General features: G+C 36.1%; 1 pseudogene; it reads right to left on the bottom strand.

The window, feature by feature from the left end:
• Positions 1–18632: 18632 nt before the first annotated feature.
• LOC118847159 lies at positions 18633–57939 on the bottom strand (annotated as a pseudogene).
• Positions 57940–144179: the final 86240 nt, after the last annotated feature.

A 144179-nucleotide genomic window follows, 5' to 3' on the forward strand; every position in this document is an offset into this window, starting at 1 on the left:
GTAGCCATTTACATATAAGTCTTCTCGGGTTTTTCAGAACCCATCCTTATCACTTTTTATAGCACAATAGTTTTCCAGCACAATCATTGTAAGTTGCAACTTGCTTATCTTACACCACAACTTGTTCATCCATTTCCAAATTGATGCATATCTTCTCAATTTCCAATTGGTTGCCTCAACAAAAACAAATAAACAAAAAACCCTACTATAAATATTTTTGTACAAATAGGTCCTTTCTCCCTTTTCTTTGATTTCTTCAGGATACAGACCTAATAGTGGAATTTTGGGGTCAAAGAGTATGCACAGCCTTATAGACTTTGGGTCACAATCCATAATTGTCCTTGAGAGTGGTTGAACTAGTTCACATCTCTACCAACAATACAATAATTTCCCAGATTTCCAGATCAGCATTTTTCATTTTTCCTCCCTTTTTTTCCTCATGTTAGCCAGTCTGATAGATATGATATGGTACCTGAGTCTTTTAATTTGCATTTCTTTCATTGGTAGAGATTCAGATCATTTTTATGTGGCTATTGACAGCTTTGATTTCTTCTTATGAAAACTGACTCCATATCCTTTGACCATTTAACAAATGGGAAACAGCTATTAATTTTATAAATATTCTTCAATTTCCTATATTTGAGAAATGAAGCCTTTATCGGAGAAACTTGATGTACAATTCCCCACAATTTCCTGTTTTCCTCCTAATTTTGGCTGCATTACTTTTTGTTTTTGCAAAACTTTTTAAAGTCGTGTAATCAAAATTAGCCATTTTACTTCTGATGATCCTCTATCTCTTATTGGTCATAAAATCTTCCCTTATTTATAGATATGACAAACATATTTTTCTATGCTCCCTTAATTTATTTATGATATTGCCTTTTATGCCTTAAATCATTTAGACATTTTGACTTTATCTTGGTGTATAGTAAGAGACGTTGTTCTTTACCTAGTTTCTTCCAAACTGCTTTCCATTTTCACGAGCATTTTTTTTTTTTGCTCAAATGGTAAGCTCTTGCCTCAAATGTTGGATTTTTGGGTTTATCAAACACTAAATATTATGGTCATTTACTATTCTATTGCATACCTGATCTATTCCAATGATCCAGCGCTCTAGTTCTTAGCCAATATCAGATTGCTTTTATAATTACTGCTTCGAAACATAGTTTGAAATCTGGCACTGATAGGACTCCTTCCTTCACACTTTCTCCCATAGATTTTCATGATGTTTTTGACCTTTTGTTGTTCCATATGAATTTTCTTATTTTTTATATCTCTATAAAATAATTATTTGGGTGTTCGAATGGCTCGACAACATAAAAGTAAATGAACTTAGGTAGAATTGTCATTTTTATGTTATTGGCTTGGCCTATCCGTGAGCAATTATTATGTTTGCAATTGTTTAGATTTGTCTTTATGCCTGTGAAATGTGTCATATAATTGTGTTTATATAATCCTTTGGTTTTTCTTGGAGGTAGACTCCCAAGTATTTTGTGCTATCTGCAATTATTTTAAATGAATTCTCTTTCTATATCTTCTTCCTGGATTTCGTTAGTAGTATATAAGAATGCTGGTGATTTATGCGAGTTTATGTTATACTGCAACTTTGCTGAAGTTGTTAATTGCTTCAACTATTTTTTTTTAGTTGATTCTCTAGGGTTCTGTAAGTCTACCATCCTATGGTCTGCAAAGAGTAATAGTTTTGTTTTCCCATTGACTATTTTTATTCCTTCAATTTCTTTTTCTTATCTTATTGCTGTAGCTAACATTTCTAGTACAATATTGAATAACAGTGGTGATAATAGACCCTGATTTTCGCCCTTCACCTCTGATCTTATTGGAAAGGCATCAAGTTTATCTTCATTACAGATAATGCATGCTGGTGGTTTTACATAGTTTCAAAACATATCATGTTAAGAGAGAGTTCATTTATTTTTATTCTTTCTAGTGTTTTAATAGGAATGGGTATTGTATGCTATCAAAGGCTGTTTCTGCATCTATTGATACAATCATATTATTTTTAATGATATTTTCAATTATGGTATAAATCCCACCTACTCATAGTATATGGTTTTTGTCATAAATTTATGTAATCTCCTTACTAGTGTTTTATTTAAAGTTTTTGCAGCAATATTCATTAGGAAAACTGTTTTGTAGTTTTCCTTATTTTTGCTCTCCCTGGTATAGGTATCAAAATCATATTTATACAATAAAAGGAATTTGGAAAGATTCCTTTTTTACCTATTTCTTTGAATACTTTATAGAGTATTGGGAATAATTGTTCCTTAAATGTTTGGCAGAATTCATTTGTAATGAATGTGATCCTTGGGATTTCTTCTTAGGGAGCTTAATAATGGCTTGTTCTAAAAAAGGATCATTTAAGTATTCTATGTCCCTTTCTGTTAATCTGAGGCACACCCATATGTGTGAATGTAGGCATGTGTGCATCCATGCATATTCCTCCATTTCACATAGATTATCAGTTTTACTGACATATAATTGGGCAGAACAATTTCTAATACTTGTCTTAATTTCATCTTCATTGTTGGGGCATTCTACCTTTTCATTTTTGGTGCTGGCAATTTGATCATCTTTCTTTTTTAAATCAAATTAACTAATGATTTTTTTTATTTTATTGTTTTTTTTATAAAACCAGATCTTATTTATTCATTCAGTGATCCATTTTACTTACAATTTTGTTAACCTCTTCTTTGAGTTTCAGGGTTTACATTTTGGTGTTTAGTTGGGATTTTTTTTTGTTGCATATTCAATTCATTGATTTGTTCTTTCTCTTCTTTATTGATGTACACATTAAAGGGTATAAATAGTCCCCTATCTACTGCTGTGGCTGCAACCCACAAATTATGGTATGTTGTTTCCCTGATGTCACTCTCTTTAATGAATTTTTTTTTATTTCTATGATTTAGTCTTTGACCTACTCATTTAGGTTTTGATTATTTAGTTTACACTGAATTGTAATCTATGCTTTGTTGAAAATAATTTTTATTGCATTGTTGTCTGAAAGGGGTACATTTAACATTTCTGTTTTCCACATTTGATTATGAGGTTTTTATGACATGTATGGTTATTTTTTGTGTAGGTGTCATGTACAGCTGAAAAAAAAACTACACTCTTTTCTATTTTCATTCTATTTTTTTCAGAGATCTATCACGTATAATTTTTCTAAGATTCTACTACTTTCCTTAGCTTCTTGCTTATTTTTTAAGGTTAGATTTATCCAGCTTTGAGAGGGGAAAGCTGAAGTCATCTACAAGTATAGTTTTACTATCTCCTTTAGTTCATTTACCTTTTTCTTATTTGGATCCTGTTCCATTTGGTGCATATTTATTATTGATATTACTTCATTGCCCATAGTACCTTTTAGCCAGATGTTGTTTCCCTGCTTGTTTCTTTTAATTGGGTCCATTTTTACTTCTGCTTGGTCTGAGATCATGATGATACCCCTGCCATTTTTGCTTCAACTGAAGCAAAATAGATTCTGCTCCAGCCTCTTATTTAAACTCTTTGTGTATCTCTCTGTTTCAAGTGTGTTTCTGGAAAACAACATATTGTTGGATTATGGTTTCTAATTCATTTTCTGTCCTCTTCTATGTTATGAGTGAATTCATCTGTAACAACAATGTGACTTGCAGCTACTGTGACTGTGTAAGGCCAATGACATCAGTACACAGGAGGGCTGCTAGTATGTGTTCTTTGATCTGCTTTTCTAAGGAAAACAACTTTAAGGGGTATACAATTTTATTAAACATACATATATTATTCACTTAGTTCAGGGGAAAAAGCACCTTGAACTTCAGAGAAAGCACACACAGAAATTACAAGCAAAGATTATATAAACAGAGCAAATAACACAAATCAGCAGACAGAGCTTCTAACTGTCCATCCCATAGCAATACATACATACGTAGTTACCAGAGAGAGAAGCACCAACATCTGCATTTTCAAAGTTGTGGGGGTGTGGGGGGGTGCTCCTTAAGGGCTACCCAGAGTCTCATGTGGCCAAATCACATGAAAGCTCTTCCAATGAGTAAGCCCCAAAGCAAAATGTTAACCTCAGAGTATATATTTACACTTCTTCAGGGTTAGGGAATGTCACAACCATGTGACTCAAACTCATGTGACTTAGGCTTTCTTGTGACTTAAGAAGGTCATCAATGACTCAATTCAAACAAAACTTGATTCAATCAAAAACTCTTGATTCAAACTAAGGCAACTCTCAATCAAAGGCACTTGACTGCCTTAGTTCTGAGAAGCACTCCAAAAGAAAAAATAGCAAAAAGTCCCACTTTGCTTGCCATTACATCATCCCATTCACATTCACAGTTGTGATGACTAGTTGTGCATTTCCCTCCATTCTATTTTCTTCAATTTAGCCTTCTCTCTCATTTTATCTTTTTCCTCCTCTAAAGTCTGTTTTATTTCTGACCACTGCCTTCCTTCATCCACCTTTCCTTTTACTTTGTCCCTTTCCCCTTCTACTTTCCTGTTGGTAAGACAGATTTTTATACTCTATTAAGAGTGTGTGTGTTTGTGTGTGTGTATGTACATACATTTATATGCACACACACATATACATGGTCTTTCTGTGAACCAATTTAGGTGAAAGTGAAGTTTAAATTAAGCATTTCCTGCCCTTTGATCATTTTCCTCTCCAGTCTTGCTGTCCTAAGGTTTGGAAATTTTTCACAAGTTTTCTGAGTTAGTCCTGAGTGTTTGAGAGTTTTTGGTGCTCCCAAAGTAGTATGATCTAAGGAGAAGTGTTGTCACTTCTCTTCTGGTCCTTACTCAGGAAAGGCCCCTAATCACTTATGACCAAATGTGATTCTCCTTCTCAGGGCCATTGTTCCCTTGCCTGAAAGTGGTTTCCTCTGCCACTGAAATGTGACCCAGAAGTGGGGACAAGGAATGGAACTGCTAAATAGCATCTAGTCCTGTGTCCAGTGCTAGCACAGGAATTCCCTTTAATCTTTTTCTGACCAGTTGCCAGTTCCCCTTGCTGTCTCTGGCTTGAGAGCCCCCAAAGCTTCTGCTAATTCTGTCACCTCCAGCTAGTCCCATCTCTAATGTTCCATTCTTATGGGCTCTGGACCAGCCTCCATCTGCATGTCACAGATCTCTCTTTCTAATCTCTTAAATTGTCTTAGGCTAGATTAATGTCATCTCTTCCATTACAGAATTTGACTGAGACTTTCTTTTAAAGTTATTTAGTGGGGAATGTTGGGAGAACTCAGCTGAGTGCTTCCTCTACTCCACCATCTTAGCTCAGCCCCTGAAAGTCTCTCACATTTTCTTAAAATCCTTTGTAAAAGAAGAAAGGAAAGCAATATTTATTTTTACTGACTATCTTTTTCTAATTTTTAAAGCAGGTAGGTTTTGTAGTGGATAAAGTTTTGGACTTTAGGTCGAGAAGATTAGTTCAAATCCTGCCTCAGATTCTTACTAGCTTTTTGATCCTGAGCAAGGAACTAAACCTCTCTCAATCTCAATTTTCTCATCTATAAGGGATAATAATAGCACCTACTCCATAGGCTTGTTGGAAAGATAAAATGAGATAATTATGTAAAACACTTTGCAAACCTTAAAGTCCTTTATAAATGTTAACTCATCATCACTATTTTGCATTTGTGTCTCTATTGCTCAGACTAACATAGTTGCAAACTACCAGCTTTTAATTACCTTACCTCTAATAGGTATACACTTATTTCCCCTGAGTGCTTTCACCTAAGCATAAATCCTATTGAAACTATATCATTCTTCCATTTTGCTCATAGTTTTGTATCAGTTTATTTGATGTGTCTTGTGTTCTAATACAGATGTTCATAAGTATAATCCAGGAATCCATGAACTTGATTTATTAGTATTTTGGAAACTATATTTCAGTATTATTGGTTTCTTTTGTAAGTCCATGTATTTTATTTTATGCATTTAAAGACATTATTTGAGTAGGTATCCAGATGTTTCATCAGACTGACAAAGGGGTCCATGACACACATGCAAAAATTAATACCTCCCTGCTTTAATGCCACAATTGACAGGTAGGAGTAGGGTTAGACCTAGCAAAAATGATGCCTCAATAGCTCCCAACTTCCCCTCCTCAGGTGCCCACTCCAACATTTGATCACCTTATAAAAATAATAAGATAGTAATTACTGATGGTGGAAAATGGCAAGGGATAGCAGCAAAGAAAATGAAAAAGGTTCAGATGATAGATAATCCTCCACTTTGAAAATAGGAGTGACTCAAAAAAATACTGAAAAATACACTGAAGAAAACAACACCTTAAAAAAATAGACTAACTCAAATGGCAAAAGAACTCCAAAAAGTCAATGAGGAGAAGTATGCCTTGAAAGACAAAATTAGCCAAATGGAAAAGGAGGTCCAATGGACCACTGAAGAAAATACTACCTTAAAAATTAGATTGGAGCAAGTGGAAGTTAGTGACTTGATGAGAAATCAAGATATTATAAAACAGAACCAAAGGAATGAAAAAATGGAAGACAATGTAAAATATCTCATTGGAATAACCACTGACCTGGAAAATAGATCCAGGAGAGATAGTTTAAAAATTATTGGACTACCTGAAAGCCATGATCAAAAAAAGAACCTAGATATCATCTTTCAAGGAATTATCAAGGAGAACTGCCCTGATATTCTAGAGCCACAGGGCAAAACAGAAATTGAAAGAATCCACCGATCGCCTCCTCAAATAGATCCCAAAAAGGAATCTCCTAGGAATATTGTTGCCAAATTTCAGAGCTCCCATATCAAGGAGAAAATATTACAAGCAGCCAGAAGGAAACAATTTGAGTATTGTGGAAACACAATCAGAATAATCCAAGATTTGGCAGCTTCTACATTAAGAGATTGAAGGGCTTGGAATATGATATTCTGGAGGTCAATGGAGCTAGGATTAAAACCTAGAATCACCTACCCAGCAAAACTGAGTATCATGCTCCAAGGCAAAATACGGATTTTCAATAAAATAGAGGACTTTCAAGCTTTATCAGTGAAAAGACCAGAGCTGAATAGAAAATTTGACTTTCAAATACAAGAATCAAGAGAAGCATGAAAAGGTAAACAAGAAAGAGAAATCATAAGGGACTTACTAAAGTTGAACTGTTTTGTTTACATTCCTACATAGAAAGATGATGCGTATGATTCATGAGACCTCAATATCATGGTAGCTGAAAGGAATATGCATATGTATATGTATATGTATATATATATGTTTATGTATACATATATAAGTGAATGTGCATGTATGTATATATGTATGTGTGTGTATATGTATATATATACATATATATATATATGTATATATACAGAGAGAGAGAGAGAGAGAGAGAGAGAGAGAGAGAGAGCGGACACAGGGTGAGTTGAAGATGAAGGGAAGATATCTAAAAGAAATAAAATCAAATTAAGGGATGAGAGAGGAATATATTGAGAGCAGGAGATAGGGAGAGATAGAATGGGGTAGATTATCTCGCATAAAGGTGGCAAGAGGAAGCAGTTCTGTGGGAGGATGGTAGAGGGCAGGTGAGGGGGGAATGAGTGAATCTTGCTCTCATCAAATTTGGCCTGAGGAGAGAATACCATACATACTCAGTTGGGTATCTTACGCCACAGGAAAGAAGAGGGAAGAAGATAAAAAAGGGGGGGTGATGGAGGGGAGGGCAGAAGGGGGTGGAGGTAATCAAAAACAAACACTTTCAAAAGGAGGGTCAAGGGAGAAAATTCAGTAAAGGGGGATGGGTTGGGAAGGAGCAAAATATAGTTAGTCTTTCACAACATGAGTATTGTGGAAGGGTTATACATAATGATACATGTGTGGCCTAGGTTGAATTGCTCGACTTCTTAGGGAGGGTGGGTGGGAAGGGAAGAGGGGAGAGAATTTGGAACTCAAAGTTTTAAAAACAGATGTTCAAAAACAAACAAAAAAAGTTTTTGCATGCAACTAGAAAATAAGATACACAGGCAATGGGGTGTAGAAATTTATCTTTTCCTACAAGAAAGGAAGGGAAAAGGGGATGGGAGGGGAGTGGGGTGACAGAAGGGAGGGCTGAATGGGGAACAGGGCAACCAGAATATACGTCATCTTGGAGTGGGGGGGTAGAAATGGGGAGAAAATTTGTAATTCAAACTCTTGTGAAAATCAATGCTGAAAACTAAATATTTTAAATAAATAAATTTAAAAAAGAAAAGAAAATAGGAGTTCTAGAAATCTCCCTTACAACAAAGCAGGAACTTTGAGGGCTAAGTTTAAATACTACTTTCTTTAATCTTTCCCTAAGTTTTCTAGTTGTTGCTTAACTTTTCCACCATTTCTTTCTTCACAATTTCAAGGTAATTCAGTGATATTCAGAAAATCTCTCATTGAATTGTTTCTCAAGTAAATGTTTTTATTATAATTTATATCTTACATTTGTTTCTATTTTTCCAATCATTTGGTTTTAATATTTATTTTTATCTCATAGAATCATTTTCTGTTTGGTCCATCCCAAGTTTTAGAAATTTCAATTCTCAGGTTAAGTTTATCCCATCTATTCTAAGGTTTAATTCTCCTTGCTATTCTTTCCTTCCTAATTATTCCATTCTTTATCTCTTATTTAATTTCTCCTAAGTACACTTATAGTCTTTTTCACTGGGACATTATTTTTTTTAAGTCTCTACTTCAACTTATCGTAAATTTGCTTTCCTCTTTAGGGTTCACTTCTTGGGCTTCTTTCATTCCAATGTATTTCTTGATTAAATGTGATCTTTTCTTCTGCTTGCTTATATCTGCAATCTCAGTTTTCAGATTGTGGGTATATGCTTGTGTTAAACTCTGGTCCTCTACTTCTGGTTGGCGTGGGTAGATATTGCCTGATGCTGAGTTTGGTTGCAAGGCAACCAATGAACTTTTCTATCTGTAGAAATTATCTGGCCTTGTCTCCTTACGTAGAGATGCTGAGTCAAGCTCTAGCTGCCTGCATATGCTCTGGTCCTCTTACGGGCTGCAGATTGGGCCCCTGAATTTGTCTCTGGTCCTATGTCCTGCTGTGGAACCTGACAGTTTTTCATTTCTTCTTCTACCTACCCTAACTGGTTGTTCTGCTCTGAGCTTCAGGCTAATTCTGACAGTCTTTTTGTGCAATCCCAGACTGGACAGAGATGTTTATAGCTGATCTCCTCTGGTTTTTATTAGAGTTCTTGTGTATTGTTAAAGGTTCACCAATGTATATGTAGGGGATCTGAACTCCTCTAAACATAATGCCATCTTCCCATTATTCCTTCTCCCTTATCATTTTGACTTAATTTTTATATATCCAGTATCTACTTATCACTGAACAGGTTTTATTGACACAGTAGAATGGAAGTTCCCTGAAGATAGGAATTATCTCCTTTTCATGTTTGTAACTATAGTGCTTGGCCCGTAATAGGTACTTTTAAAAACTTATTTTTTTTTTTCTTAGCAGCATGCAATATAGCTTCAAGCTAATAATGAGAATATCACTTCTCAGATACAAGCAATAATTGTCTAATTATTAAATGTTGCTTTGGATTTCTGGTTTCTGGCCTGTTTATTATTCAGTCTTTTTCTTTGAGAAGCCAGGAGTTTTGCTTTAATCTTTCTAGTAATTAAATTGTTAGTATGTGGAGTAAAGACCACTACTCAAATTGATCAAGACAAAGATTTGGATAACGTGAAAGCAGAAAGGAGTTTATTACTTTCTTGTTTTCTCCCAGCCCTAGGGCAGGGAGCAGCAGGGAGTGCTGGGAGAAACAGACCTTTATGGCCCTAATGTGTGCCCCCTCCCACTCTCTTACCCCTTTCTCGTTTGACTGGGTACTCATGGTGTACATTTAAATGCAGCAGCTAATACCCAATAGAAGCAAATAAACCCATGTTTGGAATAGATGCATATGTGTACTAGGAAGTAGGAGCGACCAGGCACCAAGTCCCCCCCACCCCCACACACACACCCATGCTGACTTGGTGCTGGAGAAATAGGAACTTATTGGAGAAAATTGAAACTTAACTCAAAGCTTTCTGGAGGAATGAAACTTAGGCCTGTGGGAACTGCATTGCAGGCCATCTCTCACACTCAGGCAGAGTGCAGAAGAGAGATAGCAGCGTAGCAGAGAGATAAGAGTACATTATCACAGGGAGACACTAGTGAGGGAACTTCACTGTGAGCCATCCTTCGCAGTAGGATCATGGTCAATGTCCATACAGTGGTCCATCTATGTCTTATACTTTTCATGGATTTTTATACTTTTCATTCAGTTGAAACACTTAATGTCAACAGTGCAGCAAAAATCATGAACAATCCTATTGCAAATTGCATCTATTTGGATAATTAACCACGTGAAAACATGCATCCACCTTTAAGAAACCAACCGGACCTTCCACCAGAAAGAGAGAGGTGGTGAGCCTGAGGTCCCTGTGGAAGTACGCCAGGGTAGCAGTCACATAACTATGGAAAAGAAAACATAGTTATGTGCACATCCAGGCAAGCTTTGAATGAATGGCCCCTTCTGACGTCTATACATCTTAGAGAGCTTTTACATCCTGAAACTGATGATGACTGAGAGAAGAGCCCAGATGTGGTAAGAGGCAATTCTGATGACTCTGAAAGGCCCTGGTGAAGCAGCATGATCAATGCTGTCCCAAAGACAAGCCCTTTCTTCTTTATAGCCAGTCATACAATCAGGTTATAAACTGCATTAGATGAAGCATGGCCCTGCTTCAGGCCTGTGTGGATTAATCTATTTACATCATCTATGTTCAGGACTAATTCTGAAACTAAACTGTGGGGGCTTGAGGGACATAATACAGCAGTGAAATCAATGATTTATAAAGTTCTTAAAATTCCCCCAAACTTTTCACTATAAACACATTGACAAGTAAATTGGTTTAATTTTTTTAGTCATTCTTATCTACACTTTTATGTCTGTTACTTCACTGGAGGATGGGATTGATATGTCAATATAGATATATTGCATTGCATAGCATTTTGTAAAAGGAATTGAGAGTTCCCTAAATAAAAGGATTTATGTCTTGAGCCGTTCAGCTTAAGTAGAATGTAAACTCTTTGCAAGCCTAGGCCACTTTCTTTGTTTTTGTATACCCAGTACCTACCACAAGGTTTGGCACATAATAGGCCCTTAATCAATGCCTGTTGGTTGATTGATTGTTCTCTCGAACTCCAAAACTAGATCATATACTGCTGTGATATCATTGTGTAACGTGCCTACATAACAAGATTTTTTTCTATCTTTAAAATGTTCTTACTGGTACCGTGTAGACTAAGAAAAATATATCCTTTTGGACAAAATATTTCATTTTACAGTTGTACTTTTGCAAATGCCAAGTATCCATGCCTCCAAAAGAATATGAGCTGCTCACATATTCCAAAGTGAGAATAGTAGTAGAAGTAATAAAAACAATAATAATAACTAGCGTTTATATTACACTTTATGTACTCACTTATGTGAGGTAACGCCCATTCAGTGAATAGGCCTCTTTAAGAAGTGAGTCAAGGGATGACCTCTTTAAGTAGAAAAAAAAAGAGAAAGAAATCAAGCTGGGAGGAGAAGACACTCAGTGTTGCTGTTCCAAAGAAAAACAGTTAGCACTGATATTCACTCTAAGTCAGGAGGGCCCAAAATTCATCAGAGTGAACTGGGTTTAAGGTTTCGAGGGAGGGAGGACAGAGGGAAGGAGGGAAGGAAGGAAGGAAGGAGGGAAGCAAGGAAGGAGGGAGGGAGGGAGGAAAGAAGGAAGGAAGGAAGGAAGGAAGCAAAAAAGGAAGGAAGGAAGGAATCTAGTTAGTAAACCCCAAGTTAAGTGGGAAGCTTCTGGCCATCAAAATTTACCTTCCTTCAGAAAGGAAACGGAGAGGGAGAGGATGAGCTGAGTTACCCAACTTTTTGGGTCCCCTTTCAGGCAGCTTGGTCTACTCACAGGTTGTGTTTGTCCTTCATTTTTGAAGAGGACCACGACATCAGGGAAATGATGACATGACTTTCAGTTGACTTTGATTTGAGTGAGGGAGGGCTGTGCAAGTTCACCAGCCTCACTTTCTCCTCCAGAGCCATCTGGATCCAGTTACATGATATTCATCAGGATGACTAGAGATGACCCAGGGTGCAATGGGAGACCCTGGACCTTGTAGGCTCAGGACTTTTCATGTACTCACTTAGGTGAGGTAATGTCCATTCAGTAAATAGACCTCTTTAAGAAGTGAGTCAAGGGGGGCATCTAGGTGGTGCAGTGAGTAGAGCACCAGCCCTGGAGTCAGGAGGACATGAGTTCAAATCCGGCCTCAGACACTTGACACATTTACTAGCTGTGTGACCTTGGGCAAGTCACTTAACCCCAATTGCCCTGCCTTTCCCCTGCAAAAAAAAAGAAGTGAGTCAAGTGATGGTCCTTTTAAGTGGAAAAAAAGAAAAAAAATCAAGCTGGGAGGGGAGAGGGAAAAGGAGAGGGAGATGGAGTGAATGTCAATGCTAACAGTTTCTCTTTGGAACAGCAACCCTGAGGGTCTTCCATTCCTAGCTTGATTAAATTTTTTCTTTTTTTCTAATTAAAGGGGCCATCCTTTGGCTCACTTCTTAAAGAGGCCTATTCACTGAATGGGCATTACCTCACCTAAGTGAGTACATGAAAAGGCCTGAATCTGCAAGGGCCGGTGTCTCCCATTGCACCCTGGGTCATCTCCAGTCATCCTGATGAATATCTGGTCACTGGATCCAGATGGCTCTGGAGGAGAAAGTGAGGCTGGTGACCTTGCATAGCCATCCCTCACTCAAATCAAAGTCGACTACAAGTTATGTCATCATTTCCCTGATGTCATGGTCCTCTTCAAAAACGAAGGACAAACACAACAACAACAACACTTTAAGGTTTGCAAAGCACTCCACAATGATTATCTCATTTGATCTTCATAACAGTTTTACTAACAAAAGGTAGGCATGATTATTATCCTAATTTATAGATGAGGAAACTGAGGCAAACAGTGGTCAATTGACTAGCTCAGGATCTCACTGCTAGGAACTCAAACTGGATTTAAAATCAGGTCTTTCTGACTCCAAGTACCATGGTCAATCTTCTGGGCCACCTAGCTGCTGTCAGTATATCAATGGAATCTTTGGCTTATGGATTCTATGTTGTTAGAAAGGTTTCAACCCCTGCCCTTCTACTTAATCCACTTATGCTGCAAAGTTCATTCAAGTTAATGTCCCACTGAAATTTTGAATTCAGGTAGGAGTAAGTGTCATGGGCCTTTCTAATAGCTTCAGAATCACTCAGTCTCCAATTAACATTCTATTGCTGAAACTTGTCCATTTGCAGTTTGTTTCTGTGGCTACTCTGTACATTTGCTCTTTAAAGGTTTTGTTTGCATGGTCTGTAGCACAGGAGAAAACGACAAAACCAACTAAATCCTCTCTAAGCAACAGAGACGGGAAAGTAAAAGCCTGTTGTTGAACCAATTTGATCTTCTCTTTCTTGTTTCTCAAACCCTGCTTATTTACAGCTGCTAGAAACATCTGTAGAGGAAATTCAAGTAAGATTGAGGGGGAGGGAAAAAATGGGGAAGACTGCAAAAAGTTATAATAAACTGCATCAATTTAAAATTTATTTGAGAGGTATTATCAAGAATAACAGAAAGAAACATGATGTGATATTTCTAGAAAGACAAAATGAATCACTGATCTGTCTTTACTATAGTTAGGTTTGAAAGCACTTTTCACTGCTTCTTGATTGTTGTTGTTTACTTAGAAACTTGGTCTTATTATTTCAGCAGACTTTAAATAATACTGTTGCTCTGAAATAAGAAATATATTCCCCTTCAATGTAAGCTTTGGCACAGTAGCTCATTATATTTGAGCCATGTCAAATATTAACTTGATACAGTGGAAAACTTTAGGGTGACTAGTTAAAATTAACCAACATTTGTTTTGGGATTTGATAATACCCCCAGAGACTTGTGGAATATCATCTACACAGCAACTAAAGGGGCCCCATTTTTTAAAAAATCATCCTTTATATATGTATATGTGTGTGCATATTTGTGACTGAAAAATATTAAACTCTTTGATACTGCTGAAGTAGTGGCTCTAGATGGTCTAATTTTTTGATAATATCAAGAACTAGAGAAAATATACTTTCTAGAAATAATACAGACTCTCTTAATACATAAACAGATAGTTAAGAAATATTACTAAACATCTGTAGTCCTTCTGCCTATGCAGCTTACCCTAAATCAGAGTTTTATAGAGTAGGGCATGGATTCAGAGTAGTGAGGGGTGAAGCAATTTGCTGAGAGTCAAAGAGCCAGTATGTGTTAGATGTAGGACTTGAATCCAAGTCCTACTGATGTTGAAGCTAGCCCTCTTTCCACTACATCACTATATCTGTAGTTTACATGTCCCCACATCCTATAAAAGATGTCACGCTGGCCAATCCCAGGTACAGTCCACGAGAAGCAATGAGTAAGGGATTGGCATTTCATTTGTTGATACACATCACCTGTAAACCAAGAAAACACTGTATACAGTAACAGCAATATCGTTTTAAGAATGACTTTGAGCAACTAAACCATTTTGACTATTATAAATACCAAAATTAACTACAAAGGACATATGAAAGAATATGCTATCAACATACAGAGAAAGAACTGATAAATAAACATATAAAATGGTTTTACATATGTCTAATAGTAACCATCTCTAGGGCAGGGTGGGGGAGGGGAAAAGTTACATGGCAACTTTATTATATATTTTAAAAGAACAGCAAGTTGTACATAATAAATTAGCAGTTTCCTATGCAATCATCTTTTTGTCTGTTCTACCATGTTGTGGAAATGCTTGTTTTGTTCCTTAAATTCAGACTAAAACAAACAAACATATAACTAAAGAAATAAAAGACTTTGAACATGAAGATAATTGAATAGGTGATAGAGAATATAGTAGTCTTCCCATTTAAGTAGAATAGTTCAGGTTTTCAGGATAAGTTTCTTCTGTAAGACTAGATAACTAAGTGGCCCTCAAACTTATGCATGTTCCCATTCTGATCATTCCCCAGATGATTTCTCTTCTTTACATGATTCTAATGCAGGAGAGGAAAGAAATGAAATATTCATTTGAAAAGTGTTATTAGAAATGCATTGTCACTTCTTGAAATTGGGACTGTCTCAGAGGCACCTAAGCAGTGCTACAGATAGAGTGTGGGGCATTGATTCAGAAAAGAAAAAACAAAACATGTGTTCAAATCTGGTCTCAGATGCTTGCTAACTGTGTAACTCCAAGAAAGTCATGTTACCTCTGTCTTCATCAGCTCTTTTGTTGTTGTTTGTCTTTCATTTGTGAAGAGGATCAGTGACATCACAGCTGATGTTTTGTGTGTGAACTGGATTTAAGTGAGGTAGAATTGTTCAAAGCCATCCGCCTCACTCTGTCTCCCAGCATCACTGAAGTCTAGTACCAAGACAAAAGTCTGGACAACCAGTGATGGCCTGGGATGCAGTGGATAACTTTGGTATCTTCAATGTCTGACTCAACTCTAAGCACTCTGCAGCATCTGCTTCAGCTGCCTTCATGGCCATTGGAACATTGTTCTCATCTTTCCATTCTCCTGGGGGAAGTTTTCGCATGCTTGGGGTAGACATCTCCCTTACTCACCTATGGGTTTGAGGCATGTCAGTTACCCTCAACCTGGTTTATCCTATCTGCTGAGATAGTTTTGGGGTGTGGCTGCTGTGCATGCTACAGTTTCTTGGAGCCACAGGTGAGAGTTGGGTGAATGTGGATACCAAAAGTAGATAAGCAGCCCCGAAAAGGGCTCAGCAGAGGGCTTGGAAGTAATAGGGGAAATTAGAAACAGAATTCATAAAGTTGGATGGGGAAGCTAATGAGTTCAGTTATTAAGTTATTAAGACTCAAAAGGAAATAGAAAGATTTATGGGAATCTAAAAGGAATACGTGCTAAAGAAACCAAACACCACAAGCTTAGTAGCTTCCTCGCAGAGAAGAATGAAGAAGAGAAGTCTGTCCTGAGGTACCTATGGAAATCATAGTGAAGAAGATATGTGAAGGGAGCAGGGTGCAATAGAAGCATCTTATGAAACTATGGAAGGGAACTGGGTAAAGTATCATACGTTAAACTGGACTCAGACGTACCACCCACCAGCCTAGAACACCCCCAAGCATAGCCTGAACCAGATTAAAAAGTAAACGAAAAATATTTAACAAAATAAATAAAAATACAATAAAAATAGATATGTGTTTTTCTAAGTCAATATGTGGCCATGAGGATCCTTACATATGGTTTAACAGCCCCATATGAGTGACATCACTCTATTAAACTGCAGTGATATTTGAGGCATGAAGGTAGAAGAAGTCTATTAGGATTTTTCTTTTACAAAGTATACTTTCTTTGGTCAGATTCCTGTAAAGAGGGGATCATGGGGGATATGATTAGAAAATGTTAACTATAGAGCTAGAACTAAGAAAAATCTTCAATTTTGCAAACTTGAAATGAAATTAGACGTGGAAAGCTGTCAAAAGATGTTAGATTTCTGTATATTATCTCCATTTGCAAGGATGCATTTTTTTGTATTTCTCTGTAGTTCTCAGTCAATCAAGTAAAGATTGAGTGTTACACAAATGCATGCCTGGGTTTGACCAAAATACAGTAGTGAAATGATAATATTTGGGAAATGAAAAACTGCTTTTTTTTAGTTACCAAGTGACCAGAGCTTTAGACTAATGCATTCAATCATTCAAGAAATACATATGAAGCATCTACCACATATGGAATACTTTGTAGACTATATGAAATACATAGTTTACGGATGAGAGAGGGGAGAGAAGAGAGGGAGAAGACTGGAAGAACAATGCACCTAAATAATAATAAAATAAGAACATGAAAATGTATTACTACATTAAAGAAGGAAGTGGGGAGAAGAAGAGAGAAAAGTTGCTTTTAAGTGAAGGGGTAAAGTCCTAACTGGCAACAGGAATCAGGGAAGAGGCAACATTGAGTTTTAAAAATTAGGTAACCCTCATTTTACAGATAAGGGAACTGAAATACAGGGAGATTCAGATGACTTACTCCAGGGCCCAGAAGTAATAACTAGCAAGAACTGGGACTGGGATCCCATCTCCTGATTTAAGAACCAGTGCTTTTTTCCGCCACGCCCTTCAAGTGGACTGCAGATGATCAGTCATCAGGGATGTGGTAGATGGGATTCAGCTAGAATTGAATGACCTTTGAGATACTTCCAACTCTGAGATTCTATAAAATTTCTATTGTTTTGTTTCAGTTTTTGGTGGTAACAAGCAGTGCCGAAGAACTAAGGACTAGTAAATAATAATAAATAAAATAAAAAATAGAAGTAAAAATTACAAGGGGGAAATGTGCTTTAACAAAATTTGGTGCTTTAACAAAAGAGAATAACTGTTGCCCAAAAAGGGAGAGATTTGACACTGAAGTGGAGAAGATGATCAAAGACAGGAAAGTGAAGGATGTAGCAAAGTCCAGTTTGCAAAGCAAGCTGCCTTAGAAGGGGGAAAGTAACAGTGATGGCAACAATGACGACTAACACTGACATAATACAGTACTTTAAGGTTGACAAAGTGTTTTATTCACAAACTAAAATAGTATTGAAAGAATTAGCATGCACTTTCTTCGGAAAAAAAGAATCTAAAGGTCAGAGATTAAGTGACTTTTCCACAATCACAAAGTTTGTAACTATCAAAGCCCAGACCCTAGCCTCAAATTCAGGTCTTATTCTAACTCTAGGCTCTCGGTACCGATCCCACTCACCTAACTCCCATGAACTGTTACAAAAGCCCTGTAAAAGGACTTCCCACTTCTTGCATCTCTCTCCAATCCATTCTTCTCCCTATTGTTGAATAGACTTGTTCATATCACTGCTCTGCTAAAAAAAAATTCAAAAGTTTTGCCTGACATTAAAAGACCTCCAAAATCTAGATCTAATTTTTCAGCATTGAAACAGAGCATCAGACATGAAGACAGGAAAATGTGAGTTCAAAACCTTTCTCTAATACTGGTTGGATGATCCAAATAAGTCACTCAAACTCTCCCTTAATCATGATTATTCTGATGATCTATTGGGATAATATTTAAGTACCTGGAATATATACATTCTTGATAAATGCTTATTGCCTTCTCTTTTCCCTTCTTTCCGTTCCTTCCTTCCTTCCTTCCTTCCTTCCTTCCTTCCTTCCTTCCTTCCTTCCTTCCCAGAATATATGTGGTATAGCACTCTTGACTCTGTTCTTAATGTTGATTTGATGAAGTACTAAACTGTAGAGAAAGCATTTTACACTACTGGCAACAAACTTTGTTATATCACACTCGAATGAATATGAAATGGAAAGGAGGCATGATCTAACCAAAAGATAATCATTGTTAAAAGTCGGATTCTAAAACTTGCTCAAAGAGGGTGGCATCATTGCTCAGGATAACTTTTTTTAAGAAGTTACTTCTATTTGATATTTGATTTACAAAATATTAGAAAGAATACAACTGAGATACATTATTTTAATTGCAAACAATTAACAGTATTTTCTTAAAATAAAAAAAAAACACAAGATTTTCATGATTTTCCTCCCAGACATTCCTTGATGAAGTAATCTACTAACTTCAGTGGCCTCTTTTGATACTCAATGAGCACCTCGTGGGAACTGCTAACGTGATCTTCACATAAATGATTTAGAAAAGTAACATAAACAACAGTAGCTTTGATGCCACTAGCACCCACATGGTTGCAAAGATAGAAGATTCCATCTCAATGTTTCTGATTCCTGCATCATAAGGTGCCTGTAAATATTCTTGCTCATCATTGTTGGTATATGAGCAGAAAGCATCATCCAACTGAGCTTGACCTTCATAGAAGTCTAAGGTATACATGGTGTTTCCCATAACAGTATTAAACTCATCCATCTCCTTGGCACATGCCATTAACTCCTGATTTAGGTCATCAGTGAGCTCCGTATTTTGCACTATGTGTTTTTGCAGAAAAATTTGTTCAAATTAAGGTTTAAAGCAAGAATCTGTAGCTTTTCTAGTTAGCACGACTGAGCCAGGCCCTAGACCTATTCCACCACATGTGCCAATGCAAATGATGACAACATCAGAACACTTGGTATGATTCAGTAACTTGTTGAGTTCATGTAACATGATTCCAATGGAAGGAGCTCCCATACCATGGCTAACTGATAACACATGTCCAATCTTATATGTGGCATAGTGGTCAGTTCCTTCACAAATGTTAGAATGGTCCAGGGCAGGTTATACAAGTCCCAACTCTTCACTGATATAACTAATGAAAGCTTTCGCCCAGGCAGGATTTCCTCTAACACATACAAATTTTATATCCCCAAACATGGCCTGTAAATCTTGAGTTTTAGTTCCAAGATTGAAATAGTAGAGAATATCTTCCTTCATTTCTGAGATATTTGGGTTTGAAAGGTCAATTGAGTGTTCATCTGAACACTGCAGATTTTCAGGTTTATTTTCCTGAGTTGTCGTTCTTTACCTTCAAGCTGGACCCTCTCTCTGCCTCTTTAGAATTCCTAATCTCCAAGCTCAGGATAACTTTTTGGAGTAAGTTTAATCAGCCAATGAAAAATCCAAACAGGAATTCAAAAGGTGAAAGAGCTAAGGTTAGGAGGGGATTTGAAATAGGGAAAATTAATCTCTTCATACAGAAGAAAGAAATAGCCTTGGGGGAGTTGTGTTACATGTGTGGTGTTCATATGATTTTTGCCTTATTTTCTTCTTCTGGTTACTGAAGAAAAGAGATACAGGAACTCCAAGAACTCAGGGAGGGAATAAGGAGTATAGAGATGGTACCCTATGGCATTTTCTGAGATTAGCAGAAAATAATCATACGTTAAAAATTATAACAATTGACATATGTAAAGTGCTTTCCAATTTTACACCTGCTTTCACATATACTCCCATGCTCTCTAAGTCTATAAATTACAGCATACTTGCCCATCTACATTGCTAGAGGGAACATCCTTATGAGGAGTTCCCTATACTAGTGAAATTCCAGGTCCAGTTGCATGACAAAATACAAAAGTGTCATCTTATTTGCTAGGGCATGTAAAGGTGCTTTTGTGAGGTGAATGCAAGACTAAAGGAACTTTAAAATCTAGCTAAACTGATCCCAAATCTCAGTCTGGGAAAAACTAGGACTAGTTTATGCAAGGACTGAAAATAAATGGTGAACAAGTTGCCTGATTATATGGTTTTTCATAATTAGGTATCTTGAATTCTTTTTTTAAAAAAAATATTACTACAGGTTACACATTAGCCTCATAAATATAGTTATTGATTGACATGGCTATTAACATTTTAATTGAATTCAACAAAATTCGGTGAAATCTTTGACTCAATGGACTACCACTTTAGGGAAACTGACTTTTAAGACTATAATGCCCAGGCCAGTTAAGTCTTGATAGCAATAGACCAGAGTTACAGATCAAGTAGGTAGGAGATAAGGAAAGAGAGAAAGAGCTAGACAGAGAGAGAGAGAAAGGCAGAGAAATAGAGACAGATATTTTGACAGATATTTAAATAGACAATGAGATATTTAAAGAGAAAAACACAAAAGAGGTGAAAATCTTGTTGGACAACTAGTGTGATATTTTAGAGCAAAGAGCCATTGTTTTCTAAATTTTCTATCCTTCGAAATGTAAAGGAAAGAAGAATCTCGACAGCTTTAAATCTTCAGTTTTCCACACTATTTCTCAGACAGTTCTGTTTGAGCTGGTAGAATTGCACCATCCTGCATACCTTGCCATTGTTGGGCATATCTTATTTTGAATGCCTCCCAAGCCAGCTTCTCTGGAGTGGATTATGTTTGCAGTATTGCCTATCACCAGACAATTCAAGTTTTCACCTCTCTCATGGTTTTAAAATCCATACCAAGTCAAGGACACAGGCTTCTCAGAGAACAAGCATGAACCTGGATGAATATGGCATTTCCCCCTCAACTCCCAAGAGTATTTTTCTGCTATGAATTGTAAGGGATCATCCAAGATACATTGATTTAATCCTTCATTTCTTTCCAACCTTTAATTAGTTTTAATCAACGAATCAAAAAGTATTTATTAAGTTCCAACTATGCGCTAAGCTAAAAAGACAAAAAACCAAAACAATACCCCTGCCCTCGTGGAGTTTACAATCTATTAAAGCAAATATTACTTTATAATAAATTTAATAATCTAATAATAATATTAATGAATGTATATAATATATGTAAAATAAAAATAGGGATGAATTGTTGTTGATAGATTCTCATTTATTTGAGTGCTATCACCAAAAGAAGATACTAGTTTTAAAGACTGTACCTGAATTCATTCTTTCTCAGTTTCCTTTAATTGGTAATTTTATATAAATAGATTAAATACATAAGAATATATTCTTTATTATAAATATTCCAAAGAACATCATCCATTAATCATTGAGAGTCAGCTGTCTATTGTGTGGAGAGAATTATGTAGTAAAACCTTTTTTTGAAAGAATGGAGAATATTTGCTAGTAAAAACAAAGTTAACAAAGGGTTATACTTGCCAAAGTACGTTTACATACATTATTTGGGAAAGTACATTTTGGCATATTCAGACATAGTGATATAACAATGAAAATATAAATGTGAAGTGGCCTTAGAGACATTTCTCAGAGGAGTGTCACTAGCATTTAGAGACAGCTGTTTCCTTAGTCATCCTGCCACTGGAAATGAGGAGTCGATCAGTATCAGGTCATTTAAAAGAAGGGAAAAGAATTCCCTCATTACATCATCAGCTACCTAGACATTAAATCATGCAGGCATGCAAAACTATCCTGCAGATTATGCACATTGTACTTGGATTTCAGACATTTCTAGTACCCTATCACTGAACCTTTCAATCTGCCCACAGACCAAAATTCTTCCTATGTACTTTCAACCATTTCATCCTAGTACCGACCCCATTTTTCATTCAGATCCTGCTTCTGGCTCTGGCTCCTTACCTCAGTGTTGCATATAGATGGAAGTAGCTCCAGCTCTTCATGGTTGATTCTATACCCTCCCTGAAGTTAGAAACTTCCAAGTTACTTCCTTTACTTGTTCCCTAACTCAGAGATCCTTAGGCATAACCATGGAAGATCTTCATCCCCAGCCTAGGGGGCTGTTCTAAGAGGAACAGTTCAAGAACATAACTGAGTTTGGCGAGATATTTGGGTATAAAATGGAGAAAAAGACTGATAGAGTTTGAATTAGCATATGCTAGTATTATTAAATAATTCACTTGTCATTTATCAAGAACTTCTGAAACTTTGCTTTTTAGCTCAGTTTTCGAGGCATAGAAACTAGAAGTTTAATCTAATCAAAACAATGGCTTGATCTAGGTTGATACTGCTAGTTAAATGATCCAGTCATATTTGCATTTCCAACAAAGACTCTCCAAGCCTGATTATTTTAACAAATGCCTTTGAATTGCCCCATTATTTTTGAGAAGTATTTCCATCTTCTTAACTATCTACTTTAATAATAATTTATTTTAAATGTCTCACATTTCAGAGATTTACAAAGTTTTCTGTTTCCTAGTGAGGTGAAGGTTTGGGGAAGTTTTTATTTCCTCCTTTTCTATCTCTTGACCATCCCCAGGTTTATTTTGCTCCCTTATATCATTTTAAGTGCAATAAGGACTCTTTCAAAGATGCTGAGCGTGCAGTTGAATTCTAGTGGAACTAGTCTCACTTATTAGATTGAAGATTTAAAGTAAACTGTGGATTTCTAGTGATTTCCAAATGGTAAATGGACTTTTTTACTGTATTAGGAATAAAAGTGATAGAAGGAATTAGAAGACACAATCCCTGTCCATAAGGAGATTTCAATCTGTTTTGGGATACATATAAAAGGATCTGAGACTAGTTATAGAGAAGCAGCCTCAAATACAAAATAATATAGAACAAATTGAACACATACATGGGGAGGGGATACAGATTTAAGGAATGATCAGATCACTTTAGCTTAACCTGGAAAGGCTCATGGGAGGAAGTGAATTTGGCGGGGGGGAGGGTGGGGGGGGGGGCTCTGACAAGATTAAATTCTTGAGTACATTTCTAAGCTCACTACTTTTAGCCATCTTGCAGCCATACCTAAACCAGTAACTTAATTCTGGGCATGTTAATGTACATCCAATAAATGTTCTTTTAACCTCTTTGTGCCTTAGTTTCCTCATCTGTAAAATGAGAATAGACTTGATGGCCTCCATTATTCCTTCCAGCTATAAAACAAAGATCCAATTAATTGAATACAATTTACACTTAAAAATCCTTCTCATACTTACCATACCTCATACTTACTTGTATCTAAACCATTAAAATAGTCTTATAGAGTGAGGGTATTTGTGTGTGTGTGTGTGTGTGTGTGTGTGTGTGTGTGTGTGTGCATGCACACGCGCACGCACGTGCATGCCCAGTCACATGCATGTATACATAGGTGCAGAGTTGATAACTCTGCTCCAGAGAGTCTTCCCATCCTTTCTATTTTTGTCCAGTCTGTCCAGAAGGCAGCATGTGGTCAAAATCAGTTTTTGTAAGAGATGCTTTGATTCCTAACACAGGTTCTGACACTCCCTCCTACTGTAAAGAATAGTCTTATACCCATCACAGATTTGGTGTCTTGTTATTCACAAAGTATTTCTAATTCATTTCTGAAACTTTAAGGGTAAATGCATGCATGCTTCATCAGTGGAAAGCCTAAAGAGAATTGTGGTTACTTGGAAATTCATTGCAATCCCATTGCAAACCCATAATGGATTCTTATCCCCAGGTGGGATAAATTTGAACTTTTGGTCTCTTCAGTATGCTAATATGTGAAGGCTATGCTTGAATATTGACATATGTTATTCTTATCCTAAACGTAGTATGAAAAATTCATTTGCATAAGAACCATCTGATCCAGAATAAATAGTTTCAGAATGCATATGGGTAAATTCAGCAGAGTATTTGTGAATCTGGAGAGTTGAAGGGTATTGAAAAGCCTATTAACTGCTTCATTGCTTGGGTAGCAACATAGCACCTGATGTTGGAAATGTTTCTTAGCATAGTAAATCTACTTCTGTAGTTAAACTGTAATGTAATCAGACAGCATGCTATGTTTTATACTTAAAATAACATGTGGGTGTGACGATGGGCCTTGATGATAAATTCAAAGTGGAATTTAGCTTAGATGTGATTTATAGACTCATAGAATCTCTAGACAGGAAGCAACATTTACTGTACAATAGAGAATCACAAAATCTCTTTGTCATAAGGGGCTTCGGGGATCGCCTTGTCCTACACAGGTTTGAACATAAATCACCCTCACAGAATCCCTGAGAAGTGGTCATCCAGCTTCAATTTGAAGATTTCTAGTGGGGGGGAGGACCCACTTTTTGAACTAGCTCATTCTACTTTGGGGAAGCTCTAATTGTTAACTAGTTTATCCAAACACTGAGCCAGGATTTTTTTTCACAATTTCTACTTGTTATTCCAAGATTTGCTTGCTGGGGTCAGTGAGAGTAAGCTTAATCCCTCTTCCACGTTAGCCCTTCAGAGACTTGATGAAATCTGTGGATCCATCCAAGAAGTCAGACTGAAAAATTCCCCAATATATTTACCTCCTCAAGTCTGATTTTTGTCAAATTAAATATGACCAGTTCCTTTCAGTAATCCTCACAGGACTTGGTACTCAGTTCTCTTAATTTGCAGGTTGCCCTACTTGGAAAGCATTCCAGGTAATCAAAAATAATTTCTAAAATTTCATCCATGCAACTGACCACAATACTAAAACACGTTCTGAATAGGGAAGAGTGCAATTGGACTATAATCTTCCCTATTCTGAAAAATTACTTTGTTTTATTGACCAGTAATAAAATTGATAGTGGGTTATCCCTCCAACAATAAAGACTGCAATGTATCCATACCTTCACATTCTATGAGAATCATCTATAAATCCTCTGCAGGTGATCATGCCAATGTATTATGGCATCCCTTTTGGTTTCATAATGTTATGTGGATACCAAGAGAGGGCTATCATTCACTCATACTATATTAAATATCCACCTTCTTTCCAATCTACTCTTTATTTGATAATATATTTTATTTTGCTTTGACTTCTCAATTATTTATATATATATACATATATATATATATATATATATATATATATGTATATATATATAGATAGATGGATTGATAGATAGATAGGAAACATGCCTAAGGCTGTCTATTCATTGCTACCATGCAATTCCCCATTGCCCATTTGGAGAACTGTAGCTTTATATCATTGAATTCTGTGGTATTTCATGATTTGCAGCCACATAGCATCTAGAGAAGAAAATTGACACTAAGAAGACAGTATTTTATTATAGGGAAAAATCTTTGCCTCATTAAAAACTACACAATTTCCCAAAGGCAAATCAAGCCCAATCTCCTTTTCTGTTACTACTACTACTACTACTACTACTACTACATTAGCATATCAACTTGACAATATCATCCTTCATCCACTTGGTTTCTCCTATGTGGACAATGGGGGTCAAATGCTTTTGAGCATTTGTGTACTTCAGGATGCTCATCTTTATTCTGAGGCTGAATGTCGTCGGCCCCATTGCCTCTGAGAAAAATCCACATCTATAGAGAATTTCTCTTCTGTTTGGAATCTGCATTGGATATTCTTCATGAAAGAAGCAAAAACCTTTGGTAAACATGAATGGATCTGTTTTATTTTTTGTTAATCTTACTAACCAGAGCATCATTAAAACACCATCTCTATTAAATCTTTTAAGATTTCTGGAATGATTTTTAATATATGCTTAATGTATTTTAATATATGCTTTCAACAGATGAGAGCCTTGAAAGTAGCATTTTGTTGTCTGTTTTTTTTAAATAGTTAACAATGAATGAGCCCAATGGTGTATTGGATTCTTTTACCTTTCATTTAATTATGAGACTGTAAAGATATGTTTGTATAACATTTTGGGGAAAAAATCCTGTTGCTTGTCCCCTTTCAACCTAATTTCTCACCATTTTCTACATCACTTTCCCAACTGTTTTGATACTATCCCCATACCATTTCCAATACCCCTCCTTCTCCAGTTGGACAAGAGATCAAATATTTGTAAAATGCCTAGCAAAGTGCCTAACATATATTAAGTGCTATATAAAGGCTTATTCCCTTCCCTCTCTTCTAGTTCTAGAATCCTGATTAAATAATCTCCATCAATTTTCTTGAAAGAGCATTTAAACTGAAACTTGTTACGACACCACTCATCATCCATGTAAATTTCAGGACCAAAGTTCAACTCTTTAGTCACCGTATTCCATTGTATGTTGTCTACCCCATTAGAACATAAGCTCCTTGAAGACAGTGATAACTTTAATTTTGTGTTTGTATCCCTAGCACTTAGCACAGTTGTAGGGACATAGTAAATACTTACTAAGTACAGTTTTATCCATCTATCCATCAATTAATTAACTAATTTAGTTGCCAGAACTTTCCAGTGTCAACCTTCCTATTGTCCTTCCCACCTGAGCCCTTCTTTTTATGTCTTTGTCAAAGAATACTAATTGTTCTCTCTACTTTATTCCATTCTATGCATTGAACTCCAAGTGATTTTCCTTAAGCATAGACTTATCATGTGCTTCCCCTACTCAGTTAGTTCCAGTGGCTTCTTACTGCTTCTGAGATAAAATATAAACTCCTCTTCATTTTTTAAACAGATGTATTGGCAATCAAAATGGGTTGGAGTGATATGTTTGTGAGATCATAGGCTTTTGGACCACCTGAGTTTAGTTCGCATTTTTGTGACAATTTTAGGTCATGTGGGTGAGTCGCATGTGTGACTCACCTTTGACCCTGAACAAGATATATAAAACCAGGCGTTGGCTTTCTTTTTCTGGAGCTCTGAGCTGCAGCAGTAGTGGCGCATGACTCTGAGCCAGCTGTTGTCGAGTTCCCTGGCTGAACTCAAATGTTGGTAACTACAAATTGTATTTGGTGTGTTTGTAATTTGTTTGTATTTGCTCTAACGTTGAGGGTGCTGACTTTTTCCCCTGAACTAAGTGAATGATATTTGTACGCTGAATTAAAGTAAGATTGTTAACCTCTTAACGTTGCTTTCCTTAGTAAAGCAGATGAAAAGGACCTGGGCTTGCAGCGTTTTGTGAGCTGGTTGTTGTTGGTTTTACACCCCCACAGCAGCTACTAGCAAGATTGTTACCACAGCAGACTATAATTAATCTCTTTAGATTAATCAGACTTTGCTCCCATTATGCACTCAGTGATCCAGCAAAACTGGCCCTACCTCCAACAAGACATTCTAGCTCTTGTATCTGTGCTTTTGGTTTGTATTATACTCCCTTCTTACTGTTGTGTCCTAGAGATTATCATATACCACCTTCCACGTGAAACTTTTCATTATCTTTGCAAATGACAGTAACTTGCCTTTCCAAACTTCTTGCATTTAACTACTTTTCAAATATTTGTCTCTATTCTCTTTATATTTCACTATGTATTTATACATGTGCATGTATACATATATGTATTTATATCTATATGCAATATGCATCATTGTTACAATACATATTTTTGTCTCCTCCATTAGAATGCAAACCCTTAGCAAAAATGGATTATTTCAGGCATATAGTAAGTGTTTAAGTAATTGTTGGTTGTTCGAACAAAGATATCACAAACAAATATGTGGATTATTCTCATATAGAATTTCGAAAGTTAGGAAAATCATTAGGGCAGCTAGGTATACATTGGCTAGAGCTCTGGGCCTGGAGTTAAGAAGACCTAAGTTCAGTTTTGGCTATATGACACATTATCTGTGTAACCCCAGGCAAGTCACTTAACCCCGTTAGCCTCAGTTTCATCATCTGTAAAATGAGCTGGTGAAGGAAATGGCAAACTAATCCAATATCTTTGTCAAGAAAACCCTAAATGGAGTTACAAGGAGTTGGACATGACTGAGCAATGACAAAACAATACAAAAGGAAGATCAGCATAAGGATAAATAGTTATCAATAACCTTCTTCTGTTATCTTTTTTTGGGTAATAATATCTGAGATTTTGTCTAAGCTTTTGGTTGTTTTTCTCTGACTTCTTTCCTTTGGTTTTACTTCCTTCCTTCCTTTCCTTAATACTTAACATTTAGTATGTAATACATCTTTGATTGGTTTGCATCCTGCTATTTTTCAGATATTACATTAACAGATTCCTCAACATCCTCTAAAATTTCTCACCTATTTATGAATTTCTTATGTCTATGCTTGGTCTGGTCTAGTTGCATTTCCAATAATGCCATTTCTTCTTCATTCAGCACATCAGGTAATGCAGTGTTAGAGTCCAAATGTGATGGTTATTCTCTCAATGATGCAAGAAAGTAAGTTTGTTAAAGAAACTTGGTCTGACATTTTTTCAAATATCTATTGACCTCCTTGCAGTTACACCCTTAAATGCTCTAGAAATTATGTGACGTAACTGAGTCACTCACCAAATTTCCTATAAACTTGATTTTCCTTTCTTTGCTTCTCACTACTTTGTTAGTATATACTTCCCATAAATTTCCACCCTATTTCTCTAAGATTTTACAAAGCAGTGAAAAAAATATTTTACTAAATTCTTGTTACTCCTGGCTGCTGCACCTGTCCACTTGTCAAGGAGACCAAGTATTTGCTGACTGACAGTTTTGAGATTCCTTTGTTGTTCTTATTACAGTGACATTTGTATCTATTAAACTTAGGAAATGGTTCTTGTCTACATTGTCTCTTCTTTTATCCATTTCCAATTCTTGGCATGAATAGCTTGTTTATATAACTCAGAGTATAGTTTCTTCATTTTTCTTTATTAATATTATCATCATTATTGATTTTCATCTTTGTTTTTAGCAAATCTATCTTCCAGACTTATACAATTAACCTATTTGGAAATAACCCATACAACGGTAACCAGTCATTTCCTATTAGAATATAACAAATTTCATTTTTCGTGCTGTTATTTAATGCTTACCATGTCTAATACTTCTTGATGCTGTTTACGATTTAGCATTATGAGTCTTCTGCATTGTCTACAAGATTTTAGTCTCTCTTTGTTTCTTATCCTAAACCATTTTTTCCCAATATTTTGGACACATTTCTCTATGTCCCCGTTTCCATTGAAATAAGTAATTATTGAAATAGATATTGATTTTCTTAGATGGTTTTAGTGAGTTCTTGCTGGAATCTCCCTACCTCATTTTTCTCTACAATGATGTTGGTGCATAAGCTATAATTATCTCACTGGTAGGCTATTTCATTTTGTTTTGGAAATTCTTATAAGGAATACAAAATATAAAATGGCAAAATGTCTATTGAAATTATGTTTCCTGTTTGACGCCAGCTTCACTAAATGCTTTTTTTATTCTTAAGAGAGAATAAGTGAGTTATCTTTCCATTTAGCCACAAAATGTTTTTGTCTTCTTGTTGCATTTATGATGAAACTGTCGAAACTGATTTGATCCTCTACAGTGATGCTCAAACTATGATCCAGGGACTCCTGAATATTCCCAAGACACTTTCTTGGGATCACTTAGGTCAAAGCTATTTTCATTGCAGTACTTATATATTTCAACTTCTTATATGATATATGTGTATGCATATCCCACATAAAAATTTCTTTGTGGTCCTAAATTTTTAAATGTCCAAAGAACAAAATTTTAAGGGGTCAATTCAATTCTTAAGGGGTACTTTGTACACAAAGTTTGAGAATTGCTGTTTTGCAAAAAGTGAAATCATTGGTAGAGAAGCATATAACGATTAGGGTAGCAAACAATCTTTGTACAAAGTCTAAAACGGGTATAATTTGTATCACCTTCTGCCTTATTTTCCACCAGTTTGCTAATGTAATGCTAGAAGGGAAGAAACAAAAAAAAACCTCTTTTTTTCTTTTTTCTTTTTTTAATTGGGTGGTATGGCCAAAGGTATCCCTAGATAGCCAAACAGCTTCATTTTAAAAATAAAGCAATTAAAGCCTTGTTGTTGTTCAGTCGTTTCTGACTCTTAATTACCCCATTTGGGGGTGTCATAGCAAAGATACTAGAGTAATTCACCATTTGTTTCTCCCACTTATTTCATAGATGAGGAAACTGAGGCAAACAAGGTTGAGAGACTTGCCCAGGGTCATACAACTAGTAAGTATCTCAGGCAGGAATTGAACTCAGGTCTTCCTGACTCCAAGGCCAAGTACTTTATCCACTGCACCACCCAGTTCCCTAATTGAAGGCTAGATTAAGGTTAAAATTTGCTTTAAGTCTCAAAGCTAGTGAAAAGCAAAACTAGGTCTTGAATCCAAGTCTCCATTGTTTGTTTTTTCTTCTTCTATGCTAAGCTAGCACATGGAAAACAAAACAAAACAAATGCATACTTATACATGCATATATATATATATATATATATATATATATATACATACACACACACACACACACACACACAAAGTTAATTAATCAGCAATTGGTATTTAGTTTATCTAATAGATGGTGGAGTGTCAAGTCTAGACTGGAGAAGTCAAAAATGGCAAAATCCGTTCATCCCATCCTTGGGATTTTCCTATACCTGGAAGACTTCTCTCCACAGCAAAATCCTGAGAGCATTTTGTCTTATATGTTTGGGTCATTAATATTTTAAAATTTCTCTTTGGTCTCTTAAGTTCTTATTTTAAGTTTTCCCTTTCTAAAATTTACTTCTCCCCCTGTATGTGAAATCTACACAGGATCATTGATTTATTATTTGAAAGGACCTTTAGCCTTTTCTAATCCTACTCTTGATTTTATAGTTGAAGAAAATGAGATTAAGTCACTTTTGTTGTTTAGTTGTTTCAGTTGTGTCTGACTCTTTGAGACTCCATATGGGGTTTTCTTTGCAAAGACACTGCAGTGGTTTGCCATTTCATTCTCCAGCTCACTTTACAGATGAGAGAACAGAGTCAAATAAAATTAAATGACTTGCCCAGGGCCACACAGCTAGTAATTTTCTGAAGCTGCATTGGAACTCAGGTCCTTTTGTCTCCAGTCCTGGTACTCTACGTACTGTACCACCTAGCTGCCCCCACAGCTATTAAGCAGCAAAGGAAGGAAGGAATACACATTTATTAAGTGCCTACTACATGCCAGGAACTGTCCTAAGTATTTTACTAATACTGACTCATTTGATTCTACAATAACCCTGAGAAATAGGTGCTATTACTATCACAATTTTATAATTCAGGAAACTGAGGCAGATAGTGATTAAGTGTCTTACTGGATGTTACACAGTAACTGCCTGAGGTTGGATTTGATCTCAGGTCTACCTGACCCCAGATCCAGCACTCTTCTCACCACACCATCTAGCTGAAGAGTTAAGACTCAGAGCAAGGGCTCTTTCTGCTATACCAGACTGTATGCATTTCCTAATTCCATTTCTAAAATTCTACTTAGAAATTCTTCTCATTCCTTAATTTATAAGCCTAAGCAAGGTTTGTAGATAACTTATCATTTCTGTCATCCTTAATCAATGCTTAGCCAAGCTCTATCTGATGTGGATTCATAAGTGAAAGCTAATTTGGTAATCAGTTTGTTGCTCTTTTCTGAATTCATCTTTTAATTCCCCATATTTTCAACTTAACAACAATACATATTTAGCATCTACTATAAAAATACAAGGAATTGCCTTAAGTAGTATAGAAGTGGGGCAGGGAGCATAAAACATGATCCCTGACTTTAGAGAACTTAAAACCAGTAGCTCCTTGAGGCCGGGGATGATTGTGGCGTTGTTTTATGGTTCATTGTGTTTTGGTTTCTGCTTCCAATTTTATTTTATCTCTTGTGGACCTAACTATCTGGGCTTTGTTACCATTCAAGGCAACTGCGACATTTAGAAGAATTAGTGATCATTCTAAAAACAGCAAGGGAATTTGGACTCGGTTTTCCCTTGATCACTAATGAAAGAAGAGGACAAAGGCAGTTTTGTAAGCAGGAAAAATTTGGGTAAATTTATTAACCAAGCCTTTCCCTACCAGAAAACCAGTGATGGTTCATTTTATGTACAGGTCCTGATTCACTTAATCTATTTTCTGTCTGGAGCAAGCTATAATATTTATCAATGAAATATCTTCTATTTGATTTGAGCCCCTAGCTGAAGAAGTATCCTAGTGATTGTGTGTATGTGTATAACACACCCACACATACACAGAAAAATTTCTCTCTTTCCCTCCCTTCCTCCCTTTACAAATTTTAGACAATTTTCTAACTTTGAAAAAAAATAAATTTCCTTTTTTTCTTGAATATAGATTTTAAACTTTGGGTGATTAGTCTAGAAATGTAAGAGTATGTTGACATGAATTAAGAGAAGCATGATATGTAAGATCCATTAAATTGACTCTATCAGATAGTTCTGCCATGATGTTTAAAGACCAAATTCATTAGCATTAACAACTTCTTGAAACCCAGAAGGCCTACGGTGTTAAGGCTGTCTAAAATGCCTGAGTCTTTCTAATGGGATCATATTGGATAGGAGCATAAAAGTAGGAAGAATGATAAGATGTTGGGATCATTATAGATAATGAATTGTTGCAATATAATAGCTTCTGATTTATTCAGACAAGATTGTTTCCTGTTACATATGGAGAGATTTGAAGCGTCCACAGTCTTTTCCACTTCTTATTTTGAAATTCTTTGTGCTAAATTTATAGTGAGACCCCTGTGAATTAGGGCTGTGAATAATGATTTATCTTACAGTGCAAGATTCAGAACCTGTTCTGGAAATATGACTTGCCTACATTGTAGGTGGATTTTTTTCCCTTTGTTCTTGCCCTCAGTGATTATTGTTTAAAGATCTTTTGAAAATTGAATCCATTAATTTTTCTTTTAGGATGTTCTTTACCAAGGCCACCAAGAAAGGTTGGTACTTGAATAAAGTAAAGCTACTTAAACCACTAAGATTGCATCAAATTTATCTTGTTTTTTTCTCTCCAAATGGGGCCATCATTCTATAAAAGCTTGCATTCAGTTCAATTCAGTTGGGCGAAAAGGTAAAGGTATCTACGATTAGCATAGCAAGATGGTGTTTATCCAATCCCTCCTAACCAGAGCTTCTAAATTAAATGCCTAAAACTCTGGTGTCTCCTTGTTACTTCTCTGCTCAAGAAGCTGAAGGGGCATATTATTAGCTTTAAGATAAACCATAAAATCATCTGGCATTTAAAGTTTTTCCACATGACTACATATGCTCCCTTACACTGCTCACATTCTGTGTCTAGAGCACTTCATTTTCTATCAGTAGATATTTTTCTACTGAGGAATATCATGCCCCTGCCCCCCACTCCGCAGGCACCTTCCACCTGAAGTCTCAAATCTATGCAGATCGACTCGACTTTTCATACTCATCTCCTCAGCCCCCTCAATTGCCTCTCTACTCTGATTTGGAGCTCTAGGTGAAGCAATTAACTTCTCCCAAAGTTTTCCTTTAAAGAGGGCTCAGACTTTCCAGGTAACTGAAATCTATCACTTTTATTAAGAATCTACTGTGTATCAGGAGGTGTTTGGGGTGTTCAGGAAAGGCTAATACCTCTGGTGTGAGTGCTACTGAACCCTTTTCGGGGCTGCTCATCCATCTTTGGTGTCCACCTTTCGCCCAACTCTCATCTGTGACTCCAAGAAGCTGTAGCATGCACAGAGGTCACACCTTAGTAAAACCATCTTACTAGAAAGGCTAAAGCAGGTTAATGGTAACCAATAGCCTCAAACCCATTGGTGGGGGAGGTCTACCTGAAGCATATGAAGTCTTCCCCTGGTGGAATAGGCAAATGAGAACAAGTTGTTCCAAATGCCATGAAGCAGCTGAAGCAAGTACTATGGAGCACTTAGAGCTTGGTCAGATGTCGAAGATGCCAGGGTCATCCACTGCATCCTGGGCCATTGCCAGTCCTCTTCATTTTGTTTTGCCACTGGACTTCAATGACTCCAGAAGAGAGAGTGAGGCTGACAACTGTGCAACTATGCTCACATAAATACAATTCATGCACAAGTCAAAATGACAATGACAAAAAAGTCATTGATTCTCTTCAAAAATGAAGGATAAACAACAATATCTATGTTTCAGGCACCGTGCTAAGTGCTGGAGATACAAAAAATTTAAAAGACAGTCCCCGCCCTCAAGGAGATTACAATCTAGTGCCAGAGACATGTAAATAAATATATACAAATATATATATATATGTATGTATATATATATATATATATATATATATATATATATATATATAGGATAAATAGGAAATAATTAACAGGGGAAAGATGCTGGGGTTAAGAGGGGTTTGGGAAGGGCTCCTGTAAAGGTGGGATTTTAGTTGGGACTTGAAGCCAAGGATGTCAGTGGTCTGAGCAGAGGGTGGTTAGCATTCCACGTATGGGAGATACCCAGAAAGAATGCTGGGAACAGAGAGATGGAGTATCTTGTTCATGAATAGCCAAAAGGTAAGTGTCACCATGTAGCCACCGAAGTTTATTGAGTTACAGGATTGGACTTTTGTTTTAGGAAAGTCATTTTCTATTAGCTACTCTGCCCCTGTGCAGGCATCCCACATAGCCCCCTTCTTTTCAACTTCCTTTTATGTATTATCTTCCCTTATTAAACTGTAAGCTCCTTGAGGTCAAGGGCTATGTTTTCTTCTTTTCTTATTTGTGTCCTCAGTGCCTGGCATATAATAGGTGCTTAATGTCTATTGACCATTGAGAGCATAGAATAACTTACTTGCAATTCCCTGTACATGATACTATCTTCTGCCTTCATACCTTTGCATAGAATCTCTCCCACTCCTGCAATGCTCTTTTCCCTCCCCTCCATCTCTTGTAACCCCTAGCTCCTTTTAAGGATTAGCTCATGCATCACTTACAAAGTCCTGTTCTCATGCCCCTAGTTGTGAGTTGCCACCCTTATCCCATGACCGTGTAGTTATTTTTCAAGCTGCTGGAGGCAGCTATATGATTCGGTAGATGGAACCATTTTCTGCTGCTCTGCCTGGCTTCAACTCCACAAAACAAGAGGGTACACCCCTGGTGTCCTACTCCCTTTCTTTTATGTGTCTTCCCTCATTAGATTGTGAGCTCCTTGAGGGCAGGAACTGTGTCTTTTTTTAAAATTGTATCCACTAGTGCTTAAGAGTGCCTGGCACATTAAAGGTGCTTAATAAGTATGTAATAAATTGGCTTCGGGAGACCCAAGTCCAAATTTGGCCTCCAACACTTAATAGCTATGTGATTCTAAACCAGTCACTTAACCTCAGTTTGCCTAAGTTTCCTCACCTGTGAAATGGGGAAAATCATAATAGCTACTTTGCAGAGTTTTTGTGAGAATCACAAACACATATATACAAAGCAAACCATATGAAGGATAAATAGGAAATAATTAACAGAGGGAAGGCACTGGAAATAAGGAGGCTTTGGGAAAGGTTCCTGTAAAGGTGTGATTTTAGTTGGGACTCAAAGGAAGCCAAGGATACTTGTAAAGCAATTAGCACAGTGCCTCGTATTTATTTAAATCTTTTTTTCCAGATGCATCTTTTCTCTGTCATATGCCAGGGAGAACAGCAGCTCTTCATTGTCTCTTAGGGTGGCCATGTTAGGTGGCCATTAGTTTTCTCATATTTTTGCAACTTAATGCACATGACCTTACAGGTAAGGAAATTGATATCCAGGGAAGTCGCAACTTTGTTCAATGTCCTAAATAGTTGTCAGGGGCAGGCTTTGAACTCAGGGCATCTTAGTGATCTTCCCACTGTACCATATGGCCCCCAACCTTACCTTCTTGGGTCTGTTTTCTCATCTATAAAAGGAAAATGGAGGATTTGATATCCTCTTAAATCTCTTTCAGATCTAGATCTATTATCTGATGACTCAGCAACCAAAATACATGAGAAATACAATCAGTTCTGAAAAATACTGAAGTAAGGAAAGTGAGCATTTGGGTGGTACTCTAGATAGTAGTCCATATATGATTACTCCAGTTTGGATTTATTGTGGTTTCGCCATTTTTCAGTCATGTCTGACTCTCCATGACACCTTTGGGGTTTTCTTAGCAAAGATGCTAAGGTCGTTTGCCATTTCCTTCTCAAGATCATTTTTATAGATGAGGAAACTGAGGCAAATGAGGTTAAGTGACTTGCCCAGGGACACACAATTTATAAATGTTAGAGGCTAGATTTGAACTCATAAAGAAGAGTCTTCCTGACTCCAGGCCCAGTCCTCTATTCACTGCCCTACCTAGCTGTCCCATGTGGATAAGACCATACTAAATTGAAACAAAAACAGCAGGAAATAACAACAGAATTAGAAAAGTTTAGATATCATGTTCTGGTAGAGAAGTGTAAAATAAAAGCTATATTAAATAATTCCCTTAAACAGCTAACTAATGGAGTGGATAGAGCACCAGGCCCAGAGTCAAGAAGACCTGAGTTCAAATTCTGCCTCAGATACTTACTATGTGACACTGGGAAAGTCATTTAACCATGGTCTGCCTGAATTTCCTTGACTGTAAAATAGAGATAATGATAGCACTTACTCACAGGATTATTGCAAGAATGAAATATGAGAATATTTGTAAAGAAGCTAGCACAAAGACTGCCACATAGTAGGTGCTTGATAGATACTTGTTCCCTTGACCACTTTCCCCTTGTAGAAAGAGACACATATATGGTACCAGTAGCAAAGAGTCAAAAGTAGTTGGACCAATAATTATTTGGATCACTGACATGTTTTGTTATTTTCTATTAATCTTACATTTTTTTTTAAATAATGAGGCAACTATAGGAAATGTATGGTGAAAAAAATTAAAAGAGCAACTTAGCATGCCCCAAAGCTTAATTGCTAATGTGTAAGCAGGAGATCTACAAGGTTTTGAATCAGAATTATCCAGTGAAGAGCTTAAAGTGACCCCTGCTATACCATGATAGAATATTCAATTAACCCAGACTGGATAGAACAGAGGTTCATGGCCTCAGTGGTTCACAGAGTTGTGTAGAACATTTCAGCTTCAGGGAAAACATCTCATGAAATTAGGAAATGATCTCCTGAAAAGGTGAAGGAAAGTTGGGTTTTCTGAATATACACAAATATATCTTGAATTCCAAACTGTGGCATATGTACCCCATTTCAGATGCTATAGACCTTACCTAAATTGCCTTGGCTACAGCAGTCCTAGAAAAGGTATTAGGGATCAAAACTTCTACACATAAGAAGTAGAAGCTGAATGACCAAATCTCTCATTTTTAATCTCTTAACATAAGCTAATAAAAGCATCGTATATAAATATACGTATGTATGTATATAATGCCTCCCCCTCTCTCTTCCCCTCTCTCCCTTCAGTTCTTCTCCTTCCTCCCCGCCCTTTACTCAACAAGCCCTTTCTACCTTCTCTGCCTTCTTTGTTCTTTCACAGTTAAATTACAATGCAATATAGCCTTTGAGGTAGACATGTTTTATTTTCCTTCTTCTTAAAAGAAGAAGTGAAAAACAGCATAGCATTAACTGCAGGTAAGAGTCCCTGGGTCACAGAAGTCCCTAGTCTACTACAGAGTCCTCACTCTGATGCCAGATACAAGGGGCTCTGGTAAAGGGTACTTAGTAAGATTTGATACAAGGTGGAGTCATTAGCCTATGTGATATAAATGATAGTACAGGTGTAAAGAAGTTTCTCAATTTTGTTAATTTTGTTTCATATATCTATTTTTCTCTTCCTGAATCTCTTTCTTCCTTTATCTTGGGCAATGCCCCAAGAGACACCCCTATGCTTGATGCTGTACACAGAGGGAGACATGATTCCTGTGGCAGAGAAAATACGAAACATGGTACTATGTACCCATGTAAGGAGCTTACTGAATTGGTTCCAGACACCCTTCTAGATACATCGCTCTCTCTCTGTCTCTCTGTCTCTGTCTCTGTCTCTCTCTGTCTCTCTGTCTCTCTGTCTGTCTCTCTCTCTCTCTCTCTTCCTTCCTCTCTCTCTTCCCCTATCTGTCTATCTCACAGAGATATACCATATAGATAGGTATATATCTAGATATATAAATAGATACATAGATTAAATAAAAGCACTCCAAGGAGGCAGTGGAAAGAGAAAGATTTTGGAATGAAAAATAAGCATGAGAAGCTGGGCTCAGCATATTCTTGGATTTGCTTCAAATTCTAGGTACTGCTGAGAATTGACCTCCTCTGTATGAAATCGTTTCCTTTCTACTTGGTTGAGCTATAATCTTAGCTCACTCATGGCAGAAAAGCATATTCACTCTTATGCTTTCTTTAATATATTCAAGTCGATATAACTTTTCTGATTACTGTTTGCTGTCTTACTTAAAGAAGTAGTTTTACTTGCTATTAGCTATTTATGATGGATTTTTGTGTAATCCGAGTTTCATTGGAAGGGGCTAAGATGGTAAATATAATCTAAGGGCTACAGTGTCTCTTTTGTCTTGTACTACATATTTCTAGGCAGATATCTGAGGTATGGGTGTGGGGCATCTCTCTCTCTCTCTCTCTCTCTCTCTCTCTCTCTCCCCAGTCTGATATGCATCTTTGAGAGGGGTAAGATAAGGAGAGGACTGAGCTAGATTCCAGAGATCCATGTTACTCATGAGTTAGATATTTTGTGTATATTAGACAGGTTCCCAACACATATCAATTTCACATATATATTATCTTGGGAAAGGAGCCTAATAAAGGGAAATTGAGTCCCAGAAGCTTTGGACTTTCAAGAGTATAGAACCTTGAATGACACTTGGAGAAATGTCTATGAATTCAGGACTCAAAAGAGAAAGGAAAAGCCTAATCAATGATAAGGACCTACACTGAACTCACATGTAACCTATCTGAGATGCAGAAGTTATAAATGAATGATACTATCTAGAATAGACTGCAAAAGAAAGAATATAAACCAATACAAAACAGTACAAGGTATTTCTAACTGATGGACCACATCTAGGAAAGACAATTACCTCTGATTTGGTAAATCTTAGAGAATGAGGGATATTTCTGATTTTTCACAACTTTAATTGCATAGATGGTATAATCCTTTTGTGGACATAGAAAGTTGAATGATTTGCTGTTGTTCATCCTTCTTTCTTGAAGAGGATCAATGACATCAGGGGGTGATGTCTTGACTTGGCAAGTGAATTGAATTTAAACGAGGCAGAGCTGTGTAAAGTCATCAGCCTCACTCCTCTAGATTCATAAGAGTACAATGGCAAGACATAAGTCAAGCCAACTGTTGATGGTGCCATAAAAACCCAAACAATGAGCAAGTGAGGCTTGGCCTGGGTCATTTTGCTGACCAATCAGTGCAAGCCAGAGTGATTTGGGTTTAAAGGCATAGTCAAGTGGCTTCATTTGAATCTCAATGGGCTTTATTAAAGCCTGGTTTTTCAGAGCTATATTTCAAGAAATCATAAATGAAAATTACATGAGACAAAAGAGTTAATTGTCCCAACTTTTCAAAAAAAAACCTGATAGAATAAAGAAGCAGGGAAGAAAAAATTCTAGCCTCCATACCCTAAGATACCTTGTGAAGTAAAAACAACCAAAATTTATATTCCTTTGGACAGAGCAACCACATGTAAGGGTATGACTGCCCATGCGGATAGAGGGAGAAGGGGGAGGAGGAGAGGGTGGTGGAGAGGGAGGGGGAACGGGAGGAAATAGCAGTATTGCGTAACTGGAACTGGCTGGTTGGGTCCTCAGGCAGGGTTGGGAGTTGTGAAGGGGAAGCTACTACTACTCACAGATTGTTGTTTAAGAAAGGCCTGGTGGAACACCATAACAAAATATCAAATACTGGATCCATTTGTCCTAGGGACACCCTCTGGCAAGTAGGTAATTTGGAATTATACTTGGTATTTTAGGTTTTAACTAGTTTAGATTCACAGATTTTATGTAATTGATAGATTTCACAATTATAATGGGATGAAAATTGAGTTTGCTCTGCTGTCTAATTGAATATAATTTATTGTTTCAGAATATGTCTAGTTTGTATTATAAATGCGGGGTGAAATTATTTAGCCATGGCATATTTGATCTGCTGAACCATCATGCCACACCTTTTCAACTGTGACAATACTGATGACTTTAACTTGGTGTTCGGAATGCAATACAATATGGATCCAATCACAGAAAAAAAATTAGCTATACTGGAATTACCAAAGGATGGGTGGAGGGTAAGGACAGAGGGACCTCCAGACCTTGATAAATTTACAAGAGAATTGTATTAAACTTTTAGAAGAATTAGCACTAATATTATACAAATTATTCTCAAAAACTGAGAAAGAACGCTATCAAATTTCTTATATGAGATAAATATAGTTCTAATACCTAATCCAAGAGAAAAAACAAAACAGAAAAAAACCACTAGAGGCTATTATCATGAATGAATATCAATTTCAAATTTTAAATAACATCCTGTCAAATAGATTACAGGTTAAATTCTTAATTTAAAGTATTGACAAGTCTAAATATAGTCAAGGAGAAGATAAAACCACACACACACACACACACACACACACACAACAAACATACGTGCTGATGAAATAATAGCCTACTTAGAAAATCCCAAGGTATCAACAAAGATACTAATGGATAGGCCTAATAGCTTTAGCAAAACTGCAGCTTTTGAAATAAACTCACAAAAATCAGCAACATTTATATACAATAAGAAAACTGAAGCGGCAAGAATAGAAAGGGACAACCCATTCTAAATAACCACAAAATGCATTAAAGTATTTGGAGATCAGCTTACCAAAACACAGAAAATAATTGAATAGTTGCAATTGCTCAGTCCATTAAAGAAATAAAGGACCACTTAAACAGCTGAAGGAGTATTTAGTGTTCATGGCTGGGACCTTGACAATATGGTAAACATAACAATAGTACCAAAGTTAATTTTACCAAGTTAATGATAACATTCATCTAAGGGAACAAAAATATAGGATATGAAAGGAAACAATGAAAAATGTAGCAATGAATGGTGGAGATAGTACTTTCAGATGCCAAAATATATGAATATTTCCATATGTCAGACACTATCCACTATATCACTTGGCTACCAATAAAAAATGTCCTTCTGATTTAGCCTTGAAATTGTTCCTAATGTACATTTAAAACTAGGTATAAATGTATAACAATAGTACAGTAGTATTTGGGATCTGGAAGAGAGTATAATGACCATTCAAGGGACACTCAAAGAATAGGGCTGGATGGGCAATCACAAGCATGTGGGATAGGAGGAAAAGAAGCACACATTCCTCCTCATGTCGGTGTTTGGGCAAAGTCCAAGCTGATTCATTCTAACAAGTTCTTTAAAATAACAAAATAACCTCATCTTTAAAAAATGGCATCAAATTGGGCATACACTTGGCAATCAGAAGGTTTGATGTTGGCTCCAAATTTCAATGGGGACATGAAGGATAGCCTTCTGAGACTAGAGCAAAACGCATCTCGAACAATATTAATAGGGAATATGCAAGGAATATGCACATAGAGTTTCTGATTTTCTCTCTCCCTCCCTCCACCCTCTCTCTCTCTCCCTCTCCTTCTCTCTCTCTCTCTCTCTCTCCCTCTCTCTCTCTCTCTCTCTCTCTCTCTCTCTCTCTCTCTCTCTCTCTCTCCCTCCTTTGACCTCTGTATTGGAGGAAGAAGAGAGCCCTGATTCGTATATATTCTCTCTTCCTGTGGAAGACATGGTAGCCTAATGTCAAAGTATGACATTTGGGTCTATATTTGATATTTATTTCTAGAAGAATTAGTATTTTTAAACTGAACAACAATGAAGCTTCAAAATCATAGTTTTATAATTAATATTCGATAGTTGGCTGGGCCCAAAACCTTGAGTGACCCAAAGAATAAAGTAAGTCAAAGTAGACTCCATCTTAGCCTGACGAATTCTGTTGCTTTTTGTTCTCTTCCTGTGTAGGGAAGGACTTTGTAGTCCTCAACTATGCCCTGAAACTATTTAGTTCTCCTTTAATAAGGAGACGTTTACTAGTACTTACACACTAGCTGATGGTAGCATAAAGCAATTCAGCAAGAACAGAGATGCTTAAGAGTGATACTATGTCCAACAGAAAAAAAAGAGCAATATGATGACATATCTAGAGTACAATTTCCAGAGGATATCAGCAGCTCTGCAGTGAGTCAGTTAAGAATTGCTTTGACCATATATACCCCCTGACCACAAATGACCCTCTATATGTGCCTTCTAGGCATGAGCCTTGAATGTGTGTCCTATTCACATGCATACCTAGCACATACACAGTTTTGGTACATCTATGGTCATACATGTTCTCTAAATATGTACTTCGTCAACATTACCTAGTCATGTGAGTTCTCCTCATGCCTCCCTTCTTGGTTGGCTGTGGTAACCTGGAGAAAAAATTGTTCTATGTATGTATGCATGAAAGATATTTTTTATAACTTAATATGCTATGCTTTTTCAACAAAGGTATTTTTTCTTTTAAATAAGATGTCCTCTAGCTGGAAAAAAAACAAACATATGGGTAGGGCCTCAAAGCTATAATTTTAAATGGTTATTAGCCTATGTAATAAAACAAATCTGGGTAAATTTTCTCAGGGTGCTAAAGCGAAATACCTGGGTATTTTATAACTTACATTCTCTAGGAAGAAATACATGTATTGCTATAGTTTTTGCTAACAAATCTGGTGAAGAATTCAGGCATATCATTTACAAAGGAAGTAGTGCTGTTAACAAAGTTCATGGCTATCTATCTATCTGTCTATCTATCTATCATCTAACAAAGTTTATTTTTTAGATTATTCTATCAATGCAAAGGAGTCATTTTAGTGGATTCCGATGTTTTAATTGTGCCAGAAATTTTTCTGATATCCTTCATGCTTCAAAGTTTACTAAATCATCTATTTATTGAATAAGGTTTTGCCTGTTGTAGCATGTTATTAGTCAGGTCCAGGGAGCTAGTAGCCAGGCAGCAAATGAAACCTTTGCAGAGCTGTGTTGCTAACAAGGTGGGACTGCTTCTTTTCACTATACAATTCAGGCTCTGTGCTGTCCTTTTGTAGTACTCCTTAACTTTGATAATACTTTAATGTTGATTTTAATGATATTTCACCTATAAAACATGCTTTCTGTGTTGGATTACTATGCACATACTATCATGTACCCAAGTCATTATACTTCCACAGGGATAGATTTGGACTTAATTTTGTTTAAAGAGGTGTATACTTTAAACCCCATAGTCATTATCTGTTATGATTTGTTTTTCAGTTTAATTTTATAGCAATAATAGAAAAGTAATGATTCAGTTATTTTATTGGCCAAGGCTAACTTAAAATATTTTGAAGTGAATAGGATGTGAATTATATCTAACTCACAGTTTAATAAAAATATGTGGGGAATTTTTTGCCTTAGTTTATTAGGGGGTACAGATGCATGGAAATTGTTTTAATTTTAAAAAAGAAGCTTCCTTTTTTTAAGGGGAAGGAGAGGAGATGGAAAGTTGAACCAGATGAGTTCTAAAGTTCCTCTCACTTATAAATCTATGCTCTTTTGAAATTTTGGGTTATTCTCTTCAAAATAAAACATATGTAGTTACATTGTTTAATAAAATAGTAATATACATATTGATAATTTCAAGTTATTTTATTTTAAACATGTATTGTCTAGATTTTAAAAAAAGCTATAACCTTACCAAGGGCAGTGACAGTATACTGCCTAAAATTTACAAATCCTTCAGTTACTAGTATCATGGTCTCCATAGTTAGTGCTTAATAAATGTTTTTAAAATAATTTTTTTCTCAATCAAGTTGAAACAATAAATTTTAAGTATTGCTTTCTATTACTCATTCTTTCTCTTTCTCTTTTTCTTTATTCATGGGACAGAAAAGGAAATAAAGGGATGAGTTTTCTCACTTTTTCAATTTCCAAACAAGTTTTCAGTTCCCCATGAGATAGGATAAAAGGAAAAATGTTTTCTACACCTAGAGAATCTGAGTCAGCAGTGGTATCATTAACAAATAATTCTGAAACAGAAACCAGTATTGTTAAAGACAGAGTCCTGTTGGTTGGGGCTAGCTTAACTTAAAAAATGAATCACAGCAATTCCAAAAGTATTGCCATTTTGAGGGCCCACATTGCAGAATTAATATTACTTTAGAAATGTTGCAGGTAAGACCTGCTTATTCCAGCCGTTTTTTTAATCAACTGTATTTTTTTTCTTCAGCTTTGTATGAGAATTCAATACTTTTTTAAAGGATTTTCCTACACATTTCTGAAATGACTAATGATTACTTCCCCCTACCTGATTTCCCAGTGAGCTGAACAGAGGCAGCTGAGATATTAGGGCCACCATTCTTTTAATCCAAGACTCATATTGGGCAATGCCTCATTTCTGGGATGTCACCAAAGGCACGGATCCTGACTTGGTGGACAAGGAAGAGACACCTGCAGCCTTAGCCCTGTGCCTCATTATAGTTTTCCCTTTACATCTCTTGATGTTTTGCGTTACATTTTTGAGAGTTGCAGAGGGCCTTAAAGGTCCCCTAATCTAATCTCTCATCACAATACAAGAATGGTTCCTCAGAATCCCTTTTAGATGATCATCTCATCTCATTCTCTCTCTTGTCCTCAAATTGCCAGGTATTAAAAGCATAACACAAGGTGATTATGGAGGGAGAGGACATTGTTTAGAATACCAACTATCAATTGGGGATACTTTTTAAATGAGGCACTACAGGGTGGTTCATAGAGAATTGGCGCCAGTACCAGGAAGACCTGGGTTCACGTCTTGCCTCTGACAAATAATGAAAAAATGACAAATAATGATCCTGGGCAAGTCACTTAAGTTCTCACTTCTTTAGTCAACTCTCTAAGACTACAAGAAATCACTTCCTTTTATGGGTAAAACGAAATGCCTCACTTAGGACTTCTCTGCCAATAAAATCAGAGATCTGTCCCTTCTCATTCTTTTGCAAATAATTTTTATTCACATACATTATGTATGTATTATGTCTTCACCAGAGATATCAAATTCCCAACCTGCTGACTTCTGCGAAGCCCCCCAGTGCTTCAATATTTAAGAAAATAAATAGAAATACAGTGCTACATAGATAATGTAAATTTGGGGTTTTCTAAGTCATTACGTAGCTTGCAGGGAACTATTTCTATTTGCATTTGAAAGCACTGGTATTCTTACTCTCTCATTCTCTCTCTCTCTGCATACATGAGTATATGCATATACTATGTGTATGCACACATACATATACATAGCACACACACATATACATATATGAAAGGATTGTATATCAAAGAGTGATTCTCTGGTGTGTCCAGCTACCTGAGTAGCATTCCTTTGGTGTCTATGTTTGGGTTGTGTTGTGTTGTGTCTCTTCCCAGTGGGAATCTCATGGACGGAGACACACAGTGAGTTCCTGGAGGCCTTCATGTACACCAAGAAGTGCATGCGTACTGGTACAAAATGGGACTGTATCAGGAAGTCACAGATGGCTGTATCCTTGCCAGAGCCTTCTAGACTCTTCACTATTGTCACTGTACCTATGCAGGGTATCACAAGGCCCTGATAGTTCAAAATTGTAGGATTTACAAAGCTTAATTTGGGAAGGAGAGGAGGGTCATATTTCTATTGACTAGAGCACCAACCTAAAGACCTACATGGGGCTGGGGAAAAGAGGTTTTTAACTGAATACTATTGTGTACTGGCAATAACTCCACATTGACAAATGAGTGAGATACAATATGTTGAAATAAAATTATATTAATAAGGAAATAATCAAATAGCATATTACTCTTTTCAAGTATGCCAAATCCTACAAAGTCTCATGCTGAAGTTACAATTCCAATAATTTCCTAATATCTCTCACAGTTCCCGAAGAGGGTGTGTCTCGTGCTGAGTTCTTCATTGTTGTATATCTCAACTCCCATCTCTCTAATTATATCAGCCGTGTCTCTGTTAATACCGGCTGGAGGCTCCTCTTGTAGTGATTTCTAATGACGTTCACTCCATGGTCTCCATTCACAGCCTCTGTTTGCTAGGTTCTCCTATTGACTTTAAAGAATCCGCTATTCGTTCTGGATGCCCTGTGGGGGTGAAACTATAGGCTTCCTATCTTGATTTAACTGAGGTTATAGATGCCCCCCCCAACAACATTTATCACTCTAACAACACAACATCCATAACTGATCCATTGATCCATACTCTCGAAACACCTTTGACATGGTCCTCTGTTCTTGGACCACTGCTTCGGCTATTCTCCTAAAAGCTTTAGTGAGCCAGTGAGATTCTTTCAAAAACTTCACATCAGCTACCTACAAACACACCCCCCCCCCCCCACACACACACATCCTCTCATTCCTGATATGCTGATATGTGCATATTTCTAGCCGTCCAACATTAAGGCTCTAAACTCACTGATATTGTCCTAAATTAAGTGAGGAAGGAAAACATTGGGGTTAAAGTTAGGATTATGTTTGTGTTTATCATATAGGTTATTTTCATTCTTGTCCAACTCTTTGTGCCCCATTTGGGGAAAGCTACAGAAAAGATTTGCCATTTCCTTCTCTAGCTCATTTTACTGAGAAGGAAACTGAGGCAAATGGAGTTAAGTGACTTTCTCAGAGTCACACAGCTAGTTAAGTGTCTGATGCCAGGTTTGAACTCAGGAAGATGAGTTCTCCTGACTTTTGTCCTAGCATTCTATTGACCGTATCACCTTCCATCAAAGGTAGGTGTCTCTGGGCCTGGAGTCAGGAAGACCTGAGTTTAAATTCAGACTCAGATACTCACTAGCTGTGTGACCCTGGGTAAATCACTTAACCTCTGTTTCCCTTAATCCACTGGGGGAGGAAATGGCAAACCACTCTGGTATCTTTGCCAAGAAAACCCCATACAGGGTCATGAAGAGTCAGACATAACTAAATGGCTGAACAACAGCAAAAACAGCATCTACACTGTACTAATTACATTAAGCCCTAGAACATTTCCTAAATGAGAACCATAATCATTACAAAGACTTTGACATAACTCTCCAAAAGAAGAAAAAGGAATACCCAGAAAAGTGAATAAATGAATTTGAAAAAGCATACGATGAATCTAGGCATTGTGCTAAATGTTGGGAACACACACACATACACACACACACACACACACACACACACACACACACTGCAACAACAATGCTACTTGCTGCAACTGTGGCTGTGTAAGACCAATAACACCAGCAAAGTCCCACTTTGTTTGCCATTACACACACACACACACACACACACATACACAAAAGAGAAAGTTTCTGCTCTCAAGGAGCTCATATTCTAATAAAGGGAGATGATATACATAGAGGAGTGGTAACTCAGGAAGAAGGCTTTTGACTGAGAAGTTACAGAGAATAGTGAGTAGACCCATGGGACAATTAATTGACATGGAGAGACAATGTGGTATGGTATAAATAGCTGGAATCAGGGGCTTTGGTTCAAATCCTGGCTCTGTTCTTTGCATCATGAGTAATCTTGGGCAAGTTGTTTAACCTCTCTGACCCTCTGTTTCCTCATCTGTAAAATGAGGAGGGTTGGACTAGATGACCTTTAAGTTTCCTTCCAATTCTAAATCTATGTTCCCTTTCCAGAAAAAAAAAAAGTACTGATGATTTGACTGCAGTTTCATTTGCAGGGACTGGCAGGGCAAAGGAATTTTTGTGAGGTATGATCAGGTGGCCAGGACCAATTTAAATACAGAGAGCGCTTGCCAATTAGGAGTGGGAAATCTACCTGGAAGGATATTCTGGTCACTACGGAGAGGCATGGTCTGTTATGAAGAATGTTTAAGATAAGTAATTGATTAACTAGCCATAATAGTTCTAAGATATATACTTTGGACAATGAAAATAAAAAATGAGTTAGACTCAGAAATGAAGAGGAGAAGAGGGGATTGGATGACCAATTTCTGCGAAGTTCTTTTGATGATTCTAAGGATCTCCCCAAAATAAAGGCCCATCTTTTCAGTGCCAATATAATTTTAGTATGTAATATTATTGCAAGTCATGGAATTCTGCAGTCTCTGTGACGCGAAGAGCCATTGAGAGGCACATGGTGGTGGTGAGTTAGCTATTATACTTAAAAACAAAGAATTATAGTATTAAGATAAAGGACATAAAATATGTCCTTTTTTCCTTTTACTTAAACTGTCATTTCATTGGTCTGATGAGGAAATTCTATCAAAGTAGGTCAGCACCACCTCTGCCCCTTAATTGTCTTCACAGTTGCCTTGGCCACTGAGAGTTTGTGATTTGTTCAGGTTCGAAAAAGATAATATGTGTATTAGGAATGATCTTGACTCTGAGACCTACTTTACCACACTGTGTCTCAAATAAACATATGAGTAAAAATGAAGTTGTGCGAGGTCTGTGATGAGAATGTATAACAACAAATGGGAAGGCTAACTATTCCATTGATATTCCTGATTTCTCAGAAGAGAGGGAAGAAGTTCTCCAGCTTATTGAGTGGATCTCCTGTTGCAATTTTATAGGACAGGGACAGGAGCTACACAGGATGGGCAAGAGTGAATAGTTTGCACTTTGTATGATTGGAAGAGAGTTCTCATGTCACTGAGATCATAGCTACATTTAAGTATTTGAGCAATATTGTGTGTATATAATAGACAACAGTTTTCTTTGCTCAGACAATTTCAATCAGCAACATTTTTTTAATTAGAATACGCAGTCATGAAATGGCAGTAAGGTAAATTATTTTTTGCTTGTATTTATGTCCTTAGTAACTTAGACTTCTCCCAACAAGTGGTCCAAGAATAGGGCCAATGGTTACTTTTATGAAATAACCCTTCTGTTATTTAGTAATTAGGTTGTTTTATGGTTATCAAGTCATCTTCAACAAAGCCTTGTGAGGAAGGTTCAAATGACTGCAAGTCTTGAGAATCTGGAAGTGATATTTAGGGTGACTTGCTGTAAGCCCTGTTGTTAAGGACCAGCAGAGTCGGCAGCTTAGAATCCCTCCATCCTTAACTCCCATGATACAACTAAGGCCATTGGGTTAGCCAATCTCAAAAAAAGGCTTTGTGTGTTTTTATGCAACTTCATAAATTTCTAAATTTGTTATGCTCACACCAAGCACAATACATGGCTAATTTACAGTTGCTGCTCTGTGAGATGGTGGCCAGTTTTCAATGCAGTAAAATGGTACATCAAGATTTGTAGGCCGTTTTCGTTGTGAATCCTATGCACTGGGACAAACATAAATGGTACCATTAAAGATTCATTCCCTTGCTCCTCACTAGGGCTTTATATAACTATGTGCACATTTACTTTTTACTACGGAGTTGGAATGTATTTCCCCTTTCCTCTCTTCAAAAATGCAACATTTTCTGATTTACCTAGAGGTAACACTTGGTTTTGTGCTAGTCTTTAAAGATTGGCTCCTTCTCTTACTGGCCTTTTTCCAGATTCTTCTAAATCTGTCCATTATGGACAGGGTATGGACCTGAGAATCTGTGAGCCAGAATCTTAATTATGTCAATAATAATCCTCCCTTCCCACATTGTCCCACATTACTCCATGCTAACAAACTGTTTACAAGTATTACAATAATAGTACTTTAGAATTTAAAGGACCCTAGCTGGGAAGTACAATATGGTGCTGTGGGAAAAAATGCTGGATTTTAAAGGACTTTGGTTTCAGTATCAGCTCAGCCCCCTTATTACCTGTGTGATCTTGATCAAAAGTCGACCATAGGTTCTCAAAGCGGGTGACACCACCCCCTGGGGGTGCTGGAATGATCCAGCGGGGTGGTAGTAGCCTTGGGGGTAATTGGGACACATTGAATAAGAATAAGGGGGCATTAGAAGCATAAAGAAAGAAGGGAAAATAAGAAAAAATTGAAAAAAAACATTCAAACAAGTTTCATCTGTTATATAACAGAGTTAAAGTTGTAGTGATTACATTATTTTCCAAATAAACACACAAAATGCAAATTATAACCAGTCAGTGGTCAAGTCCACCAACAGGTCTTAACAAGCAAGTGCTGGCAGACAAGCCTGTCTCACATTGTGGGAAAGTCCAATATGCATTGGCAGGAATATGTGTGTACAATGACTTGTTTACAATATGATACTATATGGTTAAATGACATAATATTACATCATAACAATTTCAATGCAGAAAAAACCCCACAAATTTACAACAAATTATTAAACTTAAGATTGTAAAAAATATTTTATATTTGTTGAAATGATGCAATTAAAAAAAACTGATAAAGAGTGAAAGAAAGAAGATTTCCAAGGGGGAGGCACTGATTAATTTTTATTTTGTAAAAAGGGGTTGGACCAGGTGACTTCTAAGGCTCCTTCCTCTTCTACATCTGTTTTACATATATATATATATATATATATATATATATATATGTGTGTGTGTGTGTGTGTGTGTGTGTGTGTGTGTGTGTGTATACACGCAAGAGTCCTTTGGAAAAGTTTACCTGAAACCAGAAATCCTTTTTTACAACAGCCCCCATCCAGCCATTCCAAGAGCATGATTAGTGTTCAGAAATTGACTACTTTTACAGGTAGCCCATTCTTTTTGGGGGTGGGGTGTAGTGAGGAACTTGGGAGATGTTATAAGTGCTAGAAATTTCTTCCTGATATTCTGATGAAATTAGGTCCCTTGTGCTTTCCATCTACTAGGACCAAGCAGAACACATTTAACATCCAAATGACAGTCTCTCAAATACCTAAAGAGAGCTATCATGTTCCACTGAAATTTTCTAAACTCTAAATATTCTCAGTTCCTTCAAATGACTATGGTATATTTTCCAGTACCTTTACTGTTGTGGTTGCCCAGCGGAAATGTTCCTTTACTTTCATGTTTTACCTTTGGAAATGTTCTAGGATGTGAATTGACTCTCTAATGAGTAGTGCCTCTGAATGTGGTCTCAACAGGACAAAATACAACAAGATTATTACCTCCTTCAGTCTGGACACCATCCCTTCATTAATGCAGCCAGAGATTACATTAGCCACCTGGATTCCATGTCACATGGTTTATATGAGACCTTCTATCTTCCAAAACCTCAGGATTTTTTTTGTCTTGTTTTGTCAAAAAAATTGCTTTATAGCCACATTTTCCTAATCCTACATTTGCGTAAGGTATCTAGGTGGTACAGTGTGTAGAGTGCCAGTCCTGGAGGTTAGAAGACACACCTTCCTGAGTTCAAATCTGTCCTCAGACACTTATTGGCTCTATGACCCTAGGCTAGTCACTTCACTCTGTTTGCCTCAGCTTTCTCATCTGTAAAATGAGCTGGAGAAGGAAATAGCAAACCACACTAGTATCTTTGCCAAGAAAACCACAGATGGGGTCACAAAGAGTCAGACATGACTGAAAATGAATCAACAAAAACATTTATGCAATTGATTTTGGGGGGGAACTCCTCTGTAGGACTTCATAATTATCCCTATTAAATTTAAGCTTATTATATTTGACTCCTCATTCTAGCATATCAGAAGCTGTTGTTTTCCGAGAGTCAAATAAAGCACTTGCCTAAGTGGAGCTACCTACTGTTAAACCATGCCTACAGACAGGTTAAGCATTTGGCTTTTTAAAGGGCTTTGCTAGGATACACGTTTGGGTTTTTAAGGGACTTTGCTAGGATATATAATATATTCAAAATAAAAGTCAATAGTGGGAAGACCAGATGTGACCCTGGGCAAGTCACTTAACCTCTGTTTGCCTCAGTTTTCTCAATTATGAAATAAGGTTAATAACAGCACCTAACTCACAGGGTTGTTGGAAGAATCAAATGAGATAATAATTAAAAATGCTACCTGAATATTTTGTGAAAGAATGAGTTATTTCTCCCAGCAGTATACACTTTAGATGAAGATATCTGGGGAGAGCAATGTTTTCCCTAAAATAATATTCTCTAATGGTGAAATCTGAAGCAAATGAGAGAAACAGGATGTGATGTGGTGCAAAGATCACTGGATTTGGAATCTGAAGGACTAAATTCTAACTCACCTTTGCTATCTTACTACTTTTGTGGCCTTGGGCAAGTTGCTTAGCCTATTTGGGCCTTAGTTCCTTTTCCTTACATTAAGGGGGTTGGACCAGAGGCCTCTGAGGCTCATTCCAGCTCTAAATTCTGTATGTCTAAGGTCCTTTTCATCAGAGAGGTTTTCCAAATGTACCCTAAATAGCACCATGTAGTGACTTCCTCTATCTCCAAGGAACTGAGCTCATGATTTTTTGTCAACCTGTTTGATTTTTTTCTTATTTCCCTTTGACAACTGTTTCTTTCTCTCCCTTGAAGCTATTCTGCTTTAGGGAAGAAAATAGTCCCTATATTTTAATTAACTGAGATTTAATGTTTGCTTATGAAGTAGCCTGTCTGAAATTGTAGCTTGGCTTCCACTGCCTTGGCAGCAATGTTTTCAAAGGTTTCAGCCTGGAAGAATGAGAAAGGCTCAAGTGGAAACCAAAAGTAACCCTACAGTTACAAGCACGGCATTCACACTGTGTTCTAAAACATCATCTATTTCAATTTCCTTCTCATTTAAAACAAGGAGGGAGGAAGAGAATAAATTAATATCTAGCAGATAGTTTCCTCAGTTGTGACTCCATCTTTCAGCAAAGCCCTAGTGCATATTCTCCAACCAAAGGACATAAAATGCAGACCTCCAGGGGAATTTTAAAGCGAAAGATGCCAGAGAGGTGACAATTCTCAAAATAGCATTTCATTGTTCGCTAATTAGCCTTGGTGGATGCTGGGAAGTTCCTTTCCAAAGCTTCTCTTCTGAAAGGCACTACTTTGAGAAGTAGCACCCTAAAAGAGAATGGAGTCTGGGTGGTTCAAATGATGCCTTATGTTGCTTAAGAATCTGACCTGCATCAAAAAGGAAGGTATCACACAGAACAAACTCTAATGTTGCCTTACCGCTAGGTATTTTCAGCTCTTTTTGTCTGGTCTCTCATTGTTAATCTGCATTATCTTAAAACAAATCCTCCCTGGATTTGCTTCCAAACTGCATGCAGAAGAGTAGAGATGGGATAGTTATCCAGGTTACTTGGCACATGATAAAAAGAGCAGATTATTCAGGTCTCGAAATTGATTTGGGGGGAGTCTGATTTATCCTGTTTAACTGTCTCCATTTATTAAACTAACTGGATAATCGCCAAATATCCACTTCATTTTGCACTGTGAAAACACTGTCAATGTAATCAAACACATATTCCTCTGCTACTGTTTATTTTTTTAATCATTTGAAAAGGTTGGCAGCACCACTGACAATGTATAAGGAAAGGATTTGTCAGTGGGAGTACTTTTCTATAATGGAATATATTTCCAAATTGAAGTAAACATTAGAAAGACCTTCAAACAGGTGCTTCTGTGAGCATAAAGGTTATAAAGGAGTTATCTGGGCTGTCTGGTGTATTGGTCAGTATTCATCTATGATGTGTCACTATGTGGAGAAAACATCGCAACTTCCTTCTCACTCTGTCACAAACAGGCCTTCTACATTAAGAACATAGAATGTGAATTAGGACAATATACAATATTGATTCCTATTTTCTTTAGAGTAATAAATGTATATATGTACACATATATATGCATACATATATACATATATTCACATGTGTGCCTATGTATGGATACAATATAGATTTTACGTACATATATAAACACATATGTATATAAAATCTATTTGAATTGATAATGAAGAAGTAAAATTTTAGAAAAATAGATACAACAGAGTACGGAAAAAAATCCACTGCAATACCTACTGAATTATTTAACAGACATAGCAACTAGGTATATTACTTCATCTTCACACCCACTAGGGTTAAATCTCAACACCTTTCCTGTTTCAGATACAATGGCTTTATCTTAATTTAACTAATAGTATATTTATGTCTTCTTTATGGTGCTCATCTCCTTTCCTGACATTGCCAAAATTGCCTTCATCTTTTTGAGTGAGATAGTGGGGCAGAGGGTGAGGGGTGGGAAGAGCCTACTTTGATTGGATGAGATGGGGGTGTGAGGTTCTGAATTGAGATTCTTCTGGTAAGAAAAACTCTAGAAAATACAACTAATGCCCTGGAATAATAAAAAAGCAAAAACAAACATATACTACTTGTCAAAAACAGCAGACTAGCAAAATCAATCATTCATAGAGATGATTATCATCTAATCTTTTAGGAAGACATTATCAATACTGTGTCTCATAACCATGACTCTCACTCTAATAAAGAAGTCATCAATTACTATTCACTATGTTGAGATGTCTTTCTCAAATTTGTCATTTTGTGGTCCCCCAAATGCCTAAAATTTCTCCCTTGTTGGTTTTGGACCACAATATAATAAGGCTGCAGGTTCTGCTACATTAGCTGTGTCTACACATGACATTATATTGGATGGGAAAAAAATCTCAGTTTAGAAGAAAAAAAAAGGAAAATGTTTTGTAGTAAGACCAATTCATTTCCTTTCTTATCCTAATTTAATTTTAAACTTTTTTAAACTGAAAAAGGAATGTGTGTGCATATTGTGCATATGTATGTATGTATATACATATATATGTAAACATGATCATATATACATTATGCATATGATTGCCACCCATTTATCATATATATATATATATATATATATATATATATATATATATATATATATATATAGCTTGTTGTACATAGTTATTAATTGTCTCCTTCTTCAGATTGTGAGCTCCTCAAGTGCAAGAAAAATCTTTTTTCCTTTCTTTGTATGCCTAGCACTTAGCACATTATCTATCACATAATAGATGTTTAATAAACGTTCGTTGACTGAGTATTCGCTACCTACTACTTCAAACTTTCTCTGAATATCATATATCATACCATGCCATACCGTACCATATCTATCTATCTATCTATCTATCTATCTATCTATCTATCTATCTATCATTTAGCCAGCTAGCTAGCTATCTTCTATTCAGAAAAGTTCATATACACAGCTTTTGTGATTTTGCAGGGGAGAATAAACTGATTTTCTCTGGTGAGGGCCTTGGGCGTCTTTGATGACAGGCATGCACTAGGCCCCAAACCTTGCTTGAAGGTACGATTGGCCTTTCTCCTTGGAGAGACTGTAAATGGTTGCTATGGGTACCCTTTCCTCTGCCCTTCTTCTTTCCACCTTCAGTAACTTGAGGGACTTATCTTCAGAGTCCCAAAGGGCTCAGTGCTTTCTCTTCTCTAGTGAAAATTTATGTGAAGCCACTGAGGAAAATCATAAGACACCACAGACCGCAAAGACATTAATATGCCGCTGACACCTACTTGTAAATCTTGATCTCATCTGCTTTTGACAGTGCCATCTCTGAGATTTCAAAGTGCCTAAAAGAGGCAGACTCCCGAGTGAAAAACAGCTGTCCTAGGATCAACCCAGGTGATATAGAGCCAGTACTCCCTGGCAGGGGAAAACCTTTTGAGAGTTTATCTCCAATGATTTTAACTCTGACCAGAGTTTATGCTATATTCCTTCCTGGCAAGTTTTCTCCATTTAAAATACATAAACAATAATCAAATGAACAGAGAATTCTAAAATTTCACTATTGCAATAGGAATAGCTATTTCTCATTTACAAAAGTCAAGTTAAAGTTATGATAGAAAATATAACATTTTCTGGACAGGATGTATTACAATGTCCAGTATTAAATCTACATTAAAGAAACTAAAGAGACAGAGAATTAAACACTTTTATGATTTTATAATTGCAGTTAAGTTACAATAATATAATTAAATTATATATTGTTTGTATTATATATTATGCATTTATCATAATTAAATTATAAATCACTCTTCAGTACCCCAATATGAAGACATAGTATATGCAATTAGTAATACACATGGTACTTGAAAGAGTTCATGTGACTTCTATAGATGTCCAATTTACAGTTAAATTATTTTAACTCCTATAGAATCTGAATGGTTGGGTTTTGAAATGATGCGCTATTTAGTTCAACAATAAGCATTTACAAAGTGCTTGCTATGTAGAAGACCTTGTGATAGGAACTGAGGATAGAATGAAAAAATGGGAAAAAAGTTCTTATTTTTGTAACATGACTTTGGGGGATCTGACATTTACACAGATGAATAAACAAGGGGGAGAATACTATCAACTGGGAGAATCAGTAAGGCTTTCCAAAAGAAATGGTACCTCTGTTGAGCTTTGAAGGAAGCTAAGGTTTCCAAGCACAGGAGAGGAAGAGGCAGTACATCCACAGTATGCATGACAACTTATATAAAAAACAAAATGTGATGCAAAACACTGTCCCATTAATGTCCTATTAATATGAAGTAGCTTAATGTTACTTTTCTATAAAGGTAATGTGTTAAATATATTTATAAAAGATATAAGATACTTCTCTTATCAATGAACATTTTTATTTCTGAAAGGAGTTGGAAAAGACCTTTGGTTTAACAAAAATGGATAGCATATATGTATGAAGAAACAGGGCCTTCAGAGGGATTTGAGTAGTTTGAGATGGAAAATTAACTCTATAAAAATACAAAGACAGATCACCTTATAAAGACTTAGAATGATGCTTCATGTATATATAAACCATTTGATGGTTTAAATGGATAGCGTGAGAACTTTTATTAAAAGTTGGAAAAATAGAAATGTAGAGAAACACAGATCAAGGACACAAACTCTTATTTTGGACTGTCCTGAGAACTTTAGAGCTGCAGAGTGGTATGGTCCTTAGGTCATTTGCTTATAACTGTTTTACAACTAATCAATATAATTTTTAAATGAGAAATTGTATAAGTATTTGGACACATATAATTTAAAAGGTTTGTCAATTTCATAGGGGAGATTTGTTTTACTATTATTATTTAAAGTGAGATATGTGAGACTCTTCCTTTCACTTGAACACTTAGAGACTATTGTAGAGTTACAAACTGACCTAATTTCAATATTATTGTGTTTTAGGGAACAAGGGCGCCAGTAAAGCAGTCAGAATACACACAACATTTATCAGTTAAATTCTCTGTCCTATATGGCTATGGTTCATGGCGCCCCAAAACAATTACAATAGCAGCATCAAAGATCACTGATAGCAGATCGCCATAATGAAAAAGTTTAAAATATTGTGAGAAATACCAAAATGTGACACAGAGACATGATGTGAGCACATGCTATTGGAAAAAAAATATGGCTTTGATAGATCTGTTCAATGCAGGGTTGCCACAAACCTTCAATTTGTAAAAAAAAAAATACAAAATCCTCAAAGTTCAATAAAGTGAAACACAACAAAATGAGGTGTGCCTGTATCTACATCACCTATTGAAGTACTTGTCTATTAGTCCTCATTCCTCTACAACGGGGCAAATCTTTTTCTCTTTGATCCTAAAACTGAACATTTGCAAGTCCACTCAACCTACAGTTACCCTTAAAATGGCACTTGGAATATGACCTCAAATATCAATTTCCTTTGAGAAAAACAAAAACAAACATAAAACAAAAACAAAAAAACTTCAAAGCTACCTAGGCTGGCTTTCCCTGGGTGCTACAGACCAGTTCTTTACTTACTAGGACACTGAATTGTCCATTCAGATCAAAGCTCATATCAAATTGCTCAGGTTGACTTTCCCGGAAAAGCAAACAAACCTAGCCAGCTCTTTTTATAAAGCAAAGCAACAACGGTACCTGTTTTTCCCACTTTCTGATTTTTACCTCTCAAAACAAATGGGGCAGGAAAAAGGCAACATACCTTTCTGAGAATCTTCACCTCTTTTAAGATTTAGGTCTTGTCGAAAGGAGACGGTTTGAACTTCGTTCTTCATTTAGCCAGTCAGGAACTAGCAAGCAAAGGCTTATCAATTGATTGCTATTGCCATGGGTTTCTTCAAAAAGGTCCAACAAACTACTTTTTGGCTCTGTTATTTCTTCCTCTCTTTCTAAGATAGGTCCAGGGATTTACTGACCCACCTTCCCTGACCCTGACACCCCTTTCCCAACTCCATGCAATCTGATTGGCCCCAGCTTCCCCCATGCATTTTCTTGCTCTTAAGTATAAAAAGTCCTACTGCCTCTCCAACTTGGTGAGTGCCTAAAGCCTCACAAGTCAGTGATGACTGAGCAGACACATGTCCAAATGGACATAGAAGGGGGCTACCTCCAGAGAAGTTAAGTGTCTCTCTCCTGCTCCTTGGTAAAATATTCTGTAATTAGTGACTAGGAAGTGCCTCATTTCATCCCAACATTGAATCTGAACTAAGGCAGTACTGGTTTTAAAGCTGTGCTTAAAACACCTGCCAGGCCCAGCTGCTTGTCTCTTGTGTCCTTTAACTCACAGACTTTTCAGTAGCTTAAACCAGGACCTTTTGGCTCTGGGTGATTTAATTTTCACTAAAAAAGGTAACAGATCCACAAATCTCCCCTATGAAATTGATAGGGATAGATAGCATGAGAACTTTTATTAAAAGTTGGAAAAATAGAAATGTAGATAGAAACGATTAAGCTTAATGAGGAAAGCACATTGAAAGCTGAGATAGGCATATCCCTATGAGAGGCATGTGGTACCATATAGAAGGAAGAACTTCTTGTGAGAGGGGCGACATTGAAAGATCCACATCAAAGGCCACTCAAGGTACCCCACATGTGCTACACTTGAGTTTAGACAAAAAACCAACAAGAAGGTAAAATTTGCTTGAATTTAGAATGAGCGAAGGTGAATAATTTGAAGTAAATCTGGAAATGCTGATGAGTTCCAGATTATGAAGTGTTTTTAATGCCAATCTGAGGAATTTGTATTTTACATTATATGCAGTTGAAAACCACTTAAGATTACTTAGCATGCAAGCAGCATGTACAGGCCTGTGCTTTAGAGAGATTCTATTGGCTGCTGTATGGAGGATAGACAGGAGAAAGGATAGGCTAGAAGCTAGGAGGCAAAATGAAAGGACATTGAAATAATCTAGATGAGAGGTAATTAGGACTAGAACTATGGTGGTTCCTAATCAAATTAGATGGAGAGAATAAATGCAAAAGACGTTCTGGAAGTAGAATGAAAAAGACTAGGCAATTGATTCCATATGTATGGAGACTAAAGAGTTAAAAAGGATTGAAATTGTGAATCTTGGCTATTGAAAGGGTAGTGGTACCTCAACAGAAACAGGAAAGCTTGAAAAAGAGGAGTCGATTTAGGGAAGAGGATGAGTTCTGCTTTGTACAGTAGAATTTGGCATACCTATGGCCAATCCAAGTAGAGATGATATGATAAGAAAAAAATGACATGGAAAAAACATAAAAACATACCAAATAGAATATTTCCATTATTTTCAAAGCATATCATTTAAGTCAATTTAACAAGTATTTGTTAAATATCTATTATGTGCAAGTTGCTGCATTGAGTACTGGGGTTACAAAGACAAACATGAAAATAACCCCTGCCTTCAAGAAGCTTCTTACATTATATTAGCATTCAAAACATTCTATACAAGTAAGCAGATGCAAATATATAGAATAATGTATACAAATTTCAAGAAGAAGAGAGAGCTAATAACAGGAGATTCAGTTGGTATTAATTATAACACTTAGTAACTGAAAAATCAATTGGGTAACAAGGGGAAGGCAAATTGCTCTGAAACCCCAGTAGCCTTTCCCAGGCTGCAAAAAAGCCATGTGGCGAAGGATACTTGTACATTTAGGGACAAATACCATTTTTAAAGCTAAACGGGTTATTACATGCCTGATCAAGGTCATCAAGAAGCCAGGGATCTACAGGCCATATGGAGATTCTAAGCTTGCAAGTGCATTGCCAAATTACTTCAGCACTTTACAGAAGATTCTGAAGGGGAACAGCTAGTGATTATGTTCATGATTATGTCCTTTTGATGAGGTTGGCATGCAACACATTTAGTCAACCACTTGACCAGTTGGCATTGAAGTTCCGTGAATGTCATAGAGAACTGAATGTTTTTAGGGGGAAAATTGAATAAGTTAAAGCAGAAGAATAGATGAATGGGTTCTGGGTATTTTTTTTTCTTTTCTAAAGTTCCTATTCAAAGCATTCACTGTATAAGTAGAAGTCCAATCCAAACAAATCCTTTTAGCATAAACTTGTCTTTTGAAATTTCTCAAGCTAATCTGAGCACCTTTGAAAAGTTGAACATTTAGCCAATTGAGTACAATATTTTACTAAGAGGATAAAAAAAAAAAACAAAAACAAACAAAAAAACAACCACCACAACAATTCTGACTAAGGTCATCATATCTTTTATTGAAAGTAAAATCTGCAGATGAATAGAAAAAAATAAGTGACAATACATTTAATGCAAAAGGACTAAAATCCTCTAAGTGGTCACACAGCTCTGTTTTTGTCAAGTTTGGAAAGACTGGCTCATTTTTTAAAAGATTCAGGAGTTGTACTTTATCTGTACTCATGCAAAGGTGCCCTTAAAAGATTCTGTTAGCAGTAGAATGACCCCATGTCGGCAACTAGAGAAAAGGCAGTAGTAATTGAGACTTAGGGAGCTAAACAAATCTCACCTTTCCTACAAAGGCTGGTGGTGTAAGTGAAAAATTGTCTCCAGAGACTTCTCTTGCTGTATAGCCCCAAGGAATTAATTATAGCGCCTGGAGTAGGGATGTCTTTGGAAGAGGAAATGTGTCCTTTAAGGCCTTTGTGATCTCAGAGGCACTTTACAGCTTTAAAAGATAGATAGAATGCTTTTTTAAAAACCACATTATTTTAAAAAACCCTGTGCATGGATGTACATAAGAACATTTCTTAATAAATAATTCTGCATCTTTTTCTGAATGAAAAATAACATTCTCATCCAGATGTTGAGGCTAACCTTATTTTCTATTCATATAGGCTTTTATTAAGTGTTTTTGTCCATTTTTTGTGGCTTAGAGTTCACTGATATGCACATATTTTTAAAAAAGTCATTAAACCAGGCACTGTGCTTTTTAAGCTCTGGTTATTTTCATTGGTATCTCTAGAAGCTATATATATATATATGTATATATATATATATATATATATATATATATATATATATACACACACACACACACACACACATATATAACATCATTTTATGGTTATACATGGAATTTCTTGTAAGTTTTAATGGTTTGTAAGAATACTTTTAGACCTCAGTCATATACCAACCTTATTTAATGTATACTAAGGTGCAGGTGGCAACCAATAATTGGAGGAGAGGAAAAACAAGGTACAGTATGGTACTTATTTTCTATTATTTAGGTTGTTTTGAATATCCATGCTCATCACTCTAAGATGGCCAAATAAGATATGGGGGTGGAGTGAGGGGGACATGTCTTCTTTTTAGGATTGTTCTGAAATGTTCTACATTTTGATTCATAGTGAGATTGCTAAATTACTAATTTTCTGTGGCCAGGTTCTTTTTTTGTTATTGTTGTTTACTCATTTTTCCAGCCTATTTCTTGACTTATAACTTTATGTTAAAGATGGGCTCTGCTCTGGGGTGTGAAGAGGGCACTATCTCCAGCTTCAGGTTCTTCTTGCTCCTATTTTCAGAGCTCATTCTGAGGGGTCTGCAAGTTTTCCAAGGTGGTATGATCTAAGGAGAAGTTCTTCCAGTGTGGTATGATCTCAGGAGTTCTTCCAAGGTGATATGATCTAAGGAGTTGTGTGTTCACTGCTCTCCTGGCCTGTGCTCTGGTCTATGAGTGACAACAAGCACGCTTTTCCACCCTGATCTGTGACTTGGAATTGTAAAGGAAAAGTGTTAAATCTATTGGTAAAGGATATTAGATACTGCTGTTATCAATGAACATTTTTATTTTTTAAAAGGAATTGGAAAAGACCTTTGGTTTAACAAAAATGGATAGCATATGTTTATGAAGAAATGATTTTCAGAGGGATTGGAGTAGTTTGGGATGGAAAATTAACTGTATGACAAATACAACGATAAATCATCATATAAAATACTTAGAATGATGCTTCATGTGTATGTAAAAAAGTTTGATGTCTTAAATGAACAGTCAGAACTTTTATTAAAAACTGGAAAACAGAATTGCAGAGAAACACAGTTCAAGGACACAAAATAAGATTTTAAATCCTTCAGAGAACTTTAGAACTTCAGGGTGGCATGGTCCTCAGATCATTTTTATAACTGTTTTACCACTAATCAAAAAAATTTTTAAATGAGAAATTGTGTGAATATTTGGACACATATAATTTCAAAAAGTTTATCAATTTCATGGAGGACATTTGGGGATCTGTTATCTTTTTAGTAAATCACTCAGAGCCAAAAGGTTCTGGCTTAAGCTATTGAAAAGTACATGAAGTAAAGAACACAGGAGACAGGCAGCTGGAGCTGGCAGGTGTTCTGAATGCAGCTCTAAAGTCAGCACCCACTCAGCCCCACTCCACTGAGGCTGCACACTCTAGTGTCTTAGTGTTCCTCCCTACCCTGGTACTGTGACCCCAAACCACACATGGACAATTAAACAGAGTCCTGTACACAGTGCTAGCAAAGGGTTCCCTTTTATCTCCTTCTGAGAAGTTGTTCAATCCCTTTACCATCCATCCGTGGGCTGAGAGTTCTGGAAACTGCAGCCCCCAAATCAGTCACCTCCCAAGTCTTGCTTCCCGGCCTGTGGCCTTTGCTGGACTGCTCTCACTCCAGTGAGATGTCCTGCTGACCTTCTAAGTTTTCTTGGGCTAGAAAATTGTTTCACCTTGTCCTTTTCTTGGTTCTGTTGCTCCAAAATTCATTTTGAAGCATTATTTTAATGCTTTAATGGAGGGGTGTTCGGGAGAATTTAAGCAACTCCCTGCTTTTACTCTCCTATCTTGACTCAGCCTATATCTCTGCAGTCTTTTTTAAGTAAGTTGTGCATGGATGTCCAAAATACTGCTTTGTTAGGGAAAAGATCAAAATTGATACAAAGCTTGAAGAAATATTTTTAAATGACAAAAATGATACAACATGCAAGGAAAACCACTAGTGCCTGACCTATTAAATGACTTTATGTCCACAAATGGGAAAATAGATGGAAGAGAGGTCATCAAAACCAATTATAACAATTTCATATAGAAGTTTAACCAATGTAAATAAATTGCCATCTTGAAGGGATCAAAAGAGCCTAATAATCAATTTAGTCAGCAAACACTTTATTTACTTGCTAAATGGATGTACATAGGGTCATAGATTTAGAGCTTAAAGTACCCTAGAGGTCACTGATTGCAATCCCTTCATTTTATATATGAGGAAACTACAGCCTGGAAAGGTTAAATGACTTGCCCAGGCAAATTTAGCTATTAAATTTCTGAACCATAATTCCAATCCAGACTATAACCCCAAACCCAGTACTCCATTCACTGTACTATACTATGCCAATAACAGTTTGGAATAGAAACTCATTTGTAAAATCATGCGTATCATGAAACATTAAGAATGGTGTCATCTAAGAAGACAGAATGAAGCAGTAGATGGGGGGAAATAGTTTAATTAAAGCATTGACAAGAGATCTAATCTTTTAGGCAAAGTCACCTCTGCAACATCTATGTATGAATCTAGGATGACAAAAAATGAAATTGTAGAAAGAACTTTAGAGATTTTTATACCTCTTTTCACCTTTGAGAAGAGGGAAGGAATCATGTTTGGAGTCTAAAATCACATTGCCTTATGTGCTTCTAGATGAAGCAAAAATGGGATTGAAACAGGAAAAAAGGATAAAAAAATTTGGGCTAGATCAGATATACACAGAGGAGATTCATGTTGGAGGAGAAAATTCTGAGAGCACTGAAGGACTGATTTTCAGGGTTTCTGAATGAGGGTAAGAAACTATAGGCATGGTGAAAAATGGATGCTCTTATTGCCAAAGGGAGATGATGATGGGAGGATCAATGACTGTTCCATTCCCATCTTTACAGAACATTTTATCAGAATTATATGCATACTCACTAAGGGCATGCTTAGTGAGAGAATTAGAAGAAATTAGGCAGACTTTCTCAAGTTATATTCCACCGTAAGCCACATTTTTACCATAATACAATTGACTGAAAAACAAGATTCCCCCATCCTTATTTTTTCTGAGGATAAGGCATATAACTTTGACCCTTGGTCATGAATATAATTTAAGGAATAAAAGGGTTCACTGCTCTTATGTTGAAGGCACGATGCAGTATTCAAAATGAGGAGAGATTCCAAACAGATATGAGGACAATTAATCTTGGGCTATATTAATTAATAACCAATATTACCCCATGATTCATCCTTTTCTTTATTCTGAAAGGCAGGCAGTATCTGAAGGGTATAACTGAGTAATAATTCTCAGACTACAAGGTATCTGCTCCTTAATTAGTCTGGGTTGGGATCCTCCCAAGTGAGACCCTCCCTTCTGTTTTACCCCTTACTGAGAACCAGATTGAAGTAGTTTTCTCCAGGGGCAAATCTCCTGTCCTTGCTTTCTGATCAAGGTTGAGGGGAGACTTGGTTTTCAATCGGGAAGCCAAATCCCAGGGAAGGACAGCTAGGTGATGCAGTGGATGGAGCAGCAGGCGTGGGGTCAGGAAGACCTGAGTTCAAATCCAGCCTCAGACACTTAGTAGCTGTGTGACTCTGTGATGTTTTTGGAGTTGAAACCAAGCTGAACCGCTAGCAGCAACTGAAGACATGATGGCAATTACTGTGTCCTCTAGAGAGAGAAACTTTGGGAGGAGATTTTTAGTTCTGTCCTCTAGCCCGCAGGTTGATAAAGAAAATGAGGTATTGAAGACCAAAACTGAAGCAGTCTCCATAATGATGACAAGACTTCTGGTGATAAGCTGAAATTAATCATTCAGGTTGATGTTCCCAGATTGGTCACTGAGCAGACCTAAAACAGAAGCCCCGGGACCAGCTCCGAGTGTAGAAGTAGATATCAGCACCAAGAAAACTCTTTGTTAATAAACTTCTTAAGTAATAACATGTCCTTCGTTATGAGTGTACATCATCTCCGTAGACTGTGAGCTTAAAGATGACAGGTTATTTACCTTTGCATTTTCTACATCTGGGTGGACCACATTCTCTCCTTCATCTTTCTTCTTCTTCCTGTTATACTACACTTTTGTGAACTCTCTCGTAGCTTCCACAGAGCTACTTTCTGTAAACTTGCTGCCTTCCTCACCTTTTTCCAAGACCATTTAGACTAATAAATTATCTCTTTAAAAATTCTTGCTGGTTATATCAAGCTTCAGGACATTTCAGGATCTTCTTAATGAGATCTACAACCACTCTAAAGAATGTGGTCTAACATAGGGTTGTTGTGAGGATTAAATGAAATGATATCTTAAAGCACTTGGCGTAGTTCCTGGCACATAGTGTGTGCTAAAATAAATGCTTGTTGCTTTGTTCCCCATCTCTGACCTTCAGTAATCTTACCTGAATATGCAGATAAGAATTGTACCATCTCCTTCTTCGGGTTATTGTGAAGAGGGTGTTTTGTGAATCCCAGAGGGCTATGTAAATGAAAATAATTGTCGTTATTAGTCATGACAATAATCAGCAATGATTGATAAACATAAACATTTATGATGGCCCAGCACAGCACTATATCAAATGCCTTTTAATAGATGCTGTAGGAACAAAGGAAATAGTGAAAGGTCCTTTAATATTGACAGCTTAGTCCCTGTCCTGAAGGACAAAAAAAAGACACAATAAATGTATAGTAAATATAATTAAATATATACAAAGGCAACATTACAAAATATGGATAGGGATATAACAGCTTTTGGACAGTGTTTGTGTTTCTTGGTGCCAAGTACAAGAGAAGATTTCATGGAGAAAACCAGAGAAGGAAGAACAATGACTGACACATAAGCAGATAAATGTTTGAAGAAAGCACTCTATGTAGTTTCAAAGTTAAAGAGAGGGAAGCTTGGTTTCTTTGTTTCACTTGGGGGTAATGCAGAAAATGGGCTAGATGCCACCAATTAGTCAATCTGCAATCTTTTATTAAACACTTGCTGTGGGCTACACTGTGTTAGGTGACTCAAAAATAAAATAATCCTGACTCCCAAAGAGATTACACTCTAACAAGGGCATATCTAGAACAAAAATCATAAAATGAGTAAACACAAATAAATGTTAAGCAGTTAAATACAAGGTCATTAGAGATGAAGGGCACTAGCAGCTGGGGGCATCAGGAAAAGTTTCATGTAGAAGGTAATTTTGGAGCTGCATTTCTAGGGAAGAGAGGAAGTCTGTGAGGCATTGGTGAGCACAGAATGCATTCAAGGCCTGACTTTGCAAAGTCATAGGAAGGGGAGATGGAGCGTCATGTGTGGGGAATAAAGAAAAAGGGCATTTGGCTGAATTTCAGAATGAGTGAGGAGGACTAATGTCAGCATTTGCCTGTGCCTTTGGTTCACAGGGCATGCACGAGAGCTGTCAGAAAATAACAGAATAACAGAGCATTATAATTTATGACAAGGAGAAGCTGCCCCAGGGTTCTATACCACACCCCCTCCCCAACACACACACACACACACACACACACACACACACACACACACACACACCCTGTTATTGCAGCTGCTATGTACCTCTCCCCAAGTACTAAAATTGCCTTTGGGCCACTGGACTTGCCATTTCCCTGGAGGTTTTGTTATTGTTGTTTGGTTTTGCTTTTTAAAGCTAAGTAGAACTTCTATCCTTATACCTGCAGCTAATTTGGTTGGATTCCTCTTCTTCACCAAGCCTTCCCTGCCCTGACTAGCTGTCTGTTTTTTATATTCAAAGGTAACCCCAGTCCCAAAGGCTATTGTTGTAACTCTGTCCTCACTGATTGAAAGGGCCAGAGAGATGTGGAGGGAGTAAGAAAGGGAGAGGGGGAGGGAAAGAAAAGAAAGGAAGGAGAGAGGGAGATTAGAAACTCTGTGCGAATATATTCATTGTGGAATAGGTATTTGGTGGGAGAGGAGTCAAGCCTTGAATATAAAGCTTGGGGTTCTGTCCCCAGTTAATGGAACAATGACAGGAATTTAAGTCTCCCTTGGAGAAGGGTGAGGAGAACTATCTGCCTCCCTTCCAGACATAAAATGACAGGCTTAAGTTGCATGTGGGGAAGAGCCCTTGATTCACAAATAACCCTCACCTATGAATCAAAGGAAACTGACTTACTGCTAAGCATAGACTCATAGATCTTTGTGCTTGCACATAATACATACTTTAGAAAAAATGCCTTTTGAACTTTGAATTCTAGAGCATACAGTGAACTGAAGAAACCTTCCGATACAGCACTCTGACTTTAGGTAAGACGGGTAGGCATTAACTCCCTCCCTGACCATCTGTGAAGTCAAATCTTCACATATATACTACTTAGGCAAACCTGAGTCTGAGCCTTGAATCCTTAAATACTTCTGTGTTGGATTTCTTCCCTGAGCATAGGAGACCAAATAGTGATCCTGAAGTAGACATTTCCAGCATTGGCAGTAACCTCGTAAGTAAGAGAAGAGGTCAGAGATTCCATAATCCCAGAGATAGGGAAAGAACTTAGTTGCTTACCCCAATTACTTTAGTTTTGCAAAGGTGACTTTAAGCTTTTGTGTGAGGCTGAATATATGAAGCAGAATATATTCTATGAGGTGGGGATAGTAATAGAATCTATGCCACAAGGTTATTGTGAGGATCAAATAAATTACAAAAGATTTGCAAACTTTAAATCACTGCATAAATGCTATCTATTTATCCATCTATCCATCTATTCTTCCATCCATTCATCCATTCGTACATTTATCTATCTGTTTTATAATGTACCCAAAGCCATCTAGTCAGTTCTCATTCTCCTGTTCATCTCTGGGCTCAATTTAATGTCCATCTGTACTGTCTGCTTCAGAAATACAAAATCCTCAGTTAGTGTTTAAAGCCTTCATAATTTATCCCCAGCCCAACTTTCTAAATGTGTTTTGTAACACACTTTATGTTCTAACCAAACTTTTCTAGTTGCTGTTACACAAACAACATTTTATCTCTTACTCCTGTGCTTTAACAAAGGCTTTCCTTCATGTCTGGAAAGCACTATCTTTTCGCTTATGTCTCTTAGATTCTTTAGCATCCTTCAAGGCTCAGATCACATGCCATCTCCTACAGGAAGTCTTTACCACTTTCTGGACTGCTAGTGTTCTGTCCCGTAGTTATATTGTTTTATATTTGTTTCTGTGTCTATGTTCTTTGTTCCCCAATTGAACTGAAGTTACTAGAGAGGTGGAAATATTTTTCATGCTGTCTTTTATTTCTAGCCCCTAGCATGTCCCTCATGCATAGAGAAGGTGCTTAATACATTCTTAGTTAATTGACGTGATGAGGCTGCATGTGAAGCGGATAGAGTCAGGAAAACTTGGGTTTGAATCCTGGTTAAGATATGTGACCCTAACTATTCTGGGCCTCAGATGGGTTTGGAGTTGATAACCTCTAGGGCCCTTTCAATCTCTAAATCTGTGATCTTAGGAGTTGATGTCCCTTTGGAAGCTTTTTTTTAAATCCTGAAATTGCAAAAGTTCACATTAACAATTCCTGTTTTCCCATAGAAAAGAGTGGGCATTACATTATAGTGAGGATTTCATTCAAGTATGACTTAGATCAGATGGCTGCAGAGGTTCCTCCAGCTCTCAAATACCAAGATTCTGTGATAGTAGTAGTAGATACATGAGAATCACATAAATGAGAGGAAAATTTTGGAAAATTCTTTGTGAGAACCCTCAGAATATTGGAGGGATATTGGAGACTTTGGGGGAATGATAGAACTTACAAGAAGTAAGAGGCAATTATGCTAAATTCATCTTGGACAAAGTTGTTGGAGGTCATTGAGTCATGAAGGACAGACCCAGGAATAAGGGTGAGAGCAATAGCAGAATTAAGGGCAGCAGCAAAGACAAATTCCCAATCCTCCGAAATTCTACCTAGGGGCTGCCTTGACTCAGAATGCCCTGATTTAATTAGTGATTGGATAAATCCTTTTATTAGTAAGAAAAACTGCACCAGAAATTTGAAGTATTATTTTCATTGGAAAAATTTACATTCTTACAGAAAAAAGAAATTGTTCCTCAAAGAACAAACTCTTAGATTACATGACTTTATTTCTCTACTAGGCAAATGGAAAACAAAGGCTTTTTTTAATAACACAGATACCCATTTGGTAAGAAAAAAATTGTATTTCTGTCTGTAAAAGCAATAATTACATGGAAAAACAAAATGATTTTGAGGGCATATGCTTGTTTTCCCCAAACTTAATTTTGGAAAACCCTGTTCTTTTTCCAAAAAGGTTATAGTAATTTTTGTGAAATGCAGAATGGTGCTTAATTTTCATTTCCATAATAATAGTGCTTTGGTCAAAGATACCACAGTGATGCCACAAAGAAACATTTAAGATATAAAGACTGTTTGGAAAAGTTTGGGGAAGGAATTAAACAAGATGAGACAAAAATCTTCAATAAAATGGATAGTGCAGCCCAGATACATGTTGCTCTTCCCAAAGTAGAAAACTTAACAAATGTACAATGAAATGTCTGCAACATCAAGAGTAGATGAAAGGAAATACATTTTCTACTTGGTAGACTTTGTAATTAACCAATGGGAGCAGGTGCTGTCATAAATTATGCCAGTAAGTTGCTGAGTAAGATAAAAAAAAAATAAGACGTGGAAGACAGAATCTGCCCTTCCTAAAATTCAAATATGCCTGAAAGTAAGCTGCTGACCAGTTTGGTACAGAAAAGAGATTTATGACATCCTTCAAGTTCTATTATTGTGCAATTAGGGCTCCAACCTTTCATCAGGGATAGGTAGTTGCTGAGATAAAACACTGACTGGATAGGCTTTGTCAATTCTTGATATATACATAAAAGGTACCATTAAGAAAATTGTCAATAGGCCAGAGATTTCTGCCTGCAGGATAATGCTAGAATATACTTCCAATCCTGTATTGTTTTTAGGTTTTAGGTTTTTTTTTTCAACATCAAAAGTGAAATGTCCTTGTACATGGAGGGATCAGTAGCCAGTGCCAGCTTTTATGATGAAAACATTCAGTCCCCTGTAGTCATTGAGGATTTGGAGATGACAAGATGAGCTTTAGCCAAGGCAGGTTAGCTGTAATTAAATGCTAATGCATTAAAAGAGAGTTGTTTTATTGTCAGCAGTCCTGAAAGGAAGGCAAGGCCATTCTTGCTTGGGGGGGTGGTCTGAAGAGGTTGATTGGGAGTTCTTTGCTACAAAGGTGAGTGGCTTTGTGAAGAAACCAAAGGGTTTTTTTTTGGTTTGTCTTTTGTGGATGTATGGGGGGGGGGCGGTGCAAAAGAATATAGGATAAGCTAGACAGAATGGAATTAAATTGCAAACAAAATAAAGCTTTTGAAACAGGAAAAGAACAGCAAAGAAGAAGCTCCTTGACAGTAGAGACTGCTTCATTATTTGTCTTTGGACCTACAACACCTAGCATAGAATCTAATACCTGGTAGGCAATAAATGCATGATTGTTGAGACAGAGGGAGAGAGACAGAGACAGGCAGAGAGATCTGTGGAGAGACAGAAAGATAAAGAGAGATTGAGAGATAGAGAGACAGTGAGCTTGCAAACTTAGGAACCTAAGAGGTACATGAAAAACTGGAAGACTGAGCTCTGGGAAAATGCCCAGAACAAGAAAAAAAAATCTAATCTCAACAGGTGCAAGTGTTTAACCCAGGAGAGATTATCAACATCTAGCAAGAGAAATAGCTATGACTAGGGTTTAGAATTATAGAATTTCAGAGATGAAAGAGACCTCAGCGGTAATCTAATTCAAATCTCTACATTAAGTACAATTTCCCTGTATCACATTCCTTCAGAACTCATCATTCAGCCTCTTCTAAATGATCACCAGTGTCAGAGTACTCAGTAATTCTTGAATAGCTCTAATTGTTAGGGAGTGTTTTCTTTTTTTTTTTGGAACTTGATTTCTCTGTCTAGAAGTACACCAACCACTACTTGTGAGCCTTGTCTATGTGAAGTGCTGATCAGTAGGAAAACTTTAATCTGCTCCATTCCCTAGGCATCATAGTGGCTGTTCCTAGTCACTCATCATATTGGTGCTATACAGTGCATATACCCAAAGTACTTTAGTCATACTGTTGGAGCTCAGAACCCTCAAACTCAACTGATTCACCAACCTCAGCCACCCTAGTAGCTGGGATTACAAGTGTGCACCATCATCCCAGGCTTTTTCCCTTTTCTTAATTGAGTCAGTATCTACCTTCTACCCACTGATTCTTTTTTTTGCAGAGGGGAAGGCAGGGCAATTGGGGTTAAGTGACTTGCCCAAGGTCGCACAGCTTAGTAAGTATGTCAAGTGTCTGAGGCTGGATTTGAACTCAGGTCCTCCTGACTCCAGGGCTGGTGCTCTACTCACTGTGCCACCTAGCTGCCCTCTACCCATTGATTCTAATTCTTCCCTTTGGTGCCCAGCAGAATTAGCCTAATCCTGTTGCACATGATAACCTTTCCAATCTTCGAAGGTAGTAATCATATCTTCTTTCACCTTTCTAAGCCCTCAGACAATAATCTGTGAGCCCAGCCTTTTGAAAGACAGCTACCCTCTTATAGGTGGCTTCACTCATCCAGGGTGACCCAGGGCTACTGATCCATCCCTGGCAGCATGGGCAGACTGTCAGGGTGCTACCTGGTAGAATAACACACAAGATAGTCCTTTTTCAGTCAGTGACCTAAGGACTATAAGATCATAAGATTTTGAACTAGAAACAACCTTTGAAACTAAAAAAAAAGACTAATGCAAACGGGGACTTCAGAACCAGAAGAGACTAATCTATGTATCTTGCCTACATTTTGTAGATGAGGAAGCTAAGATGTTTAAGTGAATTGACCAACTTTGCAAAGGTAGGAAATAACGGAGTGGGGATTTGAACTCAGATCTTCTAATTCCAAATCTACTACTTGGAAAGATGTGTTTCTTTAAGTAAGGTTCATAAAATACATGGTGGAGGAATGGGACAGTGAACCACTCACAGTTGTAAGGATACTATCAATTGGATTTCAGGGCTCTCTATTCCTCTACAGCAATGGTAGTCCAGTCTCAGTGCAACTATTCTGAATAATCTCAATGAGCTAAGGAATCTGGGAATGCAAAGATGATGACCATCAGCAGAAGAAACCCTGATGATAGTTCCATAGAGCCTGTAGTTCTGGGGCAGGGCGGGAACTATTCTGCTTCATCCCATTGATAGAAAGAATTGCTTTGTTTCTAAAACCAGATGTCATGGCGCACACTTGAAATCTTGCTACTGGGGTGGGATTAGGCTGGTGGATCCCTTGAGTTTAGGGGTTCTGAGTTGTAGTAGAGCTAAATTCCACTTCATATTTACGCTGTCTAGCATCAATATGGTGAGTCACCAGGAGCAGAAGGCCACCAGGATGCCTAACTGGTCAGCTGGGGGAAATGAAGAAGGTTATAGTTTCCTAGTAATGAGCACTCATATTGGTCCTGTCAGTAGTGTCCTCTGTACTTCTAGTCCAGGCAAAATAGGGAGACCCAGGCTCAAAGAAGAAAAAAAAAACTCTTTGTAATTGGAACAAGCATTCCTCTTAGCTGGTGCAGTGGGGATTATGACAGTTAACTAAATAATTAGTTGACCATGGTCATAAAGCACAGAGTAAGGTTTTGAACCCATATCTTCCAACTCCCTAGGCTTATAGCTTAAGGAACAGTAGGGTCCTAGAAGCCTACCCCACTCTTAGGGTAGCGGCCCAGGGAAATGATGGAACTCCCCAGATTCAGAGCCCCGCCCCCCCCTCAATAAAAGCAGAACAATGACTAGCAGTGCCACCCGGTGGTAACAATTGATCTCTAGGCATATGACATCTACCTGGAATGATGATTACTAACTCTCAGTTCTTGCTACATCCCTACTAGTTTTTGCCTGTTTTGATATTGTGTCTGTGTAAAATTATAGATCATAGGATGAAAACAAAATTGAACTAGGAGGGTCCAAAAGGTCATCTGGTCCAATCTTTTCATTGTCTAGATGAAGGACTCAAAGGGCCTTCTGGTCCAACCCTTTGTGTCAAGGTGAAAAAGCTGAGGGCCAGGATGTTAAATGAATTGCCCAAAGTGACACCAGAGTAACAGAGATGGGATTTGAACCCAGGGCCCCTAAGTTCAGAGATATTGCTCTTTTTTACTGCACTGTGCATCCTCCAAGAACAAGCCCCTACAGATTGGGGGATGTGGCTTTTTCTGTATAGCATGAAGTGACCTGAGCAATTTTCCTAAGTTTTATTAGTCTAATTCAATAGTCATCAATGATCACCAGAATTATTTTACTGACAAGTAAGTAAACAGGATGATGATTATAGGTACGAGAAATTGTAGGTTTTCTGGATAGATCTTGGTGAATCTAATTAACCATGTCCTTAATATGGTTTTAATGATGTATCACAGTTTTACCTGACCTATCTCTGTAGAGCCAACTAGTATTTTGAAATGTGTTAGATGGTGGTGTAGTAGAGGTAAATTAGAATAATGACTCGTTACCTTTTGGTATTGAACAGAATTTACTATCCCTAGATAACTCCATCAGAAAGAATTTTAAAGTCTGTGCCACTGCCTTTGGATACCTAATAAATGTTATTTGGAAAAAAAAAACCTGAATAAATGAGTCCCCATCTCCCATTTCCTACAAACACAAATATATGTTTAAGCAACTTTTTTTTCTTTTTATAGTCAATCTAGAATTTCATCTGTCAAGGGCTATTCTCACCTAGAAACTCCCCTAAACAATGTAGGTGTGCCATTAATCTGTAACTTATACTCTTAAAGAGTTGCCTGGGCAACAAGAACTCAAATGACTTGCCCATTGTCACGTGTGTCAGAGGTCAGACTTGAGCTTAGGTGTTGCTGACTCCAAGAATACTTCTGATATCACAGAAGACACATTCCTAAATATGGCAAAACAAACTTTTGTTGTTGCTGCTGCTGTTCTTGTCATTATAGTTGTACTCATTATGAGATCACAAGTAGATGAAATTTTGGAAAATATTATGCTACATCAGATTGCCCAAAAGACAAAATCATGATGTGATCATTTCACTTCTCCACATAATCTCCAGGGTGTGGCATTTAAACATTTTCATTTCAGAGCATCCAGAACAAATCCATTTCTATTTCCATGTTATAACATCTAAGGAAAAAGCACAGCCCATTTATTCCTTTCAGCTGCCAGCTCTTTGCATTTTCCAAAATGACTGTCACCTCAAAGATCCACTTTAAAAGCCAGCACCTCTCCTTCTAAATGCACATTAAATACTATGTAAGAATTTATTTTGCACAATGGATTTGCTATGATGTACAGTATTGAGAAGGTTTTCAAAATAACGAGATTACAAGTGAACAAATATAGGTGATTCATTAGGGAAGCTGATTGTGGTCATTGAACAAAATACACTTTCAGAAAGGGTGGGCTGTTATTTGCTAATTTACCCAGACGACACAAATGTGGATAAAAGCTATATTGAAGAAATGACTGAGATGTAGTTTCCTTTGAAAATGTAATTGTTTATATATTATTAGAGAGGTTTGCAGAATGGCACAAATGAGAGTAAGGACTAATTTGAAGCCCATGCTTCAGGTTTTAACAAATGCCCTGCCAATGAAGATCAATCATGAGAAAATAAAGTATTAAAAAGCTTAATAATAACTAGGATACATCAACGGCAACTGCCCTGTGATAATGAACTGAGTAGATTATCAGGCACAACATAATGAATGCCTTGTTTCCAATCAGCTTTTATAAACAAACAATGATGGATCCATCATCCAAAATTAGCAAAAACATCAGAGTGCAATGATGATTTAATTAAAATAGGCAGGATACAGAAATGAAGGGAAAATAGTGGCCTACATAAAATAATCCTGTAACAAAGAGCTTTGAAATCAAAATCCACTCCAGAAAAATCACCAAACAGAATACAAGTAGGAAGCTACTATAATCCCCAGAATAATAAATTAGCACCAAGGTGTTGTATCAATGGTTGCAAATACAGCCTGCCCGACTTAATATTGGCTTGGAATAGAAACAATGACTGAATTCACAGGAAGATTTTGAACCAGAATAGTGGTATATAGTATGGAAAATGGTTTGGTGATATATATGTGTATATATATATATATATATATATATATATATATATATATATATATGCGTGTGTGTGTGTGTGTGTGTGCGCACATGTGTATACACATATATATGTATATATACATATATATATACATATATATATATATATATATATATATATATATATATATATATATTTCTTCTTTCTATCCCTTAGTCTCAGTAATTCAGCAATAAGCATTCATTGACAGTGTCTCAGGATTTAATCAGCTTTTGTCCAGAAATATAAATAGATCCTGCCTCCCCAAGCTGATTTTTTTTATTAGGTGAAGATACTACAATATTTTGGAAGAACAATGATTTCATCCAAAGGAATGTTTCCTATTCTGTTATAGATTGCTATCTTCCAAACCTTTCTATCTTCATTCAATAATATTTGCCTTCCTGTACTTCCAGTCAACCTGGGCTTTTCTCTATTTTTCACCCATAACATTATGTTTTCTTTCTCCATGCTGTTGTAGTAGTTGTCCTCCATGCCAGGAATGCAATAATTTCTCACCTCTGCCTCATAGAACTCCTTCACTTCCACAAAGATGTGGCTCAAGATCCATTTCCATGCCTTGTCTGTTAGTGAGGTCCTTCAGTATGTAGCTTATACAGGGTGTTCCTAAAGTCTGGACACAGGAAATATGGAGTTATTGCATCAAGTTCATGTGAATCTTGCAAAGTGCATCAACCTTTGCATCACAAATGATGGAAATCATATTGAAGATATCATCTGTTAATACTCCAATTAAACAAAATGTTGTTGAAAATTTCATTCATTTCATTTCTTGAAAATATGCATTTTCCTATGTGTCCAGGCTTTAGGAACACACTGTATTTAGTGCCATTGCATTTATTTATTATCTCTGTATGCTTTCTGTATATACCAATATATATCCATGCTATGTTTTCCAATAGTTTCTTCAGAGTAGTAGTTTTGTTTTTTCTATTTTGCTTTTGTTTCTCTAGTGCCTACTATAGTGTCTGGAATATAGGTGCTTAATTAATCCGTGTTGGTTGATTGATTCTCATCCTGCATGTTACTCCTAATGCACAAGTAATCATCGATTACATACTAGAGTCTGCTTACCCCATCATATTCGAATATGTTTTAGATACAAGTAGGATGAAAATACAATTTTCAAAGTACTTGTTCCTTTAGAAATTCAAATCGGGTTTGAAAATCATAAAGTAGAAGATGCAATCTAAGGGACAATAGCTTTCCTTTGGTGATCAATTTGATTTAAAAGCTCCATGGGGGGCCTTATTACAGGGTGGGTTGAAAAGCATAAAAAGATGATTGAATAAGTGGAATATAATTTTTTTAAAAAAATAAGTACTTCAAATGCCCTTATTTATAGGACAACAAGAAAATACTTGAGGGTTTTCAACCATCTCGGGCTATAGCTTTAGAACAACAGAAGTTATGTGGGTCATTCCTATAGCTAAATAGAGTACTATTCTTGTGCTACATAGTAGAAAGAACATTACTCTAGAAGTCATATGATCAGACTTCATCCCCTTACTTTTCTAGAAATTCCTACACAAATAGGATAAAAATGCAATCATCAACACATGTGTTCCTTTTGAAATTCAAATAGAATTTGATTTTTTAAGTAGAAGATAGAATCCCAGTGACAATATATTTCTCTTGCTGATCAATTCTTACCATTCCCCTAACTAATCTGGAAATTCACATAACTAAGAAGTGTGAACTCTCTGAGCTTCAGTTACCTCGTCTGTGAAATGGGGACAACAATCATCATACTGCCTAAATCTCTGTACTCTCTGAGTTATTATTAAAGAATCACATGGGATGATGCATGTGTAAAGCACTTTTAAATGTAAAACACTCTCTAAATGTCGGTTATTATCATTATCATCATCATTATTATTAATGGTATACACAAAATATCACATACTTAAATACTATAGGGGCAGTATGTCTGTCCCTGTAAAAATTCCTCTTGTTAAAATTTTGGCTTTAAAAAATAAAACTGGATGTAGGAGGGAAAGGAGATGTGCTTGAAATAAGCACAATAAACCATATATTTTCTAAAAAAAAATCCTTTAATATATTACATCTCTTTTAGGTGAAGAGACCTCACTTTGAAGTAAATGAATGCCTAGTGCACATGCTCAAGATTTGGAAAGAATGAAATCTGACCTCAGAACTAGCAAAGGAAAAAAAAGTTGCAAAAAATGATGCTTTTAACTCAGGAACAGATAAAAGTAAAGCGGGTACTTCTAGAATGAGATGAAATTATATTTTGAGAGAAATAGAGAGAGAAATAGATAAGAGGGTCTGAAGAGGAGTAGACTGAAAAGAGAAACTGGGCATCAGAGATTTCATTTTCAATTTCTAGTTTTGCTACTGTTAACAGTGGCAGATACCATACAGTTCATTAGTTCATTTCATTTATTTAATAACCTCCTATGTACATCATTCTACTCATTTGAAAAGGGAGATTATTGCTATGGGATAAATTGTAATAGCCTCATCACCCCTCCATTACATTCCACCCCATACTCAAATGTCACTTATTCCAGAAATCATTTAAATCATTCTCAAGTGAAGCAAGAAGATAACTCTTTCCCTCCCTGCATGATTCTAACACAGGCCTTTACATACAACTCTTATGCTGTTACTATTTATTCTTTGGGGGGGGGGTATTATAGTTTCCCTCACACAATAGTTGCACGGAGTTCTATAACAAAATAGGTGTTTGATAAATATTTGTTACATTAAATTGAATAATATAAATTGTACTATGTTAAGTGCAAAATAGGTATCCAGAATGATATGAAATATTTGAGGACTGAAAAAGAACATAAGGCAAAACATAATATGTTAAATACATTATGGAGATGCATAATGATGCACTTTTCTATGTCTTAGAGGGGAAAGGATATGACTTATTGAGAAATCAGGGAAACTTCATAAAAATTTATTTTATCTATTTATTTATAATATTTGAGTTGGGTTTTAAAAGATAGGTAGAATTTCAACAGGCAAAGAAAGACTGGGAGGTAAATCTAGGTAAGGGGATTGTCTAAACAGAATGCAAAGTTGGAGTATGGGGTTTGTTTGAAAAAGAGACAATCATCCAGTTTTTCCCCTAACTTGAAGTATTAAGAACAGTATTAAATAAACATATGGTGTTAGCATGCCATGAGATCCTAGAAGTCCTTTAATGCCATAAAAGTGCCTGGGCTTTACTCAGATCATCAGAGAGAATTCTTGAAAGGGTCTCAAGTGGAAGAGTAACTTGAATACTTTTTATATGTAGGGGGGAATTGATCTAGAAATAGTGGGAAGCATAAATTGAAGGGGGAAAAAAACAAAGGCAAAATTATCCATTATTATTCTATTGTAATATCCCCAATTAACAAATGATTAAAGGATATGAAGAGACAGTTCTCAAAAGAAAAATTTCAAGCTATCAACAATCATATTAAAAATTCTCCAAATTATTAACAATTAAATAATCTCAAACTAAAGTCATCAGATTAGCAAAGTTGGCAGAAAACAAAAGTGAAAAATATTGGAAGAACAGCAGGAAAATGGGAACATTAAAGTATTGCTTTTAAAGTTATAGATTCCTCAAGCCATTCTAGAAAATAATTTGGATCTATGAACCAAAAGTCACTAAACTCTGTATACTCACTGACCAAGTGATGCCACTACTAGTCTGGTTACTCAAAATAATCAAAAGAAGAGAAAAAGAACCTGTACATATAAAAATATTTATAGCAGGTCTTTTATGGGTTTTAATAATATTTTTATCAATTACATATAAAGACAATTTTCAACATTCATTTTTTGAAAAATTTTGATTTCCAAATTTCTTGCCCTACCTCCTCCCCAAGATGGCAAGCAATATGATATAGGTTAAATATATGCAGTCATATAAAACGTATTTCCATATTAGTCATGTTGTGAAAAAAGAAACAGAACAAAGAAAAAAAATATCATGAAAACGTGAAAATGCTATGCTTCCATCTGCATTCAGACTCCACAGTTCTTTCTCTGGATGTGGATAGCCTTTTCCATCATGAGTCTTTTGGATTTGTCTTGGATCATTGTATTGCTGAGAAGGGCTAAGTCAATCATAAGTGATCGTTGCACAATGTTACTGCTACTGTGTACAGTGTTCTCCTGGTTCTACTCACTTCGCTCAGTTCATGTAAGTTTTTTCAGGTTTTGCTGAAATCTGTCTGCTCATTATTTCTTATAGCATAATAGTGTTCCAGTATATTCATATACCACAACTTGTTCATATAATTTTAAGGAGTTTTGTTTCTCTTTTTATTCAGTGAAGGGTCAGGAGAGGGAGAAAATAAAATTTTTAGGGGAAAATAATTTATTCCAATATTTTCAGTGCCAAATAATTGATGCTACCTGGTTTTATTAGGTTGGTAGCAGAAGGAATAGAACAAAGGGAAAAGATATTAGAGATAAAATAGATAGGATTTGAGATCAAATTGTATATAAAAGGTGAGGAAGAGAAAAAACTCAAAAATAAAGCCAAAGTTTTGAACTTCTGAGGCTGGATAAATGATGAGTGTGGGAATAGTGAAGTCTAAGGATGAAATTACTTAAATATTAAGTTCAGTTTGAGATATTTATAGGAAATCTAGGTGGCTATGTATTGTGAGAAACATTGATGACAATTCCATTTTTCTATCAGTAGAGGAAACCAAAAAGGAAACTATTCTTTTAGACCCAAATCTTGCCAATAAAAAGAACTAATTAAAGTTAAAATGATGTTAACTTTGGGAGGAAAGATCATATTAGCTTACATTTTATTGAGAGGAAAGAAATATATAGTGTGATGTGAATCTGAAATTTTTGAAGAGTGGATTTCAGAGTTCCAAAAATGTTAGGAAATCATAGTCTAAGCTTCTGGAGGGAAGTTAGTCCCAAAGACATAGGATGCTCTTAAGAATAAAATTTTGACAGCAGGAATATGAGGAGAAGAGGCAGTATTCTAAAGAGAACGATATGGATACATAGGGAACTCATCAACTAAATTGAGGTTTGTTTTTTTAAATACATATAAAATTATTTCTGGTTTAATTTACAGCAACAGTGCCAGTATCAATATTGTTCAAATTTTCCATTAGTATGTTGACTTTAATAAAAAAATTTGCATTTAGCATATCAAAATTTTAATGAATTATTAAAGTATAAAGGTTGTTTTCAGGACACTCTGCTCTATTTTCCAACATACTGCCACCATTTGCTTCTGCTTCATGGGCCACTATGACAAAATAATTAAAGCCCAATGGCAAGTTGGATAATGTTGGACTTCTTAATACATAGCTTAGCTTGTCAATATTACTACTAATAATAACAGCTAGCATTTATATAGCATTGTAAGTTTGCAAAGTACTTTAAATTTGTTATCTCCTTTTATCCTCACAACTATGCTGTTAGATAGTTGTTATTATCCTCATTTTCCATATATGGAAACTAAGGCCAAATGGCTTGCACAGGGTCACGCAGCTGAGATAGCATTTGAACTAAGATCTTCCTGACTCCAGGGCAGAGCCATCTCATCATCAGACTATCCAAATGCCAGTCTGTTACTGAGACCAGGTTTGTAGAATTTCCAGCTTTATAGAACCAGCAAGAACTTGCGTTATTGAAACAGTCAATAACATGTTCCTTTTGAATGGAAGGATGGATCAGAGACTTTACTTGGGAAAAAAATGAATTGTTTAATTATAGGCTCCAAGGGAAAAAGAAAAAAGATGAAAAATGTCATTTTGTGGGTGGTTGCCATTATTATAATTGAAATTTATGTCAACAACTTTTGTAGAGCATGAAGATATAAGGAAATTATATGAAAAAAGGTATAGAGTCCTCTAAATTTAGTCAACATATGTCTTACTTTTCAGTGACACAAATATAAAAGTGAGCATAAGGAAGAATATAAAAAAACACATTGGAAAATATGCTTTAAGATCAAAAAATGAAAAAGTCAAAAAACATGTACTTTATACTGAAAACAAATGCTTATATCCTGAATATATATGATATTGCATCTCAAGAAGAAATACATTAATATGACAGCCATTGACCAACATCAAAATACACAAGATGAAACTGACTAAATTTCTTAATGGACTAGAAACCAAAGAGCCAAGAGGAATGTCTTTAATGGTTTACTCTAGAAATCTATTCTCAAAACTGTGATTTTTCAATATTTTTGTCAATGACTTGTATGAAGGCACATCATGTAAAATAGAAATTCAGATAACAGAACTAGGAAAGATTGTTTACACATTAAATGATAGAAACATGTTCAAAAGGGAATTGATAGATGTAGTGATTATGTGTTTTGACATTTGGAGGCTAGCTTTTTTTTCTTTTTTGTTATTTCACCTAAAGGTGATCTATGGATTCTTTCAATGGTCACCTTTTTTGGGTTCAGAAGGTCTGGGCAGTTTTCTTGTATTATTTTTACATTATTTTGTTTAGATTTTTTGACTTGTGCTCTTTTGTGAAACTTAAATACTTCCATTTTCTATATGTATCTTGTCTTTGAGATCCTTATGTTCTGCTTCTTTAAGATATCATCCTTTCTTTTAATGTTTTTGCCATTTTCTTCTCTTCTTCCACATTATCCTTCACTTCTGTGTATGTACATTCCCAATAAATTATTCTCTTTTTTTCCTTTTATGAGATTCACCACTGAAAAGTAATTCATTATGTCTGGAATGATAGTCTTTAGCATAGTGTTAACAAATACTAATGAATAGTAAATGCTTTATCAATGTTTATTGACCTATGCACTTTTAATTTGCTTTTGTTATTGTTAGTAACTTAGATCATTCTTTTATATGCTTATTAATCATTTCCACTTCTTTTGAGAACTTTTGTTTATATCCTCTGACTATATAACTATCGATCAGTGGCTTTTGACCTCATATGTGTGTATGCATATATATATATATGTGTGTGTGTGTGTGTGTGTATACACATATGCATAGGAATATTTTTGTTACTTCTTTATCTTGGATACCATCCCTAATCTATTTGCTCCAAAGATTTTTCCCCCATTTGACCACTTTCCTTCTAGTTCTAGATTAAATAATTAATTTTGTGCAGAAGGTTTTCATTTCATGTAGTGAAATTTATCTGTTTTATGTGTTACATTTGCCTCTATTCTTTGGTCAAGACTACAGCTTCCACAAATAGCTATGAAAGGTATACAATATGGAGAAAGCAGTTATATTATAATGGTTTATAAGTCTACAAATTAAGAAGCTAAATAGTGTAGTACAGAATTGAAGTACTTGGAGTTCAGAACTCCTTGCCGGGAATCTTGGTTTCATTGATTTGTAGCTATGCGACTTTGGGTTAATCAACTGACCTCAGTCTTATAATATTTAAAATAGAGGAGTTGAATTGGATGATTTCTAAGGTCTAACACTCTATGGCTCTAAACTCGCTATTGTTGTTTAGTTTTTTTTTAAGTTGTGTTTGACACCTCCTATCCTCATTTGCAGTTTTCTTGACAGCGATCCTGGAGCGGTTGGTTTTCCATTGCTTTCTTCAGCTCAGTTTACAGACAAAGAACTAAGATGAACAGAGTTAAGTGACTTACCTAGGATCATATACCTAGTAAATGTCAAAAGCCAGATTTGAGCTGAAGAAGAGGAGTCTTTTTGATTCCAGGACCTGTACTCTATTTACTATGCCACCTAGTTGCCCATGACTCTAAACTAGGAATTTTTAAACTGGGGTCCATTAACTTATTTTATTTTTTCCTGGTAACTAGGTTTCAATAAAATTGGTATCCATTACAATCCTATATATTTTATTTTATGCGTTTAAATCATTTTTCTGAGAAGGGGGTCAACTGGCTTTACATGACTGCTAAATGGACTCATGATGCCAAAAAGGATCCTTGTGCTAAACAAAGCATATAAGCTAGATACTTCAAGAATCTATGTCGATTCTTTCTATCCATTCAGTGAACTTAGCTGCTTTGGAAAGGTTTTTTGCTTTTGTTTTTATCACCTAAAGGAACCATTTAGCTAAGTTTTGCTTCTGGACGTGTCAGAACTCATGGTGCCCATGAGTGAAAAGTAAAACTTTCATCAGAAATTAAAATTAACTGAAACTGGAGACACACTGGGCATTATTAGCGCTGATTTGCACTAGAATGGCCCTAATGTGCTGTTTTCTGTATTCCACAGGATGAAACTGTGTCTTGCTATTTCACACAGGAACTTGAAATAAACATACTTGATTTTTAGTGGCCTCAATTCCTTTTTAATAAGCACTATATCAATACAGTATCATGTTTCTACGACTATTAAGAGACTGCAAAATCATCTGGCCTGCCTTCATGGTGGTAAAGTATTATTACTTCTACTTTACAGAGGCTAAATGATTTGTCTGAAACAACACTGCTAATTTGTTGTGGAAGGGGAAGAGAGGATAGAACTCAGATTGCTGTCCTCCTAGAGTGGTATTCTACCACACCAATTGTCATTTCATCTATTATTATTTTGTAGACGTAGACATAGAGTTACTATCTTTCCCTAGCATCGAAGTGTTAATTCTTCTCAAAATATCCAAATTAATTCCCAAGAATGAGTGATATAAAAGAAAAATCAGGCTTAATATTCCTGCCTAAAACTCCATAATCACAATTGGAGAGCTCAAACAGAATTGTATTATAGAATTTTTTTTCATAAATCTGGAAATTTACCTGATTATGCAGTATCTTAAGTATTGCTAATTTGAAACAGCACATAGACTAGTTGAGTAATAGTTTCTTAAACAAGAAAAAAATTATATTGAGTTAGTTATTTAAAACTGCATATTCTTTGACTTAGTCCCACTACTAAGTCTGTATGGCAAAGAGAACAAAGAAAAAGGGAAATGGTATTTGTACAAAAATTTTTGTTGCTGTTCAATTTTCAATTGATTATTTGTGTCCTACTCTTCATTACCCCATTTGGGGTTTTCTTCACAAAGATACTGGAGTGGTTTGCCATTTCCTTCAAAAGCTCATTTTATGGAGAGAAACACAGGTTAAGAGATCTTTCCAGGGTCAGGCAGCAAGTAAGTATCCAAGGTTGGATTTGAACTCAGGTCCTCCTGACCCCAGTCCTGGCACTCTATCCACAGTACTGCTTAGCTTCCTCCTACAAAAAGTATTTACAGCAACTTTTTATGTACTGAAAAAGAATTAGAAATCGAGAGTATATCCTTCAATTGAGGGATGGCTGAATAAGTTGTAGCGTATGATTGTGATAGAATACAATTATACTTTAAGAAACGGCAAGGAGGAGGGTTTCAGAAAAACCTGGGAAGATTTATATGAGCTGATACAATGTGATATGAATAGAACCAGAACTTTGTACACAGTAATGGCATTAGTATAAGGATGATCAACTCTGAAACAGTTAGCTATTCTGATCAAGACAATAATCCAAGATAATTCCAAAGGTGTATTAGGAGGGCAGAGTTTGTAATCTCAAAGAGGATCATATATATGTCTGAAAGGTTCGGAACCGCCAGATATAAGAAACTCTCAAAGTAGGAGGCAGAAGAATCAAAGCATATATTTAGGCTCCACAGTAACCAACCCATGAACCAGCATCCCCATTTTGACATATTGATCAAAAGCTTCCAGGCCCAATAAGTACGCCTTACAAGAGTAACCAGGAGGCTACAGAGAAGCATGATGGTGTAAAACAAAATCATGCTTCCCCCTCTATGGTAAAAAGATTACCCACTGGCTTCAAGTCCTTGTTCAGCTTCCTCCCGTAGGTCAGCTCTGCTACTGGCAGCTCCTGCTCCTGCTTCAGCTTCGGCTGTGGCTGTAGCTATAGCAACCTCTGGCTCCAACGGAAGCTGTTTTTAACCATCCAGCTTCTGCGGGGGTGTAAGGTACGCCAGGGAAAGCACAGGTTCTTTCGATCTGCTTAAGCAAGGTGAAGGGGTTGACCGGGAAAGCACAGGTTCTTTTGATCAGCTTAAGCAAGGTGAAGGGGTTGACCAGGAAAGCACAGGTTCTTTCCATCAGCTTAAGCAAGGGAAGCAAGGTGAAGCGGCCGACAAGCTTATTCCAGTCCAACATACAAACAGCATTCAGTTCAGGGGAAAAAGCCAAACTAGTCAAGGGCACTTGTTGACTAAGTGCTAAGGAGCCCATTTTTGGTTGCCAACACAAAAGGATCCATGATTTTAAAAAAAAATGCTATCCACCTTCAGAGAGAGAACTGATTATTACTGAGTATAGACTGAAGTATACTTTTTAAAAAATTCTTTATTTTTCTTGTTTTCATTTTTATGTGTATTTTCTTTTGCAACTAGGCTAATATGGAAATATATTTTGCATGACTTCACATGGAGAGTAAGAATTTAGAAATCTAAAATTTTAAAAAACAAATGCCATTTTTACATATATTTTGGAAAAATTTAACAAAATAAAATGTTAAAACAAATGTATTTTTAAAAAATTGACCTTTGTGCAATTTTAAATTTACATCACTGTACTGTTAGAAAAAACATATTTTCAAGGAAAGACCACTGAATCGAAGGACATAGGCTTAGTTACCACCATAAATCAGCTCTACAAACTTAGCTAAGTGACGTCAACCCTCTAAGCCTCATTTTTTTCCTATCGGTAAATACAGTAGTTTGGATTCTTCCAGCTCCAAAAACCTCCACTTCTTACAGTAGTTATAATACTACTTATAAATAAACTTCTAATCACTCTGGTTTTTCTTGTTTAGATTTAATTTGTTAGAAAAGGTTAAGGTCCAAATGCCAACAATTGTCAACATTAGCTGGCCAATATTAAGTGCTAGGGCTAGGTGGTACAGTAGAGAGAGTGCCAGGCCTAGATTCAGGAAGATGTGAGTTCAAATTGGGCCTCAGACACTTACTAACTGTGTGACCCAGGCAAGTCACTTAACCCTTTTGCCTCAGTTTCCTCATTTGTAAAATTAGCTGGAGAAGGAAATGGCAAATCATTCCAGTATCTTTACCAAGAAAACCCCAAATGGGTCATGAAGAGTCAGCCATTACTGAAATGAGTGAACAACAACAATGTTAAGTGGCATAAAAGTAAACATAAATTTTCAGTGTTATTAATAGTAAACTAAGACAATAGAAATTATTATAATATATAGTATATAATATATAACATAATATAATATAATAATAGAAATTATTAAAACATATCTCTAAACTTAGATAATGAATGATTGGTGGGTTTTGTTTTTGTTTCTACTTTCGCCAAATTTAATGAGCTAGACCTGTGCTAGAAAATGTCAGATTTATTTGACTAAGAATATATTTTATAGATGTATGCAATTGTGAATTCAAAATCAAACTAACATAAAAAGCAATGTATAGTTTTCTGTTATTTGTATTTTAAATTTTAGATAAAACAATTACTTTTATGTCAATTGAAAAAGTATTTATCAAATGCTATGTGTAATTTTTGTATCAATTCCTTCAAACTTTTTTTTTCTCTACATATTCTGTCAATAGTTTGCTCAGGTAAGCTAGAAAGAATACTAGAATACAATGGATAATTCTCTTATTAGATTATTTACAGGTTTGGAATTCTTTAATATAAAGAATATCTTTTTTATTCTACATAATCTAAGAAGTGTGGAAAAATTTTGAAGCAAACAATACCAAAAAGTCAAAATTAAGAGAAAAAAACTGGAAAGTGAAACAAATGAAACTTTGTAAATTTCTGATAATTGTAGAAATTAAAAGAAAGAGTCTTAATCTGTACATGCCACGTAGTAAAGAGTTGGAACACACACAAAAGTAGATATGTTTATGTGAAACTATATCTGATCATTTCCATAAAAAGATAAAATCATTTTCAGGTAAAAAATATACTTGTATTTGGGATCTCTGCCATGGATAAAGGAAATGAAAATATAAATGCCTCATTCTAAAAAGATTCAATTTTTCCTGTGTGGGAAATAATCATTGAATACTGAGAGTATATTAGAGATTTCATTGCATTATCTTGTCACATTGATACAAAAGGATAAGTCAACAAAGAGTTGAATAGAACTAAAGCATTGAAGACAAACCACTCGAAATAGCTGCCAATGGAACATCTATTTTGTTGAGTGTCATTGGTAATAGAGGTTGAGATCAAATAAAATTTAGGCCATGTAGATAAACTGAAATCAGTATGTAGTTTTATAACCCTGGTATTATGGTTAGCAAAAGGCTATGCCTGTACTTTGCCACTAGTCCTTGAAGCTAAAATTGTCTATGAGAACAGCAGTGAATGAACACATTGACAGGCCAGATAATCTATTTTATGCAGAAGAGGAGGAAGAGGGGGAGAGTGAGGAGGAGGAGGAATGGGAAGAGGAGAAGAGGAAGGAGGAAGAGAAAAAAAGAAAAAAAATTGTGACTTATAAAACTACCTTCATCAAATTATATGCAAACCTATATAAGGATACAGAATCTTTTTTAAGCAATGATAAAGAAATGTTCAATGGTAATCCCTGTGTGAAAAAAAAAAGTTCCCAACCTTAGGTTTATATTCATCAAAGTCAAAAAGAGAGAGTAGTCTAGGTTATAAATGTGGTATAGGGCCCCTGGAAAATTAAAATTAAGATCATCAAGTACATAGGATGTGTATAGATGAATGTAAAAGGCTTGATGATAAGAAAGGAAAGTCATTAAGGCTTTATTAAGTAACTGTTATGGACCAGGCACTATGCTAAGCTCAGATGATGCAAAGAAAGGAAAAAAAAGTCCCTCAAGAAGGTCATGTTCTAGTGTGAAAATGACATGTAAATAACTAGTGACATACAAAATATATACAGAATAAATGGAAGGTAATCTCAGTAGGGAAGACAATCCTGACTTCAACAGAAATAGTCCAGTTTGGAAGAGGGAACAGCTTAGGAGGAAAGAGAACAAGTTCAATTTTAACATAATATGAAGAACTTCAATAATTTACTATAATTGGTGGAGCTGAGATTTCCTTGCTTTGATTTTTTTCTCTAACTGAAGAACACAAAATATTTATGTCTTCTGTCTTTTGCAACTCTTCTTGTCTTGTCCTTCCCTGGCTACACAATAATTTGTAGATGACCTTTTTCCTGTCTCTTATTATCTTGCAGATGCCCAGTTGTCCCTCAATCTTTCAGAATAACTAGCCCTTCTTTCCCCTCCTTACCCCCAGGCCACACACCTTTCTGATAATCCTTTGCACAAATTGTCTGAACAGAGTTTTTCACTAATAATCTTCTTGCCCCCAGTCTCCATTGGCTTTTTTATTGCTGTAGTGTCACTTTTTCAGAAACTACACAATTCCATTATTTATAGCACCACAACATTACTAGAGGATTCACTGGTATCCAAATAGGAGAGGATTATAGCATCGTATATGTGGAGATAGAAAGAAACATAGAAAACATCTGTTCCAACTTTTTTATTGATGACTAAACTGACACCCAAAATGGGTCAAGTGATTTAGACAGTAAGATCTTTCAGATGTTTGTATATGGAAAAGACATGAAGATATTTTGCTCTGGGATGAAAGCCTACAAAATGAAATCCACAATATCTGAGTATATGAAATGTACTCCTTCAGAATCTCTGCTTCTTAGAATGCCCAATATCCTTCAAAGGTCACCTCAAATACCACTTGTGAGTCATCATTCTCTCAGCCATTACTGCCTCCTTCCCACAAATGACCTCCCATTTATTTTTCATAACATTTAAATTCACTAGTATATGTATGTACCTACCTTTGTGTAAAAAAAGTGTAAATGTTGCCTCTCCCAGAAGAAGATAAACTTGTCGAGGTCACAGACTGTTTCATTTTTATCTTCATCTATTCAGTGGCTAACTAGCAGTGTCACATAAGAAGAACTCAATAATTATTTATTGGTGGATCGATGAATGGATCAAACAGATTAGGATATGGCATTGTATGGACAACCTATACAGGTGGCCTATCAGTTTATGGACAATGAACGCAAATAAGAGAAGACAAGAAGACTGAATTACATCTGGGAAATTGTGCAGTATTTTTTAAAACTTCCAATATTCTTACTGAAACCAAGGCTCATCTTTCCAAAATAAAAAGCAAAATAACTACAAAAGAAAGTAATTAGGGCAAATTCTTGAGAAGTATAATCAGACTATCGTATGAAGTCCAATAGAGATAGAGCATTACCAATTGCCCTTAATCTTATAAGTGCTTGTCCTTTGCTAAAACACATTGTTTGGATTGAATTCAGTAAAATGTAAGAACAAAAATTAAATTTACTTGTAAAATTTTAATTTAAATAAGAATTGTAGCTATTGGACAATGTGCACATGTTTCAATTGCTTTGTCTTATTATAGTTTTTTTCAATTAACAATCATTTATTGTTTCTTCTTCCCATCACCCTCTCCCCATCATGGTCAGATGAGGAAAATGGAAACTCTTGTAACAAATATGCTAAGATAAATTTTAAAAAGAATCCCATATTGGCAATGCCCAAAAACTATGTGTTTCATTATGGGTGTTTAGTCCATTAGCTCATCCTTAAGTGGGTAGCATTTTTTACCAACAGCCCTCTGGAATTGTGCCTGGTCTTGATCAGAGGTCTTATATCTATAAAATGAAAATATATTTTTTGAAACATTGTTTTTATAAATACATTTTACTATTTTAAAATACATTTTAGAAATAAAAATTATAAATTATACTTACATAAAAAGTATCCTCATCTTTCTTAGTCACATTAGTTCATATGAGTCTTGTCAAGTTTCTCTGAAACCATCCCATTTGTTTTCTTTTTTCTTACAGCTAAAAGTATTTAATTATATTCATATACCATAATTTATTCACCAATTCCATAAATAATAGTTGCCCTCTTATCCTCTAATTATTTGCTGCTATAGGAATTGCTGTTAAATATTTTTTGTACATATAGTATCTTTCTTCTTTCTTGATCCCTTCGTATTTTGTTTAGTCATGGTATTGTTGGGTTAGCTTAGTTACATTTTGGTCATAGTTCCAAATTTGACCTGTTTTTATTGTAGCACCTCAAAATTTCTCATTTTATTTTATTTTATTGAAAACTTTGCAATCTGATAGTTATGAGGTGGATTTTTTTTAATCTGCTAGGAATTTTTAGGTTTGCATTTTATTTGGAGCATTTTTTCCTTATGGCTAGAGATGGCTGCCCTGTCTTCTCCAGAGAATTGCCTGCTCATATTCTTTGATCATTTGTCAATTGGGAAATAGCTCATATTATTATAATTTGAATAAGTTTCATATATATTTACACACACATGTTGGGAATGAGATCTCAAGCAGAGAAACATGCTGAAATAGCCCATCTCCTCATACCATGCCCACCCCCATTTCCCTTTTAATCTTGGCTACATTGGATTTTTTTGAATGAAAAAAAATATAATAAAATTGTTCATTTTATCTTCTATAATCCTTTGGTTATTAATAGACTCAAAATTTATTTATAGTTTGTTCCTTTAATTTGTCTATAATGTGACCTTTTATATCTAGGACAAGAGTGCATTTAGTACTTATCCTAGTGTATTGTGTAAGGTATTGGTCTAAGCCTAATTTCTGCCAACATGCTGTCTAGTTTGCCAAGCAATATTTTGTTTAATCAAATAGTCAGTCCTTACCCCATTAGCAGGGGTCTTTGGGTTTATCAAACTAGGTTCTTTTGCCTCTCTAGGTTATGCATCAACTCCTTTCCACTGACCAACCTTTCTATTTTATAGACAGTGCCAAATAATGTCAACGATTGCTGCTATACAGTACAGTTACCTAGTAATCCTAGGCCCTCTCTTTCTTCCTACATTTTTTTCATTATGTCCTTTGCAATTTTTGACCTTTTGTTATTAATTTTGTTATTTTTCAGCTCCAATAGTAGTTTGCCATGGCATTGATTAAGGAAATTTAGATAGGACTGTTATTTTTATTATATTGGCTCAGCCTACCTTTCAAAAATGGATATTTTTTCAGTTATTGGGATCTGTCTTTATTTTTCTAAATAACATTTTGTAGTTATATTCATATAGTTGTTCTGTGTGTGTGTGTGTGTATTGGTAGGTAGACTGCCACACATTTTCTATATTTTGTAGCTATTTTAAATGAAATTTCTCTATTTCTGTTGGGTTTTATTGGTCTTACATTGAAATGCTGATGATTTATGTAGACTTATTTTATATCCTGGAACTTGGCTGAAAGAATTCTTTTAATTAGTTTTTAGTTGACTCTCTAAGTATATCATATCTCCTGCAAAAAGCAATAATTTTGTTTCTTCTTCACCTATGCTTCTTCCCTTAAATTTCTTTTTTCCTTCTTCTTTTTATAGCTGAAAAGTATGGCACTATATGGAATAGTAGTTGTGATGATGGACATCCTTGTTACAACTCTGATATAATTGGGAAACTTTCTAGCTTATTGTCATTACATATAGTGAGGGCCAACAAAGTAAAGCAAACCTTACCATGTTAAGGGAAAACACATTTATAATTACACTTTCTGGTATTCTTAATAAAAATGGGCATTGTATTTTGTCAAAAGCTTTATTCTGTATCTATTAATGTAATCATATCATATGATCATATGGTTGTCAGCTTGTTGGAAGTTATTGTAGTTTCTGAGAAACTTTCTTGTGTATATTTTATAGTAGGCAAACAGTACTAATCAAGACAAAATAGCATATGTAAACTAAGATTTTTATTTCTTTTAAAAGGACTTATATGGATATATATGCATATATACATAGGTAGTAGTAGAATGATGTACATTAATGTCCATATGGCATATATGTGTGTAGTAGGTGTGTACACACCCACACCCACACACACCCACACACACCCACATATATATATATATACACACACATATATACATATATATACACACATGTGTACATGCATATAAAAATATAGAACTATATATATATATATGTATATATATATATATATATATATATATATGAGTGTATTTTACAGAAGTTGAATGCCTAGAAAAGTATACTTCATGACATGTTAAATATGAAGTCACACTTATATAATGTGTGGAGTTTTTTTAAACCTGCAATATAACAACTCTTATTACAGTGTAGATTTGTTATTCCAATAACATCCTTCATTAGCTTCATTTATTTAATTAATGTTTATCCCAGGATAAGTTGTTAGTGGGATTTAAGGGTTAAACTTAGTGGGAAGATGAAGATATAGAGAAACTTCATAGAAATACGTGGAAAGTCAAGACCTCATGATCAACAAGCCCATGGAATAGAGCTAGAATATGAGGCCCACTATGCTTTTCTATCAACAAAACCTTGAAGAAAGCTATAAAACTGACCAATAGTTGTGGGCAGAGAGATAGGTTAGATATGGGGAAACTGTGAGGAAAGAGTTTTTAAGTGTTCTATTTTTGGTATAAGGATACTTAAGTGTTCTGCAGTAGAAATACTTGAATACGTAGATAATGATCTGGGTCCAGAATCTGATAGGTAAAAGTAAGTGGTTTGTTTTATATGAAAATATATTGTGATTTCTATGACCCAAAATTCTCCTAGAAATAGTCACATCTTTTGCCAATGCTCTTGGGATTATAGAAGTTACCAAGTTTTGTCTTTGTTTGTGTCTTTACCAGATAAAAGATGATTATTTCTCTAGCTTGACACTTGAAAGGAAAGGAAATGCTACATGGAAATTTCATCTCAATACAATATTCTTTGCCTCTGAGCAAACCTCTGCTTGTGTTTATCATTATATGACTGTGAATTATGGAATATCAAAATCTCTTAGGAACCAAAATTATAGGTAACTCAGAGCAATGGAAAAGCAAATGTGGACCTTTGGAATGGAATTAATATACAAGGAAAGAAGAAAGCAGTTTAGAAAAGGCAAGAGAAGGAAAATAAGGGAGGGAAAGGAGAATGTGGAAAGTGAAGAACCAAAAGACTTATTACCAAAACCTAGAGGAAAGAAAAATGTGTAGCAGTGATTACAGCAGGTGCAAGTGCTTCAGATAGGTCAAAAGGAATGAGGATGAAGAAATAGTCATTAGTTATGGAGATTAAGAAATCATTGACCACACCCTCAGAGGGAGAATGTATATTTATGAGATCATGCATCTAGTTGAAGTACCTATTGAGGATGAAACCTGTGAGCAATTTTATCAGCTGATGTCTCTTGGGCACATGTAAAACTTAGCCATCCCTGGCAAACTCAATTAAGTTTTAAAGTACTACTTTTTAAAGTTTTAAAAAGTCTTTAGGCTTATTCCTTCTCCCTCTGGCTTGTTCCTCAGTGTTGGTGGAATAGAGCTGATCATCATCCTTCAGATATTTCAACATGATTTTAAATGACAAAGAAGTCAACATGTGTCCTCTGAGTTAGTATGTTAGGGCACCTAAGTTACTGTGTATATGTTGCCTCACAGGTCCCAATTTTAGATCTTTTAGTCATGTGCAAAGCTTTTATCTTAGTTTTCTTCAAAAGTCTTTACATTATTCCAGATTTAGACCCATATGTTTGGGGAGTATTTGATAAAGAATGAACTACAAGCACTACCTTTTGGCTCCTACTTGTTACCATCCTCTTAATATATGTTGTCTTCTGGTTCTGTAAATTAAAGTGCTGAATTCAGGACCCATTCTGCTTCTGATTCATTGTGACCCTGTATCTTTTGAAACTCTGCATTGAAGTCTCTTACATATATAAACTCTCAGGAAGAAGCATAAGAAAGCATTTACTATAATCATTGTCTTTTATCCTCTGTCTCTATCTCTCTCTGGATCGGCTTCTGTCTCTTTCTGTCTCCCTGCTCCCTCCCTTTCCCTCCCCCCCATCTCTCTCTGTCTCTTGTCTCTCTCTATCTCTTTCTCCTCCTTTTCCTCTTCCTCCTCCCTCTCCTCTTTCTGTCTCTATCTCTCTGTGTCTCTGTCTGTGTCTGTCTGTCTCTCTCCTTCTCCTCTTCCTTCTCCTGTCTCTGTCTCTGTATCTGTGTCTGTCTGACTTTGTCTCTCTCCTCTCTCCCTCCTCCCCTTTCCTTCCCTCTCCTCTCCTCTTTACTCCTCTTGTCTCCTCTCTTAACTCCCAGGCCAAAATTTGAAGATTGAAATGTTCTCTACTCTTTCAAACAATGACATTTCTGATTTGATCCATGAAATTTGGCCTATTATGAGTTTGTAAGAGTAGTCTCTAGTTCCACACTCTGTTGCTGATGTGCTCTTTGTTTGGCAAATAGCTAAATTAATGTCAGTCCATAGGTAATAGAGTTGCTAGAGCCCCAAACTTTTTTCAAATCAGCTTTGTAATTGTCATGTAAATGTTTCTATAAACTTGAGTCCTATTTGAAGCACCAGTAATGAATGACTGTGGAGATTTTTATTCTCATGCTGCCCCAGGGAGACTAAAGGCAGAGGGGCATTACAAGGTTTCTAAAAAGTGAGTCTAAAGAAAGAAACTATAATGAAGCTTAAGAAATTCTTTGTTCTACCCTTTGAATTTGCTTTTAGATAGGGGGGAAAGGAACCAGCATATATATGAAACATGAGGAATCTGCTGTACATTTTGCTTTCATTTAATATAAAATTAGCTAAAAGTTCCATTAATGAGGTGTTATCATTTAGGCTTCCTACAGTTCTCATGATTCCTCTCATGAATACCAGTTTGAATAGCACTTTATAATTGCAGAGTGCTTTATGATCTTTTATATTGCTTAACTATTTTTACAGTAGTCCTTGAAGCTGTCAATAGTCACATAAAAACGTCCTCAATCACTATTGATTAGAGAAATGCAAATTAAAACAACTGATGTACCTATCAGATTGACTAACAGAAAATTAGGAAAATGACAAATTCTTGAGGGGATGTCAACAAATTGGGACACTAATGCACCATTGGTGGAGTTGTGAACTAGTCCAACTATTCTGGAGAACAATTTGGAGCTATACCCAAAGGATTATAAAACTGTACATACCCAGCAATACCACTACTAGGTTTGTATCCCAAGAGATCAAAGAAAATGGAAAAGACTTATTTGCAAAAAAATTTTTTGGCCAAGAATTTGAAATTAAGGGGATGCCCATCAATTGCGGAATGAATGAACAAATTGTGGTGTGTGATTGTGATGGAATAATATTTTGCTAAAAGAAATGACAAGGAGGATGGTTTCGGAAGACTGTGAAGACTTACATGAACTGATGCAAAATGAAGTGAACAGGACCAGAATACTATACACAGTAGCAAGAAAATTGTAAGGATGATCATCTGTGAAAGAGTTAACCACTCTGCTTAAAACAATGATCCAAAACAATTCCGAAGGATTGATGATAAAAACAAAACAAAAACCAAACCCGAAACAAACAAAAACATTCTATCTGCCTTTAGAAAGAGAGAAGTGATGAATTCTGAGTGCTGATTGAAGCATCCTTTAAAAACTTTCTTTATTTTCTTATTTTTGTCTGCTTTCTTTTGCAACGTGTCTAATATAGAAATACATTTTTCATGACCACAGCTACAATAAATATAAAATTGCTTGTCTTTTCAAGGAGGGGGGAGATGGACAGGAGGGAGGGAGATAATTTGGAACTCAAAATTAAAAAAAGAATATTAAAATTTGTATACATAATTAGGAAACATTTTTAAAAATAAATAAAATATATATTTTAAAAGTCCTTAAAGTTTGAGGGAATTTAATTGCACTTATAGGAGAGGAAACTGAGTTACAGAGAGGCTCAGGATTTCCATGATTATTCAATGAGCAGGACATCTGTGAGAATTATGGCTGCCTAAAAATGAAAAGCTAGGGACAATTTCATATCTATTTTGAGATCATGATTATTGGTGCATAATTATACTAGTTATTTCTTTTTCAGATAATCTATAAATTTCTGTTGATATTCTTCCATGTCCTCAATTTGATGTTAATACTATATTGTAAGACTGCTAGGTGGTGCTATGAGTAGAATACCAGCCCTGGAGCCAGTAGGACCTGAGTTCAAATTTGACATCAGACACGTGATACACTTACTGGCTTTGTGACCTTGGGCAAGTCACTTAACCCCAATTGCCCTGCCTTCCCCCCTCAAAAAATTAAAAAAATTATATTTTAAAGCATTCAGCTACATGGAGCATTAAGGATAGCAATGCTTCCTCCTCCCTTTCCATTTTCTTTTTTTTTCTTCTTGCTTTCTTTCCTTCTCATTTTTTTTTTGCTTCTCCTTTCCTTTTTTATTTCTTGCTCATACCTCTGTTGAGTTCCTACTGTCTTCAGAAAATTGTGCTAGATACTGATAGATTTGCAAAATATAAGTAAAAACATAAACCCTTTCCCTTTTTGTCTAGAAGGAGGATAAGGCAGATATATATATTTAGCTCTCAAATACTTGAATATTTAAATGAATTTATGATCTCATCTACTTGGAAATTCCTCCCAGTGATGTGATCCATTTATGTCTGTTTGTCCATTCTATGTGATACTTGTCCTCATCCTCCTCTAGGTTTGTCACTAAGAGCCCAGCTGACATAGTGGAAGGCTTTCCTTTATTTCTCTTGATATCGTGAGCGTACCATCAGAGTTCTGTGTTTATCTACCTATCATCTCTCAACCTCATTATATGATCAGTCTATCTTCTCTTCCCATTATGAAATCCTTTAATGATTTTTTTTACTCCTATACTAATTGGGAGTTCCTCATTCCTTTTTATTTTCATTTTTATTTTTTCTGTAGCCTGCTAACACCTACCACGCATCTTTCCTTTACTCTGTAATATTAATTTTTAGAGATAGTGAAGAACATTGGTATCAAAGTGGTATTTTTAATTCATGAGAATCAGTTGTTAAGATTATTAAATTAGTTTTGCAACTTCCCCAAGGCAATCCAGCCCACTCACTTCTCTATGTTTAATTCTGACCCTAACTCTGTATTATCTCTCTCAGATATACATGCTGATGGACAAGTGAAATATAAGGACCATCCAAATACACCTTACAGTCTGGACAATATACATTCTTCATCCATGTGTCCTTCTTTGGGTGGGAGGACAATCTAAAACCCTCTCTTCCAGGAGGCTTCAAAATGTTCCAGAGTGTGGTGCAATTAGCACAGAATCATCCCCAAATAATAGCTTCTGGAAGACTGAGAATACCATCAAAGAATACTTTTTCAAATTGGGTTTTTCATTATATATGCTCCATCACTGTGGTGAGTACCTCTGGTCAGAATGCATCTTCTTGTTTTTATATTATATACTACTACTTATATGCAGAGCTGTTTATCGATGAGTTTTATGTCTATTGTATATTTCAAGTATGATCAAAATGTGTACATGGGGGATACCATATTGAAAAAGAGCCTTTGAAGTGTGTTTTGCTCCACTGAATCAGATTTCTTTTTCAAAATCAACAAACCAGAACAAGATCCAAAATTCTCTTCATCTTTCAGTTAATTGTGAAATGATGATAGTCAAATATTGCTTTCAAAAGTCTTCTTTTTCCTTACCTTATTGAGGATGTCCTCATTAGTATATAGAGCATATAAAGATTTTATATAAATGGGTGAGTTGGTTTATACATGTTGGCATTTAACTCTAATGTATGAATACACAATTAGTAATTTTGATTTTTTTATATAGAACGTCAATAAAGAGGGCTTTATGAAGTCTGATGGGAAAGGGTATTACTGATTTGTGGAATCAGGAAAGGATTCTTGATGGAGGTACATTTAAATTGAGTTTTAAAGTACATTTGTTCAGTGGATGGGGATACCCAGGAATCATTAGGATGTGCCAGCAGGTCAGATGGCAGTATACAGTGGCTTGCAGAGAAAGGTCTGGGGGGACCTCAACCTTACTGGATTCTTGGCAGTTGATTATTCCTAGTCTGTCTAATTGGTGTGAACAGCCATGTCATTCTCTCTCTCCAGTAGCCTAGGATAGAAGATGGGCATCTTTAGACTGAAAGAGGTCAAACATAGGTTACAATACATTGTGAAAACTAGAAAAATGAATATGAACTTCATCAAGTAAATAACAGATCACTGAAGATTTTTGAATAGACAAATAACATGACAGATTTTAAGTTATATTAATCACTCTTACAGTCTTATGAAGGTCAAATTGAAGAGGTATAAGAAAGTATGGAGAAATATGTTAAGGGGCTATTGAAATTGCCCATGCAGGTTTGTTTTATCATGGTCCCTACCATGTTAGTGCCAGTGGAAATAGAAAGAAGGGGGCAAAGGCAAGAGAGATTTTTAGTGGTTTGATTGACAGGAAATAGATACTAATTTGCTATGAAAGGTATGCGAAAAGGAAGAACTGAGCAGAACCCCAAATTTACAAATATTGGGAGAAAAAGTAAATGATTGTACTACTATATAAGCAAGGAGGATAGAGTCATGAAAATACGGGATAAAGGGGAGTTTGCTGACAATAGAGTCCAGATTGAAAAGGACATTGTGGGATGTATTAACAAGGAGAGCATACAACTCGAAGGGACCTCAAAGGCAATCACATCCAACACTTTCATGATAAAAAATAGAGAACCCAAGGAGGTTAAATGATTTGCTCAAGCTCATAGGTAGACAGATTGAGAGACAAAATTTGAACCCAGATCTCCTGAGTCTAGAGTCAGAGTCCTTTGAACTGGGGCAGCTAGGTGGTGCAGTGAGTAGAGCACTGGCTTTTGGGTCAGGAGGACGTGAGTTCAGACACTTGACATACTTACTATCTGTGTGACCTTGGGCAAGTCACTTAACCCCAATTGCCCTGCCTTCCCCTCTCAAAAAAACCAAAAAAACAGAACAGAATCCTTTGAACTATATCATGTTGCTTTCCATAAGTGAATCAAATTTAATTAGGCCTGGAAGAATAGATTTGATCAGGAATGAACATTTTGGAGTGGTTTTATGTATGGTGGGATTGAGCCAATCAAAATAAAAGACCTACCTATTTCTTCTCTTTCCTTCCCCTGCTATTAATCTATTTCTTCCTTTTGTCTTTCCTTCCTTCTTTTCTTCCACAACAACAGCCACAGCACCATAACCTGACTTTTTAGGTGTTTTTAATTAAAGTCATAATAATTTTATTACTGTATCAATAGTGTAGGTTCCTTTCTGTCATATCAAGTTGTACTTTGTTTTGTAATGTGGCACACAGCATCACTCATTCTCGACATCATGCTCAGTTTTAGACTATGTCCATCAAAATATGTATCCATATGACATACTGCATATCCCAAACCAGTCACAGTTCTTATCAAAATAGTGGCCTTCAGAAGAATTTGCAGCTATTTGAACTGCACGTTGGTTATATGGTGCGTTAATGTCCATCAAACATCGCGTATTTCAGCAGGTAATTATAAAGGGCAAAGAATTCTAAATGAATTTTAAATAGCTTCTTCCAATCATTAAGCACAGCTACCACATCCATATTTTGTAAATGTAAAACACCGAGTCCTCACAAGTCCACTCTTCAGAGTAGTTTTTATTGATGATTCATCTGAGCTTCATTTCCTAGCTGGAAAACCTTGTCGGTCAATTTATTCCAACATAACACTATTTGGTTGGGTGGTTATTAATCCTGTAATTGTTCATGGCATGCCAGGAATAATTCAGCTAATTATTACAATATGTCTTACTTTGCCATGCTTCTGTATGTCAAAATGTCCTTTGCATATATTGTGAAAAACTCAGATGCTATTTAAACTTTAGACAGAGTAATTGATTATAAACTCATAAAATAATAGAAAATTACATGGAGGTGGGAAGAGGTTATCCTGCACACAGTATATATTGGCCTAAATACTACTTGACAAATTATATCCCCCTAATTTTAATGAATCTATGACTCCCATTCTCTCAAAAGAACCTGTTTGACTAACAACAATAAAGACTGGATTGCATTGTCACATTGGAAAGAAAATATGATTAAAAATTATAATCAGCATCTTGGAATCTCCATCTCTCTTTATAGTTCAATTCAGCTGCCTCTCCTTCAAGATGCCTTTCCTGAGTCATCTAGCTATAAGTTTTCCTCCCTCTAAAAACTATTTATTTGCATATATCCCACATTTGCTTTGAGGCAGTTAGATGACATAGAAGAAAGACCAATGTTCAAATTCTTTCTCAGTCGTTTAATAGTCTTGTGGCCCTTAGTAAGGTCGTTTACCTTTGTCAGTCTTATTTTTCTGATCTGTAAAATAGGGATAATAATAGCACATACCTCATAGGTATGTTATATGAAAGAGATTAGATGTTATATGTAGAACTTTTTGCAAACTTTAAGGTGCTAGACAAATATTAATATTATCAGTCCTCTGTTGTTAATCCTGTAATTGTTCATGGCATGCCAGCAATAATTCAGTTATTTATTATATGTCTTACTTTGTCATGCTTCTATGTCAAACTATCCTTTGCATATATTGGAAAAAAACTTAGATGTTATTTAAACTTTAGACATAATAATTGATAAAATTTCATAAAATAATAGAAAATTACATGGGGCAAAAATAAGTTATCCTACACACAGTATTTATTGGCCTGTACACTTTGACGAATTATATCCTCCTGTTTTAATGAATCTATGACTACCATTCTCTCCAAAGGACCTGGTTCTCCCCGAGTGGAGTATAATGTTAGAGCCTTAGGAGGGCAGCCATTTTGTTTGTAAGTTTCTATTCTCAGCACTAATGCCTCCCACGCAGGAAACATTTAATAAGCACTTGGTGATTAATTGATTGTTAAAGGAACAAAATTGGTTTCTATAGAACCATTAACATTCAGGTGAAATCTGCAGCTGGATAAAAATATTGTAATGATGTATATAATAACTATGGTGCCCATAATTAACACAGTTAGAGGTATTTAATGTTCAACTATGATTGAATGAATTCAAGTACAAAATCCTACCAAGTATGACATATGTGAAAATTATTCCTAATTCACAGTAGTCCAGTTTGATTCTCTCTGTTTAAATGGAAGAAGTGATAACCATTTTACAGCTCTATATCTATATCAACACATTATTTTCCAACATGTTCTCCACAAAAGAAGGTGTTGTTGCTAATTAACTGCAAGAATCTTTGACTAGTGTTTTTTTTTTCTTTTTCAACAGTCAGTTTTTAAACATTTCAAGAAGGAATGAGAGGTGACAATGGGTGGGGGGGGTTGCTTCTGGAAAGGCCTTATGGTGAAAGTGAGGTACTAAGCTGTACCTTGGAAGAAGCTAAGGAATTTGTGAGGTATAGGTAAGGAGGGAGTGCATTCTAGATTTAGAGCAGCATTTTTTTTCCAACCCATGGAGGTAGAAGATGTAATATGGTATCAGACAACTGATTTATTTTTTTAAATACTACTTTTTGAGTTTAACCTATTTTTTTAGTTTATATATCTTCTGAGAAATTTGAGAACTGAATTATGATTTAAACTTTCTAAATTCATTTATTTGAGATGTACATTAATCAGTAGGCAAGCATTTATTAACTTTAAATTATTTGATAATGTCTTACTATATGGCAGGAACTGTGCAAATGGTCTTGCACCTCTCTTCCTTCTATGAGAGTACTCACACAGATGGATCTAAAAAGTATACAGCAAAAAGAGTAGTTGTGCTAGAGACAGGGGATCTGGGTTCCAATTCTACCTCTGACACTGTGTGACCTTGAACAGATCACATAATGTCTCTGGGCATGAGAGTAGTCAATGGGAAAATTAGGGGCTGGATTAGATGTCTTCTGAGATCCCTTTTGTCTCCAAATCTTTGATCCTATGATTTCTTCCAAAATCTTTTGAATGATTCTGAAATATTGCTACTTAGTTCCTGATGTTCAGAAGAAATTGATAGTTTTATACGGGTGACTATGTGATATCTTAGGCCTTTGCACACATCTTCTGAAGCCCTGTATTGATAGGGATTGTCATGTACCTTTAGAGGTCCTTCTGATTCTTCCTACCAAGACTGACTACCAACAAGTATTGTAGCTCTCAGAGGAAATTGCTTTGAGAGAGTAGACTATAGAGTTGCTCCAGGAAGCATGCCATAGTGACACTAGTGAAGCCTATTTAGCTCTGGCCTCCATTTCATCAAGGATGAACACTGGTCCACCAAAATTTCCTGGACTCAAAATCCTTATTTACATATACTTATGTTCCTGACCCAGGGTATTAGGAGAAGGCTAGGGTTCTCTGATGTGACCAGCTAGGCATTCTGGAGGATTTGGCTACAACATCAGCTTTGGTTTAGGTATTTCCCACAAAGCACAGAACAGATATACAACTGTAGTAAAAACAAAAAAAGTATAAACAAGAAAAAAAAAACAAAAAACTTGGTTTCCTTGAATACAGTCCAAGAGATGTATGCTATACTATATCTTGGTATTCTATATATGCCATTTTAAATAAAGACAACAAACTTCAAGGGAAGGGGAAAGAACATTGAGTAATTCTGGCAGGATTAGGGAATTACATGATAAAAAGGGAAGGAGTAAATGGTGGCATATGACCAAAATGGAATTAAAAAAAATATACCTGTTCTATACGTGTCTTACTCTCTTGAAATATTCTTTGAAAGCCCTGTAATTTCTCTACATAAAAGCTAATCCAAACCACAGGTTTTCCTCTAATTTAAAGTAGAAATTGTATGCATAGGAAAAGATGTTTGAAATCATAAGTCACGAAGAGCACACTCTTTTTCAAATTAGTGATAAAATAATTGGACTACATGGTGAAGGGATATAAATTTTATGTAGAGGTCATGAACTTTGAGCATTGTGAGGGGGGATTTTCCCCTTTAAATTATTGAAATTTAGCATGAGTTTTTTTTCCTTTCCTTTTAAACACGTTGAATAATTTTTGATGTAGTTCTCTATAAATATATCTAGACTATGGCATATTTTTATTCATCTATTCTCTGAAGACTTTGAAAAGTTATTTGTAAATAAAATATGCTTCTATAGATGCTTTAAATTCCCATTAAAGCATAGTGTCTGCTTACTTAGGAAAAAAAATACTTCGGGCAATTATAAAAGAAAGATCACAATGTTTTCCTAAACGTTTGGAAAGAGTAAGCTGTAGGTGTCTGTGAAATAATTTGTCTTACAAAAACTGCACATGTTCATGTAGTCTTGTCTCATAAACCTGTAGGCACCGACTGCATCTGTCACTAACTCCAACTCAATATTTGCTTTCAATCATTTCTAACCCGAGAGGCCTGGACAATACAAACCTAATTTGAAGGCTAACAAAATTGTTTTCTCCCCCCGTATTTCAACAAGTCATATGCGTCTTATCGAGGTGAAGGTCTTTATTGTCTCTGCTATCTGGCAGCTGGTATTTTGTTTCAGCTTTTCAATAATAGTATAACAACTGTTGGACCTGAAGATACAACACTTTTATGATACCCAGTTTGTAAAGGCAGCATGTACTTTACCCTCTGTCTGTCCTGTATTCTCACTGAGATTTCCTTTGACACATAAAAAGAGAAAAACACAAGTGATATACTATAAAGGGGGAAAAAAGATAATAGGCCTAAGTTGGTAATTTAATCAGAACAGTGACCGCTTTTGTAGATGTTCTTTTGTTAATTGGATTAGTTTTCATTTGCAAAATGCAATGAGGAGCTTTTCACTGTCTTCTCCATGAATAGGATATAAAATTGGATATAGTGGATTATAGTCTACCAGGTTTTTATGCTTGCCAAAATAAATTGTGGAAAGGCTAATGGCAGATAGAGATAGTCTGGTACCGTCTTGAAGATAGACCGCTAAGAAATTGGGTCCATCACTGTCATTTTTCTCAGAAATTCCTCTCATCTGTCACAACACAGTAGTTATGAAAAATGAAACCATAAATTCAATTTAGAGGGCAATTTGCAGCTAATCTTTGGAGTAATTCCAGTGTGAATAATGCAGCAATTTGGATGCATGGTCAGTCAATTCAGCCCCTGATTTATTAGGATTTAAGAAATTTTTCTTTCATTAAGGATAATTACCCAACAAGAGAAAATTATTCCCTTAAAATTATCTACCTTCACATCTGTGGTCTCAGATCTGAAGAAGTTTACAAGTGTTTTTTAAACTTATTTTATACACATATACACACGTACACATATAAGCTTCAAAAGAGAGGGCAGATACTTACATTTTGAAATGTATCTCTTTACAGCACATATGTGATCTGAGCAGCCAGGTTTATGCCTGCTTTTGTATGACTCCCGTTAGAGCTAACATTTTGAATATCTCAGCAGAAGGACATCGGGATTTGCTATTGATTTTTCACACTTCTTACACCTTGAAGAATGCATTAAAATCTAGCTGAAGCAAGAGTGACATTTTTTTTTGTTCCTGTCTAAAAGTCAAATTTATTATCTGAGCCTTTTCCTGGTTATTAAAACCTTACTTTCTGACACAGCCAATGTATTCTGAATGGTATTCATACAGACATATATTTACATACTGTGTTGCTTGGCCTCTCATAATAAATTACACATGTGGTGGAAATGTTTACATGCAAGTTTGCTATATAGTTTTTTTTAAATCTACTCAGCTCTCTCTTTAAAGTTTAGAATCAGCCATTTATGAAAATATTTCTTCTCTCTTTGAATCCTTGGTCTCCTTTTTTTTTTCTATTAGGAAGGCAGCCTTATCGATCCTCTAGATTTTGTATTGTTTCACTTAGCAGGGATAGTACATTAGATCCTAAGCATAAATAATGCTGTTCAGTCCTGGCATTTATTAAGATGAATAAGACATATAAGAGATGAGTGATGTTGCCAAAGTCATTGCCACTAAGTATACTATATAATGTGAGAACAAGGAGCCAGCGTAGTTGAACGTAGCACTGATAAAGCCTGACCAGCAAAGCTATAGTTTTGATGGCACATCATTATATACAATGTATGTTCAATTGAAAGTGGATAAATATTACAGTGGAATTTTCTCATAGCATGGATACTTCAGAATTTTTTTTCCTTGTAGCCAGTTATATTTGGCAAGTGGTAGGCGTGATCACTGAACACAATTATGGACCAAAAGGAAAGAAACAAATTAACATTATTTTCATCTATTCCCATGTAAGTGACAATGGCTGATGATGTTGTGAATAAATGAGAAACTAGGAAGGTTGTTGTGGATTTTTTTTGATTGCTGTGGAAATGGGCACCCTGGTTTCAGTGCACTTACGCCACCTTTTCAGGCTTATTAGCAGAAGATGGGTATCCTTTGCTTCATGGAAATTTAATGCCCTTGAAAATAATGTTCAAGTCACCCTTCATGAACTCCATATAGATTTGTTTTTATGCAATCCCCCTTTCCCCCTAAAAAAAAATTTGCATCTGGCTATTGTCTCTTAACATGCAAAAATGTATTCCAAGATTGAACTTCACATACACAGAATGGCAAGAGGGAGAGGAGCAGAGGAATATTTATTCATGAGTGGCTTAGCCCCATCCATAGCCATTTTTCACCTGCCATGTGAAAAAGGTCAACTATGTTATTAGTTGACATTGTGAAACTATCACAGTCCGATACTTTCCCCCCCTCAAGTAATGCAACTTTAACATTTCTCCCTAATGCAAAGTTACCATTAAAAATGTTGCCTTCAAAATGCACTAATGACTTCACACTACATCTCTAATTCTGCCCTAATCATTAAAAAACTAACTAAAGAACTAAAAACAAAGGAGGTGCCTGTCACTTGGGGTAGGGCTAAACAAATTATAGTATCTGAATTCAATGGAATAATATCGTGCTCTTAGAAATGTCAAATACAAGTAATTCAGGGAACCATGAAATGACTTGTATGAACTGATGCAAGATGAAGTAATCAGAACCAGGAAAAATACACAATGGCAATAAGAATACAAAAAGAGTAAAATTAACCTTTCTGAATGTTGGGTCATTATAACAAACAATAATGACCGGAGAAAAGAGATAAGAACAAATTGCCTTCCTCCTTTCACTGGAGAGGTAGAAGATGAACATGGTTGTAGAATGTAGCTGTGGCATGTTCTATACAGTTTCAGTTTTTGATATGTTGTGATTTTTTTTTCTTTGTTACGGGGGAACTCATTGGGTGTAAGGAATAAAGGTTGTCAATAGCCAATAAACATTTATTAAGTATTGACTACGTGCCAGAAACACGCTAAAAACCGGGGATGCACATGCAGAAACAAAACAAACCAAATAAGCAAACAAAAAACAAACAAGGCTGTTCCTGCCCCCCAAAAGCTTATAATCTAATAGGAAAAGACATACACAAAAGGAAGCTGAAAAGCATGTGGGGGTACCAAACAATTCGACATGGTGGAAAAGTCATTCAGAGAAGTCCTCCAAAGTAGTGCAGCCAGGCTAGATATGAGAGGATGTCTGAGCTGATTTCCCTCCTTAAAAGAGGTTTGGAGTTCATGGCCATACCCAACACTCAAAGAGGCTAAGGGTAGTGAAGAGGTGGCTTACCCAGGCTGATGGGATCTTTCAGGATGATAAGATTATCCTAATAATAAGGATGGGACATAATGAAAAGGTCAGTCAGGGAGGCCCCAAGTAGTACAGCCAGGTGAAAAATGAGGATGTGTGTGTAGGGGGAAAGGGGTAATATTCTGAAATGACTATAATATTTTTAAAAACTAGATTAATTTTTAAAGCATATTATTATTGTTGTTTTTTATCAGAACTTTGATCACATTCTTTCTATACCCAAAATCATGCCTCTGCCCTTATCTCATCCTGGAATTTTCATTATTACCTGAGGCTTCTTAACTTAGCTGACCATCATTCCCCTCCTAACTGTTCTTGTGTTCCAGACTAGGTGTCTTCATTTCTCCATCTTTCCCCTGCTTTTCAGCTATAATTTGTGTGTTGTGTTTCCCTATTAGAATGAAAGCTCCTTGAGGGCAAGGCCTGTCTTTTTTTTGCTTGTATTTGTATCCCTAGTGCTTTGTACTGTGCCAGTCACATAGTAAGTGCTTAATAAATGTTCCTTCCTTCCTCCTTTCTTTACTTCCTTCCAAAGGAATTCAGTATCTTCACTGTAACATATAGTCTTAGATGACTGTCTAGGACTCTGAAAGATTATGTAATTTGTTCAAAATCAATAGCCCACATGTGTAAAATTTGGGCTTTGAATCCAGGCCTTCTCTATTCCAGGCCAGCTCCCTATCTATTACACTACTCTATTAAAAGTGTGCTTGCTATCTTGTTTTTATTTTACCAATACAACCTTAGGGTGGACCCCATCGTTATTTCTGGTTTTCGCTTGTTTGACTGTGGATTACAAAAACAGATGGGCAGGTAGAAATACACACACACACACACACACACACACACATATATATATACATACATATACACATATATATGTATGTACATATATATATATATATATATGTTTGGAATAGTATGGGTTTATTTTATTTGTATATTTATTGATAATTAGCCAGGCTCACCTTGTCTGTTTGTTTGATTAGCTGGAAATCAAAGCCAATTTAAGGTGAAATGCCTATTTGCTTTATCTAAGTACTTTTTAAGGTGTTTGCTTTGTTTTGCCTCCTTTAGTGTATATGACAAAATTGTTTCTATAAAGTTTCTTTTTGATAGACTTTATACGTTTTCCACCTTTAAAAAAAAGAAACAAAAATTATTTTCTTCTTGTATGTTAATGACACCTTATCTCAGCTTAGTGAAAGTGATAGTGAGTTATGGTTCTAAGGTGCCTTTTCTTTACTATTCCTAATGAACTTCTGAATTTTAACATTTCAAATTTTTTAATCTAAGAAGTAAAAAAAAAATTCTGAAATAGTAGACAGTTGAAGCCAATATGGTAAAATTTCCTTAAAATATTTGAGGAAAGTCCTCTTCTGAATCATCAATCATACGTCAATTCATTAGTCATTTAGTAAGTATTTAATATGTGTTAGGCGTGGTACTAGGTTCTAGAAATAGAAATACAAAAAGTAAAAAAGAAAGCTAAAATGAAATCTGTCTGGGCAAAAAGCACTCACATGCTTAAATCTAATAATTACCACTACTGGGCCCAAAGCATGATAAGTCAGGGTCAGTTCTACAGAAACCTAATCACCTAAAAAAGGCTTAGGCTCCTTTATTCAAATTCTTTGGCTATTTATGGTACTATACTGGCACCTGGGTTGGGGGTGGGGGGTGTGGGGAGGAATATTAAAGCTTAGATTTCAGCTCATGTTTAGGGTCTCCCCAAAGTATGGAATAGAAAGGAATTCAATTTACAATATAAATCAGATATAGTTCAGCTATTTGACACAAGTGGCTCTCAGAAGTATGCATTAACAAGACTTAAAAAACTGCTCATCTAAAATTCCTATTCTACTCTACTGGGAGGTTGGGACAGAAACATAATAATAAGATGCTCTTACCATGGAAATCTGTCCAACAACCAAGATTGGAGCACACCAGGAGCAATTAAACATCCATGTTGAAATTCTCACTCAGAATGTAACCAAAGAAATAAAGAAGTTGGGGCTAAGTAGGACAGCTCACAGATTCTTCTCAGAGAAGCCAATAAGAGAATTTGTAGAATTAGTGTTGTGCTTCCAAAAGCAATTAGAAACATTAAATGGAGCATTTAGTTAACTCCCATTGTATTGCACATGTTGAACAGATGCAAATACAATACCATGAAGATTGTTAAAGCTCATGCACCAACATCTCAGATAATGCAGTCAAATTATATGAATAGCTTGACAAGACAATTTAAATTAAGTGTGTGTGTATTCAGCAATCTAATAAACATGACCTTATACCTAGCCCATGACTCTTTCCTGAGCACCAGTCAAATAGTATTTATTAAGCATCTGCTACGTGCCAGGCATGATGATAAAAAGGAAGGCAAAAAGCAGTTGCTCTCAAGGAGCTCACAGTCTACTGTGGGAAACAGCATGTAAACATTTATATATCAAAAAGCTATATATAAGTTAAATTGGAATTAATCAAAAGAAGCAAGGCACTAGAATCAAATTGTATCAGAAAAGGTTTTCTGTAGAAAGTGGGATTTTTATCTGGGATTTGAAGGAAACCAGAAAAGGTGGAGGCAGAAATGAACAGGGATAGAGTTCCTGGAATGGGAAACAGGCAAAAAATGTGCAAGGAACAGCAAGAAGCCCAGTGTCATTGGATCACAGAGTATACGGAGGGCAGGAGATGTAAGAAGACTGAAAAGGTAGGAAAGGGTCAGGTTCAAAAGAACTCTGAAAGCCAATCAGAGGATTTAATTTTTGTTTCTTGAGGCAATAGTGAACCACTGGAGCTTATGTTTTAGGTAGAACATTGGACAGCTGAGTAAAGGATGCAATGGAGGGGAGAGAAGTTTGATTCAGGGAGACCATTCAGCAGAATATTGCAAAAGTCCAACCATGATATGATGAGGGTCTGAGCTACAGTGGTAGCAATGTCAGAAAACCAGAAGGGGACATATGTGAGAGACATTGGGAAGATACAAATAACAGAACTTGATAACTGACTGGATATGGGGAGGAGGTGAAAGAAATGAAGTGAAGCCTGTTGTGAGCCTGGGTGACTGGGAGGATAGTGGTATTCTCTATAGTAATAAAAATTTTAGGAAGCAAAGATGGGGAGGGTTTGGTGAGAAATATAATAAGTTCAGTTTTGGACACACTGAATTTAAGATGTCTATGAGACATCTAATTCAAAATGTTCAATAGGCAGTGAGAGATGAGAGACTAGAAATCTGAATAGAAGTTAAGACTGAACAAATACATCTGCGAGTCATTTGTATAGGGATGAAAATTGAAACTGTGGGACATGAGGAGGTCATCAAGTGAAATAGGATAAAGGGAGAAGACAAAAGGGCCTGGGGTAGAGCTCTGTGTGAAACCCACAGTTAAGAGAAAGAAAAAAAAAGTTGTCAGATAAAGGGGAGGAGAAACAGGAGACAAAAGTATACTGAAAACCTAGAGATAAGAGAATACTCCAAAGAAGAGGGTCATTGACATTGTAAAAGACTGCAGATGTCAAGAAGGATGAAGACTAATAAAATATGCAGTCACACCTCTCCAATTGCCTATCAACAATTTCCTACTCAATCTCAGCAAGTTCAAAATATAGTTTATTCTCTTTTCCCCCAAATGCATCCCTCTCCTGAAATTCCTGATGTCTAGTGAAGGAAACATCTAGTCATTCTAGTTTGCAGACCCAGTATCACCTTCCATTCCTCACTCTCAGTCCACCCTGATATTGAATTTTCAAATCTTATCATTTCTATGTTGATAGCATTTCTGACATCTGTTCCCTTCTCTCTGCTCACACAGCCACAACTCTAGTTCAGGGTTTTATCACCTATCATCTCAACAATTGTGATGGCCTCATAATTGATCTCCCCATTGCAATTCACATTACACATGTAATTATACACATTACTCAACAACTTACAATAGGTCCTTATTATCTTTAGCATGAAATATAAGCTCTTTGTTTTTTGTGACAAGGGTGAGGGACTGATTTCATCAATAAATCAATCACTTCACCCCACTTCGGTTGACTAGTAAGATATTCTAACCCTGATAGCTTTAGATGTGAAAATAGCACTAATCAATCAATAAATCAATTAATCAAAGACATTAAATGAAGTAAAAAAATCCTCAATAACTTTAGTAATGGTAACCAATTAGATGAAATGAAGTGGCACTAGACAGGAAATGAATTTTTCACACCTTAAAGGGTTTAGATAAGAAAACAAGCCAATCTAAAGCAAAAATTTCATCATGCGGTAATCCCAATGGCTGAAACATTTCCAGCCAAGTAGGTAAAGGAGGGAGCTTGGTGGAGGGGAAAGGGGAAGAATCTTCTCCCCACCCACGTACCCCACTTTGATATGAGAGCAATATTGTGAACTTCAAAAGGTTAAAGATCTTTTTTAATTTACCACAGGCATCCTGCAGTGATTGACAACATTTTCTGGACTGGTAGTCAAGGACAAACTGGACAAACTGAGGAAAACCTGTTTTAGGACTCTATAAAACCTCAATAGAAACATATACCTTATGTAAGGGAAGCATTCTGAGGACTTCATCAAAAGAGAAAAGGACTTCCATCCAACCAGAAGCTGTGAGTTGCCCTTTGCCACAATTGCTCTCCAAGTTTGATCCTACTTTCCCTAAAAATCTATAAATACCTGTAAGAAATAAGTCCCATATTTGGCAGAAATTTTTTTAAATGACTGTTCTTACTATATCACCTAAGAAAATACCACTGACTAATTGATATCAATCAATGAGGGAAGCATACTAGTGAGGACTCATAAACAATAGTACTAGGGAAAACTATGCCCCCATAGATTTAGGATTGCCCATAGAGCTCTGAGTTTGTAGCCATCCTCTGAAGACCAACCTGCTAGTGTGAATGGGGCTTGAGCTTAGTACCCCCAAGGTCTCCATTAGACAGAAAAAACCCTTCACAGTCTTAGCCAAATTTACTTTTTCAGTCTTTGAAGTCATTGCTCCTCATTCTGTGTTCTACAGTGCAGTAAATCTGGCCCTTTTACTCTTTCTTATAACACAAGATACTTCATCTCCTATTTCAGGGCCTTTTTTACTAGCTTTCCACCATAGACAGCAAATAGATAATGCATTTACTAAGTGCTTACTATATGCAAAATGCAGATAAAAAATCAAGAAAACTACATGGTCCCTCCTCTCAAGAGGGAAATATAAAACATAAACATAAAAGCCTTCCTCTGAAAAGGGTAGAGGAGAGTCCCTTTATGGAAGCAAGATTGGTGTAAAGGTGAAGCAGATCAGAGGGTGACTAGGGATTTCATGATATATGGTGGACTCGAGCAGGAAATCAACAATTGATGGTACAGTTATTTGTAGGCAGCTGGTGTGGAGACAGAACAGACCAGAGAGGGAGCATAGGAAATAAAAAGTACCTCTTCACCTCTGCCTCTTAGAAGACTTTCTTTCCTTTAAAACTCAGATCAAGTGCCACCTTCTATGTGAAGTCTTTCCTGATTCCCCTAACTCCTAATGCAACCCCCAAAAAACCCTTTGCAAGTATTATATATACATACTATATGTATGTTACATGTGTACTTCATACTACATATGTGTATGTGCACATGCGTATATATGCATGTGTATTTATATATGCTCATTGCCATAACAGATCATCTATATGACCATGTATTATGTGTATATTTCTATGTCTCCATGTAGGTAGTTAGAGAGCTAAAGATAGAGACAGAGACAGAGAATGGATATAGCGATGGAGACAGAGATAGAGATAGAGAGAGATAGAAGTGATAGAGATAGAGATAGATAGCTATGGATATAAAGATAGAGAGATGGTATGTAGATAATAGAGAGAGATAACAATGAAAAGCAGTTACCATAATAAAGAGGCCAAAAATAAACCCTAGAAACTCTGTCAGCCAGTAACAATTTAATCTGTTCGTTAAAAAGCCATGGAAACCAAATTACAAATCCTATGTCACAGGATTCTAGAGTGGAAAGGAGTCTTAGAAATTATCTGCTCTAACTTCCTCATTTTACAAATAAATAAACTGATGCCTAAGAGCATAGATAATTCAATTTAATTCAACAAACATTTATTAAATACCTATTATATACAAGGTGCTATGCTATAGTCAGAGGATACAAAGACAAAAAGAAAACTCCTGCAGTCACTGTCCTCAGAAAGTGGAAGGTTAATGATACAACATATACAAAAAAGTTAATACAAGGAAATTTGTGGAAATAGAAAATATTAATGATTTGGAGCATCAGAAAAGACCCTCTGGATAAAGAGATACCTGAAGTAGAACTTTTTTAAAATAATATTTTTTTTCCCTAATTACACATAAAAAACAATTTTAACATTATTTTTTAAAGTTTTGAGTTACAAATTCTATTCCTTCCTTCTCTACCCACTCCCTGAGATGGCAAGCAATCTGATACAGGTTACACATGTGCAATCATGTAAAGCATTTCCATATTAATGTTTTGTTCAAGAAAACTTAAAGAAAGAAAGAAATAGAAAGATAGCATGTTTCAGTCTCTATTAAGATGATATTAGTTCTTTCTCTGCATTAGGATATCATTTTTAATCATAAGTCCTTTGGGATCATCTTGGATCATTGTATTGCTGAGAAAAGCTAAGTCATTCACAGTTGATCATCTCACAATGTTGCTGTTACTGTGTACAATGTTCTCCTGGTTCTGCTCACTTCACTTAGCATTAGTTTATGTAAGTCTTTCCAGTTTTTTTTCTGAAATCATTCTTTTTGTCACTTTTTATAACACAGTAATATTCCATTATAATCATATACCACAACCTATTCATCCATTCCCCAATTGATGGGCATCCCCTCAATTTTCAATTTTTAGCCACTACACAAATAGCTGCTATAAACATTTTTGAACAAATATATTCTTTTCTTTTGTTTTTTTATCTCTTTGGGATACAGACCTAATAATGATATTGTTGGATCAAAGAGTATGCACAGTTGTAGCGCCCTTTGGGCATAGTTCCATATTGCTCTCCAGAATGTCTGGATCAGTTCACAACTCCACCTACAATTCATTAGTGTCCCAGTTTTCCCACATCCCCTCCAACATTTATCATTTCCTTTTTTGTCATATTAGCCAATCTGATGAATATGAGGTGATACCTCAGAGTTGTTTTAATGTGCATTTTCTAATAAATAGTGACTTAGAACATTTATTTTTTCATATTACTGCAGATAACTTTGTTTACTTTACCTGAAAACTGCCTGTTCATATGGTTTGACTATTAAAAATTGAGGAATGACTTGGTATTCTTATACATTTGACTGAGTTCTCTATATACTTGAGAAATGAAGCCTTTATCAGAGATACTTGTAATTTTTCCCCCAGTTTTCTGCTAAACTGGAACTTAAAAGAAACTAAGCCAGCACATTCCAGATACAAGGTGCAAACTGCAAAGGCACAGATTGTGTAGTGGAGATATTGACTTTGGAAAGCAGCTAGTAATATAGTTTGGCAGTAATGTAGTGTGTGTGAAGGGGAAATAATATGGAGCAGTTCCGGATAGGCATTTTGGAGCTGGATTTTCCTGGTCTTTAACTGCTAGAGTGGGATATTTGTATTTTATCCCAGAAGTAATAGTGAACTGCTAATGATTTTTGAGGAAGCTATGGATGCTTAGCACACATAATAAGAGCTTAATAAATAAATGTTTCTTGATTGACTGAATGACATTATTAGTCCTGAAATATTTCAGTAGCAATTATTTTTTATTCTGGCTAGAAACTTAAGTGTCTTTCCCTCCCAGACTGATACTTTTGTGATGGTATATTAGGTCATCTTTTGCCTCAGTTCTCAGTCATTTAACAGGCATTGCCTCAGACAAACTGAGACCCCAGAGAGACCTAAATTTAGAAAGGCCAAGGTCACCTACGGCATCCTCAGTCATTGCCAGTCATCTTGACTCTTGCCCCTGGACTTTGATAACTTTGGAGGAATGAGGCTGACAGCTTTGCGCAGCCCTGCCTTACTGAAATTCAATTCACATGCAAGTCGAGACATCACCCTTGTGATGTCATTGGTCCTCTTTGAGAACCAAGGGTGAACAAAAATAACAACAAAGGCTTCTGCACAAGGTCTCTGCACAGAGAGGGACTTCCAGAGCAGGTGTTATGAGTTAAATCTTGGTCACATGTATTTGTTCTCACACATGTGCCTCCCTACTCTTATGCTTTAAAGTTTGCAAAGCTATGGTACTTCATTTGATGTAATAACCCTCCTAGGGATGCCATTATTATCTGAAGGAAACTGAGGCTGGCAGAGGATAAGTGACTTTCTCAAAGTCACAAAGCTAGTAAGTGTCTGAGGCAAGATTTGAACTCACATCTTCCAGACTCCATGTCTAGTGCTGTATCCATTTCATTACTTGACAAAACCATGAAATTAGGTGGTAATCATATGAGTAGAGAGAAAGTAACAGATGAGAGAATATCTATTACTTTTCAGTATGTTGTCATATAATTACATAAAATATATTGTTATCCCTAATCATGTCTCCTTTTAAGTTTTATTGCAGTGACAAGTTAGTAATGTTTAGTTTACCACTGTTAGATCTTGAAGCAATCTCTCCTGACAGTTATTTGCTATTCAAGGAGGCATATTAAACAACAACAAAATAAGAGGTGTGCTGAGTTTTAAATGATGTGATTCTAAGGATTAATAATAATAACAACATTCTCTTAAAGGTGATGAGATGATTAATCATTGATTCCAAAGTGTGTTGCCCATGGAACCTGCATGCTCAAAGTGCTAAGAATTATTAATTACACTAATTCTGTCATCTCACCTTTTGGAAGAAATGTTTAAAACAGAAGTGGGGTCCAGGGTTGTAGCTGAGTAATAAAAATGGAAAAGTTATTTCTAAAAAGCACCAATGAGATCACCATGGCATCTGCTTACAAAAACAAAACAGGAGCATTTCCCTAATAGTACTGACATGCCAGGTAAGTTCGTGGAATGCAAATGACCAATTCTCTGCTATTGAAGTGGTCACGTGGAGGTAGGAAAGTTTGGTCATACTGCATCTGACGGTTCTCATCTATTAAACTTCTCAGCTTGAAGAACCTATGAGAATACAGAAGAGGCAATGCTGCTTCATGTCAATTATTTTCATTTCTGTCTGTTGGCTTTTCAGGGTGGATCCACTACATGTGAACAAATGTGAAGCAGAGGTGGGAATATCAAAGAAGGCACATAGAAAGAAATAGGAGGAAAAACCAATCTGCAAACCATAATGGTAGAGAGGGCAGAGAAAGAAAATGAAAAGAATAGGGGTAGGTTAGGGGGAGTAAACTACAATAAAATTAGAGATGTGGAGAGAATTGAAAAATATCCTTGAAAAAGAGAAGTATAACTTGAATTGGATGCTCACAAAGGCACACTCAAAGTAGAAGGTCAGGAAGATCTTCTTAATATTTTTTCAAGTGAAAGATTCTGCAGGTAGAGAATGGGAGAACTTTTATCTTGAAAGATGATTTGAAAGCTTTTGGCAGGAGAATGAGACCTTTAGGTTATCCCTACACTGCTTACTTCTGGTTAGAGACTTATAAATCTTAAGAAATATTGTGGAATTGTCTTCAATCAGCATCAGCCCTCCTTGGGCATTTTCAGCTCCTTTAGCACTTTAAGAAAAGTGGTATATTAAGGGAATTCCATTGGTTCAACTAATATTCTGGGTTGTTAAATGTTAATCAGAGACACAGTTCATATAAGGAAAGGTTCATGGTGGTATATATGGGTTTACTTTCAAAATGTGCTTTATATTTATTTCTTCTCGCTCTCTCTTGGAATTCTAACTTTTTTTTTAGATAAGGACGAAGTTCCATTGTAGCCCTTTTATCTTCTCTACTACAATGCTATTCATGAGTTCAAATCTGGCTTCAGACACTAGCTATATGACCCTGAGCAAGTCATTTAACCTGTTTGCCTCAGTTTCTTCATCTGTAAAAAGAACTGGAGAAGAAAATGGCAAACTGCTCCAGTATCTTTGCCAAGAAAACCCCAAATGCAGTCACAACAGTCAGATACAACTGAAATCATTCAACAACATAATGTTTTACACAGTAAACAATAAGCTGACAATAAATATTTACTAAGCACTTACTAAGTGGCAGTCACTGTGCTAAGGTCTGAGAATATAAATTTCAAAAAAAGGAAATAAAGAACAACAATATCTGTCCTCGAGGAGTCTACATTCTAATGGGGAAAATGAAAGATCAAAGGAGGAGTAGAAAGGAGGGGTCATTGTAGCAAAGTCCATAGAGGCAAAAGCACACTCAGAATGAAGTATGGATGGCCAAGACCTGCCTCCTTTTGTGGAAAGATATTGCAGTAGGAGGAGGCCCCAGGTGGTGAGAGAAGTTCCAGGGTAAGAGGGTAGCAGACTCATGGCAGGCCAATTCTTTAGAATCAAAAGCACAGTTGGAAGTGAAATAATAGGAATCATGGAAATAACTCAGTTTGTATAGCCCATAATTATGAGGTCTGTTTACATGGTTTCTCATGCAATCCTAATAGTGATCAGTTGAAATATATGGTTCAAGTGTTATTATCCCTATTTTACAGATGAGAAACCAATATACATCAGAGGAAAGACTTAAGCCCCATCTTTTCAACTCAGAGGTAAGATTTCTTTTCTCAGGAGACAATACTTCCTCTTGTGAATTTGAAAGCAATATTAATTCTCTTTTTATTTATAGGTATATTCCAATGAACAGATCTTTGGAACTAAAGCAGCTTTTTGTCATGTTATAAGCACAAACAAAACAATAACACCAAAAAATCACTTGTGGCTATGTAATCTGTTTGTGAGAGAAAGGTTTGGAGGATGGGATAAAGGAGGTGCTCATCTTCTTAGTGCCAGGGCAGGGTGGAGGATGAGAGGCTGCATGAACAAAAGAGGCAGCAGAAGAAACTGTTAATGTTGCCGTGAAGGCAAAGGTAAAGATGGCAGAAGAGTCAGTGATGAAGGAAGAGGTCCCCCTAGGTGAAAGCACTGATGACCAGGAAGGAAATAGAAGCAGCAGGGGTAATTTTGTGGAATGAAATTTCTGACAATGACATGGATCATTGTAATATGCCATCTTTCTTTTACTTCAAAACTTCAATTTCCTTGTAATTTCCTTGAAATGAGTTCTTATCTCCACTGATGCAGATCGCATTTTGTCTATTCTGTATTTTATTGATATCTTTTGATTTTATATCACCTGTATTTCCCATTGTATTGCTCCTTTCCTCCCATGAGAGTCATCCTTTATAACAAAGAATTAAAGCAATGGGGAAAACAAACCAACAAACAAAAAATGATTTAGATAATACCTCCCAACACATCCAAAAAGTCTCACATTATATGGAATGTTCCATAATCATAACCTACCCATCCACACACCCCCCCACCAAACACACCCAAAAGAGAATGGGGAAAGGCTTTGTCATATCTCTTCTTTGGGAGCCAAGCTAAAACATTATAATCACTAGCATTCAGTTCCAATGTTTTGCGGTTGTTCTTTTCATTTACATTGTGGTAGTCATTGACGACATCATTTCCCTGTTTCTGCTTACTTTGTATCAATTGATGCTTCTCTATAATCATCACATTAAATAATTTTTATAACAGAATAATATTCCATCATATATTTGTGTGATAAAATTTTAATCCAATATTCAATCCATTGACACCCATTTTGTTTGTACTTTAGGGCCCTTCTTTTTAGCATTGATCTACTTGGGGTATATGCCTAACAGTGGAATCTCTGAGTCAGATGGTATTGACATTTAAGTCACTCTCTTCACATAATTCCAAATTGGTTTCTAGAAAGGATGGATAAATCCACTGCTCTGCTAACAATGCATTAATGTGCCTATCCTTACAAAATCCCCCTTCCTTAGCCCCCAGCATTGAATTTGCTTATTTGCTAGGTATAAGGTGAAATTAACTATTTGTTTCAATTAGCAATTGTCTTATACCATTAATTTTCCATAGATATGTTTTTTTTCCTAATATTAAGGATCCTAGAATTTAAAGTTTAAAGGAACATTAGAGGTAACTAATCCAGACCATTAATGTTATAGCTGAGGAAACAGGTTTTGAAAGGTTAACTTACTTGCCCAAGATTATTTTCCTTTAGCCCAAGTGCTCAGATGGTGTTCAGAGCAGCGTGAGCAAAACAGGGTTTGGTGGATGAATGCACATTAATTCACCCAACCAACATTTACTTATTGTTCATTAGATACAAAAGATCGTGCCACTGCTGAGGCAGCGAAATAGATTATATTAGCTATGATACCTACTATCATGAATATTATGGTCTAATAGGATAAGGCAAAATGAATAAATCAACCAACATTTATTAAGTACATACTATGTGTTAGGCAGTGGGAATTCAAAGAAAAAGCAAAACCAGCCACTGGCCTAAAGAAGTTACATTCTATTCAAGGAAAATATATACTATACATGCACACATACATATACATATATATACATATACATATACACTTATAAATATATATGTATATGTGTGTAGGTACACATGCAAGTATATAGATGATAGCCTTAGAGGAAAAGGCATTGGCAGCTGGGGCAGGAGGTGAGACAGAAAGACTTCACACAAGCAAAACAATTTTAATATAAAATGTTATGTAAGTTCCTTCGGGAGTTGCTAAACAAAGAGCTAACCAAGGCCTCAGCAGATGTAATTTAATCTTCCCCTTATCATTTCAGGCCCCAGAACTTACATACACAGAACTAAAGTGAATATGTTTCATTATTCTTATTATCTCTCTCTTCTCTTCTCTTCTCTTCTCTTCTCTTCTCTTCTCTTCTCTTCTCTTCTCTTCTCTTCTCTTCTCTTCTCTTCTCTTCTCTTCTCTTCTCTCTCTCTCTCTCTCTCTCTCTCTCTCTCTCTCTCTCTCTCTCTCTCTCTCTCTCTCTCTGTCTCTCCTGTTTAAGGTAATTTGAATGAACTCTTTTCTTCCCTCCACTTTATAGAGACCCCCAAGACTCTACCTTCCACATAAGTTAGGAAAGAAAGCTGTTTTCTACTCCTATTATTCTAATGGAGTCAAAGACAGAGACATCTGATAGGTTTTCAATACCTTGTAGTCATGACCTTTTTTTCTTTCCAAATAGAATGCAATGCAGAAACTGGCTGATGAGAGCCTGGTCTTTAGGGAATGCATGGATTTGTCCTTCTGGTGAGTTATATAGAAAATGTGCAGTTATTTTCTTACTGCTACCAATCTATCACATATAGAATTCTGGAGGCCAGTTTAGGCCACGATGACTCAGGATTAGTCATATGTGATTATGAAAAGCCTTCTAATTAGCTTTATAGACAGAACTAAGACTGATTAGTTGCTGAGCTGGAACTAAGTGTACATTCAGAAGGTTCTGGTGGATCATCTCTTGCTCTCTTTCCCAGTGGCTTTCAAATAAGAAGGATTGCTGTGAGCTGCCTGGTTTGAGGGAGAAGATTGCCTTTTTCCTTTCACCCTACTTCCATGTATCCATGAGCACATGGCGCCTCTGTTTCTTTTGTGTTTATTATTTCCTGATTTGAAGTGAATGGGTATTCCAAGAAGAGAGTTCCTGGAAAACTGGGAGATCTATCAGAGTCATCACAGTTTTCACCAGAAACTGGAGTTGGAAGTAGAGTCTGACAGAGTATTAATGGCTAATCACTAAACAAAGATGTAGAGAATCACTTGAAGATGGTGGTGTCTTCAAAGATTGTAACTCCTCATGAGAGAGAAAAGTGATATATATGGACTCTAGAAAGGTACCAGTCCTTGGAAGCATGCAAAAAGCTATACCCAGGCAGAACCTCATGAGTACTCCAAAGAGCTGGGGGAAAGTAGTTTTGGGGCCAGGAATCAGAAGCTACCTGTTGCCTACATGTGTTCTTTACACATATGCCTCATTAATATTGAATGTTAAGTTGGAACCTACCCTCCCCAGAGATATTGTGTGTGCCAAGGATTTTTTTAAAAACTTCTTTCTACACTTTCTCAGTAAGTTAACTTCTTCTAGAAGTTAACAGATTTATTGGATGATTGACAATAGGTGCATACATGAGAAGGATCTCAGGAGCAGCAGTATTTGACACCACGACTTTCCAGGTTTATTCCTAGGACCCTGGGTGAAAAGAGGTAATCCTCCTTCTGGGACCCTCGTCTAAAAGTTCAATACAAGCTGGGGAACTGCACCCAAAGAGCAACAAGTGCAAGCTAGTCATTTTAAAAGTACTTACCTACTATACTTATTTTTTTTTCTTTTCAGTTTTTCACTTTGGCTTGAAAAGTAGCTTATGGGTGACAGAGGATACATTCCCTCCTTCAAAGATACCTAAAGGGTGATAACAAAGTCTTCCTCTTAAAGTTTATATCCACTCACTTTCCCACCTGAGTTAAATCCAGTAAAGTTATTAGTGATGGATTTATTTTTAAATTTATCTTCCACAGCACAAATTCGGTGAAATGGAACTGGTTACAGGGAAAACTCCTTATTTTTTCCTGGCTTGCCTGCAGGGCTATAAAGTTTCCAAAGGAATCATTTTAATTCTGCCTTGAAAGATATTGGTCTTCTCCCATGTAGTGAATCTAAAGCTTTATGGAAGAAACATATCACATGCTATTTATCTAATATTTCAGGATCACATGTTGGAGATATTTCATCCTTATATACCTCTGTGATCTTCTTCCCTTTGCTCTATCTCCATGTCTCTTAGGACACGTCCCATCTTACCTTTATAACTTGTCCCTGGAGTACATACCCAGATACTTTTCTTTCTGTAGGTTGGAGGTAATGTGGTGCAAAATGATGGTTTCATTCCTTTTGCATCCCTTGATGTTTTAGATCTTTTGTGTTACCATGGTGGCAAGCTGTAGAGCCTCATAGAAGTTTCTGCAATGAAGAGATAAAAAGTAGCAGTCATTTTGAAGGCTCGTTCCAGCTCTTTTTGCAACTGACATCTTAGATAGAATGCTCTGCCCATAATTTTAAGGAATCTTTTTTTTATTTATGAGCATGTATATCTTATTACACATAAAAAGTTAATTGTAATACTGTATTGCAAGAATCTAATCACTCCATAGGTTATTTTCCTTTCCATTTAGAAATATGATTTAATTTAATTCCATAGTTTTAATTCAACTAAATAAACCATATACATGGTAAGTTGTTTTTTTTTAATTCTTTTTTTAATGTGAAAAGTACCAATTGTTGTGTTCAGACAATTGAGATGCAAAAATTGGGCAAGACATCATTTCAACCATCATGAAGCTTCCAGTTTGATGAGGGATATAATGTTTGCTCAATAACCTTTTTGTTTTTTAATTCAGAACTGTGATTTCATAGGTATGTAGAATTTCCAATATGGAATAACTCTCTACTATTCCAGATCAACAGCTCATGTGTGATATACTCTTGGAGTTTTCTGGAGAAATTAATTGATTTGCCCAAGAACACAGAGAGAATATGTGTCAGGGGTACAACTTAAACCTATGTCTTCCTGACTCCAATGAAGATCATTCTCCTTTATTCCATGCTGACTCCCACATATAAGTGTAATAAAATATAGTATGTGGTGAGAGAATTAGGGAGGTTTAAAAAATGTGCTTTGTTAGTCACCTTCAAATGGAGGGATGGGATCAAGAAAGGCTTCTTGGATAAGTACCATTTGAGCTAATAACTAAATAAATATATACTAAGTAAAAATTCAGTGATGATGGTGATGAGAGGAATAAAAATTCAAGTTGATGAAGGGAAGTGATGACATTTTAGTCATAGAGGAGTGTGAACCAAGGTATAGCGAAGGGAAAATATAAGACATATTTAAAAGATAGAGACTAGTCTTTTCAACTGGAACATAAAATGTGTGGGAAACAAGCCTAGAAAGATAGGACAACTTCCAGATTGTGAAAGCATTAAAGACAAAGCATAAAACCTTGATCTTTACTTGTTAGAGAAAGAAGAGGGTGTCGTGACATGACCAGGTCTACATATATAGATGATTAGATTGACAACAGGGTGAAAGATGGATTGGGCAAAAGAGTGATGATAGGAAAATCTGTTAACTGGTTATTTCAGTTGAACATGTGGGTAGCATCAGGGTGGTACCAGTGGGAATGGAGTGGATGCTACAGATACTGAAAGCAATTGCAGAGGTTGAACAGGAGAGCTTATAAAATGATTTTATATGAGAAGTGAGGGCAAAGGGAGAGTTAGAGCTATGCTTTTGCACAGCTTCAAACATGAGTCTGAATGAACGGCAGTGCCATAGGGGGAAAAATAATAATCAAGCCACAAGGATGAAGATGTTTAGAGAAAAAAACAAAAGACACTTTTGAACATCTGCAACTGACACATATACCGAATAGCTGGGTAAGCAGGTACAAAGGGCAGAAGATGTTGATAATTCAATCTCAAACTTAGATTAAGAGGATGTAGACCTCCATGCCATAAAGAAAAGAGGGTAATACATTTCTGTTTTCCATTGAATTATATATTATAAAAATATGGATTAAATACATGGGTAGAATAATAATTCCCCTTATTTAGACAGGTTAATGTACGCATTTGCATATATGTATATATACATATATGCTCAAGTCCATATATATGTGTGTGTGTACATATAATTTAGACAAAAGCCTAATGCCCTTGTTTTACTGCCTTATGGAATAATCTGCATTTGCAGTGATTCTTCATTTCAGATGCACAAGTCGATCCATCTGAGTAGCTCCCCAGTCCTCCAGTCTGATTATATTGTTCTTTGACACACATTTCTTCATTTCAGTGCTGAAGGAATGCTTTATCACCAATCCATGTGGGTTATTAATAGGCTGCTGTTCCAACTTGGCATTTCATAAGTTTATTTTTATATTGAAGGGAATAACATTTTGTTGGCATATAATTGCTGTGCTTAAAATAAGGATCCTTTGTTTACAGTTTTCAAATTCAGCGAGTTTATCCATTGAACCGATTTGGAACAGGTAATGGATATTGAACTGTGATTTGTGTACCTTTCAAATGCTGTTGATTTTGAGATAAATCAAGACTTCATGTCTTTGTTTTATGACTAAGATAAAATTCTGATCAGCAAAATAATAATAATAATAATAAACAACTGCACAGGACAATTCTTCCTATTATAACAATGTGCATGTTACATCTCAATCTCACAGTTTTTCAAGCATTTCTGTTTTCAGACAGCAGAATAGCTGGTGTTCCAAAGGCTGCTGGGAACTGCACATTGCCATGGGCTAAAGATTTTATAGTTTGAGAGATGAATAGATTTCAGTTAACTTTTTTTTCTTCACCATAGCCTCAGCAATTTTATCTCTTAAAACTGAATTCACAGAAAGGCATTCTATTCCATTTATGCCTGGTATATTTTGCATAGATTTGGTCATTGTTCCTTTAATAACATACACAATACACATACAAATGCATACACAAATCCTTGGTGAATCTTTAAGCTCAATAGAATCAAACTAAGTAAGAAGAAGCTGTACTATTTCTTCCTTAGCTCCCTAATATGGTTTTCACAAACATGCCGAGAACAACTCAGATTCTGAACAATTTTATTTACTTTAAGAATAATTCTCACTAGTAAACATGCTAGTTCTGCTGATCAGTGATAGGCTAGAAACTTGTGCATAGAAGGTATGACAAAGAAATAATCTCCCTCTCCTCCACGGAAAAACTACAGAAGCCCAGAGCATATAAAATTTTACAGCAGATCCAATTTTTAAAGCAGAGATTGTAGAAACCAGTGAAACCAGTCTAATGTCAAACCATATTTTATCATATAGGATCTAGAATTTGAAGGAACTTTAGGGATTATTCAGTGCTGTTCAACATCAGATAGGTTACCACTGTAGCTAAGCCCAGATTTGAGATGACATACTCAGACTCTAATTTTCATGACCTTCCTATTGTACCATCACCTCTTCTAATGGCTAGGTTTCCATTTCTCACCCCCACTCCCAGACTGGCCAGGTGAATATAAATATATTAACCAGAATTCAGAAGATGTATTCAGTATTTTAAAAAGGTAGCTTCTGTAAGAAAGGAATGTTATTCCCTTTGTACAAATGGAAATTGTGCAACATCTCATAGTGTTCTAACATGAAATAAACCTCACAATACAATATGTGTGACTTAAAATATAAAATTAATTGGTAATTAGAGACTATTAACTTTCCTTGTGTTTCTTTAAATATGCACACCTTTTTCCTTTAGGTATAAAAATCTTCCAAAATTAAAAAAATATTTTAAGTACTTAATTCTTTCAAGGTATTTTTTAAAAGTCTCCCTCCCATCTTATAGTTTGAGATATTCCTTTTTGAAGGTGAGGATGACCTTACAGTGCCTTTCCATCAGAAATAAATTTTAAATTAACCAATTAAACTATACTTAACCAAGCCTGAAGTACTTAGTACAAACGAGTTTACTCATTCATTCTTTGATTTAATGTTCAAAATGGTAACATCCTGGTGCTCTGAAAAGCACTGAGATAGATCCCGGTTCTAACTCTAAAATAATTAGTTCTATGACTTTAAATCACCATTTCCATATCTGTAAAAGGAACCTAATTTTACTAGGTGATCTCTAAGTTCCTTCCAGATTTGGGCTTCTCTAATGCTAGTAATTATAATTAAAAAACATATTGGAGTCAAGAAGACCTGAGTTCAAATTCAGCCTCAGACACGTACTAGCTGTGTGACCCTGGGCAAGTAATTTAACCTCTGTTTGCCTCAATTTCCTCATCAATAAAAAGGGAAAATAATAGCACCTACCTCCCGGGATTGTTGTGAGATTCAAATGAGATAATAATTAATAAAGAACTTAGCATAATGCCTGGCACATCGTAAGTGCTAATTAAATGTTAACTCTTCTTCTTATTACATGCCTCTATATGTTATATGTATATGTACATATGTAAATTATGTGTGATTATCTTTCCTTGTTCTTCCTGGGTCTGGATATGTTTTCAGGCTAGCAATAGTAATAGAAATACTCAGTAGAAATGACATACAGAAAGACGAAACAGCACCATGTTATCTATTAATGTATTTGGGTGCACCTCATGCCATGCCATCTACTGTCTTCAATAGAGATATTATTATTTTATTTTGTTATTACAAATTCAGGAGCAAACATCAATAGTTTATAACATTTGATTAAAATAAAAATCATCTAAACCTTCAGAGGTTGTCACCCATCCCTTGTTTACAGATGCATGAACCTTAAAAAATTCTCTGTGAATAGAAGAACACTGACCTTTATTAGAAATCTTATTACTGAGACATGAAGAGTTTCTGCAGAACTATGGAGAAGCTAGCAGGAGAAATACCTAGCTTTTGTTACTGCTTTCTTCACACATGGGAGGATGTGGGGACTTATTCTCCTTTTTCATGGTGAAATCATCATTATTCTCTTAAACACCATGAAAATATCTCTCACACTATCCATGGAGTACAGAGATGAGGATAAGGTGAGCTGTCAAAACTGATGGAATGTTATTGACAGTTCTTCTGATGAGAGAATAGTTTTATATGAATGCCACAAAGCTGCTCCCCAGTTATACTTAAATCCCCCCTCCCTAAAGAACATTGAACCTTTCTTCAAGAGGAAATTCTCCAGGAGTAACTGGTTTCCTGCTGGGATGCCTTGGAGGTATTTCTACATAAGCATTTCCCATCATGATTTTGCTGCCAGCCGCCATACATATTCCTCAGCAAATTACATTTACCAGTTGGGCATGTAGTTTGGCAGCTGAATGAGAGGTAGCAATTTGGCAGCAATTTTTTTAGAAAAAAAACTGCATGTTAGGGATATACTATATTTAGTAGTGATTTTGCAAATCCACAGTATGCTTTTATAGAAACATCTGCATTTAAAGAAAGAGCGAAAAAAATAAACTTCCTCCCAATACTCACAGAAAGTATAGGGTAGGATTGGCTTTACAATTTTTCTTTCTGTGTGATTCAATTTACTGCCACTTTCTTCTTCCTCTCTGCCTGAAAACATGCACATAAGTCTCATAGCTTAAGAAAAAGAAAATCTCTTCCCTTCACTTGACCCAACTTCTTGAGAAGTACTCTACGTTTACTTTACAATGCACTCTTCCTTTCCCCTGCAACTTGGCTTATGCCCTTAACACTGCTCAAACTGCCCATTTTACAATCACCATCAGCCTTCTAAATAGCAAAGCCATTGGCACTTTCTCAGTCTTCATCATTCTTAACATTTCTGCCACATCTGTTGAGACTGATCAGCCATCCTTCCATTTTGCAACTATTTCCCTCTTTGTCATTTGTGAAGCTGACACCTCATCCTACTTCTATCATTCTGATTACTTACTCCTCTTTCACTCAGTTCTCTTCTTCCCCTCATAACTTAAATGTAGATATCCTCCAGGTTCTTCTTTTTTGTTCCTCTATTCATTTTTTAATATGGTCTCCATTGAAGATTATATCCACATTTTTTGTTTCTCGTATGTATGTGGAGTGACTCCCAATCCTCTGCTTACAGCTCTAATCACCCTCCCAAGCTTTTCCCCACATTTCCAACCACTTTTCAAGCATATCTATTTGGAGATCCTGCTGGCATCTCAAAATTAAGATAGGTGGAATCTGATCCTGGGATCTCCTAACTCCAGGGACAGCTCTCTCGTTACTATGCCTCTGACTCATAATTAGCATGTCCAAAATCGTACAATCCATGTTTCCGTCTAATCCAGCTCCCCTCACCCCCGATGTTCATACTTCTTTCAGTGGCAGTAGTTATCTTCCAGTCTTCCAGGCTTGAAACTTCTAATTGTTTCTTTAACTGCTCCCTTTCTTTGGCTCTTCCATAACTACTACTGAGCACTGTCAGTCTCTCTTCTTGCATAACTTCTGCAGCAATTTCTTCCTTTACATTCCAAATGCCATTATCACAATTCAGGTGCTTGTGATAACCTATTACAATTAATTTTTTACTGGTTTCTGTGCCTCTAGCTGCCTACTTTCTACCATCTTGATTCATAGTACCTATAGCAGAAAAGTTAATTTTCTCAAAACTTTGTGCTCCTCATTAAAGTCCTTAGCCATTCAACCATTCAGGGACCTCCACTGTATTACCACAATTCACCACTGTAGGCTCCTCTCATGCCCTTTCTTTATACACAGCTAGGTGGTCCAGTGGATTGATTGCTTTACCAGAAGTGAAGAAGATCTGATTTCCAATCCTGGCTCCTAATATTTACTAGTTATGTGACCTTGAGTAGGTCACTTAACTTGAGTTTCCTCATCTATAAAATTGAGATAACAGCACCTACCTCCAAAGATTTATGTGAGTAAAAAATGAGACTGTATTTGTAAAGTTCTTTGCTAACCTTAAAGAGCTACATAAGTGCTAGTTATTAATATTACATGTACCAATTGTTCTAGCCTTGCTAAAATGGTTCACTCTGTCCTCTGAACAAGTTTTGTATTTTCTTGCCAGAGTACTTTCTTTTTCCACATAATTTTATCAATCTAAATGCACTCCTCTATTTCTACATGTTCTTTTCTTAATGCTTTGAGTCTACAACACCGCAGTTCCAACTCCATTAATTCTCTTTCTCACCCTCACCCCCAATCAAATCAGTACTACTTGAAAGAACAGGTCAATTAGTTCCCCTGTGGCTCTACTCATCATCCCTGTGACTCACCAAACTAAAACACTCATCTCTAGAGAATATTCCCTTATATGAGTTGTCTCCCTACCTGAATGTAAGCTCTTTGAGGGCAAGGGCTGTGTCTCTTCTGAATGGCTGGCCTCATTTCTTAGCACAATGCTTGTAAGGCCTTAATAAATGTTTTTCATTCATTCATTCCAGGACCTTTGAGATCTTAAGGGATTTTTCCTTCCTCTCAACTTCTCTATCAACATCAGCCTTGTCTGTATGTGGCTATTGAACTTAACAAGAGTCTTTTCTAGCTACTTCAGCAATCGATACACATCACTATGGCAGAATTGATCTTGGGGTTATCTCGATGTGTTATTAACACAGCTGAAATGACTGGATCAGTCACAGTCTGGCCATTTTGCTAGGGGAGATCCCATCGAAGTGGTAGGCCCTATTGTTTTGCATCAAATCACATTTTTAAACAGGAGACAAAAAGGCATTTTGCCTCTGTTGCTGGAATTTTATGTTATTTTCCAAACTGTTTCTTGCATTACTGACGATTATGATGAGTAAATAAATCAATGGCATTGGAACAATTAGCTGCTGTTTTTTTAGGAGGCATTTATTTCTGGTGCTGAAATAAAATGCAGTTTAAATATCCAGGATGCTTACATTTCCTTAATAACAAATGGATAGCCCAAGACTTTCTTTCCATCTATTTTTTTCCAGGCACAAACTCTCAGTTACTCCCCCCTTCAATAATAGAAACACATCATAGGATCATATATTTATAGACAGATGGGATCTTAGAGGTCATCAAGTGCAGCACTCTCATTTTTCAGGTGAGGAGCGTGAGGTCCAGTGAGATTCATTAACTTACCCACATTGCCATTGATAAATATCTGTGGTAAATCCAAGACCAGGTCTTCTGAACTCCAAATCTAGCCTATATCCACTTTACAATATTTTTTCCCAACTGCAAAAAGCCTTGGACATTTAAGTAGATATTTTTAAAATATTTTTTTTCCAGATAACTTGTTCTTAGTGAAACTCCAGATACTGAATATATTTAACTACTTTAGAGGTATCTTTAGATTGCCACACCCTCACTTTGTGTATCAGCATCATTATCTGCCTTGCATGATTTTTGCATAAACATGAACCTTTGCATTCAGAATTTTTTTACCAGCTTCCAATTTGATCTAGCTAATCTACCTGCCATTAATTTTGACTCCTGAAATGTACTAGATGAAATATGATTCTTGTCTGCATTAAATTTCAATAAATTTGACATCTCTAAGTAAACTTTCCTTTGGTGACTGACATCCTATAAACAGGATGCTGATTTATTATCAAACATTAAACTGAAGGCTAAGTACAAAGGCAGAGGCCTCCTTTTCGTTAACCCATGTGGGATTTGTTATTCAAGAAAAATTTAAATAAATCTCCATAAATTGCCTGACTTCTAACATTAGGAATTATTTTTGGGGGGGAAGGAGGCAGTTGGATACAAAGGATTTTAGAAGGGCTAGGAAATTGATTATTTTAGTATTAAAGCTTTGCAAATTCATAAATCTTTAGTGATGCTAAGGAGCTATTAAACATCCCAGGTGATACAAATGCCCAGAAACTTTCCAAGTTTCATATCTATGCAGGCTAGAATAGATATTCCACTTGTCAATTGTTAAGTAGACATTTCCTACTTCAGAAAGTAGTTATCAATAGGATTATCTCAACTAGAAAGAATATATCTAGTGAAGCCACAAGATAGATTAGTTTTTGACCCAGAATTAGTGCTTCAGTCTTAGGTGATGTCTGATGTAAAGGGATAGGGAATTTTTCTCCATAATTTAGCAATCAGAATTTTTTTTCTAAGTGTGTTTCCTTATCTATAGAATGGAAAAGGAATGGCCAGACTTCAAGGCCAGGCACCTCATCACTTTTTACCTATACTATTGTTAACAAGATCCCAACTTGTCTCCAGTATACCTTCCATATACTTGCCATCACAATCTATCTAGGGTACAAATCTAACTCTCATCCTCCCATTCAAAAAACTTCAATGGATCTCCATTAATTCTAGAGCAAATTGCCAAATTCTCAGCATGGTAGCTATATGCAATCAGGCTCTAGCATACCTTTCTGAGCCTATTGCCCACTATGATACCCTAATCACTTCATATGAAATCCAGCTAGCTTATACATATAATCTCATCTTAAGGCAGTTAGGTGGTGCAATGGAGAAAGCATTAGAACTGAAGTTAGGAAGATCAGCTATGTGGCTGAGTCATTTAACCTCTGTCTATCTCTTAATTAAGTTGATTGGAACATTGACAGCCAGAGAGATTTGTCCACTGTTACTTAGACCGTGCCAAGGGAAACTTGAACCCAGGTCTTTCCGAGTCAAATACTGGCCCTTCATGTCAAGCTAACTATATGCCTTGCATATGGAGTAGTTGGAATTTATTAAGTATTAATTGAATTGATTTGGATGGGAATCTTTAGTGCTTTTTGATCTTTTAAAAATATTGTCCCAATCTCTTTTACTTTTGGTTTGACCTCTAAGTCTAATTAAATCAGTATCACCTGAGCCATATGCCTAGATGCAGGGCATTCAATTTGATGTCCTCTTGAGATCAGCTTCAGAATTAGACTCTGCTAGTCCCACTCATTTGACCTCCAACTTTCACAAACCATAAGAAGGCTTTGAGTGCTGGACAGGTAGTGCTGTTAACCTTATTATGAATCCTTTTTTTTCAGCACTTTGCATCACTTTTATGATGCTCCCCCCACTGCACCACCCTGCTGGTCCTGGGAGTAAGTGCTGCTGACTATTTAGCTCTCATTTGTGACCTCTGATGTTACTCTGAAAAACCAAAGTTTCTATGTTCCATTCAATTTGTACAAGTGTTGCCGACATTTTAAAGTGGATGAGTTAACACTGAAATCACATCAAATGATGGCAAATAGAAATGGTTCACATTTGGTCACCCCAAGCACTTGATGGCTCTTTCTGAACTATGGATGGTTAGGTAATAAAAGGAGCAAATTAAGTAATCCAAATAATGAAAGAAGCATTACATAGTTATTTGAGTCATCTAAGCCTTTGAGAGAGTCATGAGAGGGTGTAGCTAAAAGGTAAAACTATAGGAGGAAGAAAACAGAATCTCTTTGAGTTTTATTTTCTTCTTCAAATGATATTTTGTATTTTATGTCGAGTTCAAGTCTTATACTGATAGACTACACCAGGAGGCCAGAGTTTAACTTGTCACTTTTACTGACAATTATAGACTACCTCTAATATGCAGAGCTTTATTCTGCGTGCTAAAGGAAAGTGAGTTTGTGCGAATCAAGGTATGATGATTACTCACACGATGTTTCTATTATGAGGTGAATACAGGTGAATTTATTTAGATATGCATGTTCATAGTTATATGTTACATGTATAGCTCAATAAGAGCTGTACATATAGACATACGTTTGTAAAATGATGCATATGCATGTAAATATACATGCATAGGTGACATACTAATCAGTCTAATCATTTGATCTTACATTGATGTTTCCTATTCTTATATCCTCTGCATAATTTCCCCAAATGAGCCACATGGGAATATTTTGTCACTAATTGGTTCCGCTGCCTTTCTTCCAACCCATTTCCTCCATTATTTTTTCTTATCTCCCCAACTCTTTTTATCCCCATCTTTTTTTCCTGGATCCTATTACCTTTATCTTTTGCTTTCTTTATATTTTCCTTTCTCCCTTTTTCCTTTCTGTTGAAGGAAAAAAAAGTCATGATTATTTCATAAAATCCTATTGCTCTCTATTTCACTTCTATTTTCCAAAAGAATTTTTAAAATTGTGTTTCCCTCCATGACTGTACATCCTTCTCCTTTTTGTCTCATTCATCTTGTCCAGCCTATACCTCCTCAATCTTTTCACCCCTCTGAATAAACCATCAGGGTTACCATAACTCCTCTGACATGGTAATGAGAGTCACCACAATCTATGACCGCAAATGACAGAATGGAAGTCTGGTCATGATAAGCAAACATCAGTGATTCTAAACACCACTGGGGGAAAAAGTCAGGAACAGAGACATAATGTACATGAAATAAAATAAAACTTCCTCAAGTTTCCCATGCATCGTCTTTGGGAAAAATTAGTGTTCAAAAACTTCTGTCACCAGAGCCAAGGCAAACATCCAAAAATGTAGCATAATTAAGGTTCTATATTTTTACTGAATTCTACTGATAAATTACTTGATTATTTTATTGAAGCTATTTAATTTTTACTGGCATATACCCATTTTTCAACTCACTCCATAATATTTTATGGTACTTATTTTTATGAAAAGCCATCTCAGCAGATTATGTTGTGGTAGTACTAAGACAGAAGGGATTCTTAAAATACAAAACTTACTCCAAACCCATGATAGAACCATTCAGATTAAACTATGTTGCCATCACACTAAGATTGGTTCACATAAATAAGCATTTAGTGCTTTGGTTTAATGTGGAGTTGAATAAAACATGCACCAGAAAAAAAGTGAAATGTGTGTAGAAATCATAAAGCTTTATGAGACTATCTCCATGAAAATCAGTGTTTAGAAATTATCAAAAAAAGGAAACAGAAAAATTAAGAAGATGTATCGTTCATTGGATACTGAAGCTTGGGTAGAACACCAAAGAACTAGAACTCCTAGACCTCGAAGGAATATAAGAAGCCTTCTAGTCTGACTCTCATTTTACATATGAAGAAAATGAAGCCCAGTGAAGTTAAGGGACTGGGCCAAGGCAATACAGGTAGTAAGTATAAGAAGTGGGATTTGAACCCAAGTACTCTTCAGAGTCATGGTTCTTTCTACTCCACCACAATCTCTCATCAGCCTTCAGTATAGCAGAATTAAAACAAAAATGTAAAAAGCAGGAATCATTTTAAGTGAAAATAAAATAAATGCTAAAAAGTTTATCTCTTCAGGGAATCGTGAAACAGACCTCCAAATGCCTGTATAAATTAATCTTTGTCTTACACTGCACAATGACTGCTCCCCAAGGAGAATACTTATGCAGTAAATCTTTTTCCCAAAGTAAGTTCAACATCATTGAATCATAGAATTACAGATTTAGAAGTAGAAGAGATCTATCTCTCATTGTTGACTTCTTTTTCAGTCATGTCTAACTCTTCAGGACCCCATTTTTTTGGGGGGGGCAAAGATACTGGAGTAATTTTCCATTTCTTTCTTCAGTTCATTTTACAGATGAGGAAACTGAGGCAAATAGGGTTAAGTGACTTGCCCAGGATCACACTGCTAGTTAGTGTTTGAGGCATAATTTGAAATTCAGGAAATGAGTCTTCTTGACTCCAGCTCTGGCACTCTCTCTATTGCACTACCTACCTGATGAATAAACTGAGGTCCAGAGGTCTACAGTAATTTGTCTAGCTTTCCATACCTGGTTCACGGCAGAGATGGTACCCTGACTAAATCAAATTATAAAAACAGGAGAATTTCTCATCAGGTGAGCACAAACACCTCCTGTTGTAATGCAATTACTTAAATATTGTTATGAAACTATGTGCTTTCTATATAGCAGCTACTTAACATCTGTTGAATTTAATTGAATGAATCATAGGCATACTAAAAAATTACATGTACATATTTATTCTTCTTCTTCCTGGTTTACTTGTTTATTTTTCCAATCTAAATTTAAATATATTTTTGTTTATAAGGTAAATTTATTATATGCTTATTACTGATAATATCTCTTTAATAAGCACAAGATTGAGATTGAAGACAATTTCATATTTAATAAAATAAAGTGACTTGAAATTTGTCATGCATGCTCTCTGGAAATAATCTGTATTCAAAATTCATTCTAGATCAACTTCATTATTTACAGATGATGGAACTAAGACTAAAAGAGAGGAGAAGGAAAGAATAAACAAAATAACAAAATTTCAGAAGTGGAACTAACTTCAGTGACCCTAACTATATTTTTCCACACACATGTATGTACATATGTATTTGAGTGTGTGTGTGTGTACACACACATATGCACATTGTATGTGTGGTCATGTTATATTCCATATGTATGCACATGCATTTATGTGTATGGATACATTGCATAGTGTATAAACATAAACCAATGAATAGCTACATATACACATTTGTCTATGCACACGCAAATAATGTACAAGAAGCAGCTAGATATTTCAGTGGATAGAGTTCTGGGCCTGGAGTCAGGGAGGCCTAGAGTCAGAGAGTCTGGAGTTCAAATCTGACCTCAGACATTTACTAGTTGTATGATCTTGGGCAAGTCACTTAACTCTTGTTTTCCTTGACCCACTGAAGAAGGAAATGGCAAAACACTCTAGTATCTTTGCCAAGAAAACCCCATGGACAGAATGGTCCATGGAGTTGCAAAGAGTCAGACATGGCTGAATGACTGAACAACATTCAACTTATATTATACATATACAACTTATACAACAACAATATACATACAACTATGTATATATGTATACACATTTTGCATGGGTATATATGCACATATGTGTGTTTATGCATGTATGTGTGTATTGTACAACTCTCTAGGATGTAGTTACCAAGAGATAGACAGATTGTCATCTTCACTGTTGAAGGAACGTCTTACGTGTGAACAAACTGCAAAATCACATTTTATTCAGATATATTTCAGTATTTATTACTAAGTATTTAAAAATTATATTAAAAACATAAAACAAAGACATTATTGTTGTGAGGCAAACACTTATGACTATCCACTAATGGTAATTTGCATTTATGTAGCACGTTAGAGTTTTCAGTGTATGTTACATACATTACCTCATTTAAAACTCAAAACAAACCCATGAGGTAAGTATTGTTGGGGAAATTCTCAGCCTGGATTTCTGCAGAGTATCAGGAGAATGTCAGGCACTAGCTGGATGCTCTGATTGGTGATCAAAGAATTAGGTAAGCCTATTTGAAAAGAAAAAATACATATATACATACGTGTATATATACACGTGTATACATACACATGTATACATGTATACACATACGCATACACATGTTTGTATATACATATGCCTGTATGTATATGTGTGTATGCACACATACGGACATACATACATGTTAAGGAAGACTGCTAACTGATAGTAGTTTCAGCCTCCAAGGGTGTAGATTTGTTTTTTATAACTTTTCAGGCCAAGTACAGGACACAGCTAATCAGGAGCATTCTTTGGCAGTTCTGGATAGCTTTGTAACACCTATCCCAACAGAGGAAGGGGAAACAAAAGAAGAAATTGAACCACGGAAAGGGGGAATTTCCAGGAAAATATTTACCATAAAGCGGGTAGGGTTTACAACTGGAATGAAAAAAACATTTTCTGTTCAAGGGCAGGAAAGAGGAGGTGATCAAATACATTTACAATTACCAAAAAAGGCCATTTCATCTAAGATAGCAAAGTTAACTGTTTAGACAAAGCTGCATACATCTGTACCTTATTCAAAGATAACAAATTGTTTTTACAACAGTGTATGCTTTGCTGTATCCTTTCATAGTTTGTGATTTTTGTATTTCTTTAGTATTATAGGCATTTTCCACACTTTACAGATGAGTCTGGAGGCTCAGAGAGTTTAATTGACATGTCTATGATCCCACAGCCAATGAAAATCAAAAGTAGACTTTGACCCAGATCTTCATGAATCAAAGTCCAGCTTTTTACTGATTGTATAGGATAGCAATGTACCATTCTATTTATTATACAATTTACTATTTTTAAAATAATTTTAGTAATTTACAGTACAATTTACTAATTGTATAGGATAGATGTTTAAATATAACAGTTCTGGTATTTGCAGTTATTTGGCTCAATTGGCTAAATAATAACTCAAAATTACATAGTTTTTCACTTCACAACGTATTTTGCTCTTCACAGCTCTGGACTATAATGATGATGGTGATGATGATGATGATGATGATGATGATGTGTATTTTATAGATGGTATAATTGTTTCCAAGAACTTAGGTGACTTACTAGAAGTCATAGAGCTGGGACTTAGTTCTTTATTTTCATTAACCTCTAACTGAAATTTAGCATTTCTTTCAATTATTTAAAAACATGCTTTTGATAAGCTTCATCATATTGCCAAAAATATCCATGATATAACAAAGGTTTACATCCCTTGGCGTAGAGAATTGCCTAAGACCCTGGGTATGGTAAATGACTTCACCACCACCATACAAAACAGGCATTTGTCAGAGACAGGAGGAGTTAAAACTGAATAGTTCTGAATCAGAAGCATATTCACACTGCCTCATTGAAAATGTCATCATCGAATGTCTTTATGATTAGATTATCCGTTAAAACAGGATATTTGCCAGTGTACCTAATATATGGATACAGTTACTTTTATGAATTATCGATGGAAACTAGATAATGTTTCATCAAACTGGTGTTCTGACACAATTGCTATAGCTCCTGGAGGATGGCTCAAAATTAAAGGTACCTCATTTTAACAAGCAACTATCTTTCAAAGGTACATTAATTTTGAATTATATAAAAAAAGTGTAGAGGTTTGAACTTTTTGTTTCCATTTAGCATATGTTTTGTCTACTGGTGTTTTTACATATGTAGAAATGGCTACCAAGTGCTTTTTAGACCTCGGCCCTAATAGATAAGAACTAAATTGTTAGGATACATAGGTCAAAAACTGACAAAGGCAACAAATGGTACTTCAGTAATCTATTAAATATTGGTGTATGATTCATTAAATAATGATATCACATATGTCTATAGCATTTTAAAATTGAAAAATAATTGATTTTGATCTTTAGAAAACGTAAGGTGATTTGGTTTCAATGATTCAGGATACACAGTTTCTCAGCAGTGAATTTTAAAGAAGGTTTTGGAAACACATTGGAGAAATGCATTAGAGGTGCTACAAGTTCTAAGAGGTCAGAACCTGAAAAAGGTTCTGAAAAGGCATTGAGAGTAGAAGTATGAGTGAGAAAAGAAAAAAAATTTAAAAAAAGAAGTATGAGTGAGTATGAGTGTATGTGTATGTGTGTGTGTGTGTGTGTGTGTGTGTGTGTGTGTATGTATGTGTGGTTTAGGAGGAAAGACCTGAGCTAGCTTAGCAGGTAAGAAAAACACTGAAAAACAACCCTCATGAAAACCAAGAAGTTGTGATGTTTCTGTGGAGAATATTCGAGAGTAGCTAGAGGGGAGGCCATTTATTTTATACTGCATTGATTTCAGGATCATCTAAGGTGCACTTTTTTAACAGACAGCTACAAAGAGAAGGCTTATAAAATATCCCATTACCTGGTGGAGGATTATAGTGGGATAGTCACCTCACTGTACAGAACTTAATAGTTTTGCTTGATTATTTAAAACGCCATAACTTGGCCCCTTTAGTGATTTGTAAACAAAGAAGTTCAGCAAGTTTTTCATTTTCCCTCTCATCTCTCCAAATATGAACTCAGCACTTCTATTAATTTTGTGATGGAGTATTATGCTATTTAAAACTCAGGACCTTACTTTATTGACACCAATATTTGGTAAGAGAAAAACTGCAATTGTTCCAATTGCTTTAAAGCAATAATAATAATATCATTTCCCATCTTCTTGTTTGTTTTTTTTTCCTTGCTGACAATCTCTGCCAACCAAGGAGAGCCTGTTAATTTACTTAACAACTATAACATTTATTCTTTTTGAATCAACAAGGCAGAGCTGCATTATACAGTAGTTGCAACATAAAGAGCTCTTAAATCTACCCTCCTGCTCCTTCATGGAATTTTTTTCCCTTTTAACTGAAGATCCACTTTTTCCCCTTCCTAGAACAAAGGGAAAATATGCAAACTGAAGAATTCTGGACTTTAAGTGGTATTTTAGGAAATGTGTCCATAATGCAAGAGGTAGTGAATATCAGTTTTTAAGAGGAATTGGAGATGAGAACTAGAATAATTCCAGTAGATCTGGCCCAACCTTTGCATAGAATTATAGAATTTCAGAGTTTTAAAAGGTTTCAGAAAACAATTAGTATAATCTGTACCTAGACAGGAATTTTCTCTATAATATTTCCAATAAGTGGTCCTACATTTGCAGAGCACCAATGACTGGAAACATACTAGGTCCCAAAGTAGCCCATTTTCCTTTTGTGTAGCTTTAATGTGTTAATCAATCAGGATTTACTAAGTGTTTCCCATATATTGATCACTGTGCTATGCACTGGGGTTACAAAGAAGAAAAAACCCTAAAAAGATTCCCTACCCTAAAGAAGCTTTAATGTGGATGAAAATTTGTATATGCATACACACATAGTAACAATAGCTAGCGTTTATATAGTGCTTTAAGGTTTGTAAAGCATTGTGCAGATAAGGAAATGGATACAGACCATTTGGGACACTGTGAAAGCAGAAAGTGGTTTTCCTAAGGTTACACAGCTAATATGTATCTGAGGCTAGATTTGAACTCAAGTCTTCCTGGTTCCAAGTACAAGACTCTTATCCTCTGTGGCACCAAGCTGCCCAGTATATGCATGCTAAATACAAAGTAGCCTTAGAGGGGAAGGGTAGCTAGCAGCACAGAGTATCAGGGTATACTTCTCGCAGAAGATAACACTTCAGCCGAGTCCTAAAAGCAGTCAGGATTCCAAAAGGCAAAGATAGATAGATAGACAGACAGACAGATGGATGGATGGATGATGGATGGATGGATGGATGGATAGATAGATAGATAGATAGATAGACAGATGGATGGATGGATAGGTGGATAGACAGATGGACGGACTGACAGACAGACAGACAGATACATGATGGATGGATAGAGAGATGGATAGATGGATGGATAGAGAGAGGTATGGATGGATGGATGGATGGATGGATCAATCGATCGATAGATGGATAGATGGATAGATGGATAGGTGGGTAGGTGTATGGATGGACAGATAGAGAGGTAGATAGATAGACAGATAGTTGGATGGATGGATAGATGGTAGATAGATGGATAGATAGATGACAGATAGAGAGATGGATGGATAGATAGACAGATAGATAGATAGATAGATAGATAGATAGATAGACAGATAGACAGAGGTAGCTAGGTGGTACAGCAGACAGAGTGTTGTTCCTGGAGTCAGAAAGATGTGAGCTCAAATCTGGCTTCAGACTCTCATTAGCTGTGTGACCCCAGCCAAGTCTTAACTGAACCTCTAATTGCCTCAGTTTCCTCAACTGTAAAACGAGACTAGTAATAGTACCTTCCTCCCAGGATTATTGTGAAGATACAATGAGATAATATTTGTAAAGCTTTTTGGATACCAGCAGTGCTATATGAAAGCTATTATTGTTGTTATTTGATCATAGAGAGATACGTTGATAAAACATTTATTAATTGTTTACTATGTATGTACAGGAGCTGTGTTAAGTCCTGGGGACATAAGTATAAGCAAACAAGACAGTCACTACCAACACATTTTGATGAAGACCACAGATGGATGGGGGCTGGAAAGCAAGGGTTGTGGGAGGAGGTCAGGAAAGGTTAGCCATTGAAAAGGACAGTAAATCCAGCCATTCATGAGGTAATGTCTTGGTAGAGCTTCTTCCGAAAAGGTGGCACAAAAGAGAAAGTCACCAGTCAGCAGAGTAGAACCTTGGGGTGGAGATTCTCCAGAGTAGGAAGCCAGTGATCAGAAAGGAGAGCATTTCTGACTTGAAGGATAGTCAATAAAAAGATACATATACTCATTATCATGTAGAGATGAAGTATCATGTATAAGGAATAGCACATATGGTAGTATTGCTGGATCACAGATTTTGATTTTCCTTGTACCAAACTCTTGTATCTCTTGCAAATTTCAAGTCAAATCAAGTCAACTGGCATTTGCTAAGTGACTACCATGTGGCAGGGACTGTGCCAAGCACTAGGAATACAAAGAAAGGCAAAAACAGTCCCTGCTCTCAAGGAGCTCCCAGTCAAATGAAAATGCAACATGTAAATAACCATATACAAATAAGACGTATACAGGATAAACTGGAGATAGCCAAGAGATGAAAGGCACTCTTGTGGGGAAGTTGGAACACTGTTACATTGCTGGTAGAGTTGTGAACTGTTCCAGCCATTCTGGAGAATAATTTGGAGCTATGCCCAAAGGGCTATAAAAATGTGCATACCCTTTGACCCAGCAATACCATTTCTAGGGCTGTATCCCAAAGAGATCACACAAGTGGGAAAAGGACCCATACGTACAAAAATATTTATAGCGGCTCTTTTTGTAGTAGCAAAGAATTGGAAATCGAGGGGATGCCCATCAATTGGGGAATGGCTGAACAAGTTGTGGTATATGAATGTAATAGAATACTATTGTGCTATAAGAAATGGGGAAGACATGGACTTCATAACAACCTGGAAAAACCTACATGATATAATGTTGAGTGAGTGGAGCAGAACTAGAAGAACATTATACACAACAACAGATATATGGATTCTGTGATGACTAACCTTGATAGACTTCTCTCTTCTCATCAATACAAAGTTCAAAGCCAACTCCAAAGGACTCATGATGGAGAGAGCTATCTTCATCCAGAGAAAGAACTACGGAGACTGAATGCAGACTGAGGCAATCTATTTGTTCTCCTTTTTTTTCTTCTCTTTCTCTGTTTATTTTTTTGGTTTGTTTCTTCTTTCTCTTGATTCATTCCATTGGTCATAATTCTTCTTTAAAACTTGACTACTGGTAAATAAGTTCAATTTGAAGTTATGTGTAGAAGACATATCAGATTCCATTCCATCTGAGGGAGGAGGGGGGAGGGGGAGGAAGAAAATCTGGAACTCAAAATCATGTGGAACTGAGTGTTGTAAACTAAAAATAAAAATCTTAATTAAAAAAAAAGAGGAGCCATTAAATGTTTCTTGCAGAAGGAAGGATTTTAGTTGAGAATTGAAGAAAGCCATGGAAGCCAGGAAGCAGAAGTGGGGAGGGCAAAAAAAAAACCATTCATTTTAAGAAATACTTCATTTTTCCTGAGAGTAGAATGGTGCTCTTAGGGTAAAACTAGCCTATGCTTTGAATATTGATAAAAATCAATCACCATCCCTGGCCCATGGTAGTCACTTATTAAATGCCAGTTGACTGGATTTGACTTGAAATTTGAAAGAGATACCTCCCAGTTTGGTATAAGGAAAATCAAAATCTATGATAAATATCACCGGATTATGATAGAAATACAAATATAGCTTGTTCACTTGGTGTTACTACAGCCTTCTTCCTGGTTGAGGAAGGAGAGCATTCTAGGTAGAGGGGGAAGATGGGAAAATTCTCAGAGTTGAGAGATGCAATGTCTTGTGTGAAAAACACAAGAGGCCAGTGTGATTGGATCAGATGGCACGTGGATACTGGAAAGATAGAAAAAGTCTAGGTTATAAAGGACTTTAAAGCCAAATAGAGGATTTTATATTTGATGCTGAAGGGAGTCATAGCGGCTTATTTGCTAGATCAGATATGCACTTTAGGAAGATCAATTTGATGAAGGATTGGAGTAGGGGGAAACTTGAGGCAGAGAGACTGGCCAGAATATTATTGTGATAGTCTAGGAGTGAGGTGATAAGTACCTGCACCAGAGTGGTGGCAGTATGAAAGGACAGGAGAAGATTTATACAATAGAAGTTACAAGGCAGAATCAACAAGATGGCAAATGATTAGATGTGAGAAAGGAGGATGAGGAAGAGTGAGGAGTTGAGGATGACACCTAGTATGGGAGCCTTAGCGACGGGGATAATAATGGTACTCTCCACAGTAACAAGGGAAAGATAAAGAGACAAGAGTCTGGGAAGGAAGAAAATGAATTCCATTTTGGACATGTAGAGTTTAAGATGTGTAAAGAATATTGAATATGAAATGTTCAGCAGGCAGTTGGAGATGTGAGACTGGAGATCAGCAGAGAGGTTGGACAAGTAAATTTGAATGAAAGACTATAGAGGGAGAAAAGAAGAAAACCTAGGTCAGAGACTTGTGGGATACATAATATAATAACAATAACATTTTGAGATACTTACCATGTGCCAGGGGTAGTGTAGCAGATAGAGTTTAGGGCCTGGAATCAGGAAGACCTGAGTTCAAATCTGGTCTCAGACACTTATTAGTTGCTTGAACAGGGCAAGTCACTTAACTCTGTTTGCCTCAGTTTCCTCAACTGTAAAATGAGCTAGAGAAGGAAAAGGCAAATCACTCCAGTATCTTTGCTAAGAAAACCCCAAATGGGGTCACAGAAAGTTGGACACTACTTAAACGACTGAACTACAACAACAATGCCATGTATAGGGTACTGTGGTAAGCACTTCATAATTATCATCTCTTACAACAACCCTGGGAGGTTAACACTATTATGTTTATGCATCATTATGTTATATTATATCATTTGTTTATATTACATTGTTTATATATGTTTTTATACCATTTTACAGATGAGGAAACTGTGGCAAACAGAGTTTAAGTGACTTGCCCAGAGTCACAGAAATGTCTGAGGTCAAATTTGAACTCAGTTCTTCCTGATTCTAGGCCCAGAACTCTATCTGCTCTGCTACCTAGCTGTTGACAGCACATGGTTAGTTGGCTGGCACTGTTGGGCTGAGTCTTACTACATTTTGCCCCAACACCTTGGGGATGCACTCTCCCCTTTGCCATTTCATTCTCTGAGAAGAGTAGGCTCAAACATAGATCATTTCCTATATACCTCACACCAAGCTCAAGTCCAAAAGCCTCATAGCTTCTAGCTGCCTTCCTTGCCTCAGCTACTTCGGTCCCTAGGGTCACTCCTGGAGGTCATTCTTTCCTGTACAGCACTTCAATGCTGGGCCTGTTACAAAACTTTGCAAGGACTCAGACTCCCAGAACCCTAGAGGGTCACACACTTGACCTTTCACAACTTACAGGGCAGAAATTTCCAGAGAAATCTTCTTCAACTCACACGGAAAAGAACAAATGAAGAAACAAAATGCCTATCTTGTTAGAAGCCACTTGTCATCATTAATAGTAAGCTAACATTTAAATAGCACTTACTATGTATATGTGGGGAGGGGGGGAGTGTTCTGCTTCCTTCCCCTCCCTTTCCCCTCCTCTCCCTGTCTTTCCCCACCCCTTCCCTTCTTCTCCTCCCTCTGTCCACATAGGGTATCATACCCTTACCTGTTTTGCTTTGCCCAAAGGAATGTAAATTTTGATGGCTGAAACCTAGCAAGATAGCTTGGGGTTTACATGCTAGATTTCTTTCTTAAAGGCAATGCCTTAAACCCAATTAATTCTGGCTCTCATTGACTGGCCAATAATAGGTCCCAAGCAAGCCAACATAGTAGTCAGTTTGGGCCCAGAAGGCTCAGAGTAAATGTAAATAGTAATTGTTTCTGTTTTGGCCAGAAACCTGAGAGTCTTCTTCCCCCAGATTGATTTTTTTAATTGTGTAAAAGGAGCTATTCCTTGGCTCATTTCTTACCTAGCCTAAATCACTGAATGGGCTTTGCCTTAAAATGAGAACTCAGAAATAACTTGGCTTAAAAAGGCCAAAGTTTCCCACTGCATAGGGGCCATCTCGTCATCCTGATGTATATCTTACCACTGGAACCAGGTGACTCCAGAGGAGAAAGTGAGGCTGGAGACTTTGCTTCCTCACTTAAATCCCATTCACT

This window comes from Trichosurus vulpecula, chromosome 4 (assembly GCF_011100635.1).
Source record: "Trichosurus vulpecula isolate mTriVul1 chromosome 4, mTriVul1.pri, whole genome shotgun sequence".
NCBI classification, from domain to species: Eukaryota; Metazoa; Chordata; class Mammalia; order Diprotodontia; family Phalangeridae; genus Trichosurus; species Trichosurus vulpecula.